The sequence below is a fragment of the Equus caballus genome, chromosome 2, assembly GCF_041296265.1.
Source record: "Equus caballus isolate H_3958 breed thoroughbred chromosome 2, TB-T2T, whole genome shotgun sequence".
NCBI classification, from domain to species: Eukaryota; Metazoa; Chordata; class Mammalia; order Perissodactyla; family Equidae; genus Equus; species Equus caballus.
The window spans coordinates 84,608,775-84,752,953 of NC_091685.1; the positions used below are offsets into that span (position 1 = coordinate 84,608,775).

The 144,179-nt window shown below is 37.1% G+C and overlaps 1 protein-coding gene and 1 long non-coding RNA gene across 4 annotated transcripts; one reads left to right on the plus strand and one right to left on the minus strand.

Moving 5' to 3' along the window:
• Positions 1-42,381: 42,381 nt before the first annotated feature.
• Positions 42,382-53,576, minus strand: NPY2R (neuropeptide Y receptor Y2). 3 transcript variants are annotated; one of them, XM_070245802.1, is made up of 3 exons: positions 53,013-53,576; positions 52,434-52,750; positions 42,382-48,054 (listed from the first exon to the last, which is right to left on the minus strand). In XM_070245802.1, exon 3 carries the CDS (start codon positions 48,030-48,032, stop codon positions 46,887-46,889), a length of 1,146 nt encoding a protein of 381 aa, XP_070101903.1. In that variant the 5' UTR covers positions 48,033-48,054; positions 52,434-52,750; positions 53,013-53,576; the 3' UTR covers positions 42,382-46,886.
• Positions 53,577-53,944: 368 nt separating this feature from the next.
• Positions 53,945-87,126, plus strand: LOC138921871 (uncharacterized). Its single transcript, XR_011434819.1, has 3 exons — positions 53,945-57,950; positions 84,206-84,365; positions 85,405-87,126. It is a non-coding gene; the product is annotated as an uncharacterized lncRNA (long non-coding RNA).
• The last annotated feature ends 57,053 nt before the right edge of the window (positions 87,127-144,179 follow it).

A 144,179-nucleotide genomic window follows, 5' to 3' on the forward strand; every position in this document is an offset into this window, starting at 1 on the left:
AAGAGGAAATAGTAGGGATCAGCAGGAAGTGAGTGAGAGGGCTCGAGTTCTGACAATTCCATTTCTTTGACTCTTTCCAGGGTCCATTGTCAATTAACTTGTTTTCCAATTCCTTGCATTTGTTTCACTATCTTGTCATTGTAAAAAGAATTCAGGATTTGTAATTTGTTTAGACATATAGCAGTCTGACTTCCAGAAGTCCAAGATGACAGTTAAAAAGAGCTTTATTATTCCTGCAAGATAAGCAGCTTGAGATAAGCACAGCTCTAAACAACTCAAATGTTTTTTTGACCAGTGAATGGATAAACCAAATAGGTTATGCTCATATAATGAAATACTGTGCATCAATTAAAAGGAAGCAACTGTTGATACCCATAATGACATGGATGTATCTCAAAAACATTATACTGAGAAGAAAGAATCCAGAAGCAAAACGAGACACTTTGTATGACTTCATCTATATGAAACTCCAAAATCGGCAAAACTAATCTATAGTTGGCTGAAACCAGATCAGCAGGTGTTACAGCTGGACATGGGACAAGTGCAAGCAAACAAGCAGGAAAGATTTCTTTGGGATGATAGGAATGCATATCTTGATTAGGGTGGTAATTACATGGGTGAATGTGTTTCTCAAATTTCTTTAGTCTCTACATGAAAAATATTAAAAGGCAAACTTATATTAACACTACCAACATTTTGGACTGGAGTATTCTCAGTTATAGGGAGCTGTCCCGTGCATTGTAGGATGTTTGGCAGCATCCCTGCCCTCTGCCTCTGGATGCGAGTAGCAACCCTACAGCCATGAAAATCAAAAATGTCTCCAGACATTGCCAGATGTCTCTGGTAGGGGAGCAGAGTTTTTAATATAAGTTTGCCTCAATTGAGTTGGTTTATAAAGAAAAAAAAAACACAGAAGGAAGAGAAAGTTTCAGGGATGTAGGTCATGAGGTCATGAACTCAGGTTTTTTGAACCACTCAGTAGGCAATTGAAAAGAATTTATTTTAGGTTCTTATCTTAGAAGCATATTTAGCAGAAATTTGAGTTTAGGGTCTTGAGCATATAAAGAGGTGACCCTCAACCACAGCTGCATGTTAGAGCCATTAGGGGAGATTTGGGATACACGAGTGTCGGGGCCTCACCCCCAGACATGCTGATTTAATTGGCTTGGAGAGAAGTGCAGAAGGCAGCATTTTTTTGAAAGCAGGTAGATATTTCTCATGTGCAGTCAGGCTTACACATCATCAATATGGAGGGTATTGAAATTATGGAAGTAGATAAGACCTCTTTCAGATAGCTCATAAAATAAGAAAAGAAGAGGAGTAAAGATCATAGCATGGAGGACATCAATATTTAAAAGGTTAAGAACACAAACAGTAACGAGTCTTTAGTATAAGTCTTATTATGGTATGCTTATCAACAAAGACATTAAACAGATCTATACCTACTAAAGAAATTCAACTTTTTACCAAAAGCCTCGGAAAAGAAAACCAGGCCTAGATGGTTTCACTGGTGAATTATACCAAAAACATTCAAGGACGAAATAGCTCTAATCTGGAACAAATGATTTAGAGGAGGCAGAATAAACCCTCAACTCATTTTATAAGGCCAACATAATATTAAAACTAAAATCTGATAGCCTTTACTAAAAAACAGAAGAATATTACAGACTGATATGCCTCATATAAATAGATGAAAAAGTTCTTTTAAAAAGTTAGCAAATCAGGGGCGGCCCAGTGGTGCAGCGGCTAAGTTTGCACGCTCTGCTTCGGCGGTCCGGGGTTTGCTGATTTGGATCCTGGGTGCAGACCTACGCACTGCTTGCCAAGCCATGCTGTGGCAGGTGTCCCACATATAAAGTAGAGGAACATGGGCACGGATATTAGCTCAGGGCCAGTCTTCCTCAGCAAAAAGAGGAGGATTGGCAGTGGATGTTAGCTCAGGGCTAATCTTCCTCAAAGAAAAAAAAAAAAAAAAACCAAAGCAAACAAACAAAACCCGAAACAACAACAACAACAAAATAGCAAATCAAATCCAACAATACGTAATTCATGATGAATTCTTTCTTGAGTGCAAGGATTGAGCATCATGGAAGAATCACATGGGATATGGGAGGAGCAGCTTCAGAGGGAAGATGGACCTCTGGAGAAAACAATAAGCAAACAAACAAAAATAACTAGTGCCCACTACAAATGGTGCAATTTCTTATTATTTCTAATATACTTACGGATATTTCTACTAGGGGTAATTAACCCAGATTTTAGAGGTATTATTTTATCTTGAGTAAATGAATGTACCTCCCTGAATATCAATGGGGAAGTGCCCAAGGCAGAGAAAAGAATGTTTCATTAAAAAGATTCCTAAGCCTTTAGAGAACCATGGGAATAGGACTTTAACTCCTCATCTTCATTCCCTAACACTCCCTGAGTTCACATAATCGAACTTTCAAAAATGAGTTCTAAGTTCTAATAGCCTTGCTCATCCTCTACTATTAATATGCACTTAATATACTTGTTACAAATCTGGTCTCCATGACCTAATTACTACACAATATCTTGCTTCTAAAGCAAGACACATTTAGATGATTTCTATCATCTCTGTGGGATGCAGTCATCATAAAAACTTTCTTACCAATGGAATGTATCACTTGTCTCCACTTTAAAACATACCATAATCATTACGTCTAAATATAGCAATATATAGCCAATTAAGCCTACTCGAAGTAGAATGTGTGAAGCTGTAAGAAATATGCTCTTTTATGTTATTTCATCTACATATAAGGACATGTCTTGTGATCTGGCATCCACTTTACTATTTATCCTTTGCTTTCTTGGCTGGTACCATAGAAATTTAAATTAAAACCATCATTTACTTGCTAAACTATCGTCAGTTTTATTCAGGGAACAAAATTACCTAGAAGAGACTTCTTTTCATAACAATGTTCAATTTTATCCACAAATTGGAAAGAAAACTGAAGAAAAAAGACAATTTGAGATGCTGGACAGAGCTCTTGGCATACTGGTCAAGGCTTACCGCTTTAAGATATTCTAAGGAGAGGAAGATAGAGCCGCTGTAGGGCATGCTATTGTATTCCATAGCTCAGAGAAGTAGCGCTTTTAATGTCAGTGCCAATGATGGAGCTAGATGGTATTTAGAAGTGCTACTCTCTTGGAAAGAAATGGGAGGAGGGAGGTGGGAGTTAATGAAAGGAAGGAAGAGAAAGGGGAAAGAGATGTAAAAGGAGAAAATGATATAAAAATTGACAAAGAAATAGAAATGAGCAGATACTCTCCAGAATCTAGTACTGGAAGGCAATTATCATGGTAAGCTAAACAATCTGGTAGCAAAAAGTAACCCCTGAATCTCTGTGACTTGATGCCATACACAAGCAGGCCGCTCCATGTCTATCATGATCCTCAGAGGAACTCTGCTCAGTGTAATCACTCGTTCCCAGGCTGGTGAAGCAGCTAGCACCTGGAACATTACCAGTTCTGTACCAGAGTAGAAATGCACATCAGCTCTTAGCTTTTTCCCCAGGAAATGACACATATAACTTCTCTCAATGCTATTGGTTAAACCAAGAAACATGGCCCCACCTATTTTCAAGAAGGTGGGGAAGCACCATCCTGACAATATGCCTTGTAGGAGAGTCATAAGTATTTGGTCAAGTAACAATCAGACGTGATACTATTATTGTCCCTGCCAGACACTGAAGTATATACCACGGAGAGCAGCATGTTCAGTTGACTCCCCAACATCCAGTCTCCCTTTATTTCCTATCAACAAATACTGTTTTTCTTGAGATGGTAATCTGAACACCTAGAAAGCTCGTTTTCCATTTTCCTTTGCACACAGAGGTAGCTTCTGACACGATTCTGGCTAACAGTACATGGAAACCTTTAGGTGGGGCTTCCAGGAACTCGGAGTAAAATAGGCACAGACTTAGCCAGCTCATGCCTTTCTTCCTTCCTTTGGAAAACAGTTGTGATGCCAGAGGAGTTGGGAAAAGAGACATCTCGCAACCACGAGAACAAGGGTAAGCCTGGGACCCTGATGAGACTGTGATGCTAACGCCCTTGCTCTAGATTCCCAACTTTCAAAGTTCTAGTTGTGTCGGAGAAAAAGACCCTCTATATTGTTCAGCCACTTTAAGCATGATTCTATTTTATATGCACTGCTGAACCTATTCCTAAGTCATCCAGACTTTGAAAACAAGAGTGTGGTGAAACAAGGAATGGATTCTAAAGCACAGAACTGGCTTAGTGGAGCAGCAGCAGGAGTTAAGAAGCCACCCATTCTCACTTCCCTTAAATCCCTTTCAGCACTAGGGCAGCAACAGCATTTTTTTCCCTGATGAATATCTGGAATCACTTTCCTTATTGTTCAGTCTTTTTTATTACTCTGTGTTTCTATGTCATGAAGTAAAGTGGAAAAATTGAGCACAACAACAACTTCCAACTAGACCTTAGTTCTGAGATGTTGTTCTCCTCACAATGACTAACTTTATTAAATGTGAGAGTTATCAATAAGTCTCACTGTTTATCCTTAAACCACCTTCCCTCTTAGGATGTCACAGCGCCTCCACTGCCCTCCATTTATGCTGTCCCACTATACTCCCTACCTTCTCTAAAAGCCTATATTTGCTTTCAAGTCATTTATTTCTAAGATAGGTGTGTCAATATGATGATGTTATGTGAATTTTTAAAGATGGAAGCAAATTCTGAAGATAAGGCGGGATAAAGCGAAGAAGACAGGACAAGAGGCAGGGAGTTCTATTTCTCGAGTTACCAGTGGGAGAATTACGTCCTTTCAAGTAGAAATTGTCAGCTTTTGTAGATTAACCATTTTTGAAATGTTTCCAAGATTTTCTTTGAATCGTAGAAATATTGCCATATCTTGGTCTTTTGATAGGTTTGCTTAATAAAAATGATCTTTAGATATTTAATGTGTATGGTGACTATGCTTCCCATCTCTTTGTTATTCTTCTCTTATTGTCAATAGAATGCTCCACAGAGTAGATGCTGCACGATGACTCTAGGTTGGGCTACCTCTTCAGGAAACCGAAGAAAAAAATGACTGGAGAATAGCTGAGTTCAAAGTCTTTCTGGGAAAAAAGAGAACTGTATGCATCTATCTCTCCAATTCCTTAAAAAACTTGCTAACTTTGGTATATTCATGTTATAGAATGACAGATGTCAATTAAGAGAGGGTCTATTAAAAAAATTAAAATGTTGTTAGTAAAAATATAGAGAGATTTAAGATTGTCTCAGAGAAAGAGATAAAGAACACTCATAGGATGTATTGGCACATATCCTTCAACAAAAAATACTCCACAATTACACTACTTCTAGAAAGATAAATTTTTCTTAAATTTTCTTTTCACACTAAACACAATAGTATAGTTTTATTTCTAGAGTGGTATTCTTCTATTTCCCTCCTTTCTACTGAAACACAATTTGAAATGCTAGAAACAAACATTTTCAGAACCGTGTTTTTAGAAGCATTGCTATCTAGCAAGGATATAATATATGCACAGAGGCAAACAAACACACACACAGTACCAAAACCAAACAAAACCACAAAGTGACAGCAGACTTCTGCGAGGAAGCAAGTGCATAAGCCAGCTGTTATCCTGAGGGTATTTTCTGAAGCTCGAGATGACCAACTTTCATTGTGACAGCAATAGGAGATAAAGATTAGGTTCTGCATAAGGTTGGGAGATTAAAGTGTACTCATCCTTAAAGATGGAGCTTCAATGTTCACAAGCTAACAAGAGATAAACCTGCTCTGAAGACAGAGAGAGTAAGAAACTAGCTAGTATCCACTATCACGCGAGGCACGGGGAAAAAATATTACATGAGAACTTGAAGTCATTATACAGCCCTCATGTGGCTTTTCAGACTGATTAGGTGCGCATGTGTGGCAGAAAGAACCGCAATCAAATAATTCTAATTAAGTGATTCTAGGATAGTAACCCTCCCAGGCAACTGGGAAAAAAAAATATATATATATATATACAAAAATTATCTCTGTAGGAAGATATTTTCATCTTAGACCTCAAAAGATTGCACAAAAAGAATTCCAAGGACCATCAACTTTGCAATAAAATTACAAAGCACACTAGGAAGCAAGAATATTACTGAGGCAGTGAAGACCTCAGGGGCCAGGGTTCTAGGGAGAAGGGAAACTCACAGCGGTGATGACAACATCTGGTGCTGCTTTCCGCCTGAAGGCGGAACGTATTAGAAGCTGAATCAAGCTTTTGACAGTCTCCTCCGACTGGGGCCAAGGAAGGAGAGCACACTGGTGGTCGCTCGGGGCTTTCCTCAGAGACTATGAAAGGCTAATCGGTAAGAGTAAGAGTGGAAAGGAATTAGACAAACACTTAAAAAGACTGAAGCTCAGAATCAAAACAGATCATCTCCATATTGTATTAAACTCTCCTGCCCATGTCTGCATTGTCTGCCAACAGAAAAAGCAAATCTTCTCTGGAGGGCAATAACACCATCCAGAGTCTCAAATTAACTCTATAATTTTTTAAACAACATGTCTAGCATTCAAACCAAATAGGAAGGCATGCAAAAAGGCAAAAATTGGACAATAGCCAAGAGAAAAAAATAGATATTATAAACAGATTCACCAGATACCAGAGGGAAATAATTGCAAGAAAGAATAAAGAGCAACAAAAAGAATGAATATGTGGGTAAATTTAAATAAATATCAATATATCACTAGATATTCTACAGAAGGCCTTCTAACAAGGTAACTAATTTCTTATCCTAGGGCAAGAAGAAATATTTTTCAGACCTCTATGGGTTTGGGGTGAAGAGAACGGCCCCCCACCAAGTAATAACTAAAAGTAATGTGACATGTCTTAAATGACAATATTTCTGAAGTGAAGTTTATGAAGCACCTATGTCAGAATCCCTGGGACTGGAGTCCCGCCCCCACACACAGAATCAAAATGTGTGGGGCTGAGTCCCTGGAAACTGCATATTTCATGCACCAGATAATCCTGCAGCACACTAGTGTTTAATATACACTGTTTCTGAATAGAAGGTAGGTACTTCTCTTTCAAGGATGAGATACTTCATTTTTTAAATAATATAATTAGAGTAATGGTAATGACTACACTTAACTTAAAAAATACCTCTTTCATGCCCTCACTCACCCAAGTGGATGGATCAATGTTTACTTCATCTGCTACTGCTGAGAGTGTAAAAGAAAATGCAAGAATAAAGGAAGCACTGTCTATCTCGGATTAATAACTCTAATAGCTTGTAAATTTTTTTCTGTTTAAACAAAATACCTCTTACTGTAAATTATAACTTTCTTTTTGCTTATAGCTTAATTGGAAATGGAAAAGTTCTTATCATCCTTCTTTTACGTATTCTTTAATCTTTTAAAATTCAGAACTATTTATCACAGTTCTTGTTTATTTACCCCTCACCAGGCATTACACTGGGCAGCGGGAGGAGAGGGAAGATTAACAATGTACGGCTCTAGGCTCAAAGATTTTAGAATGGGGTGGAGAAGAGTGAGCCACATAAACAACTAGGCTTTGACTATTTTTGCAAAACCTTTTGAGATTTGTGACAAAATCACAATTCCTTATTCTTTGAGAAGTGTCCTCCTATCCAATAGGGGTTGCTTATCATCGAACATTTTTATATTCATAACCCTCTCTTACCACAATTCACTAAAGCAGGAATAATCGTATCGTCCATGATGGGCCCATCGATTTGTGTAAGTTCCAAATCTGAAATCAAAGTGACAGCAAATTACTGTCCGTGGGTGGCTGGAAATAAAATTTATAAATTCAGCAGCTGTGGGGTGGTCAAACTCAATCATGTCATGAATATAAGCATCTGATCCAAAAAGTGAAAGTACACTGCCTCCTGTTCTATGTTTTCTCCTTGAGTGAGGCAAGAACTTTAGCGTGTCTGCACCTCCTTCTAGTGTCTCCAGTCTCCCTCCACTCAATTTTGGCATTGAAGTAGCATAATATAATAGTTAATAATAGCGCTACATAGAACTAACTGCCTGGGTATAAACCACAGCTCCACAGCTGATAGATTTGTGACGTTGGGCATATCAATTAATTCTCTAGTCTCTGTGTCTCACTTCTCTCATCTGTAAAATGGGCATAATAGTATCACCTACCTCAAAGAATTGTCATAAGAATTAAGCAAATTAATACTTGTAAGTCAGTTAGTGTTTGATAAATAATAAATACCATGCAAGTAGTTTATTAAATAAACAAATATTAATATTTATTACTAAATGAAAATTGCCTTGAATTTTAAATGAAAATTTCTATGGTCAGACATTTTAGTGTCTTTGCTAATGACTTTTAGTCATTGCTAATTTTGACAGCGATAATTATCACTAGGTCCTTTATTTGTCGTTACTTCCCATATCACATACCTTTCTCCTGAATTCATTTCCCTTCTTAGTGAAGTACAGCCTCTTAGATTTCTTACAAAAAGCATTTGTGTGTGATATACATACTTAATAGTTTGTTTAGAATTTTTTCAGCTAATTGGATCCCAAAGTGTATGTTAAAATAATACATCGTGACCAAATAGGGCTTATTCTAGAGAAGTTCCACATCAGTAAGATATATCCATGCAATTCACCATACTGAGTGAATGAAAGGAAAATATCTACACAATCATCTCAATATGTGCTATCTATCTATCTACCTCTACATCTATACCTATATCTATATCCATTTGCCATTTTGCTAGATTGTCAGGTGTCAACTTGGCCTTACTATGCCCTCTTCTAAGGTCTCCTCTGCATTGTGGATACCAGGAACCGCATTTTCCAGAATCTCCTTCCCTGTGTAGTTTCAGGCTAGAGTCTGCCAATCAGAAGACCTTGCACAATATTTGGAAAGTGAACTGGAAGAGAGGGTTTCATTCCAGGGAGGTTGTGGCAGCCAGATACCACGGCTTCACAGCTTTCTTCCCAAGTTCCTACTTGCCTGCTGCTGAATAAGACCAAGATCTTGCTCTTTCCCAGAGACTCGACAATCACTGGAGTTTTCTAGCAAACTTGGAAAACGGGGAGACTCATTCGTTTCAGAGCTTCAGATTGAAGTCATCAATGACTCCTTGACCTTCCACTGCAGTTCTTCCTCTTTTACATTCATAATAGCCCTATTTCCTTTAAAAAAATAAAAGCCTTTATTGCAATCAGACTTAGAATAATTCCGCTTTACTGACCAAGACTGACAAAAATGACTTAAAAATTAAAAAACTAGAAATAGATAAGAATGTTCTTCTGCTCATTAAAGCTAACAAAAAAATCTATAAATACATTTTAACAAATGGATAAATTTAAATATATTCATTTTGAAGTCAGAAATAAGATAAGATGCCCATTATCACTACTACTGTTTAAAAGAACTGACTTATAAGAATTAGAGATAAAATATTCATTACTTGCAATTATATAAACATTACATTAAAAAAGATAATCATCAAATAATACTAAACGATAAAATTACTATACTAGTATGGTTATAGATGAAAAATAATAGTATTCCTTTATACCACTAATAACCAATTATAAAATATAATTTAATATACCACTTTAAATAGCAACAACCTACCCTCCAGAAATTAAACATAATTGAAAAAGAGTGTTATTCAAATAGTGTGGCATCCCATGGAATAGCAATAAGTATACTGGTAACTGGAACAGTTTTCTAGCCATTCGTCACCTGGCCTTAAAGTCAATGGTACCTATTTCAGGACTTCTTAGGGCAGCAATTGGCTTCTAGGCACCACTGTAGCAGCAAACAACTCTAAAATTCTCATTGTCTTACAGCAGCAAATATTTATTACTGGACCGTATTGTCTGAGGGCTTGAGTTGGCTTCGGCTCTTCTGGGCCATGCTAGACTTCACATACCTTCTTATTTCAAGTCCCAGCCTGAAGCTTTAGCCACTGAAATCTGCTTTTCTCATGGCAGAGGGCAGAAACTGGAGAAGGCAGAACTAAAGTGCAAAAACTCATTTAAAGTTTCTACTTGGACATTATATACCACATCCACTTTAGCCAAGCAAAGTTACCGGGACAGGAAAGTATACTCAACCCACAGGAAGGCATAGTAAGTGCAGGAAAGAACAATTGAAAGCGTACCAAAGGACCAACCAACCCTACGCGCCTTGTCTAGAACACAGGAAGCATTCAATGCATTTTAGCTCTTATTTTCATTTCTATTTTGTCGAATTATCATGATAACCCTGAGAAATATTTTATTAAAAGAAGATGACATTTCAGAGTAATCAAATAACTTGCTTAAGGTTTTGTAATGACATCACTAGAATTTAAATCCAGGTGTCCTGACACCACAGAAAATGCGTTTTCCACAACCACACAATGGTGATCATACGGAAACTGATCACAGAGTTGTCAGTGTCCTGTGAGACAAACTCCAGCTGGGAACTGGAAAAGCTCCAGCAGCCTAATCAAGCTTCACCTGGTGAATTTTCTGTAGATTATTGTTCATCCAAGTATATAAATCCACCCTTCAAAAATAATTTTCTCATATCTTCCATAATTCTAGCAGAAAATTTGACAAATGATTAATAAAGCCTCACCATGTGAAAAGCATGGGGGAATAAATTCATTAATGGGCACTTCTGACTAAAATTTAGTTTCCTATTTCATTTTTCATATCAGTAGAATTTTTACTAATCTGTCAGGTCAACCATTATCTGCTTGACGATAATGTTCTCATGTTAAAGTTATAATTTAACATTCTGGTTTAAAATATTTATCAACCTTGAGAGTGTGATTAGAAAGAATTTGTCTTTAGGGCCTGTGCACATTAGATCCTAATAAAATCTTAATTATGATTAAGTTATACAAGGATTTAAAATCCCATTCTTCTGCCCATTTACTTCAGTAGCATTCTATTCTTTGCAGGGTCTTGTGAACACTAAGCGCTACGGATTGAATGTTTGTGTCTCTCCAAAATTCATGTGGACGCCCTAATTCCCAATGTGACGGTATTTGGAGATGGGAGATAATTAAGGTTAGATGAGGTCATGAGGGTGGGATTTTCATGACAAGGTTAGTGCCCTTATAAAAGAGACACCAGAGAGCTTGCTCTCTCTCCCTGTGTATGCACAAGGAAGAGACCATCTGAGCACACAGCGAGATGGAAGCTGTCTGCTAGCCAGGAAGAGAGCTTTCCCCAAAACCCAACCCTGCTGACACTCTGATTTCTGACTTCCAGCCTCCAAAACTTGAGAAAACAAATTTCTGTTGTTCAAGACACCCCGTCTATGGTGTTTTGTTACGGCAGCCTGAGCCAACTGAGACACCAAGGAGATAAATGAAGAACACCTGGAGTAGAGTAGGAGATTTTTGTTTGTTTTTTTAAAAAAAAAAACTACTATTTTTTGGAGGGCAAGAGCAGGAGGAAAGATAAATGATGAATAAGCCATAGTCACTAACCTTAAGAGTTTATGATCTGATTCTGAGTTTTCTGCGTATAAAAAATATGAAACAGAAAAACACTTTATAGAATGTCTTTAAGTATTTTTTCACAGTGACCCCAAACTTTAAGAAGTCAGCAGGATCCCCAGAGCCTTCTCTTTCTTTTTTTCATTCCTGTCCTAATTCATTGATTCCAACTCTCATTTATTCATTCAATAAATATTTATTGAGTCCCAATAGATGCTAAACAGTGCTGGACTCTAAAGCTGCAAAGAAGGCTGGGATCTAGTAGTCCATTTTCTTTCTCTAGATTCTCAGGTCGCCATTTCAGTACCAAATTTTATAAGTAGATTAGCAAATAGACAGTGTGAGTCTCTTCATCATTCTTGTGGAAATGCTTGCTCTTTATTTGAATATTAGTGATTTTTAAAAATCTTATGTAGAGTTGCATATTCCTAATGTTTTATTGGAAAAGAATATTGTGAATGCATTTTGGTTTTATAATACATACAGTTTAACCCCTCTAACCAGAGTTAAGAAGGATTCTCTAGTCCCACTTCTAGCAATGTTATAGGACCTTATGTCATAAATATTTGAGTGGAAACTTTACCCCTCACTTTCATTTCTTTCACTAGAAACTCCCTTCACCCCTAACTCCTTCAACTTTTTAATCTTTCCCTGTAAAATTAACACATTTCAATGAGCCACTTCAAATCCTTTGTAGAAGAAATCTTAATATAAGTAAAATTGTCTAGTGTGTCTCTTGAGGAATAGAGGTAAATGGAGCTCTTTTTATAGATCACACTATTTAAGTTGTTTTCAATAGCTGACCTAGTTTTTTTTTTTTATCTCAAATGCAATTTCATAATTAAAATGAACTGAAATGAAAGAGTATATGTTAATTTTTCTCAGGACTCATTTAATTGATCAATATTTAATGGATATCTGACATCTTCAGGTACAAATTATCCAAATTGTGATCAATAAAAACTACAAAAAATTAAAACTTTTTCATACTTAGGCAAGCGGGCTAGGCAGTTTCTTGAAGTCACACTTCAAGCTATATTCTCTGACCTCAAGCAATTTGGGGAACAAAGACTAACATTTTTCCCCATTGAATTTTGAAGCAACTCGTAAGATTTCTGTAATATTTCCCTCCAAGTAAAGTAATATTCCTACTATAAAACAATTAGGTATAACACTAAAATATTCTAAATATATTAGTCACAATTAAAACTTCAATGTTCTAATTTGAATGAAATATACTTTTTAAAAAGTTATTTTATGGAGGTCACATTGGTTTATAACATTGCATCAATTTAAGTTGTACATTATTTTATTTCAGCTTCTGTATACAGGACATCTTGAGTGAAATAAACTTTTAATTCACTTTCAAGACATCAGCTTTTCGGCTACGAAGTCTTCTTATGGACCAACCCATTTTGGTCTTCAAGATATTTATAAAAGTAGGGATCTTGTAGTAGAGACAGAAGAAGCTTTAGCAATGTCTTAAAAATTATCTACCTGTCTGGCATTTTGAAGATTATCCAAACAAGGGCAAGAACTGGGCAAAGAGAATAATGAAAGTCTTCCCCATGCACAGGCCTCAGTTTTATATTGTGCTCATGTGTCAAAGAACTGGTATAAAATTAGCAAAAAAAAAAGCTGCTAATGAGACCTCCACTCCCATGCAGTAAGATCGCTGTAGGTTTCCAGGGAACATGCAGAGGAACAAGGCTTGAGCTGGAGGGATAGATCACCGGGCAGAGCAAGGCTGTCAAAGATGTCATCCTCAGTTCACCAAACCAAAGCATAAGGTCCTTACAGCTAAGCTAGAGTAATTATTCGTGGATTCATCTACAAATTTCTAATTTTTCTGAAAAACAAGTTTGGATTGTGCCTTCTGGGACGATCCCTGGTGTGTGGGAGGGAGTAACAGCTCGTGAATAACCTAACATTTGTTGCAAACAAATATGGTCATTTAAAATGTGAATCCTTGGTAAAAGTCAAAGGCAGAGTACCAGAAATTAACTGAGTAAAAACATTTATGAGAGGTAAGTTAATGTGGGTTATGTACATAGATTTATAGACTGATCTGAAACTTGCTTAGTGCTATGGAGTGAATGTTTGTTTGCCCCACCCCCATCCCCTCCACTCCCAAATTCATCTGTTGAAATCCTAATGCCCAATGTGATGGGATTAAGATGTGGGGCATTTGGAAGATGCCTATGTCATGAGGATGGAGCCCTCATCAATGGGATCAGTGTTCTTATAAAAGAGGCCATGCAGAACTTCCTAACCCCTTCCATCAAGTGCAGATACAAGGCGAAGTCTGTGACCTGGAAGAGGGCCCTCACCTGACCATGCTGGAACCTTGGTCTTGGACTTCCAGCCTCCAGAATCACGAGAAATAAATTTCTGCTGTTTATAAGTGAGCCAGTCTGTGGTGTTTTGTTATAGACTGACAGGTAGTACCTAGGAATCATAGCAGAATGATTAGTCTTAAAGCAACTTCTTTAGGCATAAAAATGTGAACATCAATTTTTTTTATTGGTTTCTTTATAGTTATCAACTCAAGATGGGTGCCTTCCATAAATACCCACTCCAATCATTGCTCACGATAAAATGATGGAAATAATACATAATAATAATGATAATAGCCAAAACACTTGCACACACCATGTGCCAAGTACTGTTTCAAGTCCTTCCCGTGTGTTAACTGAAGAAATTTTAACGAGAAACTAAGGAAGTGCTGGTATTAGTCTCTTTTTATTGGGAGGCATATATACTTTTCCAACTTCACACAGCTTCTGTGTAGAACTTAGAATTCAAACACAGGAGGTCCGGCTCCACATAGTATGCCATTAACAATTGTGCTATATTTTTCCTGAAAGACGGACCCACATGATTTAGACTAGTCAGTTAAACTTGACAGTCTAAGTAGGTTTAAACCCATTTTGCGTATGGGGTTTGTACAATTTTAAAACCAAAACTAATGTATAAATTAAATATAAGCAAAACGATGATGCCAAAGAAACTCAAATTAACAATATTAATTTAATCTAAAAGATGATAGTATTTTGTTAACCCCAAAATTAGTAGATACTGTTAGCTTTAATCATAGAATGATATAACCGAAGTCCACCTTTATATTAAATCAGTTTCCAAATTGGCTTTAATAATAATAATGTAGAGATTGACTATTTGCATGAGTATATTATAAAAATTAATATAGTTAACTTCAAGTGTTTATTTGCTAGATTAATTACTATTCTTTTCAAAGTATAGGACAAAGCACCAGATTAACTCTAAGAAGTGCCATTTCAGTAGTTGTAATTTGTGAATGTATGTATGCTGTGTATTGCATAGAATACAAAGAAAGAGACAGGAATAGGAATTGGGACATGGCCACCAGGGGGACAGATGGCTAACGAAATCAAGCTCTGTGAAAGAGGAAGGAAAAGAGGGTGGACATCTGGTGGGTAACCAAGAGTGTTGACTACGGTATATAAAACAATTACTGCTAAAATCAAGAGCAAAGTAAGTCTTCGTTGTCTCAATATGTATTGTTAATGAATTACTTCAGCCTTCTTTCCATCTACAAATATGGGATCTGTCCAATATGTTCTCTCACAATGTGATTGTGGCCCTGACTGCCACAATGCAGGTTTGGTTTTGTTTTAAATTTGTCATATCTTTACTACCAAGAATGTTTGAGGACAAATTGTCTCACTACTTGCCTCTGTTTGAATTCCTCTGAAAGTTTCATTTGTACAGAACACTGTGCTATCAGTTAGCTTTAACACGGAACAATCAAATTCGTATAAGTAAATGCAAATAAACTTTGTGGCAGTGTTAGGTTATAGAATGATCCTGATGATTCGGGATATGCATATATAGATATATTTTTACATTTTATAATTAAAAAGTAAAATTCCCATAGAACACTCTTGGACCCACTAGAATATTCTCAGAAACTCCTGAACACAGTTTGAGAAATAAGTGACAGTGAGAGAAATGTGGAACAGCACTCTAGGATTGTTAGGCAGAGGTCAAAATCAAAAATAAATAAAACTAGGGACCGGCCCAGTGGCACAGTGGTTAAGTTCACACATTCCACTTCGGTGGCCCAGGGTTCTCCACTTTGGATCCTGGGTGCAGACCTACACACTGCTTATCAAGCCATGCTGTGGCAGGCATCCCACATATAAAGTAGAGGAAGATGGGCACGGATGTTAGCTCAGGGCCAGTCTTCCTCAGCAAAAAGTGGAGGATTGGCGGTGGATGTTAGCTCAGGGCTAATCTTCCTCAAATAAATAAATAAATAAATAAATAAATAAATAAATAAAACTAAACAGAGAATGCTCATTTACTGGGGAGATATGAGTAAGGATAAATTGAAAGATTTAGGGAGAAAAACAACCAAGCCAAACAAGACTTATCTAGTTTCTCACACTCAAAATGGTGGTAGTGCTGAATAACTGTTGTATCCACGATGATATATGTAGACCATGTGTACAGATACAGTACTATGATTTCTCCTCTCTGAGCACACATTTATAAATGATGATTTTATATTTTCTGAACATAATTTTGAATGGATTCTGTTATTTACAGAAGCATTAGAAAATGAAATGTTTGCTCCAGAACAAATGGTTTTCTTTGTTCCTTATCGTAAATCACAAATAACTCACCTAACCCTTGACTTAAACAGCTCACGGGTAATCCCAGGCTAGATGACAGGAAGAGGTCCAGGAAGATGAGACAATGGAGAAGTCACATCTCACCTTAGTCCTCTCCTTCTGCCTGTCTTTGTGAGTGTCAGCTGGGCGATCACTGCCGGCTGTGGTCCAGAGACTTTTGCCTCATTACCTCGAAAGTAGATCAGGAGGATTAAAGTGCTTTGGCTTCAACATGAGAGGTTTAAAAAGAAAACTTCTGGATATAAAGGACGAGCCTTTGTTGCCTTAGGTCTCCTGAGAGTTAGATCGTCTGTTTTACAAGGTCTACAAATGAACAGAGACCATCCAAGCGAGCTGAAAGGACTCATACTCATCCTACGTGTCTCCTTTGCAGCTACAGGTGGCTTAAGCAGTAGGGAAATCTGGACACTTGAATTATAACTGTGCAGACAGATTTGAATAGTAAAAGTATTAAAGGTGGCTGGAACCTTCTATTTCTGAAGATAATATTTTACGTTGCCTTTTATATTGGCACCAAGAACTCAGCACAGTGACTTGTGGTCAGCCTGGCACAGAGTGTAAGAAGTCCTTCCAGCAACATTTCTCACATCCTTGATGAAATACTGCATTTTCTATAAATCATGGTGCCTCTCTTTCAAATCTGAAGCAATGGCTTATTAAAAAAATCTCATAAATTTATGAGTATGCATGAGAGAGCAAAAGGGGGAGGACTCAGTATGCCCTTTGTGAGTGGGAAATAAGTCAACGAGCATTTATGAAATGACTGTGTAAGAGGCATTAACCATTGGGAAATGCAGACTGAGGTTACTTACCAAGACCTATCATTAGAGCTAATGCAATCCCCCTGTGGCATCATTCACCCCAAAATATATCCAATACCACCCAATGCGGTCAAGTGTTAACTTACTGCTGCTTGTCCCACTAATGAATTTAAAATGACTTGCAGCCCCTGTACCTTTCAGTTCTGACATGTCTCTAACGGCAATTCACACAGCTTAATCACTAATCACCTTACTGAAAATGTGCCATAAAGCTGGATGGTGGAAGCCTCGGTCACAAATATTCTGGCTGCTGCCCACTGAGGTAGTTAGTGGTGGTTTCAGGTCTTTGCAACAGATGTCCCGGCTGTGTTCCTATGTGCAAGAAAAGGAGGGTCTGCTCGCAATGGAATGCTTGTGGATAGCACGCAGTTCTCTGAAGGACTCGCGATTTACTTCTTAGTCTTTAAAAATGCATTCAGGTTGGTATTGTCCAAGTAAAATGTCCTGGGAGGATTTTATTGCTTTGATCAGTTTAAAATTAAGAATATAAATTATTAAGCCTATAGTTTAATGTTCTCTTGCTTTAAATAGTTCACAGGCAGATTGAGGGCTGAAAAATCTCATTCATTGGTAATGAACCAGTACTGTAAAGTGATATTGGAGATGAAACACAGATTTTCTACAGGATTATGTAACTTTAAACTCTAGCATTACTATTGATTTATCTACAATATAAAAGCTAAAACATAAAATAAATTCTTTTCTACTGTTTTTTTTTGCTTTATATTGGGATAGTGAAGAAAATCTATTAACACTAATGGCTTTCTGGCTTTCATTTCATTTATAGTCTAAACATTCCATCACAGAAACAGATATGAAGATATAGTCTAATACACATAGAACATAAAACGTCATTTATTTTTACCAAGATGGGAATACACATCTTTCGAAAACAGAATGTTGTTGAAACATGTACCTATAAAGCAAATTTGTTTGAGTTAATCAAGCATATTTTGCAAGTTGAAGTTCTTTAAGAATAAACAAACCTATCTAGGCTGAAAAGGGGAAACAAAATCAGGCAGTAAACAAGCGCGTTAGTAAAATCACAATTCAGAGTGGTTCACAGCATGTGCTCTGGGGTCAGATCTGCCTGGCTTACACATCTGCTGTGTAACTTTGCAGAACTTCCTTAACATCTCCAAGTCTCAAGGTCTTCATCTTTAAAATTAGATAATAATTCTTACTTTATAAGTGTTTATAAAGATTAAATAATTTTATAAACAATGTAGCTCAAAATTTTACATGTAATATATTTTTAATAATTGGTACCCATTAGGTTTACTTGGTCAAAATTAATTTAAGAAATATTTATTGAGGTTTAGTGTGTGCCAGACACTATGTATTAAGTATTTTTAAAGCAAGCATAGTGCTGACCCTCTTGGAGCTTCCCAGTCTGATGGGGGACTAGTCAGTCAAATAATCCCACAAATAAAATTAAAATTGCGAGTGTGAAAAGTACACGACATTGTAAAAGCATGTAACAGGGAAGAAAAATTAGTTAAAGGATAGGGACAATTTCCTTGAGAAAGATTTAACTGAAATATGAAGGAAAAGTAGGGATGACATAAGTAAACAGAGAAAAGAAGGATTTTTCAAGCAGCTCTTTATGAAGCCCTATAGGATGAGGACACATTGCTCATTAGAGGAACTGAGAAAACCATTAAGAGTAAGGGAGAAACAAGGAGTTGGAGAGAGGCTGCCCTCGGAAGAGTTCTTTCCACCCCTAGAGTGCTTGGAGAGCTTTAAATAGAGTAGCAACATGAACAAACCCGTATTTGAAAAGATGATCCTAGCTGCAGTGATAAGATTGGATTGGAGAGTAGCAAGAGTGGACATGTACAAGCCAATTAGGAATCCAATTAGTAGTTTAGACAAGGTGCAGTGGTAGTTTGGACTAGAGTAGTAGTGAAATAGAGAGAAGTGGATGGATTTGAGAAAGATTTATGAGCTAAAATTTATAGGACTTGGAGTTAAATTGGAAATGGACCTTATTGACAATGGCCTATCATACAATAAATAATCCCTTGTCCATTCACTGTCCTTTTCGAGATGTTTATTTCATACCTTCTACTTTATTTTCAACCCCCTACAATCATCTCCCCCATCCTCACTCTCAGCTAGTAACTTTGTTCCTGAGTCACTAAGGAAATAGAAGTAATCAGAAGATAAATTCTGGACCCCACAAACTGCACCTACCTACTCACCTACCAGCATCTGCACTCTCATAATCTATCCTCCTCTTGTCAGCCTGGTCATATTATCCAAACTCCTGTCCTGTCTCACGTTAGTCCTTCCACATATGCACTTGATCCCATCTACTCTCAACTTCTTCTGTCATTCTCCTCTTTCAGTCCTCTGTCATCTCTCTCTCTCCTGGATCATTCTCCCTAGTGTACAAAGATGCTTCCTTTTTCTCATCCAGAAAAATCTCTTGACCCTATTTTGCCCCATATCTACTGCTCCATTTTTTTTGCATGGTCTTAAGCAAAAGTCCTCAATAAGTTATTTGTACTTTTTTCTCCAATTCTTTTACTCCTGTTCTTTCTTTAAACCTGCTTCAATCAGACCTGCACAATTCCACCAAAATTATAAAATACCATAACCAATAAGGTTTAGTCATGCATAGGTATGCATGGTGGGTCTAGGAAACACAAGAAAAGATGTAGAAGAAATGGAAACTTTTAGTCACAGTATATCGCTATGTTAATCAACTATTATTAAAAACTAGCAACCTAAACCTTTCATGCAAATTCATGTTAATTGACCTTCTAGATGAGATATTTGGGGAGGGGGATGTTAAGGGCATGCGTTAACATGAACTTTTAGCTTGTTATGTCCCTTCTCTGCCAGCTTACTACAGGCTGACTTACTTACTTCTCTATGATTCACAACCGTCTCAAAAATTTAAGTATGATTTTTCAACTATATTGCATTTAGGGTTATTTGTGAAATAACCATACATTTTCTTATCGTTATAGGATCATTGCAATATGAAATGTAAAAAAGATGTTATTATTGACCACCAGAACAGCAGAATTTAGAATACATCCAGGCAAAGAGAGAGAGAGAATCTTAGAACAACTGATTTCCTGAAACTGTCTCAATCAGAGTGTGTCTTGTACTGAAACGGATGAAGGCAGAAAACAGTCCAGTACGTGAAATGAAGTGAACAAAGATTTATTTTAACTGGGTAGATTTTGAGATCAGAGTTACAGAAGTCAGGTAAATAAATGGGCTTAAAGAATGTACTTTAACTGGGAAAATAATAAATTTAATAAAATAAATTGTAAGACATCTAAGATTTCTGTCAATATAGACTTCCTCAGCATTTCCATTTGAAGTCTACATTGAGCATTCTAATTCTCATTTTTACATCTGACATGAATCAAAACTGATGAATTTGTTAAAGGATTTTTGATTGGTGTTGCGATTCAAGCAAGTGAGTTGATTCATAATATCTTACAACTTGCCTCTAGTGGATTAAAAGCAACATTGTTATTTTGGCACTGAATAACAATAAGGATCTCAGCATGAAGAAGCTGGAGATGTTTATATTCATTCAAAAAATCCTTTAATATGGCAACTTGGTGAGGCTTAAAGTTAGGTAGCAAAATATGTGCTGGAAAATGTTCTATTGATCAAACCAAACAAATTTGCATCCCAACCATGTGCCATTAACACTTCCAATATCTTCAGGTTTACAAAAAAGTAATGAAATGAAGGTAAGGTTTACACTTAGAATAATATTACATTCGTTTTCTTCTATGCTCAGATAAAATGGATACTTTGAATACTCAGAATAATGAAAAGCATGAAAAAAACAAAATCTAAACTTTTCACTGCTCATAGGGTAAAGTCCAATAACATTATTTTTAACATATATGTATCATGACTATCATGTGCAAGATATTCAGTAGCTCTAAGTTTAAGGCTGCATTGTCCAAGATGGAAGCCACCAACCACATGCAGCTGTTGTGCATGTGACATACAGCTAATCCAGACTGAGCTGTTCTGTAAGTGAAAACTTCACACCAGATTTTGAAAGCTTTATTCAAACACAGAGTGTAAAATATTTCATTAAGAACTTCCAGTATCCTCCCCAGAATGTAGAGAGCAGGGAAGAACATCACTCCTACCTTTATGCAAAAAACAATTAGTTGGAATAACTTTAAATTCATGACTTTATTAACCTACTGGAGAACTGAGGTTCCAGAACAACCAACTGTCCAAACACTAAGGAGAGATGGGCCCTTTCAAGGAGAGAAGAGACATGAGCCCTCACTTCCCAGATGCCACTGGACACTAATAAGAATTCAGCTATAACAGTTGACAAATTGGTGGGGGCCCAGGGCATAGTGCCAGGACAGTGAAGAACCCTTGGAGCTATAGAAATTGGTGGAGTGCACAACCCCTTGCAGAATTTTCTCCAGGAATTCCATCATGTGCTCAGAGAAAGGATCAGAGAGCCCAAGGAAAATGCTGGTTTTGTGCAGACCCAGGGGGAGGGAACAGCATCTCTTCTGGAACCCCAAGAAACTCCACTTGACCCTTTCCTCCGTCTCCTCGTAAGGAACAAAGGCCTGTGGGAGGACGGGAAGCAAACACTTGCACTCTGAGCAGTGGTAAGGGAAGAGAACAGGAAAAACAAACTCCTGTGGAGGGACTGGAACACCTGCTGGGCCCACAAAGCCAGGAAAAAGGCAGCAGAACTGAGAAGGCCACACTGCTGACTCCAAGGGACATGGTTCCTGCCTAAGGCTGAGGCTTAATCAGAACAGAGAACACTCACTTCCAATAAGCAAACAAGCTTCAACCAACAACAGTGAGCAAAGAGACCCTCTCAGAGGTACAGATAGAAGGGGATACCAAAAGCTGAGGGCTGCACAGATATGAATGTGGAGAACCACTCCTCATTCTAAACACAAGGTTTCACTATCCGTTTAAAGGGCACATTGAATTGGACCATAGCAACAATAAGACTCAAATCTAGCCCAACTTCTAACAAAAGGGTAGCAGATGGAAAAGTGTGCCCATTTTCCAAGTGTGCTTCTTTGCATATATCCATGAAAAAACATACCCCCAAGAAAGAAAGCAATCATCAGAACCAAACTCAGATATGATACAGATGTTAGAACAATGTGACAAGGAATTTAAACTATGCTGAATGTTTCTGGCTCCCATGGAAACGGTAGACAACATGCAAAATCAAATGGGTAATATCAGCAGGGAGATGGTAACACTAAGAAATCACCAGTAGAAATATTATAAATGAGAAAAACAGTATGAAAGATAAAAATGCCTCTAATATGTTTATGAGTACGTGCAGCACAGCCAGGGAAGGTGTAAGAGAACTTAAAAATAGGTGGATAGAAATTCTCCAAACTGAAGCACAAGGAGAAGAAGGAGTGAAACACAACTAGAATGGAGCATCCACAGCACCAGGACAGTATCAAGAATAACATACACGTAGTTGGAATCCCAAAAGAAAGAGAGAGAGAGAATCTGGCAGAATTGTTTTGGTGAGGAACATTGTCCCTGGGCTAACATTTGTGCCAATATTCCTCTATTTTCTGTATGTAGGATGCTGCCACAGCATGGTTTGATAAGCAATTTGAGGATCTAAACCCGTGAACCCTGGGCCGCCGAAGTGGAGCATGCCAAGGTAACCACTATGCCACGGGGTCAGCTCCAAGAAATATTTTTAACAATGAAAAAATAATGGCCAAGAATTTTCTAAAATTAGTAACACACGCCAAATAGCTTATCTAAAATCTCAGAGGACACCAAGCAAGAAAATACCATAAGACAAAAAGCAAACAAATGAAACATAACCACATACATACGCATATCATATTCAAACTATTGAGAACAACAGTCAAAGAGAAAATCTTGATGACAAGCAGAGGAACAAATATTCTCTCATGAATTCTCCTGAGAAACCATGAAAACATTAAGACAATGGGATGGTATCTCTAATGTATTGAAGAGTAAAACTAAGCTATCAACTATCATTCTATATTCAGTATTCTGTATAATTCTATAGCAAGTATTAAACAAAAACTGTTTGATAAACTCTTTCAAGGAGAAGTGATATACTATGAAACAGAACTTGAGCCTACCCAAAGAATTTTAGAGGGCTGGACTAGCATATAGGTAAAATAAATATGTAGTTCTTAGGTTCCACAAACCTAAAAAATGACAGTCTAAAGCAGAAATAATAGCAATGTAGTTTGTGTTGATAGCACATGTAAAAGTAAAATGAATAATATCAGTAGCACAAACGGTGAGAGAGAAGAATTGAAAATACTCTTTTTTAAGATCTTCATGCTACACGTGAAGTGGTATAATATTTAAAGAGACACTGGTTAACTAAGGAAGTATACTGAAAATTCTAGGACATAAATAATAAATCAATAATGGAGATAAAGTGGAATCATCAAAAAATCTCAGTTAACCAAAAATAAGATGAAGGAAGTGTAATAAAGAACAAAGGGAACAGCTAATGTGATGGCTCTCAGCTGTTCCAGCCATAAGCCTTTGAGTCAACCCAGCTGAGGGTCCAGACATTATGGAATAGAGACAGGCCACACTTTTTGAGCCCTGTTCAAATTTCTGACCAAAAGAATTGTAAGAGAGAATAATAACGAATTATTGTTTTAAGCCATTATGTTTTGGAGTAGTTTATTGCATAGCAATAAATAATCCAAACAGTTGGGAATTATTAAATTTCAAGAAACAAAAATCTACCCAAATTAGCCCAAATAAAATCATATTTATGATAGGGGCCAGCCCAGTGGCATAGTGGTTAAATTCACACACTCCGCTTTGGCAGTCAGGGGTGTGGATCCCAGGTGTTGACCAAGGCACCAATTATCAAGCCATGCTGTGGAGGGATCCCACATACAAAGTAGAGGAAGATGGGCACAGATGTTACCTCAGAGCCAATCTTCCTCAAGCAGAAAGAGGAGGATTGGCAACAGATATTAGCTCAGGGCCAATCTTACTCAATATATCATACATACATATGATAAAGATATAAGGGTATCTCAGACACTTAATTTTAAGAAATACAGTTCTGCTTTGCAGGTCGTCAAAAGTGGTTTAGTCTATAAATTGCCTTGTACTTCTCTCTGATGCCTCATAGACCCTTGCCAATACACAGTTCAGGTCAATAGACTGGAATCTCAGCCATATTGACATTGCCGCCATCTGCTTTGTGGAAAGTAAGTATGAAAAGATAGGAAAGAGACAGGGTTAATTTCTGTGAGCATAAAGAAAAGAGTTACTCAAGGATTCTAGCTCAGCATAGCTAGTATGAACAGAGGTTTAGGGGTCAGACGAACCGATTCAAATCTCAGATACTCTACTTTCTGGCTATGAGGCAAATTTCCTAACCTTGCTAAGTCTCAATCCTCATATATACAATTGGAATAATAAAAATCCGCAGATATGTTTTAAGATTCAAATGAAATAACGATAGTAATGTCACTGGTCCCCAATTAAGCTATTATTACTTTAGGGCTTTTTGGATAACTGGATACTCACCGGATTTAATTCACCGAGATGATATAGGAAGAAGAATGAATTTTGGGGGATGAAAGTCAAATTTTGTACATGTTGAGTTTGAAATGTGTGTGGAACATTCCACTGAAGGTAAACAGTAGGTAGTAGGACATATAGTTCTGTAGGGACCAAAGGACAATAAACTCAAATGATATTATGGCCAATTTCTGGAAGCACTTAAATTCCAAACTGAGATGTTTGAGGTAATCAGAAAACATTGGAAGTTTCTGAGCAGGGGAATGAATTCTACTGCTAAAAGAAAAAATTCTGTACAGAAATCATCCTTCCTTTTCTGACTCTCCAGTAATAAAATATTAGAATGTTGTATATTAGGAGATATTTTTAAGAAAAATCACAAGGTTACAACTTTTAATTGTTTTTATCACTTTATGTGTAAATACTTTTCAACATCAGTAAGCAATGGAGAATGATGTATTCCCCCAGTGTCGATATTATTTGGAAAATAATGACATTTTTCTGAGAGAAATCAATTTATATTGTTAACACTTTGTAAAAGTTGTTATTCATTGTGGATACAGATCTCATTTGTAACCTGGCACTAGAATTCAGCAAGTTAGAGCAATGAAGTGGCAAAAGCATCCTTATTATTATGCAAATTGCCAGGACACTCTCTCTAATGGCTGCCACTGTGCCCTAACCCCTCCCTCAAGGTGGCCACTGCCAACTCTAACCAGCTGATCTCAGTTGCCTTTAGGTGTTGGGAGGGGAATGCTGCTTATGGTTGGTATTCAGAACATGCTTCATGGTAATACTAAGCACAATGGCGATTAATTTGTAACCAGACGAAACACACATGGGTCACTTTGCCAAGGTCTTCTTGTAAGTCTTGTAACGATTTGCTGAGATGAGAAGCACTGAAAGGCATGTAACAGGCAGATGATTGTCCTATCACAGAATATCTGAATAAGGACAACAGCCCAGACTTAGAAACTTCTCTACATTGCCATTTTAAGCAAAGAAAGTTAAGATAGAGCAGACTGCTATCATGACAAAGAAGGTGCTGGGAAAGCGAAGAACTTTTGAGCTGCCAATCCAATGGCACAATATCAGCTTCTTGGATCTTATATAAACAGTGACCAGAGAATTTGGCAAATTTTGTTAATTACAAACATTACAAGCAAAGTTAAGGAAAAGGACATAATTGTTCATTTCTAAAACCAGAAGTGATTCATAGACCATTGTCCAAATGTCCATCTTCCCATCTACACTGCTTTCTCTTGGAGGGAGGCACCATCTATGATTCATTCATTTATTCTCTTATTATTTTATGAACTTATTCATCAAGAATATACTACTTACTGTACTGGATACTCTACTGGGTGTGAGGAATTAAATAACAAATAAGCTGTAGTTCCTGGACTAGAGTTGCTTTCAGTTTGGGCAAAAAGTCAGATGTCAGGCACAATGGATACAAAAATAATAATATAGAAATGTAAGAGCAAAAGAGTTGCCATGTAAAGTGCTGTGGGAGCACCAAGGATTCAGTGACCAACTATACCGAAGGCTGGGGAAGTCAGCAGCAAAGGTTAGTGAAGACTTCTGAAAAAGAATCAATGCGGTATTTATTTATTTATTTATTTATTTATTGGTGAGGAAGATTGGCCCTGAGCTAACATCCATTGCCAATCCTCCTTTTTCGTTTGAGGAAGATTGTCACTGGGCCAAAATCTGTGCCAATCTTCCTCTATTGTATACGTGGGATGCTACCACAGCATGGCCTAGTGAGTGGTGTGTGGCTCCATGCCTGGCTTCTGAACCTGTGAACCCTGGGTTGCCGAAGTGAAGGGCACAAACTTAACCACTACGCCATGGGGCTAACTCCTCAGGGAAAGGTAGGAGTTTATTCAAATGAAAGGAGACAAGTCATTTTAGATACCAGGAACAGAGGTGTCGGATCAATTAGAAAGCTTTGAGCTATGAGTAACAGACAGTATGGCTAAACAAAGCTTAAACAATGAGAAACGTATTTTTTCGCATCACAAGATTAGAAGCAGGGTGGTCCCGGGATTGGTTAATTCAACTGTATTACAACTTCATCATGTACTGTATCTTTTCTGTCTCTCCATTTTGCCCTTTTCAGTAGGTTAGCGATGACTCTGAAGCTTACAGGATAGCAACAATAATTCAAGATGTCACATGCAGACACCTCACGTCTGCTGAAGAAAGCGGACATTTTCTCCTATGCATATCATCTTTTTTTATTAATGAGGATCTGCCTTCTCAAAAGCATCAGGGAAACTTTCCGTCAATTCTATTGGCTAGGAATAGGTAGCATGCCCATGCCTAAGCCAAGTGCTTGGCCCTTGAACCAAGAGATTTTACAAATAAACATCTGGAATCGAGTGGATAGTAGGGAAAACTAACTTTAAAGCCCAATTAAGCAAAATATCGTCCTCCTAAAAAGGAATTCCATTCTTCTCATTAGCAGATCTATATTAAAATTGTACTCAATTATTATCATTGTATTTTGCCAATAAACATTTTTGAAAATGTGTTTTGCTTTTTTTTTATCTAAATACCTACATAATATCCTTGAATTCTCCTTTTTGCCCACAGAGCATAAAACACTTAGTATATGACCCCGTATAGAAAATGTTTGCTGATCAATCACAATTAATTCCTTTAAGTGAGGGAGCATCTCCTTCCCTGACCACATGTCTCCAGGAGGTGAATACCAGAACAAAACTGACACACTGTTGGCCAGAGAGGTGGGGTAGAGAGCACAGTTGTTGGAATGGAACAAGCCCTGTATGCCTAAAGTATGAATCAAAACAGCGTATATAAAAAACCAGTCCAAATTTGGCATGGCTGGAGGATTGTGAAGAAATGGATGGAAGATAATGTTTAAAAGGTTTATAGTGATCAGATTACAAAGAGACATATATATCACGTGAGACAATTTACTTTTATTCCCTTGCTTTTGGTGTCACATTCAAGAAATCATTGCCTAGACCAAAGTTAGGAAGCTTTTCTTGTTGTGTATGGTATAAGGAAACTTATATGGAACAACCAAAGACCCCAAGTAGTCAAAGCAATCCTGAGAAAAAAAGAACAAAGCTGGAGGTATCACACTATGTGATTTCAAAATATGCTAGAAACCTATAGCAATCAAAACAGCATGGTGCTGGCACAAAAACAGACACAGAACAGAATCGAGAGCCCAGAAATAAAACTACACATCTATGGACAGCTAACTTTCAACAAGGGAGCCAAGAACATACAATGAGAAAAGAAAATCTCTTCAATAAATGGTGTTGTGAAAATTGGACAGCTACATGCAAAAGAATGAAAGTAGACCATTATCTTGCACCACATACAAAAACTAACTCAAAATGCATTAAAGATTTGAATGCAAGACCTGAAACCATAACACTTCTAGAAGAAAACGTAGATAATACACTCTTTGACACTGGTCTTAGCAGTATGTTTTTGAGTACCATATCTTAGCAGGCAAGGGAAACAAAAGAAAAAATAAACAAATGGAAATAAATCAAACTAAAAAGCTTCTGCACAGCAAAAGAAACCATCAACAAAATGCAACAACCACCTAACAATTATATATCTGATGAGAGGTTAGTATCCAAAACATATAAAGAACTCATACAACTTACTGACAAAAGAAAACTAACGACCCAATTAAAAAATGGGCTATGGATCTGAACAGGCATTTTTCGAAAGAAGATATACAGATAGCCAATAGGCATGTGAAAATATGTTCAACGTCCCTAATTATTAGGGAAATGCAAATCAAAACTACAATAAGATATCACCTCACACCCATGAGAATGGCTATAATTAACAAGACAAGAAATAACAAGTATTGGAGAGGATATGGAGAAAAGGGAATCCTCATACACTGCTGGTGGGAATGCAGCCATTATGGACAACAGTATAGAGATTCCCCCAAAAATTAAGAATAGAACTACCATATGATCCAGCTATTCCACTGCTGAGTACCTATCCAAAGATCATGAAAACACAAATTTGTAAAGATATTTGTACCCCTATGTTCAGTGTAGCATTATTCACAATAGCCAAGAATTGGAACAATCTAAGTGCCCATCAATGAATGAATAGATAAAGAAGGTGTGGTATATATACACAATGTAATACTACTCAGCCATAAAAAGATGAAATCTTGCTATTTGTGACAACATGGATGGACCTTGAAGGTATTATGCTAAGTGAAATAAGCAGACAGAGAAAGTCAAATATAGCATGATTTCATTCATAAGTAAAAGATAAAAACAACGTCAACAAACAAACACATAGATACAGAGGGAAGCAGGGAGGGAGTAAGGAGAAAGGGGTCACAGGGCACATGTAAAAAAAAAAAGGGCATCTAATTTCATTCTTTTGCATGTGGGCATCCTGTTTTCCCAACATCATTTGTTGAAGACATTATCCTTTTCCCATTGTGTATTCTCGACACACTTGTGAAAGATCAGTTGATTGTATATGCATGGGTTTATTTCTGGGTTCTCTATTATGTTCCATTGGTCTATATGTCTGTCTTTATGTTGGTACCATATTGTTCTTATTACTGTATGTTTGTAGCATATTTCGAAACCAGGAAGTGTGACGCCTCCAACTTTGTTCTTCTTTCTCAATATTGTTTCGCTATTTGGGGTACTATGTGGTTCCATATGATTTTTAGAATTGTTTTTTCTATTTCTGTAAAACATGCTATTGTGATTTTGATAGGGATTGCGCTGAATCTGTGGATTGATCACTTTGAGTAGTATGGAAAATTAAATAACATTAAGTCTTTCAATCATTGAAGATGAGATGCCCTTCCATTATTTTGTGTCTTCTTTAATTTCTTTCATCAATGATTTATAGTTTTCAGTGTACACGTGTTTCACCTCCTTAGTTAACTTTATTCCTAAGCACTTATTTTTTAAGACGTTATTTTAAATGGGATAGTTTTCTTAATTTCCTTTTCAAATAGTTAATTGTTAAAGTAAAGAAACACAACTGATTTTATATGTTGATTTTGTATCCTGTAACTTTACTGAATTTGTTTATTGGTTTTAGCAATTTTTTTCTGGAGGCTCTAAGATCCAGCAATCTCATTTCTGAGAATTTATTCAAAAGAATTGAAATCAGGGTCTCAAAGAGATATTTGCACTTCTGTGTTCATTGCAGCACTATTCACAATAGCCAAGAAGTAGAAACGATCTAAATGCTCATTGAAAGGTGAATAGATAAAGAAAATGTGATGTATACATACAATGGGATATTATTCAGCTTTTAAAAAGAAGAAAATATTGCAATGTGCAATGAAAGATTGAACCTAGGGTTCACCTGGGATGACCCTAGAAGACATTATGCTGAGTGAAATAAGCCAGTCACCGAAGAACAAATACTCCACTTATGAGAAGTATCTAAAATAGTCAAACTCGTAGAAGCAGAGAGTAGAATGATGGGAGAAAGGCAAAATGGGGAGTTGCTATTCAATGGGTATAAAAGTTCAGTTACATTAGATGTATAATTTCTAGAGATCTACTGTACAACATTGTGCCTATAGTTACCAACATTATATTGTGCACTTAAAATTTTTTAGAAGAACATGTTAAATGTTCTTACTACAATAAAAAAAAAGCAGGACAGAAAAAAGTAATTTGAATTTTATCTGAAAAGTAATTGAGAGCAGTTGACAGATTTCAACAGTGGATGGTGTAATCAAAATTGAATTTTATAAGCTATTGCTAAAAACCAAAATTCAACCGAGTAAGTTTTAAATATCTTGTTGGCTTTATTCAGTGATTCATGAATCAGGCAAGATCCAATCTGGTAGACAGAAAGGAGCTCTGAAGAGCTATCAAAGGCAGGTGATACTATAGGCAGAAGGGAGCAGTAACAAGGAAGTCATATTGCACATTTGCTGGTTGGTTAAAGCAGGGTTACTTCCCTCACATGGAGCAAAGGGAAGTCATGGACCTGGGTCAGGTAACTTGTGCTCAGCAGGAAAGCACTAATTGGTTGACTTAGGCCTTTCTTTTCTGGGAGAGCCCAGCTTAGGAACTTAGTTAAATTTGATTTGCTGACTGGGGCTGAGCATGAGTGACCCCATCTTGGTCCTGATCTGGTTACTTAAACACTGCCTTGGCAAATATGGAGTACGCATAGGAGTGAGGCCAGGCTGGAAGTAAAGGTCCAGTTAGGAAGCAGTTCTGTACCCCTCATGAAAGCAAACACTGGCACAGTGGTGGTAGGAATAAAGATAGATGGACTCTTGGAAAGGTTTTTATTGTAGAGGTGGGAGAATTCAAGAAGACTGTATGGCTTGAGCTATAGGTTGAATGCCAGCGCCAGTAAATATGATAGTAAATACAAACAAGAGGAAAAGACTAGTGAGGGAAGATAAAGTTTTGAATTTGTTGAGTATAAGAAGAAAAGGCTCAGTGAGGAGTTGGAAATTCTCTGTGTCAGGTCTGGGTGTCTTGTGCCAATTTGTATCTTTGATGCCTATTACAGGCCATTATATGCAGCTGAGGTTGATTGGTTATTTAATGATAAAGTCTGACAAATCTGGTTATTTGAAACTGAATCGTCATTCTTATAGGCTGATATACAGCGGTTAACTTTGAAGGCAGGATTTCTAGCCATTTCATGTGTGAAGATTTCTTTACATGGTCTAAAAAAATTATGGATCCCACTGGAGTAAAATTATGCTTTTGGTATGTGTTGATTGAAATTCCTAATGATAAATTGCTACCCTGAATTTTTATTAATCAAAACAGAGTCTCATGCATTTGAAACAGAGCATTTGTATAAGCAATGCATCATTTATTCAATCAACAAACAACTTTTAGTGTGCATATGAAGTCACAGACCCTTTGAAATGACTCGGAGGACCCAAGAGGCCTGCAACCCATCATGTGGCACTTGACTTTTATGGTCTAATTATCACATCATAGAAATAAAAGCAAGAAAATCTTAGGAAATCAGATAGAACTGTCTAACTTATGACAATTGAAATGCTCTATAAACTTCAAAATCCAGTAGTTTAAAGCAGTTTTTTTTTCTTTTTTGTGAGGAAGATTGGCTCTGAGCAAATATCTGTGCCAATCTTCCTCTATTTTATGCGGGATGCCATCACAGCATGGCTTGACAAGCAGTGCTAAGTCTGTGCCCAGGATCCGAACCTATGAACTCTGGGCCCCCGAAGTAGAGCACTTGAACTCAACAACTACACACCTGGCCAGCCATTAAAATTTTTCAATCAATGAGATTTTGACACTTCATTGCGAAGAATGTCCCTCCATATAAAAACAGCTATAATGAAAGATCTTCTAATGAACCAGAGTTTTCTTGGCTCAAGGCTAAATCTCTGTTACACTGATTTTCCCTTTACCCCAGTTTAGTATTTTATTTATCTCTGGGTTTACTTGCTTTTCTATATCTTACACTGCAAAAAATATCAGATTGCAGCACTGTACTCACTCTGGGCTATATATATTTCTACACAATTGTAATTTTCTTTTATTACTGTAAGTGTAAAATTTTAAAATCCTTAATTTATGGAAGTCTCATTTTCTCATTAGCAAAGTCATCAATTCTATAAACTGGTGCTGATATTTATTTAACACATAATTCATTTTATAATTTATTATATATCATTATAATATATGTTATATATACTATAGATAATTTATTATTATATAACACAAATCTCTAATTTAATAATTAATTGAAGCTGCCTACAAATGTGTTTTTAGATAGTTTTAGTTTTTAGATGTGTTTTAGATAGTGATATTTGGTTCAATAGATAGCAGAATTGAGAACAACAGTGATTTCTAATTGAGCTACTGGATACACATATTAACCTCCCCCAAGGCTATTTAATGTTGAAATTAACTACTCTGTAGCCAAATTCTAAATGAAATCCTTTTAAAAACTTACCTTATTTGATGATGATCTATATTTCAGGTACCTTTTTCACATGTAGAAGTAGGGCATACATGATGTATAAAGCCAAAGAAATTATATAAGCGAGTTTTTTCTAATGGTCATAATTGGGTTAGTTTTAACAAAGTAACTGTATTTATGTCACTTCACATATTCTGTAAAAGGAGCAAATTACTTTTCATTTATTTTCTTAATAATGTTCTTGAGCTCTCTGTTGGCCAGAGTAGAAGAAATTTAATTTAGTTAATAGTTTGTCTAACTCATAATTTTTATATCTTTCACAAATTCCCAAATAAAATATTAAGTGACTATATACCCGACCTGTAGTTCATGTCTACAAGGCCGTCCAAGGAGAAGCATCTCTAAAAAGATGTCTTGATTTTTCATGAAATGTAGGCATGTGGGTGAGAGCACTGACAGAGCCAGAACTGTCTAATGTGAGGAAGTCAACAGTGAAGTCCAGATTCTAGAATCAGGGTCAGATGGCTAGAGCTCCCTTGCTCTTTATTATGATCTCTCACCCTGCTTAGCTATGCTAAGCTGAAAAAAGACTAGTAGAAATTACCCAAATAGGATCCTATCCCAGTATTTGGAGTCTCTGGAGCCATAACAGGAATCTAAAGAGGAGACGCAACGCATCTGAAAGGAAATGGGCCAGTGTACAAATACGTATAGACTCTCATACACATTCTGATCGTACTCTAGGAAAACATATGCTGAAGAGCTACAGCCTGAAATCTCATTAGAGGCCACATTGTTGCCTTTTACAGGGTTTAAGAAGTAACAAAACAAAGAACTGGTCCTGTTTCTCCCCAGAGTAGACAGAAAGCTTAGGCAGAACCTGCAAGTCTCTACATGAGAGAAATTCAGGGGGCTGAGAAACCACCTGTGACAACAATTGCAAAATCTAAACTTTATTCTCAACTGATATCCAAAATTTTAACAGTGGAAATTCATCCCATTGGGTCATTTTTTTTCCTGTTGAAGTAAAAACCCTCCACCTCAAGGTTATCATTTATTACTTATTGAGACTCCATTAGCTTGACTTTTTCCAATGGACCAGCCAGCTAAAAGTTGAACCCTGATGAAGGAGACGTATAATTAGATGTGATTCTGTCAAGGTGTTCATGAAATCAGCAAGAGAAGCTATCCAACAGACAGTTGGGTATGCAGGATTGGAACTAAACCAAAATTCCTAATCCAGAGATAAACTTTCAGATTAAGCAACATGCTGTTGATAGGGGATGAGAGAGGGAACTGAGGATAGTTGAGGAATACCAGCGTTTTAAAATATGACATTGTGAGCCAGCCCAGATGGCCTAGTAGTTAAAGTTCAACACGCTCCACTTCAGAGGTCCAGACCTGGTTCCTGGGTGTCGAACCATACCACTTGTCTGTCAGTAGCCATGTTGTGGTGGCAGCTCACATAGAAGAATTTACAACTCTGTACAACTGTGTACTGGGGCTTTGGGGCAGGGGGAAGGAAGAAAAAAAGGAGGAAGATTGACAACAGATGTTAGCTTAGGGCAAATCTTCCCCTGCAAAAAAAGGAAAAAAATTACTTCTTTTTCTCAGAATACATAAATTAAATATATTCATGTCATAAAAATTAGAAGATGTAGAAAAAAATGAAGTTCTGCAATGCAGAGATAACCATTTTTAGTGCTTTGAATTATAACTCTCTAGTAGTTTCTATGCATATCTATACTTCTAAATAGTTAGCATTGTAATATTTGAAAATAGCTTTTATTACCTCAACAATATATAAATACTTCATAATATTTATTTTCTATCAAGAATGGGTATTTTCTCTTTTTTCCCCAGTTTTATTGAGAAATAATTGACATACACCATTGTATAAGTTTAAGGCATACAGCATGATGGTTTGATTTACGTATATAGCGAAATGATTACCACAATAGGTTCAGCTAACCACCGTATTCTCAGATAAATACAATAAAAATACAAGAAAGAAGAAAAGAATAAAAGGAAAAATTTTCTTCTTCTGATGAGAACTCTTAGGATTTATTCTCTTAGCAACTTTCCTACATATCATATAGCAGTGTTGGCTATAGTCATCATGTTGTACATTACATCCCTAGTACTTATTTATCTTATAACTGGAAGTTTATACATTTTTTTTTTTTAAAGATTTTATTTTCTCCTTTTTCTCCCCAAAGCCCCCCAGTACATAGTTGTGTATTCTTCGTTGTGGGTCCTTCTAGTTGTGGCATGTGGGACGCTGCCTCAGCGTGGTCCGATGAGCAGTGCCATGTCCGCGCCCAGGATCCGAACTAACGAAACACTGGGCCGCCTGCAGCGGAGCGCCCGAACTCAACCACTCGGCCACGGGGCCAGCCCCAGGAAGTTTATACATTTTGACCACCTTTCTCTAATTTCCCCTCCCCTCACCCCCTGCTTTTGGCAACCACATATTTGATCTCTTTTTCTATGAGTCTTTTTTTTTTTAAGATTCCACATTTAAGTGTGATCATAAAGTATTTGTCTTTCTCTGTCCAACTTATTTCACATAGTATAATGCTTTCAAAGTCTATCTATGCTTTACAAATTATAGAGTTTCTTTTTTTAGGACTAAATAATATTCTACTGTATATATATACACACACACACACACATATATATATATACCACAATTTTTTTATCCATTCATCCATTGGTAAACATTTTGGTTGTCTCCACGTTGTGACTATTGTAAATGATTCTGCTATGAACGAGGGGGTGCAAATATATTTTCAAGTTAGTGTTTTCATCTCCTTTAGATATATTCCACAAGTGGAATTGCTAGATCATATGGTATTTCTATTTTTAATTTAATTTAATTTTTTATTTTTTTTGCTGAGGAAGATTCGCTCTGAGCTAACTTCTGTGCCAATCTTCCTCTTTTTGCTTGAGGAATATTCACCCTGAGCTAACATCTGTACTAGTCTTCCTTTATTTTGTATGTAGGTCACCACCTCAACATGGCCCCCAGTGAGTGGTGTATATCCATGCCTGGGAACTGAACCTGCACCGCTGAAGTGGGTGAGCTAAACTTAACTGCTAGGCCACAGGGCTGGGCCCTATTTTTAATTTTTTGAGGATCCTCCATACAGCTTTCCACAGTAACTGCATCAATTTACAATCCCACTGACAGTACACAAGGGTTTCATTTCTCCACATCTATGCCAGCATTTGTTATATCTTGTCTTTTTGATGATGGCCATTCTTATAGTCATGAGGTGATATCTCATTGTGGTTTTAATTTCTATTTCCCTAATGACTAGTGATGTTGAGAATCTTTTCATGTACCTATTGCCCTTTTATATATCTTCTTTGTATAAATGTCTATTGAGGTCCTTTGCCCATTTTTTAATTGGGTTGTTTTTTTGCTATTGAGTTGTATGAGTTACTTATATGCTTTGGATATTAACCCCTTATCAGATATATGGCTTGCAAATATTTTTTTTCCTTTCTCTGGGTTGTCTTTTCACTATGTTGATGGTTTCTTTTGCTGTGCAGAAGCTTTTTAGTTTGATGTAGTCCCACTTGTTTATTTTTTATTTTGTTACTTGTGCTTTAGGTGTTATAGCTAAAAAATCGTTACCAAGATCCATGTGAAGGAGTTTTATTCCTATGTTTTCTTCTAGGAGTTTCATGGTTTCAGGTCTTACATTTAAGTCTTTAATCCATTTTGAGTTAATTTTTGTGAGTGGTGTAACATGGGTGCAGTTTCATTGCTTGACGTGTGAATATCTAATTATCCCAACACCATTTATTGAAGAGATTGTCTTTTCTCCATCGAGTATTCTTAGCTTCCTTGTCAAATATTAGTTGACTGTATATACTTGGTTTTATTTCTGTGTTCTTGATTCTGTTCCATTGGTCTATGTGTCTATTTTTATGCCAGTACCATACTGTTTTGATGACTATAGCTTTATACTATAGCTTGAAACCAGGAAGTGTGATGCCTCTTGCTTTGTTCTTCTTTCTCAGGATTTCTGTGACTACATAGCGTACTTCGTTCTTCAGTATAAATTTTAGGAATGTTTTTTCTACTGCTATAGAAAAATGCCTTTGGAATCTTGATAGGGATTGCATTGAATTTTTAGATGTCTTTTGATAGTATTGACATTTTAGCAATATTAATTCTGACAATCCATGAACATGAGATGCCTTTCCATTTATTTGTGTCTTCTTCAATTTCTTTCATTGTTGCCTTATAGTTTTCAGAGTAGAGATCTTTCACCTCCTTAGTTAAATTTATTCCTAAGTATTTTATTTTTTTGATGCTATTGTAAATGGGGTCAATTTCTTTATTTCTTTTTTGTAAAATTTGTTGTCAGTGTATAGAAGTGCTACTGATTTTTATATGTTAACTTTGTATCCTGAAACTTCAGTGAATTCATTGATTAGATCTAACAGTTTTTTGGTTGCGTCTTTAGGATTTTCTATATATAAAATCATGTCATCTGCAAATAGAGACAATTTTACTTCTTCTTTTCCAATTCTGATACCTTTAATTTCTTTTTCTTGCCTGATTTCTCTAGCTAGGAATTCCAATACTATGTTGGATAAGAGTGGTAAGAGTAGGCACCCTTATCTTGATCCTGATCTTGAACGTTTCAACCTTTTACCACTGTGTATGATGTTATCCATTGGCTTGTCATATGTGGCCTTTATTATGTTGAGATCTATTCTTCCTGTCTAATTTAATGAGTTTTTATCACGAATGGATGTTGAATTTTGTCAAATGCTTTTTCTGCATCTGTCTAGATGATAATATGATTCTTTTTTTCATTCTATTAATGTGATGCATCACAATGATTTATTTGTGTATGTTGAACCATCCTTGTATCCCCAGGATAAATCCTACTTGATCATGGTGAATGATCCTTTTAATGTGCTGCTGAATTTGGTTTGCTAGTATTTAATTGAGAATTTTCGCATGTATATTCATCAGGATATTGGCCTGTAGTTTTGTTTTCTGGTAGTGTCCTTTTCTGGTTTTGGTGTCAGGATAATGCTGGCCTCATAAAATGAGTTTGGGAGTGTTTTCTCGTCTTTGATTTTTTGGAAGAGTTTAAGAAGGATTGATATTAATTCTTCTTTAAATGTTTGGTAAAATTTATCAGTGAAGCCACCTGGTCCTGGGCTTTTCTTTTTTGGGAGATTTTTGATTACTGGTTTAAATTCTTCCTGGTAATTGGTCTATTCAGATTTTCTAATTCTTCCTGATTCAGTCTTGTTATTGACTGTTTCTAAGAAGTTGTTTCATTTCTTTTAAGTTGTTCAGTTTGTTGAGTATAGTTGTTGAAAGTAACCTCTTATGAGCCTTTGACTTTCATGGTATCAGTTGTAATGTCTCCTTTTTCGTTTATAATTTTGCTGATTTGGTTCCTTTCTCTTTTTTCCTTAGTTAATCTAGCCAATGGTTTGTCAATTTTATTTTTTCCAAGAACCAACTTGTAGTTTGGTTAATATTTTCTATTGTTTTTCTGTTCTCTATTTCATTTATTTTTGCTCTAATCTTTTTTATTTCCTTTCTTCTGCTAACTTTCGGTGCAGTTTGTTTTTGTTTTTCTAGTAAAGTGTAAAGTCAGGTTGTTTATTTGGGATCTTTCTTGCTTCTTAATGTAGACATGTACTGCTATGAACTTCCCTATTAGAATTGATTTTGCTGCATCCTGTAAGTTCTCGTATATTGTGTTTCCATTTTTGTTTCAAGGAACTTTTTTATTTCCCCTTTAATTTCTTCTTTGATCCATTGGTTTTTCAGGAGAATATTGTTTAATTTCCATGTATTTGTGAATTTTCCCGTTTTCCTCTTGCTGTTGATTTCTAGTTTCATGCCATGGTGATCAGAGAAGATACTTGGTATGATTTCAAACATCTTGAATTTGCTAAGACTTGTTTTGTGGCCTGATATATGGTCTATCCTAGAAAACGTTCCATGTGCCCTTAAGTAGAATGCATATTCTGTTGTTGGATAGAATATTCTGTATATAACTGTTAGGTCCATTTGGTCTATAGTGTTGTTCAAATCTGTTGTTTCCTTATTGATTCTCTGTCTGGATAATCTATTCATTGTTGAGAATGGGATATTAAAGTCCCAGACTATTATTGTATCACTGGTTTATTTCTCGTTTTAGCTCTGTTAGTTTTTGCTTTATATATCTACATGGTCTGAAGTTGGGTACATAAATATTTATAATTGTTATATATTCTTGATGTATTGATTGCTTTATTACTATATGATGACCTTCTTTGTCTCTTTTTACCATTTTTAGTTTAAAGTTTATTTTGTCTGGCATAGGTATAACTACTCCTGCTTTTTTTTTTGCTTACTATTTGCTTGAAATCTCTTTTTCCATCCCTTCACTCTCAGTCTATGTGTGTCTTTAAAGTTAAAGTGAGTCTCTCGTAGGCAGCCTATTGTTGAATCTTGTTTTTTATCTATTCAGTAATTCTACGTCTTTTAATTGGAGAATTTAAGCCATTTACATTTTAAGTAATTATTGATAGATGAGGACTTTCTATTGCCATTTTGTTAATTGTTTTCTGGTTATTTTTTAGATTCATTGTTCCTTGTTTCTTATCCTGCTCTCTTTTTTGTGTGTGTTTTCATGTCTTTTGGTATCAGTATGCTTTGACTTCTTTGTTGTGTTCTTTTGGTGTAATACTACAGGACTTTCCCTTGTGGCTACCATGAGGTTTACATAAAATATCTTAAACTTATAACGTCCTATTTTAAGCTGACATCAACTTAACTTCAATAGAATTTGTAAACTTTATACTTTTATTTCTCCTCCCCACATTCTCTTTTCCCACTGGAGGAACCAAAGGCTCAGGGGAGACCTTTCCACATGGTGCTGTGCTGGCCTAGGGGAGGGGCAATGCAGTCAATGTGTAGCCTCTTCTCTTATCCTTCTAATGGATTCTGTCTTGGTCTCTGTGATGGAGGGGCTTCAGCCTCACCCCCACCTCATTCTCTCAGTAGTTCTTGTTCCTAAATAGTTATTAGTTGCTTTTGTGAGGGAGAGCAAAGTCAGAAATGACCTATGCTGCCATCTTGGTGAAATCTGCAGAAATAGGTGTTATATTTTGTCAAATGTTTCATGTGTGTCTGTTGAGATGATAATATGATTTTTCCTTTTTCATTTGTTAGTATACTAAATAGCGTTTCCTGATTTTCTAATGTTAAATCAAACAAACTCCACTAGATCATGATGTATTTTCTTTTTTATACATTATTACATACTATTGCTAAAGTTTCATTTTGAATGTTTTCATCTATGCTTATGAGCAATATTAATCTGTAGTTTTCTTTTAAAGGACTTTAGCCTTACTCCTACCTTCCATCTTTTCCCACCACCAGAATGTTGGCTCCTCTTTCCCCTCCATGTCTCCCACTCCCCACAGAAAATAAGAACTCTTTCTACATACACCTCATTTCCTGCTGGGTGAAAAGCAGGAACCAGTTATCACAGGAATTTACTATTTTAAGGCTCAATAAACATATTATACAATTATTTGTTAAATGAATGACCTTCCAGCTATTAAAAAAATCAATAATTAAATTAAAATGTTTCTTTTTAGAGAGTTATGAGAATTACAGGTAATTTCAACTAAAACGAGTTGGTGTTGGTGCCCTAAATATACAAAGTCCATGTAAGGATATGCCAATCTAAGATTTTCCACCGTGGTCCAGGACCCAGTGGTACGGCCATTACTTTGTTTCTGCCTCCCTCTCTTCTCACCATTCCTAGTTCCTGGTTTGATCCAGTCCCCACCCAGATGCTGACACTTAGTTCTATGACCTTGTTAAGACAGTGCTCCCTTGGACCTGGCCATTGCTCTGGACTCTCCAGCTTCAGCTTTAAGCCTTTCATGATGCAGATTCACCCACAGGCTGTCCATGCATCATGGAATACATTACCTGCTCCTTGGAATCCTACTTGCATCACTTATCTTTCCAGCCAACCCCTGACAGTGGAAAACAGAACTGGGGAATAGGATGATATGAGAAAGAAACTATGAGAAGGACATTGGCTTGGGAATAACAGAACCTATTGTAAGAAATGATGTTAATATGTTTAACGCTATGAGTTTTCTGCAAGGATGACATAACTCTGTTGCAGTTATGCAACTATCTTTAAGAATGTGCTGGTGGGCAAAGTGTATTCAGCAAAAGATGGTGAATATATCAATACAAATGACTAGCACTAGCAGCAAAACTGCTCAAGCATATGCTCAACTATGTTGCATAAAAGTAGCACCACATAGCAATACCGATGGTCCCGAAATTCCATTTGCAATCTCTAATTAAATCCACTAAAAAAAAACCCAAAAAACTGTTGGGAACTGTTTTTCAAAAAAAAAAAAAACAAAAACAGTCCACTACTCATGACTGTAATCATCTGTTTCACATTGTCTTGGAATATAATGACAATTATAAATAATTCTCAAGAGGGTCTTCATAGGTAAGGTATGCCTACATCTAATTTTAGACTTTTGAGTTAAAAATCAGAAAGTAAATATACAACCCTTATCTTGGAGACAAACCAGATTTGTGTAACTCCTGGGGAACTTTTGATGTCATAAGCTACTAAGTATACTGTACCTGTCCATTTGTGAAGCCTCTTGTGCCTTTGACAAAACCTACTGAGGCAATTGTTTAAATGAGGTTGTCTCTGTAGTAAGGAGGAAGTTTTCATTTCCAGTAAATTATTTTTTCCCAGAAGAAAAAGTCAGAAGAAATCCTTCAGTGCCAAACTTTTGTTATTCAGTGAATCTAAAATTACATTATCTCTGTTCCCCTAGATCCTGTTGTTACATCCCTCAACATGGTCAAGTCCAATGGGATCCAGATGTTATTGTAGACCTATTTTGACTGATGGTATTTGGCTCCAACTTAATACACAAAGTGCACTCAGTAGTCCTGACCCTAAATGTGTCCTTGAATCCACTTTTCTCTCCCTTCTCAATTGCATTCTCAAAAAACGATTCTGGGGGCCAGCGTGGTGGCACAGTGGTGAAGTTCACACGTTCCACTTTGGCAGCCCCAGGTTCACTGGTTGGGATCCTGGGTGTGGACCTATGCACCGCTTATCAAGTCATGCTGTGAGAGGCGTTCCACATATAAAAAAATAGAGGAAGATGGGCATGAATGCTGGCTCAGGGTCAATCTTCCTCAGCAAAAAGAGGAGGATTGGCAGCAGATGTTAGCTCAGGGCTAATCTTCCCCCCCCAAAAAAAGATTCCGATTTTCTTCTCTCAGAGAGCAGGGATGATTACTCAGTAGGTCTATGTGTCCTTAGAGCTTACTCTATCCTAATAGGTGATACTAATCATTTTTAAATATGCTGGTGTTCAAAATGATAAGCACCAGTTTGATATGTGTCATCTTTGATTATCAACTAGTTGGTTGATAGGTTACACTCACCCTGGAGTTGTTTTAAATTGCATATATTCAAATTTTTTTTTTCACAATCTAGAATGCATTCCCCCTCCCTCCTCACTCACCCCACCTGGAGGCCAATGATAATTACTTCTATAAAAATATGGTGGGAACGCTATGTCATACGGAAAAAGGCTAATAACCATTTTTAGATGCTCGGATGTTTTACATACAATGTACGATATTGAATGATAGAGTACATCAGGGAGTTTTTTTTTCTGTGTGATTAAATATGTGTGTGCATTCCTATGAGAAGGGCAAAAAGTAAAAAATATTCACTTATTTTTTTCCTTTATTTCTTATGAAGATAATGCAGCATGTTTTAGTTTTAATGTGACAACACCTGCCTGTATCATGATATGTGGTGTTTTACAAGTAATTTGTTAAAGTGTTGGAACTTGGTAATGACTTGTTTATAAAGGAGAATAGATTCAGAGGTAGACATTTTCATTTACTTCCATTCAGTTACACATTCACAAATTTACAAGAAAGAGTTGGAGTTACAGATAACGTGTGAATTGTCATAACCCACAGTACATCTTTCCTATAAGCTCTTCCATATCCAGGAGAACTCCAGGTGAAATCTGTGGATGTCTGACTAGTGTACAAAAGCAGAAAAAGGTCAACGGTCTAACAGACAGGTGTCTTTTATAAATCCTCACAAATCAATCCTTAGAAATCCTTTGTTTAATAAAATTCCTACCATTGTTTAATGTCATGTGATATAATCATGAAGATGTTTGCACTCTCCATTACTTTTGTGTTGTTTCTTTACATTCTGTGTTTTCTTAAGCAAAACTAAACTATACATTATATATATTAACATTTTATCTCTTAGCAACTTGAAAATTTTAAAGACTATTTTCTCCCTGAGGCATCGTTTCCTTAGCTCATCCTAGGAAGCTGACCTAGAGTTTGTATTCTTCCGCAGTTTTTAAATCATTGTTTAAGTCTTAATATAATTCTTTCTTCCTCCATTGCAATCAATCTGCCATAGGAAAAAAATGGTATTTACTTCTACTTTACTCCTCAGTCTATCTATACTGGTGTGTGGCAGTTTTAAAGAAGATCTGTAACACATTGGCCTTGGTAACAGAAAAAGGAAAAAAGATACAGTCAATCTGCATGATTGCAACTCTGAAGAACCCAAAGACGTACTGAGAAAGAGAGGATGAGGGTAAAACTAGAAACTACACCATTTGGGCAATTCTCAAGATTTCTAGATTGTCTAATAGCTATTAAGTACTATATGCTCCCTTCCATGCTCTCCTCTGTATCATAGGGGCTGGAAACCTAAAAATTACTTTTCCCCAAATCCCTGACAGGAGGCCTAAGTTATATACCACAAAGGAGAGATACTCACGTGAATTGTGGAAAGGAGAAGAGAAGCAAAAGGCACTATTGAGTCCATGGCAGGGGTGAATAGAAGTGAGGGTTTAGCAGAAGGCAATAAAATTTTAACAGATAAATCTATGCTTTTTCCTGTGCATCATCCACTTTGGTGCTATGGGCCTTAGTAGTGGTTTCCTGCAATTTTGCACTTCCTAGTTTCCTCGAAGCCGAGAGAGACTTTATCTAACCTTCAATTCTCCAGTTCCTCCAGTGGTTTTGCAAGATTTGAATTTCCTGTATTAAATGACTTTTCTGCTAGAAATAACTAGAATGGCATCCCTTTAGCTATCTGAATCATGACTAATACACTTTATTGGCCCCTCCATGCTTCCCTTGTACAAGGTTCTAGATAATTTTGAGTGAGCCCCTAAATCGAGTCTGTATAGAGAGCACTTTCCAATTATGCAGATGTCTATCTTTAATGGCCTTCAAAAAAACAAAACTAATCTAATACTGAACAAATATGCATCCTGACTGGACTCCTGTAGAGCTAAAACCTTACTTTCCTACAAGCTGTATGATAAAAGTACGAAAAGTTTATAGCTTACAACCTTACAGACCTGTCTTCAAATCATGGCTGTAACATTTACTTGACTCATTAACTCAGTTTCCCTAATGGATATTTATTGAGCACCAACTTGGTGCTGTTAACTGCAAGCACGTGTGGTACTACAATGATTAAAACAGTCCCTGGCCGCCGCCCTCATTGCTTAAAATCTAGTGGCAAAGATTGGAGAGAGAGAGATTTTGCAAAGGATAAAACATATAGGTAGAGCCAGGTACTAAACAGTCATCCAAGACACAAAAAGATTTTTGCCTTTATGACAAGAATGATGAGGAGACATTGAAGAGTTTTCATTCAAAGGGAGATGTAATAAAATTTGAGTTTATGAAAAATCACTCTGGCTAGTGAGTAAAAGATGGAATGGATGGGAGATGACTGGATATAGAGAGACCAATTAGGAAGCTGCCACATTAAACTGGATGAGAAATAATAGAGGTCTGGGGAGATAATCATAGCCTGAACTATGGCGGGAACAATAGAGTGAAGAAAAGTGAATTGATTAGAAATATCTAGGAATTAGAACAAAATGTGGGAATTAATTGGACGTGTGTTATAAAGACACAGAAGAGTCAAGGATGACTTTAAAGTGTAAGGCTTTTGGGAACGGGGGGAGAGCAGTGTCATGATTGGGACAGGGAATACAGAAAAACAAAGTGGAGGTGGGGTGAGGTGTGGGTCAAAATGGTAGGTTCTGTTTTAGACATGCTGGATTTGACTTGCTAGTAAGACACCCATGTGGACATGTCAAGTTGGTTGATAGAGATACAAGTTTGAAGTTCAGAAGAAAGGTCTGGTCTGAAAATTAACATACAGGCACTGCCAGAATATGGAGCATAATTGCAGGCAGGTAGATCCATTGACTCAAGTTCACGTACAGAATGGAAAGAGCTAGACTAACTGTCTAGGAGCCACCATTATTTTCCTTTCTTTAGTTGCATCAAAGGCTTACTATCTTGTCTTGAACAGGAACTCTGCTATAAAATATCACACAATCTCTCTAATTTCCCAGATTCTTTTTATTTCAACAGATAAAATCACTACATAAAAAGATATTTTATTAATGAGTTAACAGAATTAATTAGATCATATATATTAATTTGAATCTAATAATTTACTACTACAACAGGTGATATAGTAGTATTCACATTTCCCTACAGTGTAAGAATTCTCCAAGAGGAAAAATAACCTTTTAACCACAATTATCTCTTAGCATATTAAGCAAAGTAACTGCTATTTAAAGAATAAAAAGCTGCTTCTTGGACAGTTATGTTAAGCCCAACAGAAAAATGAATTCTTCAATTAAGTGATATATTACAGACATACATTATTTTTTGTTTACTTCTTAATTGGCCTTCCACTTAACCTAACTTCTATTGTTTTCATTCTTTCTCAGTATTCCAAAAGTACAGTGCACTTCAAGATCAGTCTTTTATTTTAGCATGGAAGTAATTCAATAAGAGCCAAAGTATGAATTTTAAATATATCTATAAAATGAAACTCTCCAGTTCATAAAGTTAATGCTTGTAACTAAATATAATACTCATATCGAATTCATTTAAAATTTAAGAAATCTATTCACAAATTCAGTCATACTTACAAAAATATGATTGCAATGAAACTTCTTTAACAGCATCCAAAGAAGTACAACTATTTTAATATCGTAATTATTTTTCATGAACATAATAGGGTTTTAAGCATCTTTGGGTACTATTGAAATAAAAATTATATCCATAAAATCCTTAAAAGAAAAATACTATAGCATCTATGTTCCACTATTTATATACACAATTTTATTATATATATTCATAAGTTATACAAAAAATACAGCTAATTATTTTGAGAAGAGGACAATTTATGTTGAATTGGTCCAAACAGAACATTTGCAAGATGGAACGAATCCAATGTTTTTAATATTTCTTACCAAATGGGTTCCATTTTCATGAAATTATATTGTTTTACTAATCATGAATGGGTCCATGGAAGATGAATTAAAAAAAAAAAAAACAACACTACGGTGTCCTGTAAACACATTAGAGCTCTGTATCTGTGTAAAAATTGCTTACAAATAACCACAAGATGTTACAAAATGCCACAAAAATTATTTTCTAATCTGATTTAATTTTTCACTGAAGACAAACTCAGCTCCAATGTAGGAATAATACATGTTCAAAAAGTTATAACAATTAGCAATAATTAAAAGTATTATGCTGTAGGCTTCTTTGTTATCTATATGGTATCTACATAAGGCAGAGACAACTTGAAATGAGAAGTTAAATCATGGTTTACATTTCCGTAATTCTGAGAATTTTAGCCTTCCATTCTGAGTTGAAGAAACCCTTCACTAACCAAGCATTTGGTTTTAAGAACAACTGGCTAAATGAGTAAGGATTTCCCTGTCATTTGCCAAAATACTAATTATATAGCAAATTTCAGTTTATTTCCTTCAAGTCATTCGAATAGTTGGTAGCATTTACCTGCAGTGTTCCCTGATGGATTAAGCCCATAGGAAGAATAACAAAAAATCAAAATACAATAAAGGAGACCCTACGGCTCCCTAGGGAAATTGGTGTTTAGTATCTTCTCACCAGACATGGGGGGAGCAGTGAATTACACATCATCCCCAGTCTACACCCTAATGTGATTTGAAAGTCAACCTATTTACCCTCCACCTTTTAGCAAAGCTGATGACACCAATGCCTTGTTCAGTTTCCTTGACTCTGGGAAACAGTCAAAAGCATTTCTCTCTGCTTTTACTTGTCAATTCAACCTACCATCCAGGCAACTGCAATCAAACTATTTTGTTGTCCTATCTGAATGCTAGTGTTTTTACCTAGGCTCTGCCAACCAGTTTTCCACGAATTGCAACACAGATGCTTCCATTCAGATGCTCTTTTTCTTCCTTAAAATTGGAAATCAGGATGCACCTTTGAGCTCTGTGCAACCAGATTCATAGCTCTGGTCAGAATTCATCTGGACATTTTCACACTCCAGTCTCCTTACACATTGGTAGCATCTGTGAAAGAGTCATTGGCGCCATTGTTCTTTTTGACTTCCAGGTTCTTCATAGTCTTGAATGTCATGGACACCTCAGAGTGAATGGCGTCCAACCTCTGCTCACAGCGGAAAGCTGAGAGGAAAGCCTTTCTGTAGTTGCTGTTCATCCAGCCATACAGAAGGGGGTTGGCAAAGGTGGAGCACATGGCGATGATGTGGAACAGGGTGAAGATGAGTTTGTACTCCTTCAGGTCCAGGACATGGTTGTCAATGTCGACAGCAAGTTGGAAGGCATGGAGAGGCAACCAGCTGACAGCAAACACCACCACCACACACACCAGCATTTTGGTGGTTTTTTGCCTTCGCTGATGGTAGTGGTCATTAGCAGCTCCGGGGCTGACATGGTTCTTAAGTTTACTCCAAATGCGAGTGTAAGAAAAAGATATGATGCCCAGAGGCAAAACATACAGGATTAATAAGGAGGAAAGACTGTAGATAGTGCCATAGATGCTCTTCTCACCAGGCCACTTCTCAGTACAGGCCACAATCTCAAAGTCAGGATTAATCTCAATCATTGAATACTCCCGGAAGATGGCCAGGGGGCTTGCCAGCAGGGCACTGATGCCCCAGGCCAAGGCAATAATCAGGAAGCTGATTCTCTTGGAGATCCTGCTGTCTAGGTGGTAGACGATGCAACGATGCCGGTCCAGGGCAATTACTGTCAAGGTGATTGTGGACACTTGTACTGCCAGGCCCTGGGCATAGGGCACCAGGTGGCATAGGACAGGACCCATTTTCCACTCTCCCATTAAGGTGTAGGTAAGAGTGAATGGCAAGCACAAGGTGTTCACCAGAAGATCTGCCACAGCCAGATTGGCAATGAAAAAGTTGGTTACCGTGCGCATGCTCTTGAATTTGATCACCACATGGATCACCAAGGAGTTGCCAATCACCCCGAGCAAGATGATAGAGCAATAGGCCAATATGAGGACAATCTGTACCTCAATAAGCTTGGTGCTGTCTATAAGCTCTGGCTTAGGGTCAGGGCCCAGCTCACCTCTAGGAGTGGTTTGCCCTGGATCATAGTGCTCCACCTTCATTTCTTCTGCTGTCTGGTTCTCATCAGCCTCTGCACCTATTGGGCCCATACTGTGCAATTGGCGCAAGAGTCTACAATAAAAAAAAGAAAAGAACAAATCTGGAACAAGGAAAACATAGGGGTGAGGCAAATAAATATCACAAATGGACTGGTTTTATTTTGGTTGGGGCTCAAAACAGCTGTCCTTTGATTCTAAAATTGCACATAGTGTTACATTTAAATAAAACAGACACTTTAATAAGTCTATTCACAAATGGATGAATTAAATAAGGTCCTTGAAATGTACATTATGATGATAAAATGTAATGCCTATAGTATAGACGTAATTCTAATGTGAATGCTACCAAATTGATTCAATCCATTTTAAGGGGAAACATTATATTAGATACTTCATCAGTTAATTTTATAACTGCTATAAATTCATAAAATTAATTTTAAGGTAGATAAATAAAGTTTTCTTCAATATCTTGACTGTTTTAAATTTATAGGTATAGCAACAAATTGCACAAAAATGAGACAAATATTAAATCCCCTCGTCTGATGCCTGGACTTTAGGAGTATAAAATATTTAAGATAAACTGAGCAGGTTCTGTTTCATAGCCATTTTTTCTAGTGTATGGATTAGTGTTAAAAATAAGTAGGCTGTGTAAAACAGTTGCTATTTTAGATGCTCTGAAATGAACTTCCTACCTGACACACAGGAGAATCCTACACTGGTCCTATATGCAAAACATGTCCACATCTGAACTACGTCTTTAACCCCAAAATATGAAAGTTTTAATACTTTTCTTCCCTAATTGTCCCTCCCACCCCCAGACCTTTTCTTCTGCATGTCCTACTTCAGTCAATGCTATTCCCACTGATTAAGCCACCTTGTTAAAAAGCAGGTAACCATTCTAGGCTTTTCAATCTCCTTTAGCCCCCACACTGAAGAGAACCCTCAGACTGATCTTTTACATCTGTCTCCCAACAGTCCTCTTATCATTTCTACCTCATTAGTTTTGTCATTCTCGATTTCCTACCATAATTACTCTAATAGTCTTCTAATTATCTCCCTTCCTCTTCTTCTTTCTTTCATTCATTCATTCACTCACGTAACAAATATAATTGAGCATCTACTAAATGCCAGGCACAGCTCCACCCTTGTGATGCTTACACTTATTCAAACATGCATTCAGCAAGCCTTTAAAAAGCTAGGTCAGGAACAGGATTTGTGCAGGGGGAAAAAACAAGATAGAGGTTCTTCTCTAAGGCTCTTACATTTCACTTGATGGAGCCTACTCTGACACTAAAATGGTCTTTCTGAAATTCAAACGTGATCACTTCCCCCAATGTTTCCAGATTGCATAAAGCAATATAATACATTTGTTTTTAACATAAAGTTCCTTTTCAAGTCTATAAAAACATCCAGAGCCCACCATCACAGTGGTAGCATCTTTTGAATATATTCATAATGACAAAAGGCTGCCACCATTAATTCAGAACCACTTTCAAATGAACTTGTTTGTTTACCAATCATAATGGCATCTACCTACATTCGTAGCTGAGTCATACTTATTCAGCCCACAGACGATGCCTGGCTGGGCCTGTGTGCCCCCAGCTCCATTCCTCACCCTTCCCCTGGAGGGCTGACTCTTGCAGACTTTATTTTCAGGCTCTTAAATCATCAAAATGTTGGTTGGGCTTGGCCAACGGGAGGCACTGGCAGGTAATTAGAGGGCAGGAGGAAGGGAGAAGCCATTGCGTTCTTCTCTGTCCCTCTCTCCTCTGGGCAGGGCCTCAGCAGCACCTCTATGGCACTGGTTCTCACAGGGCTGACCCGTAGCAATTCTGTTTCCAGTTAATGGCCCTGGTCCCTGGGCTTCAGTCACACTGCCTCTTCCCTGTGTCCCTTTAGCTGGAGGTAGTAATGATTCTTTGCTCTTCCTAATCCCTGGGTGGTCTCAACATCCCCTGTTTGGCTTCTGTCACTCGTGTAACCAATTCTCTACATTTAATTCCTTCTTTTTTAAATTCCTGAGTAAGTTCTGTTTTGCATGATCTGTTTCTGTCATTAATTTGCTTTTTTACTACAGGTTCTACACGCCCAGGTTGATAACACTGACATACAGAAGAAAACGCCAACTCCATCGTATGCCATTCAAAGCTTTTCTTGAACTCATCCCTGCCTACTGCTCTGGCCGCGTCTCTCCTGACATCCCAATATATATCTCACGCTTCTGTCACACTCAACTACTCCCAGTTCCAGCAATACATCTGCCTTTCTCTTGCTTCTCTGCCCTCCCACCCTGGCCCGTGTTCAGAATGGGGAAGCCTCTCAGTTACCCCACCAAACCTGTGCTCACTCTTCTAGTGCTGAAGTTCCACCCGCCGTAGTGCAATCATTTTCCTCAGACACCCCACCACGGCAATCTCTTTGAGGACAGAAACTGGGTCTTTTCCATCCATCGTTTAATCCTTAGCACAAGATCTAACACATTAAAGGCACTCAATAATTTGGCAAAACAAACATGAAGCTAAAAGAAAGCACAGCTTTACTGAATAATTAAGGTCAGCAAAATACAAAGTAACAATTTTGATCTTTTCCGTTACTGAAGATAATTGCCTGTGCAGAATTCCTTTCTCTGATATAACATCTTGTGCTTATTTCTTGTTCTTAGGCAACCATCTGTAGGAAAGTTGTCCTAAGATCCCTTTTAAATCAATCCTTGATTAGAACATTAAAAATTGTCAGTCACGATACACCATAAGGGAACTTTCGATCTCAAAGGGGTTAACACACATACACACACACACAGACACACACCCCCTAATAGGAAGTCATATTACAGAGAAAGAAGTTTCCATGAGCTCATCTGCTTTACTGATATATTCAAGTTCTCTCTGCATACATTTCAGACAGAATGTTCCAAGGAGCCCAGGTCCTCTTTTGCTTTTGCCTCCATTCTCTAGTAACCAGAGAAAATGGAAACTAGCCATTCAAACCTTGGAGTGTATATTTGATAGGCCATTCCATCCCCCTTAGACTAAGAAAGTGACTTTACAGAGCAGTCAGTCAATCCTGACAAGTAATTAGCAGAATTAACAAGATTCCAAGAGGTCTGAGCTTGAGGTTTACAGCAAACTAAATTGAGAGTAAGCCTGAGATAAAAGGATAGTAGGACTATATTTGATTTATTAACTTTTCTGCTTTTTTTCCAGTCCCATTTTCTCTATTTTAAAGCCCCTTTATTTAAAGCTTCTCTGCAGGAGTGGTTATTGATCTACGGGCTATTAGCATATGGACTAATAGCTATTCTCAAGCACATACTGGCCTCCAGCCAGGCCAGAGCATTACCCAGAGAATGTATCATTTTTTGATTGCACTTCTGGAAAAGTGGAAGAGGAAGAGAAAGCACACAGAGCTGTCAGATTAAAAACTCAAAAGCACAAAAGTTAAAACGTAAGTAGACAAGGGAAATATCTTTTCCTTGAAATAAGATAAAATAGGGCACTCACATGGTTCAAGAAATTTAAGGAGAACTGTGAATGGTACAGGTTTCTTGAACAAGTAAATCTTTAGAGATTTTGTTATAGAAACATTTCTCTGTAGAATAGGAAAATGGCTTCATGTTCTTTTTCAGAGATTCAAAGAACCTCAAATTATTTGAGTGGGAAACCACCTTATGCTTTAACTATATATTTAAATTTGCGGGGCTTTTTGCAACATTACTCTTACTGTCACAGGTTGGGCTTATCCAACACAAAACCATGCAGGAATTTTACCTAGGGAAAAAAGTTCTGGAAAGCATGCCACACACCCTGCCCTTGTGAGTCCTGGGGGGAGTGGATGTCCAAGAATGCTACATACAAGACATGACTGCCCAATAAGCAGACGGTTGAAAATATTCACCAAAGGGTTGGGACTGTCTCTCTTCCGAGTATTTGAGTTTCTGGTCTTTCTTTGAAAACAGCATTGTCTATTTCATGCCGTTGAGTTTAAATGAGGTATCCCTATTGCAAAAGGTCCTAAAGCTTTTACTTTTCTTGTTCACCAAATGCTCCTACCAGAGGGTGAGCCCTTCTGGTGGAAAACCAGCGAATGCTTAAATAGCTGTGACTATTCTTGAGTAGCTTGGGAGAATCCAAAACGACCTTCTGCTTTAGACAGGTGTTTGATATTTAAAGACGAGGCAGGAACAGTAACAACTTGCTGGTTTGGAATGATAATGACCTCTCTCTAACAAGTGTCCAGGAAAGTCAAGAATCTTCAGTAGAAAAGGAAAATTCTAGCGAAAGTAGAAAATAGGATAGTATCATCCCCAACCCCCACCTTCACCCTAAATGAGGAAAAAAGTCTCTACACTCATGAGGACCCCATCCCCCTCCGTCCCCCGTCATGCCGTCTTCATAGGAGCGCTTCCTTTGGGGTATTCTTATTGCCAGAAAGTGAATCAAGGCTAGGACTTACACTTGCTGATCCGGCCCTCGCGTTTCTGCTGAAGCGTGGAAGCAAGACGTGTGCAGCCCGTCCGTGCGATGATTATCTAGCTCGCTGAGCTGGAGAGGGTACTGGAAGCTCCCGAAAGGAAAGTCCAGTTCGGTTGGCTCCAACGGTGCAGGACCGCCAGCGCCGCGCAAGGGGAGCGGCCGGGAGGCTGGCGCTGCACTGCTGTGCTGCCGACCTCTGCGCGGAGCGCGCCTGGGCACCACACTGCGCGGCACAGCGCAGCCGGGGTGAGCGTGCGAGGATGCGAGGCTCCGGGGGCCGGGCTGGGGAACCCCTCCCTCGAAGAAAAAGAAACAGGTACAGAGAGTAAGGGGCGATGGTCCCGCAGCAGACAGGGCTGGACGGGAAGTTTCTGTGGCGAGGGAGCAGCGGACTGCGTCCACTGTCTCTTTGCTGCCTCCTGGGCTTGGACGCCCGCGCAGCGCGACCCTAGTAGGAGCGGCGCCCCCTCGCGGGTTCCCACTCCCACCTGCCACTGCTACTCTTAACCCCCAGGGCGACCACCAAGTTTGATAGTCTGACCGTTTGCGCCACTCCTACCTCCTTTCCCTTCCACGAACCACTCCCTTTGCTCTCCGGTCCTCAGTTTCGCGAGATGGCCCAGCAAGCACAGACCCCCTGGACTTGGGCCGGAGTTCACCAAATCCTCCAGGGAAAGGCTAGGGCGAGCGCGAAGGCGAGGCGGACAGACCCGGCTGCGGGCGAGGTGGCTGCGGTCCCTGGCGCGGTGGGCGGGAGATCACCAGCCGGCGGGAGGCGAACCTGAGAGACAGAATGCTCGCGCCTCGGCGGGGCTGAGAAAATTCCACAACTGCCAACCAGGAGTTGCTTCCTCTTTTCGCTTGTAAGAGCAGAGGTGGGGAGCTGGATCCGCGCAGAACGCGGAAAAGCGCTCCACGATTGCGCCGAGGACAAACCCTGAACACCCTCGGCCAGGGCTGGAGCACAGGGCGCTTGCGATCCCTGCGCTGCAACGGGAAGGTAAAGCGAGTTCAGATCCTTGTTGCCAGGATCAACAATTTCCTTAACAGTGTCTGCTGGCAGTTTACAAGTTGGGTAGTGCGGAGAATTCAGACGCAAAAGCCGGCAGCCTGTGTGTTGTGCGCCCTGGCTCGGAGCAAAAACAGAATAGGACCAGGAAAACGGCGGTCACAAATGAAACAGTCTCGCTTTCGCCAGTTAACTGACTTCCTGATCCTTCGCTCTTTGATCGTGACCCAAGCCACTTGTGCTACTGTGAGCGCGTGCCTCTGGAATACTCTCACCTGTCTCCTGGTGGCGAAGCCCTCGGCTACCGCCTTGAGCTCGCCAGGCTGAGTGAGAAGTTCAGAGCAAAAGAGGACTGTGGGGTCAGTTCGCTAAGCTGCGGGGTCTATTTCCTCGGGATTCCACCCAGAAACTCTTTCTTCAGAGCCATTCGTTCTGGAAGTCTACAGTCAGTCTCCCTTTCCCTTGTTCATTTTTAGAGGGGGCAGCAGAGCCTAGCAACTTGGAATGCAGAAGCCTGAAACTGGAAACCAAAGTCTTTCCAAACTACCGTATATTGGGGCTTCCCCACATTACTGTCTCTACGCATCAGTCTCCTCATTTCTGAAGTGAGGCTGCTCATAGTAGTTTACTTGGAATTTCTCTGAAATATAAAAAAAAGGTTAAACTACTCAAAAAAAATACTCTCTCTACAAATAGTTAAGGCCTCTCCTAAAGAAGATTGGATTTCAATCCTGCCAGAGCTTGCGCACATCCTAATAGTATTGCACATGTAAGGCGTCTTTACACAGCCTACCTTGAAATTGATCTTCTGGGTAATGTAGAATTATGCCCGCAGGAGCAGAGAATTATTTATAAAACAAAGCTGCTTGGGCTTTTCAATTACCAAGAAACAAAGTAAACAGAGCTGGCAATGTCCAAGATGTTCTACACAGTTTCCTTTAAAATATTTTTGTAGATATTTTTTACCTTGGGGAAATATTCCTTGCTCACATATGTGTTTTATGCAACAGGTTCCATGCTGCTTAATATATTTGCAACGGTATTTTAGATACTTAGAACGAAGAACGATGTACCAAGGAGTTGTAACTTTAGAGGAGTAGCAGTGGCTTGAAACAACAACCAAAAATACAAGTATTTGGGAAAATAGATGAGTGTTGTCCTTCAGAGTAATTACTTTGGAAGATTCAACTGATTTCACTGACATTAATTGCACGAACATTTTTGCCTCTTTTAGAAATGCCTTTCAAAAGGATCTTAGCAGTCATATACAAATATTTATCTTAGTCCCTTGTAAACATGTGTGTGTCTTAGAAGATTCACGGTTTAACAAACATTTATTCAGCAACCCCAATAAGATTTTAATGACCTCTTTGACCGTCTTCCCAAAAAGTACAGAATTGCATGGGAAACTGATTAAAGTTAAAGTTGCTTTATTGTGTGTCATATTATCAAGGGGAGTATTGACAATTAACTCATGACATTTTTGTGCGTTAAGATCTAACTAATATCTTTTAACGTGCATATATTGTATGCAATAGCAACAGTGAACCACTCTGATGAATGCCAATAAACCCTATCAGGACACTGGTAGAAGTTTGTAGAAATGTGGTGAGATATTGATTAATTCAAATTGAGACAGAAGAGGGTTACTGGTGCCTGATTTCTCTTGTGTCAAATCATGTAGTTCTTTGGAGAATTCCATGTCTAGGAAGAATATGTGCTGACTGCTCTTCACATAGGTAGCAGACTCAAACGCAGATGCCTGCATTGCTAGGGCCAATGACATAGCTACACCAGCAGGCCAGGCTGCAGGAGACAGTAGGGAGTGGGGAGGCCACAACACCACGACACAAAGAAGAGCCTGCTTCTCAGATTCCACTGAGTTGCCCTGAAAAAAATCTAGATCCAGGATTGTCAAATCTGATATTTTAAGAGAAGAAGAATCCATATCCTTAAAAATCTTCCAAATTTTAAATGAAGGAGATTAATTTTTAAAAAGTCAAACTCCCAGGGGGGGCAGATCTGTGCAGGCCAAAATAAATGAGGAGAGATAGATAGATGGATCCAGCAGTTGATCGATTCTGCAGCTTGGACTGTGGGCCTTCAATATGATAGCTTCTGATGTTGGTATGTGATGTTTCACAAACCTCCTAAAATATCTCAAACATGACTCTCCCACCATCTCCCCTCTCCCTAGAGCATTCCTCAGTGCGCATAAATATAAAAAGAATACAGCCAAGATTAACTGCCAAATAAGTCATTTTCTTTTCCACTTCTGGTTGAATAGATGTTCTCAATGAGACTCTGAAACAAAGGACCTGGTGAATTACTGAACAACTCAGTATTTTAGATACTTAGAACGAAGAAATTTCAGAGAAGCTCTTAGTTAAAAAAGAAACAGTTAGATAACATCAGTATAGAGTACCATTTATGATGCATACTTTTTTAGATAAAATAAATCATGATATGGATTACCTTCGGTCTAAATTTATTTTGAAAGCAAGGAAGCTTCCCCCAAGATGTAAATAATTTGATTGTTATTTTGATTGTAAAAGTGTGCCGCTAGATGCCCATCTGGATCAGCAGTGCTGGATAGGTTGCCGAGAGACCAAAGAAAAGACCCGGAGGCAGCGAATGAGACATATGGGTTTAGTGGGAGTTACTTACAGGGAAGGTCCAGTGGTGGCCGGCTGGACAGCAATGTGTACCCGCTACCGCCCCCTGAGAGAAGCTTGCTTAAGTAGGCAGAGGAACAAAGGCTGTGTGCTTGCCAAGGGGGATCATCCCTTTATGACCTGCATTCTAAGGACCAGAGCTCCCCGGGAGAGCCTCCATGTTCCCTCAGACCACGAGGGTCTTGGTGCTCACTCTCCCACGAGAAAGCACCTGGGTTAGCCAACCCCAGGACTGTTATCATCCTGAGTGCTGGTGCATAGCTCAGACAGGAGCCTCAAGGAGACATGGCTTTTAAAGGGGCACATCAGCTAATGCCCCTACACAAAATAATCTATAACCATTGTTAAAAAGAGAAAACAAAATGAGCAAAGAAAGAAAATATACATTAACTAAAAGATGTCCAATAGAACTTTCTGCAATGATGGAAATGTTCCATATCTACACTGTCCAATAAGGTAGGCACTAGCCACATGTGGCTATTGAGCACTTGAAATGTGGTTAGTGCAACTGAGACACTGACTTTTAAACTTAAAAATGTTTAAAAAGCACCAAAAAGCATAAGTATGTTTTGGTTCCTGGGGAAAAGTTTTCCTGGTTTCACTCTGCCAGCTGGTTTTTTTCTCTTTAATGTCAGGGTTTCCTGAGAGATTATTAAATACCCTTCAAGCCATGCCAACCTGACTTAAAATCACAGACAGAACGAAACAGTGTAGTGCAGCTGGAATGTGGAAGCTGATTCCATAAGGAGAAAGAAGTAAGCCCCAGAAATCAGGGCACTGGCTAGAGGAAGGCAGGAAGAGCCTTGGACTGAAAGAGAGAGGGCAGCAAGCCCAAGGGGAGGAATTCTCTAAACTTCAGTGATGTAAGAAAAGCTCAACGAGGCAATAAAATAACCTAACTTAGACCAAACAAACAAAGCCTAAAGAGCAAGTCTCTAGTTAGCAAATATTAATAATCAAATAAGCTTAACAGTTACTTATAATGTTTAGTATATTTGAAACTAATTCTGTCTTACTTTATTTAAATGTTCAGTAAAGTTAGTATTTATCCTTAGGCTTATTAAATGCTTCTTACAGAAATTCTTTTTAAACTTTCAATAACACTCCTTTATAGCAAAAACTATGGAACCTAGATATCCTAATGGCTGTTTGGTTATAACATTGATTCTCAATTGGTTGTAGATATATTTCTGATTAGATCTGTGCTTACCTTTCCTTTCCAAGTGGGAGAAGGCACAATGGGCATTAAGTTAATATCTGAATGGACACGATGCAGGTTGCATCAAGTGGAGACAGAAAAAAAGAAAGCAGTTTATTTAAATGGAGTTGGCAGTGTTATAACTTTTCAAATGTCTCCCTTTTTAAAAATTCAATTTTTTAAGAACCAACCAGTCTAATCACGCTTGTTCTGATGAAAAGGTATTACTTCGCTTCTTTCTTCATTACAAACTTGGTTTATTTGTAAGAAGTGGACAGTAAATGTGTGAATGAGCAAGAAATAGTCACCAAAGAGTCAATTTCACAAAGGTGATAGGCTAGATTTTCTTAAAATTTTTGTGTGCAGTATGTTATGAAGACAGCTGTCTCATTCAAGAAAAGTAACCAGCCATTCAAAGTGAAACGTATGCTAAATCCTAAATTGGGCATAAATATCATTTGCTATGATTTTTATTTCTGTGGATTTGGGGTTTTTATTTTTGTTTTGAATTTTTAATTGCAGATTCAAAGTAATGAAGCAGGATTGTAAGCAACGTATGCAACATTTTGCTGAGATTTTTATCATTCAGTGACATCCAAATAGATATTGAGACTGGTAAGGAAGCAAATCTAAAAGGATATTTAAATGCAAATGATTCACAGTTCAAATTTTAGTGTAGAACAAAGGAAGGGACATTTTTAAGCGGAATTGAGAATTTAATCAATGCAAATTTTCATTTGATTATTTGAAACATGCACAGAAGGCCCATGGCTAAAGAGGAAACATGCACTCTTTTAGAAATTTCAATTTTATTTAATAAGTATTTATCCTTGTAGCGTATAATTTGATATATATTTTTCGAATCATACACTCAAAACAAATTTAATTTTTAATTTTTCTCAAAAGAATACAAGAAAAATCAAAGCTCTCTCTCATACCAAATTACTGTGGTATATCTTGAGAAATGAGAAGTCAAAGATTTATATATAATTTTCACATGTCATTTTGGAGATGGTGAAATGGCTCATTCAAAGTAAAAATTTCAAAACATGAAATGAATAATGCAAGTAGCATTTAATTCGGGACTCAGTACTCTTTGTTGTAAAAAATTATACAAAGTCCATATAAACATTTTATTACTCACAACTCCTATCAAGAGATCTTTACTGAGTGTCTAATTTGTTACAGGCACTGTGCTAGACAATGCCCACATAAAGACAATAGCATACAGACCTGCCACTGATGGTCTCCAGTCCCTTAAGGGTATGTAGATTCTTAAATAAAGTAGTACCATAAACAGACTGAGATTCTCTGTTAGACTCTGACTTAATAGATTTGGGGCCACAGGAAACACTGCTCTGTTTTTGTAATGAGTCTTGTTTAGGGGAGGAATCAGGGAAATGTTTTGCGGGGGAAGTAACTCAACTCACTATAAACCTAGATAGAAGTTCCTGGCTTTACCTAGTCCCGGAATACTATTTTCTGTTGGAATTAGCCTTCTCCATTGCATTAACTGGGACGTGGGATACTGAGGCAATGTAGAGCCCACTGGGGAAGAACAATCATTTATATATGTCAAAGTAAAATCCTCAAAGTTAAAAATCTTATTCTTAAACAAAATACGTAGTGAGTACATGTCAAAGATCTATTTAATTGATTAATAAGGGCATCAGTGAAGCTGGTTCAAAGCAGGATTCCAAAAGTGGATACATACATCACCAGCGTAGAAAGAATCCTGGAGAGAACTGATAGCTTAGATACAAAGCTGGTTGATAGCCTGCTGTGCAGTAAAGCCATAACTTAGAGATATATATTTTCCACTAGACAGAAATCTTTTGCATCTCTGCTGGGCAAAAATCAAACGATTTTCTGTTAAGTTAGCATAAAACTTTGTAGAGACTGTGCTCTAATCAGTAGTAAATAATACATTAATTAATTAAGTTACCTCCATCTGGAGAGTCAACTGATCTTTAAACTCATAAGACAAGGCTCCAATCTGACACTGAAAGAGCATGTGATCATCTTACTCTGCTTTTCTATATTGCTGCCTGACAAATCAGCCCCAAACTAAGTGGCATAAAACAGTCATGTGTGGGGTAGAAATTCAGGAAAGGCTTAGGTGATTCATCTCTGATCTATGTGGCATCAAGTGGAGAGGTGGGGCTGTAAGATTCTCTTCTAAGATGGTACCTTCACTCACATGTCTGGATTCTGAGCTGGCTTAGTCATAGAGCTGGAGGATGCCTCATATTTCTCTCTCTCCACCCATGGCAATCTCAGAGTAGTCAGACTTATTATATGGCTTTTGGCTTCCCCGAGAAAGAATCTTTAAAAGAGAGTGTTCTAAGAGCCCCAGGCAGATACTGCAAGGCTTCTTGTGGTCAAAACTCTCAAGTCCCAGAACATCTCTCCTGCTACATTCTTTCAGGGAAACAAATGTCTGAGGTCAGCCTATATACAAAGGGGGAAGAGGAATATACTCCCCCTCTGAATGGGAGAAGGCCACCTGCGTACAGAGAGGGAAGGGACTGAAATGGCCTAAGAGACATGTCGTCATCACACATCCTTTGCCTTATACCGTATTTTGGATGTGTTTGATTTTGTGTGTGCGTGTCTGTGTTTGTTTAATACATCTATTAAGGAGGGACTTTTCTGTGAAAAGAATAGCAGCCTCAGAAATTCCACAACGAATTTTTCACTCTTTGCTTGCAGTTGAGGAAGTTAATAGAGCCAGAAACTGCAAAATCTCAGATCTTATTTGCCAATGGAAGCCCTGTGGTGAGAATACATGACGAAAATTGAAGGGGTGCTTCCAACATCTGCACTTAAATACACACAGTAATCAGTACAAATAAACAACTTAGTAGAAAGGAAGGGTTAAACCAGGAGGAAATTTCCACTTCCAGACTTAGGTTTTAAGTACGTTTCCCCGTAATGACTTTCTTAAGGTGAATAGTACTTAAACTTGTGCTTGAAAACCGCAGGTAGTGAGACAACATAACATTGCCTGATAGTCACTTCCAGTATTTAACCACCACATTCTCAACACTGCTTTTATTGAGTAGTATAGCCTAGGAGGAACCTCTGCTCTATCCATGGCCTCAGTGCTGTGTAATACACAGAAGTTGATCTAGGAGGATCTGAGGCACTGTCTTGAATCTGTGGTTTCTTCACTGTGTGTTTTGGAAATGTTCCCATCACAAGGGAAAAAAATATATATATATTTTGTATCTATATGAGATGATGGATGTTAATTAGATTTATTGTGGTAGTCATTTCACGATATATGCAAGTCATTATGCTGTACACATTAAACTTACACAGTGTTGTATGTCAATCATATCTCAATAAAACTGGGAAAAAATGTAGTTGTTTAGGGCCCCACAGGCACACATATGTGCCACGAGTATGTATTATGATTTTTTAAGAATGAAATCATATCACATTTTTTTAAATTTATGTGTATTGTGTTTTCAAATGGCTACTAAGATTTTAAGATATAAATGCTTATAAGGTTGTCTGGCTCTACCTACTTGATAAAAGGTACTGTTAGGTGTGTCTTTTGGCCTAGAGGGCACCATGAAATTTCTGCCCTTGGGTCAGGTCTATATGGGTGTAACATTTTGTTCAGGTAGAAAAAAACCACTTAATTTAGTTAATCATGTCAGTTCCTTAATATTGGACTACCCCAGAAAGATGTTTTCCAGGGAGAGTAACTGTTGGGAATCTATTTGTTCACTTACAGAAGGAAGGTTTAATAAAAGCTTGCGTCTATGTGCAGGCAAGTACACGCTGTACTTTGCAGAGTTCTGTGAATTGTTCAGCTTCAACCTACTGTAGTGTGGACAACAGAAGCTCCTCCTAGTCAGGAAAGAGGGAAGGGAGGGAGGGAGGGAAAGCAGAAGGGACATAGAGGCGCATAAAGGAAAGGAGAGAAGACACACTTAATAGCATAATCATAATTAGTATTTATTTATTTTATTTTATTGTGGTAAGAACACTTAATATGAGATACACCCTCTTAACAAGTTTTTAAGTGTACATTATTGTTGAATATAGATATGATATTGTACAGCAGATCTCTAGAGCTTATTCATCTTGCTTGACTGAAATTTTATGCCTGTTGGCTAGTAAATCATAAGTAGTATTTAAACTCGCATATGTGATCTTAACTTTATCCAGAAATATGAAACCTATACAAAATCAAATAATAATCATATTATATCACTACCAAAATCATTACTAGAAAATTATATGATAACATGGAAAATGTTTACTATAAAATAATATTCATTTTAAATGCAAGCTATGAAGCTGTATGTATAGTATAACCACATATTTTTAAACATGATGATAAAAAATGACTGGAAGGAAATACACACAAAAGTTAATTAACTATATTTATGCCATTCAAAGTCAATGGGATTTTGTTTCTCCACATTTCCTCTTGAGTTTTCTTAAATGAACTTTTTATTTTGAATAATGAAAATAGCATATATCATATAAAATTTATTTTAACAGAGGTGATTCTGGCAAAATGAGGAATAGAACTCAAACTATTGCCCAGATAATTCATGATCTCTCTTAAAATGAATAGGAATTTTACTGTCTCATCCACATAACTCTTTCCTCAAACTCTACAGCCCAAATTAGCTCTTCTAAACTAGGGGTCCACGTTCGGATCACGTGGTGCTTTATAAACACACAGATGAGAGATTCTGATTCGGTAGGTCTCCATACTCGAGCGCCCACATGTGATTCTGTACTTCACCCTCAGCATTCTCAACTCGGACTCTCTCCTTCAAGCACCTGCACCCCTTCCTCATGCCCACATTGGAACGCTTTTTGGTTGTCTCTTCTCTACTTCAAACTATTGCTTAAAACCCAACTCCAGACGTAGTTAAAATCACATACTCAAAAGGAAATAGACACCTTTCTCTCTGAGCTCTATTTATTTTCAGTCACTCCAGTCATTTCAAACTCCCCTGAATTAAGTCTATAATCTCTCTATATTTAGGGCCATAATTATGCCACTTCTGTTCAAGATAATTATGTTAGTATTTGTCTAATGTCTTCACTATCTTCCTTTCCCCATCCATGACCCCTTAAAAGGATAAAAGATAAAGGTATGTGAATATTCTCTTTGGTGTTTTTTCTTCCATTTCCTTCCATCATAACCTACTCTCAGGAAAGCCTCAGAGGTAATGCATATTGAGGTGTCAGTAGCTTATGCTAGGAAGAATTTTCGCAGAACAAGTGAAGCTGAGAGAAAGATGCTGTAACTGTGGAATGTTATGCACAAGCCAGTATGTAAAAGGAATGTACTGATGGTTTTGTTTCCATTTGGAGATTTTAGCTATAGAACCCTCTAAACTTCTGCAAACCATATTATCATGCATGGGTGATAAATTCAGGATTTTTTGTTGCATTCTTGGAAATAACTACCAAGATGTTCAATTTAATCATTTAACATCTAGACCAACTTGAATAAAAATTTCATTTCCTGGGATTTATTCCACGTTTTCTTTATCATCACTGAGTTGTTCACTGAACACTAATAACTAAGAGCAAATATTATAGAACCTTATAACCTTCTAGCAATTCTGTCCTCTGACATCTTTTTGTTTCTTCTATTTTGTGCAGTATAAAAGATAGCTATAATAAAGCTTTTGACTGATTCATTCATCTTGCTCTTGGTTTGCTAGCACATCAAAATCTGATAAAGGAATTGTTTTGTTTGAAAACCCCAATTCTCTAATTACATTCACCTGTCACAGGGAAAGCTTACAGAAAATGTGAATATTGCCTTCTGTTAAGTGGATTATATGTTGGTAAGCATAGTATAGAAGATACAAATGTGGAATAGACTGATATAAACTAGGGCTGTGTTTGTCCATCCCTGGTGCCAGAATCCCCTTCATCAGAATCTTCTGGAGTCCCTCATAACAATGCAGATTCCAGAACTCCACTCCAGACTTGCAGCCAAAGAATCTCTTGCAGTGAGAGATGCCATCTGCAATTGTCAAGCTTCTCAGACAATTTGAATATATATCTCCTTCTGATGAGCACTAATCTAGAGGGACATCCTGCTCATATGCCAATAAATAAAGGAATAAATAAATGAATAAGTGAGAATGACAGAGAGAGAGAATTTTACCCGAATTATTCACACATTTTATGTTCTTCAGAAATTGCTGAACAATTCTTCACTTTCCATTGCTCATACAGATTTAATGTTATGATACATTTTGTTTCCGTAGATAAAATTATTTGTAAACATAACTTCTCCAATGTAAATTCATGGGGATACATCTCTTTGCTTAATTAACTTTCTAGCTAGAAGTCAGAGACTCACTTCCTTAGGAAAACAGTCTCTCACTATCCCAAGCAGTTCAGATTTCCCTATCAGAGAACTCTTAGCCCCTGTCTCTCTTCAACACTTGTAACACTTTCAAATCTACATTTTTATGTGATTATTTTACTACACAGTGCCTCTTACACATAGATGCCAAATGTATATTATACATTTGTATGTATTGGGGAGGTATGAGAAGGTAGGTAGTCTTCCAAATATTCCTCTTTTTAACCTATTAACTTATAGTTGCACAAACTGTTTGAAACTGTCTTCTCCTTTCTTATTCATCTCTGTCAGTTTCCTACTCCCTGCTCCATCACTGCCTTGCCCAATTAGATCTCACTTCTCTTAGAAAGGATGCTGAGCAGGTCCCCCTCCTTCTTTACCTCCTCTTCGAAGCACAAGTTATCCTTCTGCGCTGCTAAGAAAAGTAGATATTCCTAGACTACTGAGAAAGTAGATATCCCTGAACTGCTAACAAAAGTCTATATCTCTCTGATTCAGGAACACAAGTCCTTTCATTCCTCCTTGGATTCCATTCTTCAGGTGAGTCCTTATTTCCAAAGTTAATCCCTGCTTGTGCCTTGCATAAACAATCACTCACACATCTAAAGGAGAGGCAACCATGGCCTAGTGGTCAGGTGTGAATGGGCTAGGGTTAGCCTGCTGAGATCCAAACACTTGTTACGCCACTTATTTGCCATCCTGTTTTGGGCAAGTTCCCTGGGCCTCATATTCATCATCCATAAAAAAGGATTAGTGACACTCAACGTATAAAGCTGTTGTAAGAATTAGATGGGACAATATACATAGAGTGCTATGCCTGGCTAAGAATAGGCTCTCAACAAATATTAGTAATTACTATCAAATAGGCATTTTGCTACCTCCTCTACATGCCAGTTCTCAATTAAATACCTTTACACGATCCTATAATCTCTTCACAGTAAGTCTTTACTCTCAAACACCAAATTTCTTAAATATTACTCTTTCCTCACTTTCTACTCCATTCTTATCTATTGAAAATGGGCACTAATATCTACTAAGATATTCCAGGTGATTGGAAAGCTACAATGGGTTATTATCCATATCAGGCAAACACTGAGCGAAATTCATTTCTTTCCCTCCTAAAACCTCAATGATTTCCTCTTTTTCTTAGTCAGATCCAGAGATGAGGTCTAGTAAAGGCTAGTTGTCCTGGGGTCAGGAGTCCAGAATGGTTTTCCGTTACACTAACTTTAATCTCTTCTAAGAGTTGTGCCACTCTTGACGTCTTGCATATCCTCTAACAACCTTTATCAGATTCTTGGTTACTCACTCATGGATGTTTGAAAACAATGATACTATATAAAACTTGAAAGTAATTAAGCAATTACTTTTGAAATGTAAGATATGTATGTATGGTGTCAAATATATTCTAAGAGTGAATCAAGATTTATAGAAAAAGTGCATAAAACTTCAATAATAAAAATGGATTTCCTTTTGGTTTAGAAAATTATCACAAATACCAAAATCAAGAATATTAAATTGGGCATTATGAATTATCTAGTTATACCAGTTGGTCATGGGAAGAGAAAACATAAGTATCTACCTCCAATGATCCAGTTGGCAAAGTATTAAACCTCTATGCCTCTCTCTCCCCTACATCTTTCTGGGGGATGCATCTGCATTCTTTTCTTTACCTCCTCTATTTTTTTCCTTTGGTCCCTCATTCTAAGGTTTTCTACAAAATAAAGGTGTTTTGTTATGGTTATCTAATTGAGAAATACTTCAATACATAACTTTTAAAGTCCCTTCTAGCTATAAAATTATGTGATAATTAAGAGACAATTGTTCTCTCTCTCTTTTGTGTGTGTGAGGAAGATTTAGCCCTGGGCTAACATCTGTGCCAATCTTCCTCTACTTTACATGTGGCACACCACCACAGCTTGGCTTGATAGGTGGTATGTGTGTCTGCACCAGGCATCTGAACCCACAAACCTGGGGCCACCAAAGTGGAGTGTGCAAAACCAACCACTATGCCACCGGGCTGGCCTCGACAATTGTTCTTTTTTACATATAAAATTTAAATTCCAAAAATGGAATTAAGTTTGTGAAATGGAAACATCTATTGAGAAACAAAATCAAGCGATAGTCACTTTTTAATGATTTTTGTGTAACAATGAGAGAGCCACTATGGAAAAACAAAAAGCAATTTGCTTCATTTCCCCTTAAAAAGAGGCTTGAGTATCGAACCACCTGCTTATTCATTTGATAAGTGTAGATATAATCTCATGTATTAGAGTTCTGAAAGAGCCTTCAGGGAAATTGCCATTGATATTTGGCAATCCTGGTTTAGGTCATTCAATGAATTTCTGAGTTAATTATGCATGGAATGTTTCTTTACATTTTCCCAATTTGTAAACTGCATTTACTCTTTTGTATAGATAATACAAATTTCAAGTGTTTCATTTAAAAACTACAGAGGAATACCTAAGAAAAGAACAGGAATATATGCTAGGCATCCTCCTTTCATTTAGCTTTGTCTATCCAGTTCTCACCAACAGGAAAGAGAGGCAGAATCAGGCCAAAAATAAGAGGAAAGTGGTCATGAAACTGCACTGCCTGTTTGTTCTTCAGTAATTTTTCATTGATTTAACTTACTCTCTGATTACAAAATATGTTTTCAATACCTTGCTTTCTTGAAAAGCTCAAAACACTGAATAGCCATGTTCTTGACTCTTCCACTTGAAGGAAATAATACTTGAAAATGGACACCTAACCCAGCCTCCAGTACTAGAGTCATTCTTTAATCTTCAAGCATTTTTCCTACCAGTTAGGAGTGCCAGGAATATGACTTTTTCTATAACTTGAAATATGGATATTAAATTTTTACTTAAATTCAAATGTTACCCATGCAATTCTTGCACTGTCATCACATCATTTTCAACAACTATTTACATGTCAACTTCTGTATGGGCCTGAGCTGCATCTTCTCCTCTGGGGATTTAAAAACCTAAGTAGTAGCCCTGATGTGTATTCAGAGACTAACAGAGAGAAAAAAAAAAACATTCGTTCAAATATATAATTTGATAAGAGTAAGTACAGGGGAGCTCTGCTTTAAAGACAAATAACTCAGTATAATTTAAGAGTAAAGGATATAAGAAATAACTTTATGTTCACAAAAGGATTCTTTGCTTTACAAAAGATTTACTGAAGAATTCCTTTAAATAATGAAGTCAACCATATTATTTGATTTATAAAAAATTGAATTAACAGGAAAGAATACATATGTTAAGGATATGGACAATAGCAAGATAGTGTATATAGTATTTTATGATGAACTAGAGCTGAACACGTGTTTTTCATTCATTTTATATTTCTTTTTTTTTCTTTTTGAGGAAGATTTGCCCTGAGCTAACTACTGCCAATCCTCCTCTTTGCACTGAGGAAGACGGGCCCTGAGCCAACATCCGTGCCCTTCTTCCTCTACTTTATATGTGGGACGCCTACCACAGCATGGCGTTTGCCAAGTGGTGCGATGTTCCCACCCAGGATCCGAACCGGCAAACCCCAGGCCGCCGAGAAGCAGAATGTGCAACCTTAACTGCTGCGCCACCAGGCCAGCCCCCATCATTCTGTATTTCTTTGAGCAACAATTTTGTGGCATGAATTTTGCTCTATGCATATGATGGATATCTGATCTTTAACAATGCTGCTATAAACAAAGATTGATGAGATTGAGTCTAGGCCATGCAAAAGCCCACAATCTAGTGTACAAGAGACACGTTATAAAAGTTAATTATGTCATCAGGTGGTAGGTCCTATAATAGATACGTGATTCATAGAGGAGATGAAATTTATTTGTATTGTGTAGATGAATAGTTTACAATTTGATGGGAGCTGGGATAAGGGATGGAAATTCTAAGCAGTTGAAAAAAAGAATAGCAAGTGCATGGAGATATGAAAGGGTCCAACAAGAAGGACCAGCTGCATGTAGTTTAGGATGTCTTTTGTGGAGTGACTGGGAGATTATACTGGGGGATACATAGCAGCCAGATAACTGAGGGAGTTGTGCTCTGTGCTGGCTAGCTGTATTTTATTGTATTGGTAATGTGTAGTCCTTAAGAGATTTAAAGCACACAAAAAGTGTGGTCATTTTTGAGTTTTAGTAGGAATATACTGGTAACAACGTAAACGCTTTTTGGGAGGGAAGAGTGTGACCTAGAGCAGTGATTCATAATCCAGACAGATTGCAACAAAAGAATGACATGGAGAGCTTTTCAAAACACCACAGATTTCTGGTTCCCACCCCAAATTTAAAGAGTCACTTGGGAATAGGGCCTGAGTACTTATATTTTAAAAAAGCCCCCTTAGTAGTTATATATTGCTGCATAACAAATTACCACAACTTTACAGCTAAAAGAACAGACATTTATTATCTCAGAGTTTCTGTGGATCAAGAATTGGAGCATGGTTTAGCCAGGTCTTCTGCTTCAAGGTCTCTCACAAAGCTATAATCCAGGTATTGGCCAGGGCTGGGGTCTCATCCGAGGCTCCACAGAGGAAGGATTTGCTTCTAAGCTTGGATGGCTGATAGCAGGATTCAGTTCCTTGTGGATTGTTGGACTGAGAGCCCAGCTCCTTGCTAGCTGTTACCTGGAAGCTTCCCTCTGTTTCTTTTGTCACATGGGCATCTCTACATGGAGACTACTTCATCAAGGTGAGCAAGAGAAAGGTCTGCTAACAAGAGGAAAGTTACTATCTTATGTAACATAATCATGGAAAAGACCTCCCAACACCTTTGTCTTCTTCTACTGGTTTGAAGCAATTCACACGATGTCCACACTCAAGAGTAGGGCATTACACAAGGGCTTGAATACGAGGATGTAAGGAAAATTGAGAACCATGTTAGAGTCTATCTATGACACATTTCATGTGATTCTGATACTCCTTCAGGTTTGAAAACACTGACTTTAGGGCACACACACACACACGAATGGCAAGGATGAAACTTAGAGAACAATCTCAAAAACTTTGAAAAAGAAATTTCCATAGAGCAGGTGATTATTTGTATGGAAGGTGGTGGTGTTAGGGAGGGGAGAACTTGATTATCAAACTTCGAAATTGGTGATTGAGTATATAGTGATCCCATTAACCAATATAAGAAGTCAAAAAAAAGGAAATCTTTTTTTAAAGAACAATAACAGATTTAGTTTTCAGATCTGTTGAGTTGGTGCATCTATGTGGTATGTTATGAAAAAGTATTTACAACTTTGAAATATGGTAAAAAAAAAAAAAGTTAGTGGCACGTCTTTTCAATGATACACAGTGTCATTGTTTACCAGGCTCACCAAGAATTTATTTTATTATCTAGGAGAATCTTCTTTGTTCCGCTCACCGTTTACAATTGATTAAATTTCCCAGACTTAAGTTACACGTTAACTTGTATATTTTTGTCTAGTAGAGTTGCAAATAATTTCTTTCCAGTACAAAAGATAACCTGAAGGTTGTGGCTTATTTTGCTGTAGGACATTAAACACTTTTGTAGCTAAATTAGCATCTGATGTTAATCAAATTGACTATAAATAACTAGATCCTCAAATTCTCTCTGAATCAACCTTTTACTATCTCACTGTTTCTGTGACTATATAATAAGTTGAATAAAATATTTGACACGTTGTTTATATTGGCATGAGTTAAGTTGTTTATTTTATGTATTCCTCTTGAAAACTATACTTTAGAGGTTTTAGAGGTACCACCAGCATGCCCAGGTGAACTCACTTAATGGAGCCTATTAAACACCACTGACCAAGAGGTCAATTTCTCTCTCTCTCTCCCCCTTTTGGATCTTGGAGTTATTTTAAGTGGCAATACTTTGCTGTCTCTCTGCTTCTCCAGGTTTTATTTCTACTGATTTGTTTCTTTGTTTTGGTTTCTCATTCTGGTCTTTTTTTTGGATTATGATTCCAGTGTGCATATAGGAAATATTATTCCTCAATAATGGCAACAATGACCAGAAAATGAATTTTGTGATGTGACCATTTGATGATCTCGACCAAGATGATGGGAACTAGTCTCTGTCGTATGATAAATGACAAGGAATTCACTTTCTTATTATTTTGTGATTATTTATCTATTTGTGCACACAAATCAATTAAGGAATAATTTTGTGCCCACTAGAAAGGAGAACATCTTTTTGAGGTCTGCAGTAGAGAATTTCTGTGTTTCTGTGTTCACTTTACCCATATCTGAGGTTGTAGAACTGAAACTACAAGTTGTGTGCCTGTGTGTCTGTAACTGAGAAAAGCCTTTATCTTTTGCATGAGGGTAAAATATTTCCTACTTCCGTTAGGTACTAATTAATTAGATTTTGAGGTTCCTCTAATTGAAGGACCTCTGTTGTAATCGGTTTATAGAGAATAGTAAGTCTAACATAAATATCATATTCCCTCACGTTTGTAGAAAATAAAGAAAGCTGATCTTGTCATATTTCCATGTGCTAGACTGTTGAGGAAACAATTTCTTTTCACTGATAGCTAAGAAATATTTTTATATAAGAACCCAAGTTCACGCAATCCAGGCATTTCCTGAGATAAATCGGATTACTTGAATTAGTTTGATTTAAAAACACACTTAAATGGCTTTTCCCTGATGTAATTATCAGATTTGTGTTTGTTTTGTTATTAATTGATTCAGTTCATCTGAACTTCCTAGAGTTCTTATAATGCTGTACTGATCAAATAAGCTAACATAATTTTATGATTATGGATAATGTAAAATTGTGTTAATATAAATTGAATCACAAGTCTGACAAATTGTTTTATATCATCAATAATCCTGTTTTCTAATGTATCAGCTTAAAACATGATATCCAAGATTCTTAGGTAACTGTACAACCTTGGGCCAATATTAAACCTAGTTAATAAATCATCTTTGGATCCCTGGATAATTACTGATACCTTGGTCATAAGGCATAGTTTTTAGTATATGTCACTTTGATCCTTAGGTTAGTATGTTACAGTGACTATATTTTTGGATGTTGTTAATGAATGTATTGTTTGTGTCACTTTTCAGAGATGGAAAAGTGATGTGTGTGGCTCTAATGGGTGAGCTTTGCTTGTCTACTAAATTGTTTATGTATGATAGAACAATTATCAATTATGTACTTTCCAGTTAAATAGAAATTAGTTAATTTGGTTCAATGTTGTAGTTCTTATGGGTAATTGAGCCTGTAGTAGGAGCATACACGTGTATGAAGTATAGTTGTGTATGAAATATAATGACATTTTCTGTTGTTTTAAAAGGAAGAAATGAGAAGTTTTGTCCTGAAGCAAAGTGTGAGATCGTCCCAAAAAATAAATGAAAATAGCGAAGGGCAAAACTTGATTTTGTATATCAAGCTAAAGAAAGTTTGAGAGAAGTGAAATTTGTTTGCCTTGATTTATGTTACTTGACATACATATAAAAGAATCGTGAAGTATGTTAAAATCTTGGCAATTTTTACTCAGGTGAATGAGCTTATTCAGAAGGTATTTTTTAAAGGAGCTTACAATCTTTTTATTGCCAAATATTATATTAATGCATCTGAAACATGATTTTCTTCTGGTAGGATAACTTTATTGAGGACATTTAGTCTGCCTTAACAAGATATAATAAACTGTTTTGCCATCTATGCAGTCTTCCAGATTATAGATAATCTGGAATAGTTTTCTATGCTCTGGATTGACTGTATTGTGCTATTGATTATTTTAAAAGAAAAAAGAAAACCAAAAATATTTATACATTCACATTTATAAAATGAATGATGTAGAAACAATTAGTTTTTTTGTAATGCTCCATATTCTTAATTAGCTTCAACAGTATTGTAAGAGTTCCCTGGGTAGAGTTGTTAAATCAAAGGATAATTTTGTACAGGTAAAATGTTACTGATGTAAATCTTTCAGAGATTAAAGATTGGACTGAAAGACCTTGAAGGTGTTTTAATAACCTCACTGACCATAACGTGTCCGTAAGCTCAGGGGAAACATTAAATAAATTCTTATTAAAGGATTCTTTTATGTTGTATTCAATTGCAGATTTTACTCTCTCCTGTTGCACTATTGTTGGTTATGGCGATAAATCAAACATGGCCATTCTGTCTCATCTGCAGCTGTAAGATTTACTCTAAGCCTTGTAGCCCTCAGATCCAAATTTTTATAAACTCAGATCCAAATTTTTGTCTTTGGCCAAGAAGAACAGTCTCAGAGCCTCAAGGAGAGGACTATCACAGATACTCAACAATTGATGCTTCAAAGAATGAGCTCTTGCATACGGATTCTTGGGCTGACTTTCTTGAGTGTCTTTGAGATTGTGCCAGGGAACTGAGCCAGAATTTCCAGGGCTCTTTTTAGAGCAGCAGCAGACAATTTTATGAAAGCAGAGGGCTGACCCAAGATCGAGAAGGTCAAAAATTAATTATATAAGACTTAAAAAAATAAAGGGCATTTAATTTCGATTGTTTATTTGGAAAATTGTTGATATTATGTTTAATGTTTTTGTCTCCTAAGGAATACATGTGGGGGCCTTGTTTCTTTCTTCTTAAGCTATCGCTAGTCTTCAACTTAGTAGACTGTGCATTTGTGAACTGAATTCTAAACTATGCATTTGTAAAAGGAAATATATTTTTAAATGGTATCTGATTTTCACTGACCCCTCAGCATTCAAAAATAAATGTTTCGACTGAGTCTCCTTACTTTTCATGGCAATACAGTTACATGCATATGTTTAGTAGTAACCTGTCCTACATTTTACCAGGGCAAAACTGGACAAAATGATTGTGCAATGAAGTCCCCCATACAGAACAATCTTTGAGAGTGGTTCTCAGCTATTCAAGTATGACAAGCCCAACACTAAGAATAACTATTGTACTTTTCATATGCAGCCACTGCCTACAATGCCGACTGAGGAATACAAGTCTGGTAACTCTTCTATGGCTTCACAGCTTAATGAAGGTCATTCCTGGCAGAAATAATGTATACTTTGGAGGATCTCCAGGACAGAGAAATTCACCCAAATTTATTCGTAGATTGAGATAGTTTACTGGGCTTTGCTTCTTAGTCTTGAAATAAAAGCAAATAACATGAGCATTTGAAAGTCCAACATGAGACATTCTAAAACATTTCCAAGTAGAAATTACTTTTATGATGTCAGTAGTTACTAAACACAATATGACTCTAATCCAATAAGAGTAGGTTCAAAGGGAGGCCGACCCTGTGGCACAGCGGTTAAGTTCACGTGCTCTGCGTCAGTGGCCAGGGGTTCGCCAGCTCAGATCCCAGCTGCAGACCTACACATTGCTTATCAAGCCATGCTGTAGCAGGCATCCCAAATATAAAATAGAGGCAAATAGGTACAGATGTTAGCTCAGGGTCAATCTTCCTCAGCAAAAAGGGGAGGATTGGCAGTGGATGTTAGCTCAAGGCTAATCTTCCTCAAAAAAAAAAAAAAAAAGAATAGGTTCAAAGCATGACCTTCAGATTTTCAGGGTAAAGGAGACTTAAGAAAGTAGGGACAGCCAGAGTTAGGCCACTCTGCCAAGGACTTAGCTGGGTTTGAATGGAGAAATATTGACTGGTGGCTAGAGATGAGGTGCGGTGTCAAGAGAGGATTTTTTGTAAAGATAGATGAAACCTGATTGTGACTGGGAAGGAAGTGTAGAAAGGGTCAAAGGAGTAAAATGGAGCAAGATAAGGTCAAGAGCAAAGGGGAAGTATTATCCCTAAACTAGATGAACAGCTGTTAAGCTGAGTCTAGAGGGGAGACTGGAGGAAGAAGGTTGACATAGATATATTTGTAGGTAGGGGAGAGGATGGAATTTACTAAGGATATATCTCACAGCTGTTATTTAAATTGTGAAGTAGTGACTTGTTGATTTTTTTAGAATGTGGGGATTTGGATTTTGCTTAGGGGCTTTGAGGGTATAGTGTTTTACAAAGACTGCATGTGTTGTTGAGTCTGTGTGTAACCTTCATCCCTATCGCTATAAGCATTTTGTTCAGGAACCCAGTAAGCAAGCACTTTGCAAAGCAGGTCGTCTTATCCACATGATTTTTGAGTGCTTTCAATCTTTGAGCAAGCAGTCACATGGTTCACAAGTTTCCTCACTCTAGGCCTTTTCTGAGATACCCATCCACACCTTCATCCGGAAAGCCTGCTTATCACCATTCCTCTAATCCCTTCAAAAAAGTCCTTAGAAATTGCCCATAAATGTATGTAGATCCACACCTCTGCACATCTCTTCTTCCAGAATGGCCAGTAAAAACCAGATGTTCCATTTGAAATTATGCTCAGCTTGAAGTATTTCCATTTAGGCTGTCTCTCAGGGCCACCCCTTAGCTGATGGATGGAGCTAGTTTATTATGCAGAATAATTTGAAAATCAAACTTGTATTTTTCCTCCTCAGTCACTTTGTTACAGAGAACTTCCCCAAAAGGCCATAAATGTGTACTGAAAGAGAGGAATCAGTTTATCAAAGTTGGAACAACACATAGAGAGTGCAAGCCAATTGCTTATACAACTTGTGTATTCAATACTTGTCCAGGCCACAGGATTGTTTTTAACACATTTATTTGATAATGGAGTGCTACTAGGAATACTCAAGCTTATGATCTAGTAGATTAATAAAAAACAAAGAGTTCATAATGGGAAGCTCAGATTTCATGTTTTCCCGGTGTCCCACAGTCAGATGGTCACTCTCTTCAAAGTTCCTGTTGGAAACCAAGAACTGTACTTTAAAATAATACTTTTTGATCAAGAAGAATTTGTTTTAAAACTCAAAGGGCTGTCATTGTGATTCTCCTGTTGGGCCTATGAGAGGCTCTGCACAGCATAGACTCTTAAAGCATCATTAGATCTGTTGGATCAAAACAGTCAAGTGACATCAGCTTATCCTGCTCTGTGATACAGTAATAAACGCCTCTCTTTCTCCGGGTCCCATTCAAATTTAATCCAGTTTCTGGATTGTCACTATATTACTTGGGAGAATATGACCAAATGCAGTATTTTGTCACCTCTAAAATCCAAAGATATCCACCAAATGATAAATATATATCATTTTTAGGGGTAGTTAATGCAACTTATCTTACGTTCTAAAGGGAGTATTCCTACATAACTAATTCCGTTAGACCTCAGAAACATTACTAAAGTAATAGGCCCTGAGTTTCATGGTATTTATTTCTCATTCTCTAACACCCATGTGTCTTACTAGGACATTTAGGATACTTCATGTTTTTGCTCAACAAGTCCCACCAATATGATGTGAACTAGGTATCTAGTTCTGTGGTATGTAGAAATAATCAAATTTCCACTGATTCACTCATGGTACAGAGTCAGGGAACCAACAGTTCTGAGAGCCATGGTGTACTGCTGTTTTTGCCAGGCAAAAGCAAACTGCTTCTGATGTTCTCTACTTGTCGTCACTAAGTTACTTATTGTGACTCAGTTACAAAAGTGTGTAAGATCCAAAACTGAATTCCAGGTGCCAGGAGCTGTTTTGGTTTACTTGAACATGCCTTGAACATCAGCTTTAATGGAAGTTACCACCTTATTCAATTTTTGGAAGGACTAAATAGCAGAGTAAAATGGGAAAATGAGAAGAATCTCTACTCCCAAATCTTTTCTGTGTTTGATGGTGGCACTAGTATCTGTGATTTCCTGACTGCTTTTTCTTTAATTTGGGAAAGGAAAGAGGGTCCCACAAACTATTAGTTGGCACTTCATAATAGCCCTTATTTCACAGAAAGGACAACTGGTGTGGGGATTATGAGAGTTGCTGAGTAGACCAACTCCTACCATGCATTCAGGAATTGGGGTAATTACCACATTCTGGAGTCACAAACTATAGCCACAAACTCTGTAAACTAATTCACCCTCATTAATCCTTACTGTAAATAATGGAGCAGAATGACTTCTGAGCCTCAGAAATTACTAACCTCTTTACTGAGGGAGTTATGGGTCTGTGAATTGACTCAGGTCCAAGAGTTGAGTAAGAGTCCATGACATTCTCTCATGGTGACACAGATCAGATTCAGTTTTCTTCTTCTTCTTTACATTTTTTGCTGGGGGTTGGAAAGCAGAGCAATGTGCCAGGAATCAAGAATTTATATAATTTAATTTAGATAATAAGTTAGAGATGACAATTCTTTTGGTCTTATGGACCCCATGATTAATTAGACATTAGTTATTAGGTGGATCCCACCATTCTGTTTACTCTTCCAGCTCTACTGCCTGTTATAGAAACCACACCTACTTTGCCTCTGACAGTTACATTCTGTGTTTTAGCTTCTTCCGTTGGAGATCCATCATCTCCTATTGAAATCAGGGAGCCCATTTTAATGGCAGGCTCTCCATGTTTATCCCTGTTCCGCAAAGGATAGTCCCGACTGTTTTTCTCAACGAAGTTTTCGCTGTTCTCACCAATGTTTTTCTCAATGTCCTGGTGAAGGAGGTGTTCTCTATGCTCTTTTAGGGAAGGTACATTATAAATGCACACTAACATATATTTCTCCCTAACTCTGAATAATATATCATATTACTTGTGATACTATCCTAAAGGGTGTGCTTTAAAACTTTGAGAGGGTTTTTTCCAGAAGCCATAAGGATGGTGGTTAGGAGACTACTACTGCCATTTACTGTCTAGGGATTCTAGGCATCCTAAAGTATCAGGACAAGTACTCACTACAAAAAGTTATCCTGTGTGCTACATAATTTTTGAATGTAGCACAGGGTAATTGTGGGTGTGAAAACAGTTGAGACTGGGAACTACTTCCATATCATATAAAAGGTACAGAATATTTTTTGCACAGTTTTAAAACATTATGACTTTTGTAGTAATATAGAGACGTATAAGTTGAGGGGATACTGTAATTATTTATGTCCTCAACTTTAGTAAGAGTCATTCATCATTTTGGTAAATCTCATCACTACTAGGCTGTTTATTTTATTTGAATTATCATAATATAATTTCATCAAGTTTATAGGTGTTACTATCACAGAGAATCTATCATCGAACTATCTATCTATCTATCCAGCTATTCGTGCTTCTATCCATCTGTCTGTCTATGCATATCACATAATTTAGAATGTCAAATATAAAGAAAAAGTGCCACTATTCAAATGAATACTTAAAATTGGATTTCCTTATTTAGCATAAAAATGGACAGTGACTAACATTCCTGCTGTAATACAGGAACTATGAAAACATATATTTTAACTTACTATTTTGCAAAGAAAAAATATTCATGGAAAATCAAATATATGTATTGGAGTTCCAAGATTTAAAGGAATACTTAGGAAATCCTATTTTTTCCCCAGAATATTAGAAATAAGATAGTCAAAAGGATAAAGAGTTTCTTACAAAGTAATAGAAAAAATCACAAACTATATAAACCACCCAAATTGGTGAAAAATTAATCCTGCCAGCTGTATGAGAAATACAATGATGAAAGAAAAACCAAATAAAATAATACCATCTACTTAACTGAGCAATTACATTGTTTCAAGATGAGGAAAAATGTAGAAAATCATCCGTGTAATGAACTGCATTCAAGCAAATTTCCATGACAAGTGGACGTGAGCACCCTTTTATGTTAAAAGAAAAAAAACCTCCATAATTGTATATGTAAGCCACAGAAGGAATGAAAAATCCATAGAGGAAATGTTATTTTCAAAATTACTGATAGCATTTCCACTTCTATGTGGAAGTAGCAAAGTTTGGAATTACTTTCCTGCTGTGAACAACTGGAAAATTGAACAAGATAAAGGAAACAACTATACTCATAGATTAGAAGAGAGACAATGCAGAACTGTAGTCCCTGATAGAAGGTAAACAAATGAGTTGAGTACTATGACCTCACCAGCTTTCTTCCCAGAGAAAATTTTAAGACTGCAGCAGCAGGAGTGAAATTCTAAACATAGCCCATTGGTCTCACTGAATTGAAGAGAGAGTGATCAGAGTTTGGGGATGTCAAGGAATCAAGAATTTACAGGACAGAATATCATAGAAGAGGGAACTTTGCAGTAAAAGAGTTATAAAATCTTCATTGGGATCTCTTAAATCTTTGATTGAACATCAAACTATGTATGCATAGGGTGCAACCTCATGAGACTCGAAAAAGAACAACTTACTTGGAAAGAACAATTACCAGAGAAATGAAGATGAAAACTCCCCAGAGGTCATGCAGGGGCTGAGAATCATTTGAGTTCCCACTAGCCAGAGCGACAGGACTCATTAGATACACAGAGGAATCGATAGAGATCCCAAATAGTCATGCCTTTAGAAGTGGGGCTAAATAAACCCCAAAGTAGAGAACACTGTAGACAAGCCCCTAAGACATCTTAAAAGCAAGCCTAAAATGGATCAAACTGTCCCAAAAGTTACTCAGCTACCTGCCAGAACAAACTCCAACACTATTTTTTTTTTTTTAAAGATTTTATTTTTTCCTTTTTCTCCCCAAAGCCCCCCGGTACATAGTTGTATATTCTTCGTTGTGGGTTCTTCTAGTTGTGGCATGTGGGACCCTGCCTTAGCGTGGTCTGATGAGCAGTGCCATGTCCGCGCCCAGGATTCGAACTAACGAAACACTGGGCCGCCTGCAGCAGAGTGCGCGAACTTAACCACTCGGCCACGGGGCCAGCCCCCAAACTCCAACACTATTTAAAGGAATACAGCAAAAGCGGGTACTCAATAATGTAAAAATCATGGTATCCGGCACCCAATCAAAAATGAATGGAAAATGTGACCTATAACCAGGAGAAAATCATTAATAGAAAGAGATACAGAAATGTCAAATATGATAGAATTAGCAGACAAGGACATTAAAATAACTATTTTATGTATGTTGAATATTCTCAAGGACGTAGATAGAAATATATTAATATTCATAATTAAGAGAGAAGTGGAATATATGAAAAAGGTAACTTCTAGATATGAAAAATACGTTATCTGAAATAAAATTACTAGCAAATTAGAGTCTGCAGAAAAAAAAAGAATAGTGAATTTGAAGGTAAAGCAATCAAAACTAGCCAAAAGGAAGAATATATATAAAAAGACTAAACAAGCACAATGAACTATGGAGGAATAAATACCAAGTTGTCTAATATTTGTGCAATTATAGTCCCAGAAGGAGAAGGAGGAGAGACAGAAAAAATATTTGAATAAATTTTGTCTGAAAGTTTTCCAAATTTAATGAAAATTAATATCAGACAAAGCAGACTTCAAAACAAACAGTATTAGCATAGACAAAGACAAACTTTTTAAATAAAGAGAAAAGGTTCTATTTATCAAAAAGGCTTGACAATTATAAATGTATATGAACTAATATACTTCAAATAGGCTTCAAAATATATGAAACAAAAACTGAAAGAAATAAAATTAGAAAGACAAATACATAATTGTAGTTGCCTATGTCAACCTTCTTCTCAGTATTCATAGAATAAGCAGACAGAAAACCAATAAATTAATAGAGGATTTAAACAACAATGTCAACCAACTTGTCCTTACTGACATTTATAGAACAATTTATCCCACAACTTCAAATATATTTTTGTTTAAAGTATCCATAGAATATATATCAAAATAGCCCATATGCTTGTCAATAAAAGAAGTATCAATAAATTTAAGAACTGAAGTAGTTTCAAAAAATGGAAGTAAATTTGAAAACAATTAAGAGAAATGTATAACTACTTCCACTTTTTTGCTGCCTGGAAACTCACACTTTTGCACACTGTCTCGAGCTGTTGCTCACATAGGTCCATCTTCCCCAACACAGAAGTGGGTGCATGGCCCAGACTGACCCATCAAATTAACCTCTCTCCATGGGTATGTGTCCCAAGCAAGATCAAGCAGAATCCTTTTGTGTTGATTTAGACATATAGAAAAGAGGATTGTGTTCCTCTTTCTGAGATCATTAAGGTAATAGGATGTTTAAGTGGAATCTCTACTGTAACATCAAGATGCAAGAGATATGAAAATCCAAAACTGATTGTTATATAAAGGAAATGGTCAAAGATAATTTCAACAGCACTTTGATCCCTTTGCCAGATGAAGTCTGTAAAACTTTTCAGAGTATTGAGAAAAGTAGGATGTTGTAAAGTCTTTGGAGATCTTTGGAGATCTTTGGAGATCGTTGTGAGTCCCTAACTCCATCAAGAGAGAGAAGGTGTGGGGCCTTCAAGATGTGAGGAGGCTTCTGTGGGACCTCTCAGAGAGTGTGAATTGCATTCCCACAATTGAGAGGCACAGGACTGGCACCTGATTCCCTTCTAAGATGGCTACAGCAGCCTGTGCTGACAAGGTAGTGGGAGCTGCATTGGGATGAGCTGGGATTCTAAGAGTAAGATAGGGCAGAGGATTCGTGAGTGTCTCTTGTGCATAAAAATGGATCACACAGAGAGTGGACGTAATTCAGAATTTTTCAGTGCCAGTCAATATGGCTGCCTAGAAAGGTTGAAGAGACCATAGCAGCAAGAAGTGAGATGTCAATACTGTGCTTCTAGGGGCTGTCAAAGAATTTGCAAGCAAAAAGTGTAGACGTATTCATCAGTTAAAAGAAACTTCAGTGTTCCCCAGACATGGGATACTCCAAATAATTTTAGAAGTACCTCAAGAACAAAAGATTAGCTTTCATCAGCTGTCATACACACAGTGTGTGAAGACACCCAGCCCAGTAAGAGCTACTCGCCCCCCATTCCTCTCTTCTCTCCCCTCACATTCAACTGGGTGGGTTGTCCACTTCATCAAAAGACGGCCTGAGAAAGAAGCCAACACAGCTGAAAGCAGCACTGAGAGATGGAGAGAAAGAGGCATCAGCCTTTGTATTTTCCAGGTACTGGACCCACTAAATTCCCTTTTTTTTGCTTAAACTGGTTTGAGTTCAATTTATGTTACTTGCAGCAAATACAAAACTAGTATATATCACTTTCTCACAGAACCCAGGAGTAACTAGTAGTTTACTATTTTGTCATTTTCATTAGAAACTACAATTGAAACCAGGCTTTTAACAAAAATTATCCATAAAAACTAAGTCACTGTCATCTAGATATTGCAGCTGACTGTCTTCACTAACATTAAAATCTACCAGTTGTATTTGAATCAAAATGCTCTCTCCTGTTTCTCAGCAGTACTGAGAAAAACAGACTGAACTCAGCTTGTAAGATTTAGACATTAAGAAACACGATCAGACAGCAGAGTCAAGGTTGGTTTTAAGGCAAATAGAACTATTGTCTTTTCTGAGGTTTAATTGGTGTTCACTGGATCAATCTTATTTTCTCTTCAGTTTTTATAAATTTTAAAATAATGCAGTTTTCACTGATTGCATTCCTCCTGTGTATGAACAAATACTTGGGCAGATTATACTGAATTTGTCATCACTTCTTTTTCTTTTTTCGTACTCCTTGGGACTGTAATGTGAAAACCACACTTTGTTTATCTGTAAATGGTACTTGGTTAACCAAATTTGCCTTAATGATTCTCTAAATTACTTCCCCACATTTCAGTCCTATTCTGCACAAGATTCTCAAGCTAACTATGGAAAATTATGATAGCTAAAATGAGGTCTCTCTTCCCTTTCAGGTAGAAAATTAAGATCTAAATCCATTTTTAAAGATTTTAAAATTTTCTATTAGAGATTGGTTTCAGAATAACTCAGTTCTATTCTGTGCAATTTCACATTCTTGTAATGAAAGAGTCATAGTGAATAAAAATCAGTCATAGCCAAAGTTAGTATTGTGGGATGACTTTCATGTTATCATGAGTAATTATTTAAATCATGGCAGTGTCTGAATGTCAGAAATTTTGCATTTATGTCCTTAACTTCTCTTGAACTTTCCAAATTGTACTTTCTCAGACTCTACCAGACTTTGTGCTCGTGTTCTCAAAATCTTTTTCCGTTACGGCTATGTCTCCAAGTTTTGGGGATAGAGGAGAACTTTCTTCATGGAATGAGTCAGTAGAGTTTCAATTTCCAAAATGTATCTTCTTAATCCACAGTCCTCCTCTATGCCTTACACGATAAAAGTACTCTTCTTATACTGCTTATTTAATGAAACATATCTTGATCCAAAGACCAAAAACAGATTTAAAAACAGAGACTTGAAGATATATTTTTTAAAGTAGAGCCTGTGATATTCCGAATATCCCCATCCAGATATATCTGAGCTCTGTCTCTCACCAGCTAGGGGACCTACGTTTTCTCACCCATAAAATGGAAACAACAGCCTTTGGAAAATAGGAATAATATACCTGTGAAAAATAAATGAGATAATAAATTAAAAGTACCCATCATAGTACCTGGTACACATATGTTAGTCAATTTGCATCTGGAGGTAATTACTTAAGCCAAATTTGGCTCTTAGTTTTTTCAGCACTAACGACAATCAGAAATTCCCTATTTGCATGTTATAAGCCTAGAGTTTTCTTGAATACCATCAATGTGAAACTCTTATCAGAAGACCAGGAAAATCCTTTTATCTAATCTCCAGAAATGAGGTAAATGAACCACCTATAGAGGCCCTAAAATTGCAGCTCATGCTGACATTTGAACAAATGATTTAATTAGTCTCATATGTGGCTAAAACATTTATGCTTTTTCCAAAGCTGTCCAGGTGATTCTAGTGAGCACCAGGGTTGAGAAGTATTGGATGAAGATTTTACTGGGTCAAATTCCCAGGGTTTAAATCCTGGCCCTGTTTTTTACGTGCTCTGTATGCTTGAGCAAATTGCTTAACCAATCTGAGATTTCATTTCTATGATACATAATTTATTACTCACTGTTTGGCATAATGCTGATTTTTTGTAATGCTATTTATTTATGAAATATTTTCCTTAAAAAGTTTAAATAGACAATCCTTCACTGTGACCTGTCAATATATATGATCCCCATGCTCCAAGTACCACTGGACAGTCTCAGTCAGCAAATGTTAGCATTAGAGATAATGCTCGTCCCTCTCTGTTATTGGTTATTTGGGCAAAATACTGCAAAATATCCACTAATGAGTGCTGTACCTTAGTAAGTTGAGTGTTTTGTAACAAGCGTTATTTAGTCTACTAAGACCTCGCTCTCTGCCATTTATCTTATATTTCATAGAACTCAAATGGATAAGATGATAAGACTTCACACCTCATGATTGCAGTGACCTACGTGTGCCATCACATCACTTTGAAGCTAACCTACAACTAATTAGTAACAAAATTCTTAGGACCAGTTCATTTTTCTCTCTCTTTCTCTCTCTCACATACATGTTCCTTTTAGAAATGTGATAAAACATAATTCAAAATCGTGTGCTGAAATAAAGTTAATAAAATTTTAATTAAGTTCAGTCTCTGGGCTTAAATATATCTTCAATATGTGGAACTGTATCACTGAAATACACAGTCTTGTAACCAATTTGAATTTGTGAATAAAATACTATAAATCTGTATTTTTCATTAATATAGTGCAAACAATCCAACAAAAGATCATTTCAGGCTCAATGTTCTTTTTTTTAAATCCAAAGAGGAGTTTGCTACTTATTTGAAGAGATGAGAATAATATGGAGTAAGAATATTAATAATCTATTAAAATATATTCTTTCTAAAGTAGTTGAAAAGATTTTTCCGCTTTGCAATATATTTTATTATGAAATTTTTATTAATTATGAAATAATAAATCTTACCCCAATAAAGGCAAATGACCTCAATTTCTAGATCCTTCAACTTGAATCACAACTCTAACATGTATAGGGGGACAAGTTATGTAACCTTCCTATGCCAGAGTTTCATCTTCTGTGAAACAGAGGCATTTATAGTACTTACATTGTAGAGCTATTGTGAGGAATAAATGAGATAAACCATATATCGTGGCTGTGAAGGATAGATTCTAAGGGAGTCCTCATAATCCCTTGCAAGGCACCCATTCAGCCATCCCTTTTAGCCTGAGCAAACCTGTGACTTGCTTCTGACTAATTGAGTATAGCAGACGTGAAGAAATGTATGTGCTTACATGCATATGATTACATTATGTAAGACTGTGACATCATCTTGAGAGGAGATGCTCTCTCTTGCTGGCTTTGAGAAAACAAGAGGCCATGTTGGGAAGGCCCACAAAACAAGGAACCGAAGGTGACCCCTGGCCAACAGCCAGCAAAACACTGAGGCCCTCACTTTGGCAGGCTACAGGGAAATAAATGATGTCAACAACTACATGAGCTTGGAAACAGACCCTCCCCGAGTTGATCCTCAGGTGACACCACCTCTCTGGTTGACACTTTGATTGCAGCTTTTGAAGACCCTGAAGCAGAAAATGCAGTTAAACCATGCTCAGACTGTGGCCCCCAGAAACTGAGATAATACATGTCTGCTGTTTTCATCTGCTAAGTCTGTGGTAATATTTTTATGCAGCTCCAGATAACTAATACAGTACACGATAATGGTAAATGTTTAGAAATATTGGCTACTATTGTTACTGTTCTTGCAGATTATTGAAATATGAATTAATAATCTTTAATTTTGGTTTTTCTACAGACTAATGAAGATTACATTTCTTATTCTTTACTGAAATTTTTGAAGTTGTGATTATTCTGAATTTTCTATTTGTCCGTGAAAAAACATGGTATTTACCCACTGACTTTTTTTCTTCTATATTATTTTTCACAACTGAAATGTGGGGAGAGATGATTGACAGGTAAGGATTTTCTTCCCTTTCAAATATCATCTTTGGAATCCAAATACTCTTGGCCAGAGGAAAGTAAGACCCAAGTCATGCCTCCAGGTACACAGTATACACCCAATGAATGTTACTTTCTTCCTGTATCTGACAAAAGAAAACAAAACTATTTGTATTTACGTAAGCAAATTTAACTAGGAGGAGGGGAATTTTGAAAGCAAAGCCTTTCTTTTTTTAAAAAATTAATTTTTAATTGAGATAAAGCATCCATAAAAAAGATGGCAGCAAGTATGAGAATACAGCTTAATAAATTATCACAAAGTGAACACACTCCTATAACTACCACCATGTCTACACATATAACATTGACTAGAACCCCAAAAGTTTTCTTTAGACCCCCAAACCTACCCATGATCTAGACTAGTACAGAGTTTTCCCTTAAAAAAAAACACCTCTTCTATATCCTGGCTCACTTTTTTCCCTGCTTATTCTAGCAGGAACTGGGAGCAGTGTGTTAAAATCTTCACCGTGAATTTTGATATGCTTTTTCCTCTTCAGTTTTGTCAAATCTTGCCTTGTATTTCAAGGTCGGGTTATTAGGTAGACACAAATTAGAATTATTATAGATATATGATGGGTTGGACCTTTTAATATGAAATTTCTCGGTATCTTTAATAATGCTTCTTGTCATTAGAATTTACATTTTTTCATTGGAAGTGAATAATCAGAGGCTATAATTATAGAGAAAATTTAGGAGGTTATTAATTTTCACTCAAGAATTTATATTGATTGGACTTTTCACCATGTAACTCCTTATTTGATATTTAAATATGTTCTATCCTGAAATGCAGTAACTTCTCACCAAATTGATAGAAAAGAAAAAAGGATCAGAATGGCATAAAAAAGATATCCCTAATCACTTGAAAATCTTAAATGTATCCTTAAACATGATTTACAGACCATGAAGTACTTCAGTTTTAGTCTTCACTAAAAGCTACACAAAACTTACGTTTAAATAGCTCGAAGTAACACATTCAAACTGCTTCCCTTCTATCAGAGGAAGATGCTGAATCCTAACAATGTAATTGAAACGGAAACCCTTCCCGGAGCCACAGAGACAGCAGCCGCTAAAGACTGCAATTCCGGCACCACCTTACCTCCTCTGCTTGTCACCCTCTCCCTGCTGCCACTCCCCTAAAAAAAAATCCAAGGAAAGAAAACATTTTTTCTGTATTATAGCGGGAAAAGCATTGCTAATCTTCTCATCATAATGGTTTTTCCATCCTGCCGCCGGGAGAAAAATAAATGGATGTGTCTCCTTGGGAGAATAGGTACAGTAGGAGTAGCACACTGGTAGACTATCACAAAGGACGTTTAGATTTGAGAACCAGTGTCCATCTTCGCACATGGAACTGAACCAACCCCCTTCCCACAACCATCCCCACTCCAGCTCGGTATTCTGCAAAGGTTGGACACTGATGGCTACAGTCCTGTGTTGCTCCTGAATCTGCTTGATTTATAGGGAATTGTGGCAGAGTGAGTGGTGTGGGTCCACACTTGGGGGAAAAAGTGGAATTTGCAGCGCAAAGGAGCTTGAAATAAGCACAGAGAGACTTGAAGAAGGAGGAATGGGTGGGCAAAGAACATGCACTTGAGGCTGGATGTAAAGACAGGAGTAAAGAAAGTGGCTTTATGTGTTGCTTTGCAAAGACTGAGAAGAGTAGTGTGAGAAGGAGAACAAGTGATCTCATTCATGGACAGGCTATTTTCTAGGTATTGAGGGAGACACTCTCATCCATCAGCATCACTACCATTTAGAAATGTTAGTTACTACCCAAGATCACAGAGATGGTGAGTAAAGAACTGGGACCCAAGACCTTCTGAATTCAGTCCAGCCTCACACTTAGCCTATAAATGTTCTTCACTTCAACATGCTGTTGGCTGGATTGTGTCCTCTCAAAATTTTCTTGTAGAAGTTCTAATGCCCAGTACCTCAGTATGAGACTATGTTTGTAAATAGGTCTTTTTAAAGAAGTAATTAAGGTAAAATGGTGTCAAATGGGTGGGACCTAATCCAGTATGAGGGGGATCCTTATAATAGGAGATTACAACACACACTCACAGAGGAAAGACCCTGAGGAGACACAAGGATGAAATGCCATCTACAAGCTAAGGAGAGAGGCCTGAGAAGAAACCAACTCTACCAATACCTTGATCTTGGACTCCCAGGTCCCGGAACTGTGATGGAAAAGTTTCTCTTGTTGAAGTCCCCAGTCTGTGGTGCTTTGTTGTGGCAGCCCCAGCAAACATACACATGCCATGCAGGCTTGCCACTTCCCTCAAACAGAATGAAGAAAATAAAAGCATTAATTTTAAAAGTTATTTAAAGAATAATATTTAGAAAGGATACTAAATGAAAAAGTGAAACAAAAAACACTGAAATTCAATATTTGCAACTCTATTCACCCTACAGAACATTTTTCTAGTTGAATTGGAAATGTGTGGAAAGCAGCATTGTAAGGGAAATACCGAAATGATCTTTGACTATGCCAGCGAACAATTGATATTTTTTTTACTTTTGTTGTGTGATTAATTTATTTGTCATCAGAAAAAAAGTAGTTTAGCACAAAGATGTGTTTTCATTACACAGCAACAGCATTATAAGTCTTGGTTTACGCTGGGCCTGTAGAATACCCAGCCATGCTCCTAATCCTATTTTTACTGAAGCAAGCAGCATATCATACCAATGTCACACAACCAAATAAAACTCGATCTCAGACTCTGCGTCCAATTCATTGGTTTTACGGCTTTCACACAAATTTGGGGGGAAAATCTGTTTTTTTTTTTTTGAGGAAGAATAGCCCTGACCTAACATCTGCCACCAATCCTCCTCTTTTTTTCTGAGGAAGACTGGCCCTGATCTCATATCCGTGCCTATCTTCCCCTACTTTATATGTGGGGACGCCTACCACAGCATGGCTTGCCAAGCGGTGCCATGTCCATACCCGGGATCTGAACCAGTGAACCCAGAGCTACCGAAGTGGAGTGTGCGCACCTAACTGCAGAGCCACCGGGGCAGCCCTAGGAAAAACCTGTTTTTTCAAAATTGTTAGATTATCAACTGGGAAAGTTTTCATTCGAATATATTGCCAAAAAACACTTTTAGTTAGATGGAGAGAAAATATGCTTTATTCTAGGAATATAATCAGCTCTGCCATAATGCTGGTTTTTAAAATGTGACTTTGTTCCAACATGATTGATATATTAGGAAACAAGCTGAACACAATACTAATTTTGTGTTTGCCTGTGCACTATATTGTCCACAAGAAATACAAGATGAACACAGACCACTGTACCTAGCTGAATGAAGATGAGTAGAAATACACACATGTGCATATATATACACACACCTCTGAATGTTTAACAGCCAGCATGGTTCACTGCATGTTATGAGCCACATCCACCCATACCAGTGTGAGAACTTTCTGACCAATTTCAGATAACCTCCCACCACTTCACAATAACTCACAAGCTACAGCGCTTCCAATGCCCACTTATAAAAGCACACCTTGGGTCTTTTATCAAGGTAAATTGCTGAATTTACTATAGTATCTATGGATTCCTTAACTATTTAATGTGTATAAAACTGGGCTGCCATTTTTATTAGGTGTCTATCTCTTTATTTTTTCTATGTCACTGACAAAGTTTTTGAGTATTGTGCTTCTAATCCCATTTCCCCCAGGAACCCTGCAGTTTTTATAGCATGATTTTTCATAGTGCAGTGAATTTTAGGAATGCATACATTAAGGCAAAGCAGAAATACTGTTCCTTGAATAGACACTGATCTCATTCTCTGGGAGGAAGTCCTTATGCACTATTTTTTGTAGTATTTTGCCCAGCCCCCTGGGGGTTTCTTCTTTATCCCTTATGCTCATTAGCCAAATCTGAATTAGATATAGGTGGCCTATGCCCTCCTTAGAGACTGTACAGCTTTATTAGCCTGTTTCCTGCCCAGGGGATGATGCTGCATTGAAAAGAAATCATCCAGTATACCAGGGTAATGGCATATGATAGCTCCAGCCTATGTTATAGATGCAGCCCTGTGGAGAAGGAGGCCAGTTCTATTAGAAGAAGAAGGTGAGAAAAGGATATCAGGCAGACACAAATATTAACTGCTATAGCCACTAAAGCATGAGAGTGTGTCCTCACCCAGTAAGAAAGCCAACTCTCATCATTTTATCCTGGACCTCTTCGAATCCTTGTGACTCTCCTGGGTAGATGAGAATCTCATTCATGGAGAGGGCCTCTTCCCCTAATGTTATGCCAAATCAGCTGGATCTGTGTTGGGTTTGTCCACTCACATACTTGGACTCTTCAACCTTTGTTAAAGAGGCCAATGAAATTTGAGAAATCCTCTTTTCTTCTGAACCTTCCTGCTCCTGTAGCTGGAGGTCAGTGTATTTTTCTTTACAAACTCCTCTTGTAATAACTCGACTTCATTCATCTTGAAGTCAAAAAAAAATCTGAATTTTCAAGTATTGAAACAGTTTTTAAGTTCAAGAAGTTATTTTTCAAAGTTAAAAAAATTTCTCTATTTGTACATTTGATCAAATGGCCCTAATTCTACCCAAGGGGCTACAGAAATTTAATTCCTTTTCCATATTATATCTCTTATTGTGTGAACATCATTTTGTTCTAATGTAAGTTCACCAATCTTTAATAATCCTCTTATTTTTTCTACGATTTCTAATAATAATTATTTATAATGATAAAATTATAAATAATATTAAATAATACTTTTAAATAATATTTAAATTAGCAATAAAAATTTCCATGATAATAAATGGTCTACTAATTTATTTTCCTGTATCTCTCAGTTAGAAGGCTCTCTTGGTTTGGAGCATTTAGATGCTCTTGTGTAAGCTCTTCATTCACTCTTGGCTGAACTTCCCTCTTAACCAAGGTTACACTGTATCAAAGTATAATCTTCAGAATACCTACATCAGGATAAGAGAGTGCTTGGTAAAATGTAGATTTCTAGGTACCACCTGAAACCTACTGAATCAGCATGTGGAGCAGGCAATGGAGTCAAGACATTCGCATTTGTAGGCTGCATCCTAAGTGATTTTCATGCACAGTATAGTTCCACAACTTGGAAGTGTTCATTCTACTTTTTTTCCATTGAAAAAAATTCCCTTCAGAAGAAAAGGCAAAAGTAATATACCATTTAAGAAATATTTCAATGTTAAAGACAGAGGAAACCATAAACATTTTTATTCAGTTGCCACATTTCAACAATTGAGGAAACAAGCTAAGAAATATTAAGTTGATTTGCCAAAGTCAAAAGAAAGGAAAAAACAAGAACAAGGATCAGAACACCTGTATCTTAACCATAATTCCAGTACATATGCTTAATTTTTGTAGTTAATACACACTGATCCCAAATAGAGTGATTTTTATTTGCTTTCTCTGGCAATCAGAAATCTGAGTAGCTTTCACACTTTTCATAAGAATCACCTTACTGGGGCTAGTGCATCCCTTTAATAACCCACTAATAATTATTCTTGATCACACCTCTAGAGCTTCTTCTTATAAAAGGTTTCTTTGCGAGCTGCCTCCCTTCATCCAAAAAGTATACATCAAGAGTCCACTATGGGCCAAACACTGTTCTGGGCAACTGGGATATAGCTTTAAACAAAACATACAAAAATTCCTACATTTTGGGGCTGGCTCAGTGGTGTAGTGGTTAAGTTCACGCACTCTGCTCTGGTGGCCCAGGGTTCACAGGTTCAGATCCCAGGCACAGACCTACACACTGCTCATCAAGCCATGCTGTGGCAGTGTCCCACATACAAAATAGAGGAATATTGGCACAGATGTTAGCTCAGGGGCAATCTTCCTCGAGAAAAAAAAGGAATATTGGCAATAGATGTTAGCTCAGGGCCAGTGTTCCTTACTAAACAAACAAACAAACAAAAAATCCTACATTATGAATGAATGTGATGGCCTTATAGGTATGTTCTCCTTTAATTCTTCATGTGGATTAGTAACATTTAACTACATTTACATTAAATATTTTAATATTTTTACTTTTAGTATACTTACTTTTCTCCTAACTTTATGAAATTCACCTCCCCAAAGTTTTGGGAACATACCTTTGTTTTCTACCTAGCCTCTTTCTATCCCTTTCAATACCACCATATCTAAAAAATTCCAAATAAATAATCATTTGTTTGTTGAAATTTCAAGAATGAAGAATAACTAACAGTAAAGGGCTGTTATGCCATTTACTGAGAACAGAATGCTGACTAGAAGAGCACATTTTATATTCAAAGACAAATAAATTGGGGGGAAAAAGGTAAAGAAATATTTACCATGAAAACATTAACCATAAGAGAAATGGAGGGGCTATATTAATACAAAACAAGACTTTAAAGCAAGAAATGTTACAAGATAAAAGAAGGATATTTCATAATAATAAAAAGATCAATACATTAGGAAGATATAGCCATTATAAATGCATATACATGTAAAAACAGAGCCTAAAATATATGAAGCAAAAAGTGACAAAATTAAAAGGAGAAATATATAATTCAACTCTACAAATAGAAATTTAATATTCTGTTCTCAGTAAATGGTATAACAGTTAGACAAAAAATCAGTAAGGATATAGAACACTCGAACAGTATTATCGACCAATTTGACTGAGCTGACATATATGGAACATTCCATCCCACAAAAACAGAATAAATTTGTTTTTTAAGTGCACGTATAACATTCTCTAGTATAGACCACATGTGAGGACATAAAACAAGCTTAAATACATTTGAAAAGATTGAAATCATACAATGTAGTTTCTCTGACCACAACCAAATCAAATTAGAATTTGGCAGCAGAAAGAAAATTGGAAATACATCAAATATTTGGAAATTAAACAACACACTTCTAAATAACTTATAGGCTAAGGAAGAAGTCACAAAGCAAGGAGAAAATATAGTCAATTTACTGAAAATAAAATATAACATAAAATAAATTTATGGGATGAAGCTAAAGCAGTGTTAAGAGGGAATGTTATAGCTTTAAATGCTTACATAAGAAAGCAAGAAAGACCTAACCACAATCCTGGTTCCAACTCTAAGAACCAAGGAAAAGAAGAATAAATCAAACCTAATGTAGCAGAAAGGAAATAAATATCATACCAGAAATCAATGAAACAGAAAATTTAAAAACTAGGAAAATATAAAACCAAAAGCTAGTGCTTTAAAAAAATACACAAACTTGAAAAACCTTTAGTTAGATTGATCAACAAGAGAAAAAAAGGAGCTACAAATTACCAAAAGCAGAAATGAAATAGGGGGCATCACTAGAGACTCTAAAGCATTGAAAGGTTATAAGGGAATATTAGGAACAAACTTATGACAACATATTGGACCACTTTGGTAAAATGGGAAAATAGCTATAAAGACACAAATTAAGAAGCTCTTTAAAGAAGAAGTAGAAAATCTGAATAGACTTATATAAAGTAAACAAACTGAATAAGTATTTAAGTTGGCCTCCATCGGAGAGCCAAAAGAAAGCCAGTGCCTTCAGTCATACAGCCACAGGAAATTAATTCTGCTAACAACCTGAATGAGTTTGGAAGAGGATCTTTTTCTTATTAAGCCTCCAGATGAGATGCAAGCTCCCTTGTGTCACTTATAAGGGCACCAATTCCATCAGGAGGGCTCTACCCTCATGACCTAATCACCTCTCAAAGGCCCATCCACCAAATACCACCACATGAGGGATTAGGGTTTCAACATATGAATTTTGGGAGTACACAAACAGGTTACATGCCAAAGAGATTTTGCAGATATAATTAAGGTTAGTCATCAGTTGACTTTGTGGTCCAAAGGGAACTTATACAGGTCAGCTCAATCTAATCACATGACATCTTTAAAAGCAGAGTTTTCTCCAACTGGTAGGAGAAGGGGATTTCATAGATACCTGAAACAAAAGAAGAATTTGATGTGCCATTTTGGGCTTGAAGATGGAAGGGACCACCTGATGAAGAATATTGTTTTTTTCTAGAACCTGACAGCAGCCCTTGGTTCACAGCCAACAAAGAAATGGAGACCTTGGTGCTACAACTGTAAGGAACTGAATTTTGCTAACAATCTGAATGAGCTTGGAAGTGATTCTTCTCCAGGGTCTCCAGGTTGGAGTCCAAATGACTTCAGTCAATGAAAACCACTGAATAGTATACTTACAATGGGTTATTGTACGGTATATAAATTTCAATAAAGTTGTAAAACAATGCAAAACAATATGACACTAAAGAAGGAAATGAGATGCCCCCACACGTTCTCCAAATATTTCTGAGAATGTGGATCAAATGGACCTTTCATACACTACTGATGGGAATATAAATCAGTATAATGACTTTGAAAACTGTTTAGCAATGTGTATTGTCTTAGTCCATTTGAGCTTTTGAAACAAAAATACCATAGGTGGGGTGGCTTAACCAACATGCATACATTTCTCAGAGTTCTGGAGGCCGGGAAGACCAAGATCAAGGCACTGGTAGATTTGATGTCTGGTGAGAGCTGCTTCCTGGTTCATAGATGGCTGTCTTCTCATTGTTATCCTCACACGGCAGGGAGCAGAGAGAGGAAGCAAGCTCCTTGTGACTCTTACAGGACCACTGATCTCATTCATGAAGGTTCTAGCCTCGTGACCTTACCTGATCCCAATTGTCTCCCAAAGGCCCCACCTCCTGACACCAGCACATTAAGGGGTAGGAATTCAATATATGAGTTTGAGTTTGATGAACACAAACTTTCAGTCCATAACATGTACCAAAGCTGAACAGAAACATACCCTATGACTCAGTAATTATCCTCCTACACATATACTCAAGAGTAATAAGTGTGTATTTGCAAGAAAAAAGTATAGGAAATGTTCATAGCAGTTTTGTTCATAGCTGAAAACTGGAGAAACCTATCAATAATAAGTTGGAGAAATATAACAAATATATATATATATATATTCATAAAATGGAATACAATCCATCAATGAAAAAGAATACATATGTATCACACCACAATTTAAATGAATCTAACAGACATAATGTTGAGCAAGAAAACCAGACACAGAGGAGTATGTATTGTATGATTCATTTAACATGAAGCTTTCAGACAGATAAGTCTAATCTGCGTGTACAGTAGTCAGAATAATGTTTAGCTTTCCAAGGAGGGATTGCCTGGGAGGGGGCAGGAGGGAGAGTTTGCAATGCTTGCTACTTTCTATATTTTATCTGGAAGATGATTACACAGGTGTATACATTTGAGAAAATTCGCTTATCAACAAACTTAAAATTTGGCACTGTATTGTGTGGAAGTTAGTCAATAGAGTATTGACAAAAATTATATCTCTTTTAGATCATGGTAGAGAACCAGTTAGAATAAAAATGAAGATGACACAAAACAGAAAACATTGATTAAAAGTTAAATGACTGAAAAACATTAAATTCAATGAAAATTGTAGCCAAGAAATCATTTCAAGAGTCATGAATAAATATAATATATAATAAATAATCATGTGAGATTTATAAAGATAAAATTTAGAGTGAAAAATTTAAGACTTCTAGCACCTAATATTTAAATGTTTCTTCTGTACCATTTTAAGGATAAAATAACCACCATACTAAAACTTTGTTGCCTCTTTCCACTTCAGAAACATAAGCAGTGTAACCTATTGAGTTAGAAAAATAAATCCATAGCATCTCTCCAGAGAGCAATTGAGCTCATTATAAACCTAAACCTATGAGTATGCCTATAATGATACAATAAATTCAAATGGAAAATTTTTTGTAAAATATGTCCTTTTCTTTGACAATACATGACATATTATCATCCTTACCACTCTGAGATTAAAGTGTTTTAAGCTCTTTCTTTATTTAACCAATCTGAGCAACAAAGAAAAAATATATGAAATTTATTCCAGGGGGTTGAGTTTACAATACATTGAAGTCCCATAAAAGGAGCTGTAAATGGAAAGTATTTTATTCAGTATTTGATTCACTTGACATAATTGCCCACTTATGATTTGCCACATTATCCTTCTTACATATAAGATAAATATCACAGTTTAAAGGCTTAGGCAAATACAAAACTGATGTTTAGGATAAGATACTTATTAATGATAAATAGGCAAGACTTATTAAACACTTACTATGTGACCTAAGCATTATATGTCTATTATGTCATTTAATGTTCACTATAAACTTGTGAGGTAGGTATTCATATTATCTCATTTAAAAGATGAGAAAACCAAGACATAGAAAGGGTAAGTTGCCCAATGTCAGCAGCTAGAAATGGTGAAGTCAAGAGCTGAATTGAGTGTCCTAACCCCAAAGGAAATTCTGCGACATAGGATGGCCTAGAGTTCATTAATATACCAAGAGAAACACGGTGTATTCTAAATTAAAATATGAAATAAACACAATATATCATTTAGTGGTGGCATCACATTGAAAATCTGTTGTAAGCCCCTCGACAAGGCCACAAATGCCCTTGTGATCCCACACAGCCTATAAAGGATGGTAGAGACACTATTTGCCTATACTGTGATCCATTTTGCCAGGGCTCCTCCAGTGAACTAGCTGCCTAATCAAAAAAGGATGTTTTAGCTCAGATAAAATGGTCAATACTAAATCCATTTGGAAGTTAAACAAGAGTTTTCTAAGCCTTAACATAAAGCATTCACTCTGCATTACACAGATCTCAGACACCAGAGGGCAGGGCAATAGTGTCCTGGTTTATCATCACTCATTGATTCAATCAGTCCTTCCAGGATGAATTAATGAAATAAGTTATAAGGCAGAACTTGAGTGTGATATAATGAAGTGAGCATGGATTTGGGAATTGCAAAAAGCTAGGTTTACACTTTTGCTCTGATAAATACTGTGTGACCTTGTACAAATCACCTCTCTGGGCACACATTCCTCACCTACAATTGTAAAAACCATATCTACCTGATAACGTTGATAGGACCACGAAATGAGATAGCCATCATGATGCTTAGCAAAGAGCCTGACATACTAGGTTTCTCAATAAGTAATCTTTAGGAGTATTATTATTTAATCACACTACTTCCAAAGGACAGAGTGTGCTCAAATAGACTAGAAAGCATTTATTTATATTTTTACATTTTATTTACTTTTTCTGAAGAAGTAATATATACACACAATTTTAAAATGAAAAAAATAATAAGAAATACAGTGAAAAATAAGTCACTCTCTATCCCTCTTCCTTTGCTTGAAAATTCTCCTCAGGGACACCCACAGTATAAACTTTCAAGATGTTTAATGAATATTCAAGAGTATATGTAAATCTTCCTGTTTAGCACAAATGGTACCCATTGATTTACACCTTACTTTTTTGACTTAATTTTATATCTTAAAGATCACTCAATATCAATGCTTTGGGGGTTTTGAGAGGATCCAATAAAGAGCATGACTCTTCCTCATCAGATTTCTGAATCACTTGAGATGTGACAAGAGTCACCAGATGGAGAACCCAAGAACCGGTTTCAACACTGATGAAGAAGAAGAAGACTTAGTTTAACATGAGAACCAAAATGGTTTGCTAATCCCTCTTCCCCAGTAGAGATCCTGGAACAGCTGACTTGAGAGAATGTTCAGTCTGTAGAGCAGACATGGCCCATAAAGTGTCCCTCCCATTTTTAATGGAGGCAGAAGGACTACAGGGATCACGTTGTGAGATCACTTCCACCCAACTGAGAAACATGAATCAATTCCTGTCCCACTAATCAGCTAACTGACATGACTAAATGCAGAGGAGTAAAGGGTGGGCATAAGCTCACAAGTGCTCCTAGGGAAAAACCTCTATTTGTGGAAACTAAGAGAAGTGGAGAAACAGTACTCCCATCTATGACAGGTACATAAAGATGGTATGTTCCTTTTAAATTATTACATAATACCCAATTGAATGAATACACCATAATTTATTAAGCCAGTTGCTTTTTTTTGTTTAAGTGAGTCTATTTTTTTCCTTCTATTGACAATGCTATAATGAATATCCTTGGCCACAGATGCTCATGTATATGTGAAAATATATCTGTAGGATATATTCTTGGATATGGAAATAAATAGTATTTGGTTGCTTAATTTTGATAGGTGTTACCAAATTTCTCAGTGTAAACAAAGTCTTAAAATGTAGTATACAAAAAAGGCACTCATTTCATCTTCATTAAGTCACCAAAACATGGTGTTAGTGTCTGGAGGATCACAAGGTGACATTGGAAACTGTGCGTTCCTATTATCAAGTCAGTGCTTGATATTACTAACAGAAACATGCTCTCAGAACAGAAAAGTGGCAGTACTCCTTGGCACTCCCAGGGGGGTGGCCCGAGGGACATCATAAGACATCTGAGATATAAGTTCTCAGGCCTGTCAACCTTCAGGCAACTCATTTACCTAGCACCCAAAAATCTTTAGATTGGCTTAGAAGTAGCATCTTGTTTATTGACCCAGACAATGGGATTCCAAATCTGGCAAATATAACCAAAAGAGAATGAAGGCTCTAAGAACAGCAACAGCTCGCAAGTGAAAACACACTAATGATTCCTCTGCAGCAACAATTGTAGAAATTCTGGTTTTGTCAAAGTTTGCTGGGTCTTTGGTTTCTTTTCAAAATATCACACATCTCTTTAAATAAAAATTTAAAAAGAAAGATGTTAGTGTTCCAGGCATGAATTTGTCAAACATATGAGGCATGCTACATTTGACTTTGAAAATAATGGTTCTCATAACTTGCAAGAAAGTGGGTATTTAGGAATAGAGTGAATATGTAAAATATGGTTGATTATTTTGTATAAATGGTGTGCACTGTAAAGTTCATAACTGTCTAATCTTAGGCCATTTCTTGAAAAATTAATCACCAGACATCATAGTCAATCATTCTCACTCTTCTTTTATATTAGAAATGTTGCTGCCTCTGTGCACGTGAACTAGAAACACAACAAAAAAAAAAACAGTATTTTGAAAGCAGAGGCAGCTGTAACAGGAAAAAAAGTGTTGTAATGTTTAAATAGGAATTCAATAAGAAAGAAGTTCATTTTGAAATTCCCACTTATACTGGGAGATCTGGAATTACAGTTTCACTAATTACTATCTCTTACCCTTGATTCCCAGGGTTAAGGAATACCACAGCCCTCTATTATTCCTGCACTTCATTTTCTATTAAGTAGATCTAGCCAGATAATCTTCTTTTTCTCTTTGTTCCATTTTCTTTGTTCTCTTTTCTCATTTGTTCATTCTCTTTGTACTTATTTATTTATACATTAATGAAATACATATTGCTTGGGCTTCACCTAAGTATTGGGAGGGTGCTAAGTTCTAGGGATGAAATGGGAAGCATAGCCCCTTCCCTTGTGGGGGGTTACCATCTACTAGAAGAAAGATATTTTAAATGTCACAGAAGTAAATAAATATAAATGCAATCTTTATTTAGTACTATGAAGAAAAAAGTATGAAAGAGTAAGAGACAATATAATATCTTGACCTGTTAGGAAGTTTCATTTGAACCAAGACCTGAAGGATGAATGGATGTTAATTCAGTGAATGTAGAGCCCAAAGGAATGACATTGACAGATCCAGATGATCATCATGGCTGAGCACAGAGAACCAGAGAGGAGACTGGTGCGAGTAACATGAGAGTGGTTGGAGGGGCAGATGACCAACAGCCTTGTATGCTATATTACAAGATTTGTTCTTCTTCATAAGAACCAAGGAAAATTATAGTAGGATTTCAAGCAGGAAGATGACATGATCCAGCTTGCCCTTTAAAACCATCACTCTAGGTATAGAATTATGAAGTAAGAATTTGAGTGAGGCAAGAGAGGCTGTTGGTTGCAGGAGATTGTTGCAGTAATTCAGAAGAGTAATACCGGTAGTTTGAAATGGGGGCTGCAAGTAGAGATGGAGAGAATGGTACACACCTGAGAGACACTCTGACGTAAAATTGATAGGACTAGGTAAGTGACTGGATATGTATGGTAGGGAGAATGTTAATGCTGACTGGGTGTGTAATTGGGTGGATGGCACTTAGAAAACATGGGCAAAGAGTAGATGGAGAATTCTGATATTGACCTTGTCACCTTTGAAGTGCTCTTTAGAGATTTTTCTTGTAGATATGTATGATTTATTTAATTTTTATCTTCATTTAAGAGACAGCCTAGTAATTCCTTTGAGGTTAATATGTCAAGAGGTCTTGGATACATCTGGCAATTTTTCAATGCTCTTGAGCAGGGCTATATGCCACTGGATGTCAAAAGCCCATAAGAGAAGACCCCTGGGGACACGTATTTACAAACCAATGGTAACAACAGCAGTAGTAAGACTCCTCCACTGATAACACCCTTGCAGTTTCAGAGAAAGGAAAATGAAAACAAATAAGGAGTGCAACAAGAGAATGATTTTGCCTAAATTATGTAAGCCTAGGTCAAAATGTAACACTTTGGTCAAATTTTGACCCAAACTCTCCATAAAGTTATGCTTGTGGTACCACAAATTTTGCATTATTGGAGGGACATTCTGAAAGTCAGACTGTATCCGTCAGTTATCCCATGACCCTGAATGATGTGATGACTGAAGGTGTCAAAATAGGATACCTACACCTTTACAAGATAGCTTTAGAAGCTAACAACCCTTTAATAATCTAATGCCTTCAATTAATGCCTAATGACTTTAAAAAAGTCCCTGCTATGTCCAAGTTAAATAAATCAATGAGGCACTCACAACTAGAGTATACAACTATGTACTGGGGAGATTTGGGGAGAAGAAGGAGGAAAAAAAGAAGATTAGTAACAGATGTTAGCTCAGGTGCCAATCTTCAAAAAACAAATCAATGATATAATAAGAGAATGCAATTTGTTCTTCCATTGGAAATATATTTTATTCTAGGAGTCCAAAATGTAAAAATAGTTTCTCTTGTCTGCCCTTTTTTTCCTGAGTAAAAATTGACTACCCTTAAGGGAAAAAAAAAGTACCTCATATAAATAAAAATCATGCAATTAAAAGAAAAAGTAAACTCTCAGTAAATTTTCCAAAGGCAATTTTAATGAAAAGGTCACTAATTATCATTTGAATAGTAATTTAAACTGTAGAATGGTATGTCCAGAAATTAAAAATAACTGGCACAAGGGAAAAACAACAAAATCTCAGCGGCTTAATAAATTAAAAGGCTTAATTATTGCTCCTGCAAAATCCATCACAGGCCAGGTAACTCTGTTCAATGTAAATGCTATGTCACATAGAATATTCGGTCTCCAAGGTCTCCACAGTAATGGGAGGGAGAGGGAGAGGCAGCTGACTAATTTTTAAATGCCTTGGCTCAGATGAGATTTGTGTCATTGTACTTCTATTTCATTTTCCAGAATTAGTTATATGAACCCAACATAACTGAAAGGGGGGTGGGGCTGAGAAATGTAGGGAATTCATAGATATGTGGTGAGTACTAGTTGTCTAACATAAGTGATCTCTGACATGTAACTCTTCTGGTTTATCCAGGTATCTTCAGACTTCTGTCTGGAATATTGTTTTACTCTTCATTTCACCTACAGAAACACTTCATACAATAAGGCAAAATATTTATGATTTTCCACCTCCAATCTCTTTGTCTGAAGTGACAGCTTAGCCAAGTTACCATAATTTTTCAGTAATATCCATAATGATGACTATATAGGAACCTGGAATTGATAGGTTTACAACAGTATCTGGCCAAAAATATCTACCAAGAAGTTCAGGTAATGGTGAAATGCTTCCCAAAACATTTGTTCTAGGGACAGACCTCCCTTTTCATTCTAAAGAAAATATAATTTGTACTCAAATATCAATTATATGCATTCCACTTCCAGTAGTGATCAAGTAGGCTCCTACTAGACTGATCCTCCTCAGACAACAACCATACATGCTGGGTAATTATAAAAACAACTACAGAACTTCTTTGGAGAGGAAAGAAGGAGGAGCAAGAGGAGGAGGGGAAGGAAGGAAAAGAAGTTGGCAGCAAATTTAGGAGAGGAATCACCACTTGGTAAATCACCACTGGGTAAATTTTCCATTTTCTTTAGGGCGTCTACTCTGAGGGACCTTCACAATCTGTACCAAGAAGGATGGTTAAAAATATAATAGAAAACTCACTGTATTCCTGGGTTGAAGAACCAGAAGGCAAGGTTGGGGTCAAGCACAACCGCTGGAAAATGAGAGGAAAATCCCAAAAAGAAGAGAGAAGGAACCCCAAATTCTAAATATAAACCATGGTTAAATCCTGGCTGACACCTAAACCATGCATCTGTGTGTCAGTCTCCAATCATTATGGCTAAAGCTAGAAGAACTGAACTGAGATGTATGCTGCTGCCCGAGAGACAGTTTGCCATTTGAAACAAACAAAGTTAATTGCTTAAACAAACAACAAACAAACAAAACTACAGTCTTTCTTTAGGGATATAACAGACTCCAAAATTTTCACAACATAACATTGTCAGGTTAAAGTTAATCAACACATCAAGAAGTTGGTAAACAGGACTCATTCTCAAAGGAAAAAAGCAATCAACTGACAATGATCCCAGATGATCCAGATGTTAGAATGAGGAGACTGTGAGATAAGGGCAGTTATTATAACTATGCCCAAGGACGAGAAAGAAAAGTTGGAACTCTAAAGAGGAAAAAACATAAGGAAGAAACTAATCAAATTTCTAGAACTGAAAAATACAATATCAAAAATAAAATATTCACATTATGAATTTAATAGCAGAATGGAGATGACAGAGGAAAGACCCTATAAACCTGAAGATCTATCAGTAGAAATTATGTAATTGAGGAAGACAGAGAAAAATATTTAAAAACTAAATAGATCCTCAGTAACTGGTGGGACAATATCAAAATGTCTAACACAGGTGCAGTTGGAGTTCCCAAAGGAGAGGGGAGAAAGAACAAGGCAGAAAATATTTTTGAAGAAATAATAGCCAAAAATTTCCCAAATTTGGTGAATGATATAAATTTACATTTTTGAAAATTTCAGTAAATGTTAAACAAAATAAATACAAAGAATACCATCCCTAGTTACATGATACAATTTTGAAAAGCAATGATATAGAGAAAATCTTGAAAGCCATCAGAGAAAAATTACCAAAAGAGAGTGAATGGACATCTTTAAAGCACTGAAAGAATAGTTATCAACCCAGAATTCTATACCCTTATGAAAATAGCCTTCAAAAAGGAAGAAAGAAAAAAGACATTTTCAGATGAAAAAAGAATTTTTGTCTTCATCACATAGTTGTTCTGTGTAAAGACACAGATATATTGAAAATAAATGGTTAGGAAAAGTTATACCACACAAAAAGTAAGTTTAAGGAAGTCAGAGTATGTACATGAAAATCAGATAAAGTGAAAGAATATCAAGACAAAGATTATTATCTGAGTTAAAGGAAAATAACTTTTAATAATGAGTTAATTTATAAGAAAGACATAGTTATAAATGAGCATATAAATAATAACAGAAATTCAAAGTTCATGAAGCTAAAATTGACAGAAATTAAAGAGAAAAATAGACAAATCTATGTTAACAATCGCTGATTTTAATGATCCTCTCAAAAATTGTTAGAACTACACAAAAAAATTAGTAAAGATATAGAAGATCTGAACACTATCAACAGCATCGACCTAACTGATATTTATAGAACTCTACATCCAATAACATCAGAATATTCATTCTTTACAAGTACACGTAGTATTTTCATCAAGATTGACCATATCTTGGGCCAAAGAGAAATCTCCACAGGTTAAAAAAGGATGAAAAATCATGCAGAATATGTTCACCAGTCACAGTGGAATAAAATTAGAAATCAATAATCATAAAATCTCTAGAAAAATCCAAATATTTGAAAATTAAGCTACTTTTACATAATTTATGGATCAAGAGAGAAATCATAAGAGATATTTAAAAAATTTTTAAGCTAAATGAAAGTTAAAATACAACATATCAAAACATTTGGGTGAAGTATGAGTAGTGCTCAGAGAGAAACCTACAGCTTTAAATGATTAGAAAAGAGTACTGTATATTAATGACCAGTGTAAATACAAGGAAATAATAAAAAGTAGAAAGTAATGAAATAGAAAACAAATACTACAGAAAATTAGCAAAGCCAAAAATCGACTCTTTAAAAAAAAATCAATTTGATCAACTTCTAGCTACGCTAATTAAGAAAAAAGAGAATAAACACAAATTACTAACATCAGGAAAGAAAGTGGAGTTACCACTACAAGTCCTATGTACATTAAAAGGGATTTATGGGAATATCATGAACAATTTTATGCCACCAAATTTGATAACTTAAATGAAATGTACAAATTCTTTAAAACCAATTTATTAAAATGACACAGATAAATAAGAAAATCTGAATAGCTTTACAATCATCAAAGATAATTAATTTCTCATCAAAAACCCTCTCAGAAAGAAAACTTCAGGCCCATGTGGTTTTACTGGTGACTTCTATGAAAAGTGTATGAAAGAACTCACACCTTCCTTTCCCCTTCAGAAAACAGAGGAGGAAAAAGGTCTTACCTCATTTTATAAGTCCAGCACAACCCTAATACCAGAACTTGATAAGGAAAATAACATACCAATAACCCTCATGAAAATAGATGCAAAAATTCTTGACAGACTTAACAAATTAAATCCAGTAGTACATAAAAGCTACCATTCATATCTGCGGCCTTTGCAGTTTATTCACTAATTTAACAGATATTTACTAAAATCAGGAATTGAAGCCAGAAGCTTGCCATATAGAAGAACACCCAGAATTTCACTCAGTTACAGGTTTGAAATGTCGTAAGCACCATTTCCTCCTTGACCTATTTGACTTGTTTGGATATAAAAGAAAGGTCAACAGTTTTTAGGTATATGCTGTAATTTAACAGCCCTCTGCCCCAACGCACCAGCATACTGGTTGCAAGGAGGGCTTCACTTGGACAGAGGGTTTCCTTCTTTTGGAAGGGGATAAATAATTTTGGGGTGTGCTCCACCACCAGGCTTTTTTAGAGGTAAATTCAATATTTTGTTACATTCAAGGATTTTTAAATTGAGTCTCTTCCTCACAAAAGTATTTTACACCATCTGGTGTAAATTTTACACCTACTACACAGACTAACTGGCAAATACCGTGCCCTGCAAGAAGAATTGGTGGGGATCTCATCAAGACGGTGGTGTAAGCAAACTCTGAACTCATCTCCTCCCATGAACACAACCAGCTTACAACTATTTTTGGAAAATTTACCCTGGATAGAATACTGAAAACTGGATAAAGTGAACCCCCACAACAAGGGACAGTCCTGACTAAGGCGGAAGAGGCAGAAATTCCTGCTGGAGAGGAAAAAAGCCACCTTTGGGAGTAACGGAACTTCTCAGCTGGCCAGGCGGGAGCCACCCTAAGGTACTCGGCCCTCCTTGGAGGAGTGAGGTCCGGAGCAGGGGCCGATACTGCTAGAAGCATCCTTCACATGCAGCCTAACTGAGACGGGGGTCTTACTCTCTTGCTTTGCTGGCTATTAACTACAGCAGGAAATACCCCCAGAAAAGCTATTGGCTGAAAGCCAAAAAGACTCAGGTCTTAAAGGGCAGACACACAAACTCACTCATTTCAGCAAACTAAAATCACCAGAGAGAGGGCTGACAGTCTTTTGGTGAAACAAGACTCACCTGGTGGGCTCTGGGGGCATCTTGGTGAGAGGAGGGACATCTCTGGAGACTGAGACATTGGTGGGGGCATTGTTCTGAACTGGTCCAGGCGTGCTGACACAGACCCCTGTGGAGGCATGAGGTTCTTCCCTTGGCCTCTTCGCCCAGGGGTCTGCCACACCCACTAAAGCACAGATTTAATGGAGTTCAGCCAGGGCAGGCAGCCCCTCTAGGGACTGGCCCCACCCAACAGCAAGCCCTCAGGCAACTTGTCGGCCTGCATTGACTGGGTGCCTTGATCCTCTACAGGCAGGTGAGTGCGTCCTCCTCTGTGGGGCAGGGCCTGTGTGAGGACCAGTTGAACTGTGGGGGACATTGGTGGAGAGGTGGGGACCTCTGCAGTGTGGTGTCAGGGTAGGTTCCAGGGAGTTGGGAAGTGTGCACAGACCAGGACTGTGCTGATGGTGGTATGTGTGGTCCTGTAGGGGGTGAGGCTTACCAGTGGCAGAAGACCTGTGCTTCATAAATAGCCATAAAAAGGATCCGCCTCACCTTCTAAAGCCTGAAACAACTGAGTGCCTAGGGCCAGCCCCACTCAGCTGCACTCCTAAGAGAACTGACAACAGCCTTGCAGGCCTGAGGCCTATCACAACTGTAAGCCCCTGAGCCCAGCAACCAGCTACACTGGGTAACAACCCAATTAAGAGGAAAACTGCAATAGGAATGTGCTGATAGACTATGTAGCCAATGGTGCTGAGGATCCCCAAACCCAATTTACAAACAGCTGGCCAGGGAAGGAAAGACTAGATTCCCTGGGTACCTGCAGTGGGAGCAACCCTGCCACAGCAGAAGGACACAAGTAGCCCACAAAGGGGTCACTCCTGGATCTTCTGGACTGGTGACAAGAGCAAAGCACACTGCTGGGCCTCATAAGGCATCTCATGCATAAAGCCACTTCTCCAAGATCAAGAGACATAACCGACTCACCTAATACATAGAAATAAGCACAGAGAAAGAGGCATAATGAGGAGACATAGGAATACTTTCCAAGCAAGGGAACAGGAAAAACCCCAGAAAAAGGACTAAATGAAACAGAAACAAGCGACCTACTTGACAAAGAGTTCAAACAAAATATCATAAGGATGCTCACAGGTATTGGGAGAAAACTAGATGAACACAGTGAGCACATCAGCAAAGAAATGGAAGATATTTTAAAAAAACAATCAGAAATGAAGAATACAATACTGGAAAGGAGAAATTCACTAGAGGGACTCAATAGCAGAGTAGAGGATGCAGAAGAATGGATCATCAAGCTAGACAAAAGACTAGAGGAAATCACCCAAGCAGAACAGAAAAAAGAAAAAAGAATTAGACAGAATGAAAACAGTCTAAGGGAACTCTGGGACAATATCAAGCATGCTAACATTTGGATTATAGGTGTCCCAGAAGGAGAAGAGAGAGACAAAGGGGCAGAAAATTTATTTGAAGAAATAATAGATGAAAATTTTCCTAACCTAAGGATGGAAACAGACATCCAAGCTCAGGAAGCACAGAGAGCTCCAAACAAGATAAGCCCAAAGAGGCCCACAACAAGACACATTATAATTAAAATGTCCAAAATTAGAGAATCCTAAAAGCAGCAAGAGAAAGGCCACAAGTGACATACAAAGGAAAAACCATAAGGCTATCAGCGGACTTCTCAGCCAAAACTCTGCAGGTGAGAAGAGAATGGCACGACGTATTTAAAGTGCTAAAAGGAAAAAACCTACAGCCAGGAATATTCTATCCATCAAGGTTGTCATTCAGGATGGAAAGAGAGATAAAGAGCTTCCCAGACAAGGAAAAAGTAAAGGAATTTATCACCAAGAAACCAGTTCTACAAGAAATGCTGAAGGGACTTATTTAAGTGGGAAAGTGATGACCACAAATAGATATAAAAAAATTATCAAGCCCCCCGCCCCAAAACCAGGCAATAAAATCACTTGTAAAGGTAAAAATATAGTAAAGGTATCAGATCAACTACTTGTGAAGATAATATGAAGGTTAAAAGACAAATTTAATGAAATTACCTATTTCAGTGATAAGAGGGTAATGGACAGATGCACACTAAACAAGAGACTATATATGTTTTCAAAAACATAAAATGTGGGAGGGGAGGAGTGAAAAAGTAGAACTTTTAGAAAGAGGTCAAGCTAAAGAGTCTATCAACTTGATATAGACTGTTATATACATAGAATATTAAATAGGATCCTCATGGTAATCACAAATCAGAAACCTATAATAAGTAAGCAACAAAGTAAGACAAAAGAAATCAAACATATTAATAAAGAAAGCCATCAAACCACTAGGGAAGAGAGCAAGAGAAAAAGAAAGGAACAGAGAACTACTGAAACACCTAGAAAAAAAAGTTAAAAAATGGCAATAAATACATATTTATCAATAGCTACTTTAAACGTGAATGGACTAAATGCTCCAATGAAATGCCATAGGGTGGCCAATTGGACAAAAAAACAAGACCCATGTATATGCTGCACACAAGAGACACACTTCAGACCTAAAGACATTCACAAACTGAAAGTGAAAGTATGGAAAAAGAAGTTCTGTGCAAATGGCAAAGAAAAGAAAGCAGAGGTACCAATACTTGTATCAGACAAAATAGACTTTAAAACAAAAACTGTAACAAGAGACAAAGACAGGCACTATATAATGATAAAGAGAACAATCCAACAAGAAAATACAACATTTGTAAATATCTATGCACCCAAGATAGGAGCACCTAAATATATAAAGCAATTATTAACAGACATAAAAGGAGAAATACACAGTAACACAATAATAGTAGGGGACTTTAACACTCCACTTACACCAATGGATAGATCATCCAAACAGAAGATCAATAAGGAAATAGCATCCTTAAAGGACACATTAGACCAGATGGACTTAGTAAATATATACAGAACATTCCATCCAAAAACCACAGAATACACATTCTTTTCAAATGCACATGGAACATTCTCCAGGGTTGATCATGTATTAGACCACAAAACAAGTCTCAATAAATTTAAGAAGATGGAAATAATACCATGCATCTTTTCTGACCACAAAGGTATGAAACTAGAAATCAACTACAGGAAGAAAACCAGAAAAGTCACAAAAATGTGGAGATTGAACAAAATGCTACTGAACAACGATTGGGTCAATGAAGAAATCAAAGGAGAAATCAAAAAATTCCTGGAGACAAATGAAAATGAAAATACAACATGCCCAAATGTGGGATACAGCAAAAGCAGTTCTAAGAGGGAAGTTTATAGCAATTCAGGCCTACCTCAACAAACAAGAAAAATACCAAATAAACAATCTAACAATGCATCTAAAGGAACTGGGAAAAGAAAAACAAACAAAGCTGAAAATGAGCAGAAAGAAGGAAAAAATAAATATCAGAGCAGAAATAAATGAAATGAAGACTAAAAAAAAAAAAATAGAAAAAATTAATGAAACCAAGAGCTGGTTCTTTGAAAAGATAAACAAAATTGACAAACCCTTAGCTAGACTTACCAAGAAAAAAGGAGAGAAGGCTCAAATAAATAAAATCAGAAATGAGAGAGGAGAGATTACAACAGACACCTCAGAAATACAAAAGATAATAAGAGAATACTATGAAAAGCTATACGCCAACAAATTGGATAATCTAGAAGAAATGGATACATTCTTAGAAATGTACAACCTTCCACAACTGGACCAAGAAGATATACAAAATTTGAACAGACCGATCACCAGTAAGGAGATCGAAACAGTAATCAAAAACCTCCCAAAAACTAAAAGTCCAGGATCAGGTGGCCTCCCTGGTAAATTCTACCAAACATTCAAAGAAGACTTAATACCTATCCTTCTCAAAGTCTTCCAAAAAATTTAAGAGGAGGGGAGGCTTCCTTACTCCTTCTACAAAGCCACCATTATCCTGATACCAAAGCCAGACAAGAACAACACAAAAAAAGAAAATTACAGGCCAATATCACTGATGAACATCGATGCAAAAATCCTCAACAAAATACTAGCAAATCAAATACAACAATACATTAAAAAGATCATACATCATGATCAAGTGGGTTTCATTGCAGGGATGCAGGGATGCTTCAACATCCGCAAATCTATCAAGGTGATACACCACATTAACAAAATGAAGAATAAAAATCACTCGATCATCTCAATAGATGCAGAGAAAGCATTTGACAACATACGGCATCCATTTATGATAAAAACTCTAAATAAAATGGGTATAGAAGGAAAGTACCTCAACATAATAAAGGCCATATATAACAAACCCACAGCAAATGTCATTCTCAATGGAGAAAAACTGAAAGCTATCCCCCTAAGAACAGGAACCAGACAAGGATGCCCACTGTCACCACTCTTATTTAACATAGTATTGGAAGTCCTAACCAGAGCAATCAGGCAAGAAAAAGAAATAAAAGGGATCCACATTGGAAAAGAAGAAATGAAACTGTCACTCTTTGCAGACGACATAATTTTATATATAGAAAACCCTAAAGAATCCACTAAAAAACTTTTAGGAACAATAAATGAATACAGTCAAGTCATGGGATGCAAAATCAACATACAAAAATCAGTTGCATTTGTATACACTAATAACGAAGTAGCAGAAAGAGAAATTAAGAATACAATCCCATTTACAATTGCGACAAAAAGAATAAAATACCTAGGAATAAACTTAACCAAAGAGGTGAAAGATCTGTACACTGAAAACTATAAAACATTGTTGAGAGAAATTGAAGAAGACAAAAAGAAATAGAAAGACATTCCATGCTCTTGGATTGGAAGAATTAACATAGTTAAAATGTCCATACTTCCTAAAGCAATCTATAGATTCAATGCAATCCCTATCAAAGTTCCAACAATATATTTCACAGAAATAGAACAAAGAATCCTAAAATTTATGTGGAACAACAAAAGATCCTCGAATAGCCAAAGGATTCCTGAGAAAAAAGAACAAAGCTGGAGATATCACACTCTCTGATTTCAAAATGTACTACAAAGCCATAGTAAACAAAACAGCATGGTACTGGCACAAAAACAGACCACAGATCAATGGAACAGAATCGAGAGCCCAGAAATAAAGCCACACATTTATGGACAGCTAATATTCAACAAGGGAGCCAAGAGCATATATGGAGAAAGGAGGGTCTCTTCAATAAATGGTGTTGGGAAAACTGGACAGCCACATGCAAAAGAACGAAAGTAGACCATTCCCTTACACCATGCACAAAAATAACTCAAAATGGATTAAAGATTTGAATGTAAGACCTGAAACCATGAGACTTCTAGAAGAAAACATAGGCAGTACGCTCTTTGACGTCGGTCTTAGCAGCATATTTTCAAGTACCATGTCTGACTTGGTAAGGGAAACAAAAGAAAAAATGAGCTAACGGGATTTCATCAAACTAAAAAGCTTCTGCACAGCAAAGGAAACCATCAACAAAATGAAAAGACAACCTAACAATTGGGAGAAGATATTTGCAAACCATATATCAGATAAGGGGTTAATATCCAAAATATACGAAGAACTCATACAGCTCAACAACAAAAAAACCAACAATCCAATTGAAAAATGGGCAAAAGATCTGAACAGAGATTTCTCTAAAGAAGATATTCAGATGGCCAACAGGCATATGAAAAGATGCTCAACATCATTAGCTTTCAGGGAAATGCAAATCAAGACTACAATGAGGTATCACCTCACTCTGGTCAGAATGTCTATAATTAACAAGACAGGAAACAAGTGTTGGAGAGGATGTGGAGAGAAGGGAACACTTGTACTCTGCTGGTGGGAGTGCAAACTGGTGCCGCCACTGTGGAAAGCAGTATGGAGTATCCTCAGAAAATTAAGACTAGATCTACCGTATGATCCAGCTATTCCACTGCTGGGTATTTATCCAAAGAACTTGAAAACACAAAGGCATAAAGATACATGCACTCCTATGTTCATTGCAGCATTATACACAATAGCCAAGACTTGGAAGCTACCTAAGTGCCCATCAAGGGATGAATGGATAAAGAAGATGTGGTATTTATACACAATGGAATACTACTCAGCCATAAGAAATGATGAAATCTGGCCATTTGTGACAACATGGATGGTCCTTGAGGGTATTATGCTGAGTGAAATTAGTCAGAGGGAGAAAGTCAAATACCGTATGATCTTACTCATAAGCAGAAGATAAAAACAACGACAAACAAACACACAGCAATGGAGAGTGGATTGGTGGTTACCATAGGGGAAGTTGGGGGAGGGTAAAAGGGGTGATTAGGCTCACATGTGAGGGATGGACTATAATTAGTTTCCGGGTGGTGAACATGATGTAATCTACAAAGAATTTGAAATATATTACGATGTACATCTGAAAGCTGTATAATGTTATAATCCAACGTTATTGCAATTAAAAAATAAAAATTATAAAAAATCGAATTGGTAAATTTGGATTCTATCATATATATATAAATAGAGTCAAAAACTAGATGATACATAGGTCTAAAATACTTCCTTTTGATTAATATTTTCCAACTTAAACCCAGGCTAATGTAAACAAAGACAGATGATCATAATCATAACAGACGGCAACATTTACTTTTCCAACTTGAAACTGCTATTAATAAAGTATCCCAAGAGGGATAATAATTGTACCTTACGTGATTATGAAAAATCCATCCCATGGTGCTCCATAATTTTTTTTAATCAAAACCATACCTGAGTGACATAATGAATGTTAAATTATTCTACTTCAAAAGTTCCTTCTTCCTGTTTTTCATTTCATTTTTTCTGTTATAGATATGCACATTTTGTTATTTGTTTCCAGGAAGATGGTTTTCATTGAAGGAGGAAGGGATCTGACAGGAAAAATCCCGTATCCCACTCTGCCTCCCAGATTTTCAAAACTCCTCCATGGTTCGTGGACCCTAGATTAAAAATATGTGGTCTAAACAATTTCTGACTTAATACAGAGACTTTAACTACAGTAAATAATGGTTCAGTAACCAAAGGGAGACATTAATGATCCAGTGAAAGGAGTGTAAGAATCTGAGACCGGAACTTTCCAGATGTTGCTACTAGTCTTAACTGTGTTTCTTCACCTATGTATCCTAGCATCATTTTCAGTCTAATAGGTATAGCAAGTGTCACAGGATATCAAAACATTTCCCTTTTATTTTGCCCTGATGTTTGACTAAATTAGTGAAAATTACCTTTCTTTCCGCCTACCTCTAAGATTCAACCCCATGACTGCTGCTGCTCAGTCTGTAGCCTTTCTTGTTGTTATCTGACCAGGGCTTCACCCTTCTGCTAATAGGTCCCATCTCTGCTCCTACAAATATTTTCTTCCTGGTTACCTGAAAATTTTTCTACATTTTCCTTTCTCAGTTTCCTGAATATCGGAGGCAAGTACATGGACAGAAGGTAAATGTAAGGCTGAAGCGAAGATGGTGACAATTTACCTGAGATCTGCCAGTTTCCACTCTATCTGGCCCTGCATTACAACATTTCTGACAATGTGATTCAGCACATGTGAACTTAGCTTTATTAAATTGAAGCAGAAAAAAACCTTCCCTATAAAGAAAAGTGACATGTGAGGGTCTGTTTAGCAGAGGTTTCTATTCCAAAACATTATTAATGGCTAGGGATTCCCATTCATAGAGATAAGTTTTGCTGTCTTCCTCTCAAAATCAGTTGTGTGTCTGTGGAGTGTGGTCATTAGTCACACACGAGAAGGCAAGTGCTCTATTTATCTGGCTGCAGCAATAGAGACCTTCCACTCTCTCATCCAACCTCTCAGTTTTATTAAACTATTGATTTTACTCAGCACATTTAAGGTTAAATTTTTAAGGAGAAAAAGAAACACAAAATGGAAGAGAGTGAAGACCGTGTTTAAACAAAATTTCAAAAGCACAAGAAATTCCCTCAAGTGTGAGTTCTGGATATAACCTTTAAGAGAGTTATGGATTATGTTCCCTTTAAATGCAGCTTAAAACTGAGGAAGGATTTTCAGTCACAACTGAAAATCTATGTGGTCTAAACACCCTCCATGCCTGGACAGTAAGCAGAAAAAAATGCTGTACTTAAAATATAGATTTACTGGACATTTCCTTCATGAGTCTCAAATAATTTGAAGTGAGGAGTCACTGGGTGCATACCACAATGATAAGCATTTGACAAGGGTAATTCATCAACAAACTACTTTCTCTTTTCCTGAGGAACTTAGATTCCAAGATGAACACTGCTGAATTGAGGGGCATGCATAAAATGCTGTGGCCTTTGTTTCTCATTCAGAAAAGGCAGCAAAACCCATAATACGCCTCCCATATATTCTAGCATTTACCTCTGGATGGATGGAAAACAATATGACCACTGCCATATTTTACTACCTTGGGACTACTTGATCTAACCCAAATATTTTATCATGACTCACCTCTGCTTGTTACCCTCTGAGTAAACCCCTCTGGAGCATTCCCAGGCTCCTTGGTGTCAGGAGCAGAGTTTGTCATAACCTGTCCTTGCCTCATCTCTCTAGGCAAGTGTTGCTCTTGACCTCCTCACCCTCTACAGTCCAACCATACAAAATATCTGACACCCCCATGTGCCTTGCAGTTTCCCATCACTCTGAATCTATTCAAGCTGCTTCTTTTGCCAGGATCGCTTCTCCTCTCACCTTTTCTCCCGACAATTACAGCCTCATAATCCAACACTGAGCACTGCTGAAGGGTCTCCTTGTGCTCCTTGTGCTGAGAAGCGACATAATCAGGTTTATATTTTTCAAGGGAAATCACATTTGCCTTCTTAATTATCTCCCAGACACTATACCAGTTGCTAGTGACAAAGGGGTAAGACATGATCTATCAGCATCCTGATGATAGTCCAGTGATAAACACACACCTCTAAGCAGATAATTTAAATATAATATGAGAAATACTTTAGACAAGTTGTGCACCACTTAGCTTATTCTGTATAACAAGCTGCTTCAAAACTTAGTTGTTCAAACAATAACCGTTTATTAGTTCACAATTCTCTGAATTGCCTGGTTGGTTCTAGCTAACCCCTTCAGAAGTGTCTCATGTGTTAGTTAGGAGGATGGCTGATTATGACTCTGTTCTAATAGAGCCTCACTCAGATGTCTAGTGGTTGGCTGAGGCATGGACGGTGACGGGTGACAGGGTCAAGTTTCACTCATCAAACAGGCTATCCACAACTTCCTTCCACAGAAGTAGCAGAGATTCAAGATTAGGAAAAGGACGAGCCCCAATGCACAAGTACTTTTAAGTCTCTACTTAGGTCAAGTTTGCTAACGTCCCATTCACTAAAGTAAGTCACATGACAAGGTAGTGTGGGAGGAAACTATGAAGAGGTGTGGATAGTGGAACAAAAATTTTAGCAGCCATTTTGCAATCAATCCCTTCTCCATGATTCTTAGCTCTGCCTTCTGGGCATTTGGCTCCTCCTTCTGAGATATCTTTTTTCCATACAGAAATAAATGGCCCGAGTTGGCAGTTGAGTAGCTTTCTAAGTCTGCTTCCAATGGAAATTTGAGAGTCCAGAGTGCTCTTTTCCATTTGAAGTGACTCAGTCTCTTTTAGTCTAAGTTAGTTTGCCCTTTTGCTGATACAACTCCCTTCAAAAATGCGTGTGCTTTCTGTGCATCTTTTAACAAAAATCATACCCACAATTATTTTCAAGACAAGCCTTTCTCTAATTTGGGCAGCTTGTTAGGCTGCTATGAGGCAATGTTGTTTGGAATTTTCAGTCATTTTGTCTAGCTGAGAGAGTCCACTAGACATCACCTTACGTTTTCCTTGTGTCCTAACAAAGGATTTTTGTTAGTCCTAACAAAGCCACACCCTTGATTTGACCTTGATTCAGAAGCTATGTTTTACTAGAAGTGCCCTGAATTTTAAGAACACCCTCAGACTTTAACTTGCTTTGAGACTGTTTTACTGGCAGAGGAGCCTGCAAGTAGGAAACATTTAATCCAGCACATCCTGGCTCCTTTATAGTCCACATAAATTCCTCTTGCAAACTGATGAGTTCTTTCTTTAGCTCACCTCTTTTTTTCTATAACTTATCGTAGACAACTAAAAGAAGCCAATGCTAGTTTAAAGTCTTCTTGAAAATTTTCTTGCCAAATTAATTGTTTTTCTTCCAAATTATTGCAGGCAATAGTTATTGTTTCATAATGTTACATAACACATCACAATCTTTCCATCCTCCATTAACAGTTTGCTTTCCAATTTACTGCAAACTGTCTTATAGCTTCTGCCCACTGAATGGTTTCAAAGCTACTGTCATGTGTTTTGTTTTGTTGTTATAGAAATGCCCCAAATCTAGGTTTTCTATATCAGATTTTTCTCCAAAACATTCACCCCTAAACATAGTCATTCAAAGCAACAAACATTTCTTTAGTTCACTATTTTGTAGGTCAATTGGGTGGTTCTTTGATCTGGGCTTGCTATCTATGAAACCCTGAAAATAAGCTGATCTCTACTGAGTTCTCTCAAGCATTTAATTCAGCTGGGAAGGTGGCTGGTGGACATATTACTAAGGATGGTCTTTCACATTTCTGACACTTAACTAGGGCGTATTTTTTCACACATAGCAGCAGAGTTCCAAGTGCAAGAAGAGGGTAAGTCCCAATGTACAACCACTTTCAACATGAGCTTCTGTCAAGTTTGCTAATGTTCTGTTGGTCAATAAGTCAGATGGGCAAGCTCAGGGTCAGTGTGGGAAGGCACTAGCAAAGGCATAGATACAGGATAATAAATTATGGTAGCTATTTTTACAAAAATTTACCATAAACTATGAGAAGACTTCAAGTAGAAAAGAAAAGAGAAATTGGCTAGCTATTAGAGCAAGCCAAATCCAAGCTACCCAAGATTTCAGAGCACAAATCCTGAGATTTAAAGCCAAAGAAATAGAGAAAGATAGCACAGTAGTCAGGAGTCAGCATGCTTTGAAAAACACTCAATTTAACTGGCCACAAACCACAACCCATGTGCACAATGTATCCAATAGAGAGACATGAGTCAGAAAACAGCTGTCTTCCCAGGCCATCATCACACATCACACCCCAAACCATATCATTTAATGCATCCTGGATACAACAGTGCTCATTCTGATGGCTTGTCTTTCAGAGGTATTTTATTTGTCAGCCATTCTTATGGACAACTTAGGGTTCTAAACACCTCTGATCATGTGGGCTTCCTCCACTCAAGAAGTCTACAGGTGCAGGATTTCTCCCTTGTCTTCAGTGGCACTCTCCCAAAGAGACTGGCATCCTTATGCCATCTTGTCTTTGATTACCTTTCAAGATTTAGCCTTGATGTCAAAGGTACCTAACCCTGTTTTAGGGAGAATCCCTTCCTGCTTCCTTGAAAATTTCTGTCAGGACTTTTATAAACATCAAGCTACACTCTACTATCTTCACTTATATCCAGCCAACCAAAAACAATTTCGAAGATGTTCACAGAAGTGTGTACTGAGTACCCACTACATGTGAGGTAGAAAACTGAGCTCAATTATGAGTTTGGTGATAAAATTTGAAGGAATGAGATAGGAGAACACTGGAAAGCAGTCTTTTTGCTAAGAGAATTTGGCTTGTGAATGAAGTAATTGTCAAATATTTGAACACAAGAGCCTAGCATGCCCAAGTGAAATATTTATTTTCGAAATACTGAGGGAAACAGCAACTTCCCAGTATGTCAGTTTGATCATGTCTTAATTTCCTTTGAATGAAAAAGAAATATAAATTAAAATGGCATTATTTTATTACAGCCTTCTCAAGAGAAGAATTGAACTGAGGCAAGACCCAGGAGGAATGTGGAAGAAACTATTAAAAACAGACTGAAAAAGTAAGAGAGGAAGAAAGAGAAAAGATATTCTCTATCGAGGTAGGAGAGAAAAGACGTTATCCATCATCTTTTACAGATGTTGGTGTATAGTAAATGACAGTAATGATTTATTAATTAATTTATCAATCCAAAAATTGGGGCTCACTTGACTCCCATGAGACAACACTTTTGTTAACCAAACTGGATTCTGAAGTCCTCCACTTTATTTAGCCCCCAGTTTAATGGCAACAAATAAACTAGGAAACCAGTGCTATGCCATAGCCATACCCTTCTCCATCCAGGGAACTAAAGCCCACTCTAGTTATTGCAGTTTCAGACAGTGTGAGCTAAGAGAAGCAGTAGTCCCAGGTTTGCACAGCTTTCCCCAGTAAGAGTTTATGAGGTCAACTTAACAATATAACCTAAATATATTAAACCTGGAACCATAATATATCTAGTGACAGTCTAGTATATTTGGTGACTTTAGTGTTAGTGCCACTTTCTGTCTTTGTTAGAAATTAAATTTTTTCTCTTGCATGAACTAAAGAGCTCAGAGCCTTAGGAAAAAACACGGTAAAAACTTCTTGGTGTGTTTTTCGGGAAGAGTGTTGCAGGATGTTTAAAAGTAATAATTTGTTTTGGTTTGGGTCAACTACCGTGTCTCAGACACTATTGCAGATTTTGCATGTGAAAATATAAATAATCCATAAGCCCTGCCTCAAATAGCTGATGTTGCAAGAGGAGGAGACCTGTGCCGAAACCAATAATTATGTCACAAACAATAGTTTCCAGGATAACGAATGAATTGAGTGGTGCAGGAGAAATTATTAACTCTACATTGGGGAGTTCGGGAAAGTCACAGAAGACATGACATTTGAGATGGCTCTTAAAACTTTGAATGTGTGTTATTTTGTTATAGTCAGCAATGAAACAATTACAATACAAAAGTGACAGAATGAAAAATTAAAAGACTCAGGCAAAGGGGGAGATGGTAGAGAATAAGACTAGAGTCGATATAAATTTCAAGGATCAATTGGCCTAAATGTTTTTATTACTTCCCAACATTACAGAAATAAAAGTTAACATTATCAATAAATTTCTTGGAATGACAATTTTAATACATATTTTAAGATATATAATCAGTATCACTGACATCACAGCCTATCAGAGCATCATTCTTTCATCATCCTCCTTCTAAGATTGTCATTGTAAAAAAAGAAGCCAATTACTTTACAATTTGTTTGGCTTTGTTTATCTGTCTTCTTGCAAAATTTAACTGTTGGTAAATTATTATTTCTAATTATAGGACATTTTTCATAATAGCATTTTTGATATTTTCTTCTAACAGCTAAGATTTTGTTCACATATAACAAGGCCCTACTAGAAGTGCATTTGAACATTGCTTATCTGAGGTACAGAGAGCTAGGAAAAAAAGAAGAAGAAATGTAGGGTGGCCCTATGGCATGGCAGTTAAGTTCGTGCACTCCATTGGCAACCTGCGGTCGGATCCCGAACATGGACCAATGCACCACATATCAAGCCATGCTGTGGCAGGTGTCCCACATATAAAATACAGGAAAATGGGCACAGATGTTAGTTTAGGGCCAATCTTCCTCAGCAAAAAGTGGAGGATTGGTGGCAGATGTTAGCTCAGGGCTAATCTTCCTCAAAAAAAGAGAAAAAGAAGAAATGCATTTGCATAAAACTAACAGTTTCCAAAAAGTTAGCCCAGAAAATAAATGCAAAAATTTGTTCTTTGAAATTTGCATTTTGCATATTAAAACATCCAGCATTCACAATTCTCATTGAAGATGGCATGCTACTTAGTGTGCTATTAAATGGATTGCTTAGTGTACTATCAAAATGTAAATTTTAGTTGACAAAGTCTAAGAATGGTGCCATAATGAACATAGTTAATGAGGAGGGTTTTTTCCAGCTTAGAAACTAAAAGCATTAGAAGTAGATTATGAACTTTTCCTTCCAGAATCCCCAATCTGAAACATAACTCTTAATACATAATCATAAACATTGCATGAAAGCATAAAAGAATAAACAAATGAATAATAATTGTTTCTGGGGGAGCCCTTATAATACTTTGAATTCTGAGGCTTCAACTAGGGGAAAGTATGACAGTGATAAACCCTAGAAAACATTGAAGAGACGAGAGGACAATGATGAGTCCTGGTATGGGTTTCTTCACAGACAAAAATAGATATAATTTTCCATCAACTTTTTCTCCCAGATGACACAGTTAGTTACTTCATTTTAGTTCTCTTAAGATTTATTTTTCTATTACTTTAACAACAAAAGTTTGTTTAAAATAATTATCATTTCCAGAATTTCACATGACAAGTTAAATTGTTCCTAAATTGAAAAGATACAATTGAGAGAAAAACAGAAATTAATTTGGTGAACAAATGTAAGTTTTATAGATGTTGTGTGTACTTGACAATAAATATACAAGAATAATACAATAAAATCATTAATTCAGCAAGTATTTATTATATAGGTACAGAGAATACAAAGATGAATAATATGATCCCTAGCCTTCTAAAAGTTCATGCTCTAGTTGGGAAATTAGACTTGAAAGTAAATTACAACAAAAGTGACCTATGTCATAGTAGAGACAATCATAGCACATAAACGGCCATCAGAGGAAGGAGCACCTGAGCACATTAGGATCACCTGGGGAGTTCAAAACAAAGACCAGGATCAGACCCAATCCTAAGGAATTAAATTGCACTGTTCGGGCATAAGGCATTGTAAAAAATGCCTTCAAAATAATATTAAATGTTTGTAACATACAATCAAGGCTGAGAACCCCTCACAGAGGAGATAACTTGATATTGAGCAGAGCAAGGGAGAGGTTAAACATTTCAGAAGGTGATAACAGCACATGCAAAACTCTGGAGCCTAAAAATCTATGACCTATTTTTGGAACCCCAAGTAATTAAGATCTACTGCAGAGTAGATTTTTGGATGGGGGCTGATGAGCGTGGAGTGAGAAGAAATAAGGTTAGTCAGATTAAGAAGTAACCAACTCATAAGGGGCTTTGTGTGCCATGAAAAAGACTTTAGATTTTATTCCGTAGCTGCTGAGGAGCCCCTGAAAAATCTTGAACAGCAGAGTAACATTATCATGTGAATGTCAGACAATTGTTCTGGCAAGATTGTGGAGCGTGGATTACAGGGAGGTAAGACTACAGGACACCCACAAGGAGTCTATTGCAGAAGGCCACATGGGTGAAGAAAAGTTCTGAAATAGGCCAGTGGAAATAGGAATGGAGAGGAAAGGAAGATAGCAAGAGACTTTTACAAGGGGCAATGTGGCTTAGTAGAATGAGCGGTCATTGGCGGCTTTGTGAACCACTACTTCTCCACCTGTAAACAGAAGAGCTATTGAAAAGATTAAGTGAGATATGGAGCTAAAATAACTATCATAGTGCCTACCAAGGAAAAAGTACCCAGGAAGTAGTCACTGTTTTCATTTGCAGGTAGATTAGGCAGAGCTTAGTGACTAAATGATAATGAGGTAGGGGTGGGAGGGGAAGCAAGAGAGAGACCTAAAAGGACACTAGGTCATGCTTCTAAGTGGGTGAGCAGATTCATGGCATTGTGAGGATGCCAGACACCAAGATAAGGATGCAGTTCGGGACACAGGTTTGGAAGGGGAGAAGTGATGGGTGGTAGATAATATTAGTGAAAAGATCTAGAAGGAAGGATAAAAGTCTACAAGTTGTTTGATATAAATTGGAATCTTAGATACCTAAGGAGCATCCAGTTGGAGATTTCTGAGAAACTGAATATCTGAAAACAGAGCATGGAATGTCTATTATATGAAGGCTAAACATGGGGACCAGAGCTTTAACATGGCTTTAACATCATCATTATCATTATCACCACCACCACCACCACCATCATCATCATCATCATCAGTATCAGCAATATTTACTAATGTGTAGGCAACTAATTGAACCATGCACATACTTTATTTAATTTAGTCTTCCCACAATGCCATAATGTAGAATTGTGGAGATAAAAGAATTGAAACTTAGAGATATTAGGAAATTACTCAAGTATTAAAACTATTAACAACAATAATTCTACATATTAGCATCTCATAAAATAGTTAAATTAAGAATAAAATGTATGTAACTTTTCAATGGAAGTCAATCTGTGGGGAATTTGAATCTTACCCACTGCTCCAGGACTTTCCAGGTGATCTGGCATCAGATTACCTTTGTTCTAGAAGGATTCCTAAGGTTATATTCTGAATCCATGAACCAATTTGTGAACCCAGCTGGTCTCAGAAAAAAGCTATATGATATCAGTTAAGAATTAGAGACAGTTCTTTCCAAGTTGCCTGTGTCTCCTGCTGCTTACCAAATCATGTAATTCCTTATCCTTTGTGAAAATGCTTTATGTTGAGAGGAGTTTCTTGTCTTTGGAAAATTTGATATGAGAATTATGTTTCTTTACTAAAAACGCCAAAAGATTTTTGTGGAACAAAAATCCACGTGAGGTTCTAGTTAACATCTGGTTGGGTAATATTTGCATTGTTACCTCATAGCACTATAAATAAGAGCAGAAAACTCTCAAATAAATCTGTATTGAAGAATGAGAAGGATGAATAAGCCAAACAAAAAAAAGGAAAAATAAAGAGAGATGAAGAAGCAGTGAGGGAAGCCCAAAGGATAAAGAGAGAGAGAGGTTAAATTTGTGGGAGGTTCAAGAAAAGGAACAAGGAGGTGGAAAGGGGCTGAGGGGAAAGGAAAGGAGATGGAGGATAGATGATAGATATGTAGATAGAGGACAGATTGATAGATAGATAGATAGATAGATAGATAGATAGATAGATAGATAGATATGGATAGATGCAGTTTATTTACATATTTATACATACTATGTTATAGAAATTAAAAAGTAAGTCTCAAACATGTCTAATTCATTCTTGATCAAAATTCTATTTGAACCAAAGGTCATCAGTTTCAACTAACTGTGAATGAGAAAAACTTACTGAGATATGTTATGGTAAAAATGTTATTTGTACTAGCGCTTTGAGAAGATAAAGCTTTAGGTTAACCATTATCCTTGTTTAGAGAGTTGAGAAACAAGATTGGAGTGTGTTTATATAACAATTACCATAACATTTAAATTAAATTTATACTTATTTGCTACGATAAAATAGCAAAATAAAGTTGAGTGTCTAAGTCTGTTTACTAAAGAAAGACAAAGAAATTTCCCATAATATTGAATGCCATGATAGAAACATTTCTATAAATGATGACTGGTGATGCTGAGATTTATAAATGTTTGCTTCAGAAAGCACATTTGTTAGCATTTCTTTTTTGTAGAAAGCTGTTTTGATTCCGTTTTATAAACCATATTTATCATAGGAGATTTATTTTTCACACCAAACTTGTGATAATTAACCTACTGATTCTCACCTCACTGATCTGGTTGCAATATATCCAGCGAGTGAAAAACTCAAGGAGATTTGCCTGTTACTGGAGGATTGGAGGATTTGCTAAGGTGAAGAAAATTTCCTTTACGCATTTCTCCAAGGTCTATAACTTTTATTTCTTTTTAATGAGTCTCCATGCTATGTTGTGCAGAGGTTGGTTTATAGTCAAACAGACTAATTCAATTCCAGATGTGCCATAGAGTGTAAATTTGAGTTATTTATTTTTCAGCTTCAATTTCACCATTTGTAAAAGAAGGATAAAGCAAGCCATATTAGATTAGTGACTAGCACACATGGATAAAATGAATGAATCAATGAATAGGCCTAACATTATGCTCTCAACCCAAAGTTGCTCAATAAATGTTTATGTTCTTCCATTCTAAGAATCACATTTTTCTCATCTTAAGGCCAAAATAAAGATTTTTTTATTCACAACTCTGAATTGCTTAGAACATGTAAGCAAATGGCTAATTTCCAAAAGTCCATGTTTATAGTTTCAAATGAAACTCAAACCACCCTTTCCAGGAATGTCTCAAACTTGGAACTCCATTGTTTCCTTTTGATACTTACGTTTCTCTTATAACACAGTGCTTTGCTTTTGTTGACTTTTGTCATTGTTTTCAAGCCATTTTAACTGTCTCCTTTTTGTCTTCTGAACCAGATTCCTTCTTTAGAGACAGAAATGCGTCTTTCTTTCATAACACTTCTAAAATGCTATTTGTCTGGACACACAGCAGGCAGACAGAAACAAAATGTGTGCTACCTAACCCTAGGGGCCATGAACAACTTCTTCATCATCTCCATCCTTGCAGAGACAGACCGTGTGCTGCATAACCGGCTTCAGTGGCAGTGAATACACAGTTGTTGAATAATGATGTCAATGTTCCTCTGCTATAATATGACTAAGAAAAATTTCAATGCCTATTTCATTTACAACACAAGGTCATTATAATTTGAGAAAAATTGAAAATACTGGTTTTACCAAATCAAAAAAAAAAAAAAAACGGAAGCTCAAAATCAGACCTACTAGCATACTGAAATGGATCAAGTCAATAGTCCATGATAACAACCACCAATTATTTTATATTTAATATGTGCCCAACATGATACTGACTACTTTCAAACATTGCATCATTGAATTTTCCTGATCACGACTCAAAGAAGTGGATGACTGTTATTCTCATTTTACAATTGACAAAGATGAAGTATACGTAGGTTAAGTAGATTTTTAAATTCACCCCTCAAGTAAGTGGTAGAGATGGAATACAATGGTTTCTAACTCTATTGCCTATTTTGATCTTTTAATTTTTATTTTTGTGAGGAAGATTGGCCCTGAGCTAACATCTTTGCCAATCTTCCTCTGCTTTGTGTGTGGGATGCTGCCACAGCATGGCTTGATGAATGGTGTGTAGGTCCACACCCGGGATCTGAACCTGTGAACCCGGGGCCACTGAAGCTGAGTGTGTGAACTTAACCACTACACCACCTGGCAGGCCCCATTTTGTTCTTTTTATTGTGCTTTGCTGCCTTTCAAAGTTTATAAGCATTTATTTACTTAGAGGGATATGGGATGTTCATAGGTTCCTGGCTGCACAGGGAGCACACTAAAATAAAAAGAAGAAGAAGGGAGGATTTATAAACTTTCTGATTCATCTCTAATAGCAAAGGCCTCCAGTTAAAGGCAGCAGAAGCTCAAGGTAAAAATTGAATCATTGTGCTCTACCATGAAGATCTAACGGCTGTGATTGGTCTGTTTCTACTTAACTGTTCCCAACTCCTGGAGGACGAGTGACTTTGACTCTCATGAGTTCAGTTTAACTGCGGAATAGCACAAATTTCCCACATGCAGCGTAGTCACTCTGACTCCCTAAAAGGAACTGCTCTCTACCAATTTCTTGGGTTCATCAAGCAGACCTCTGTAAGGCTTTATCGTGTGTACCGCATTGAGTAGAAGAAGGCAGAACAGGCAGATTTATCTGGTTGTAAATAAACATTCCAACTGAAACAGTATGCTTCGCCCAAACTTCTTGTCAGGTCGAACTCGTCTCAGTGTGGAGGCTGTGCTTCCTACAGCCATTTAGACCACAAACCTAATTTAAGACAATTGCATTTCAGTGTCGTTAAGACACAGCTGGCTTATGACTCAGAGAGGGATATTTCATTATTTGAGATGCATTCTGTTCACTTACTACTGAAAGGTGAGGTATGAGGGGGCTGATTCTTCTGATGTCCCACCTCGCAAAGTTGATGACAGCCAAGAAAATATTACTTCAAGCCAATGACTAAGGTTAATAAAAATAAGGTTTCTATGATTCTATTCTAAAGTTTATGAAATAATGCTTTTCACAGAAACCTAACTTTCAAATATTAGGCCTGAAATCCCACTTCAGATAAGGTTGAGAACACCAGGCCGTGACAGCTCAGCTTCCTTTGATGTCAAAGGTCCACTTCCTTGATCTGGCTGGTTGGGTGCCTGTTCCCTTTTCTCTCTCTGCTTCAAAAGCTGTACTTCAGTTCAGGTTAATAACCTTTTCCTTGAGAAGAACACTGTTCTTCAGACAAATCTGTATGTATAGGACTCCAGTCCCTTAAGAAGTTGTTCCTCAATGGAACATGATTTCAATATCAATCTCAAAGCTGTGATTTCACAAAGAGTTCAGTAGACTTTCGCATTTGACTTTTTTTTTTTGTTTTGAGGAAGATTAGCCCTGAGCTAACATCTGCTGCCAATTCTCCTCTTTTTGCTGAGGAAGACTGGCCCTGAGCTAACATCCACGCCCATCTTCCTCTACTTTATATGTGGGATGCCTACCACAGCATGGTTTGTCAAGCAGTGCCAGGTCCCAACCTGGGATCCCCACCAGCGAACCCCGGGCGCAGAAGCGGAACTTGCATACTTGACTGCTGCGCCACCCGGCCACCCCCGCATTTGACTTTCTGATTGAAACATACAGTCTCAGTGTCTCCCCAAAGGCTGAAAAACCTGCTGTGAGTATTTTCTGCAAATCTCCTGGGACTCCAAGTAGTATTAGATGTAACTTCATTTCTCATGGTGTGTTCATCTCCTTTTTCTGCTTCACTAGCTTCCAAACATTTCATGACTTTAGTCAATTTGCTAAAATTTGGGTGGTTAGCTTTAGGGTGAGGATTATGGAGGGAGGTACTGTCATGGAATATGTAACAGTTTGCTAACCTAATGGGTCCCTGCATTAGTTTGCTAGGGCTACCATCACGAAGTGCCACAGACTGGGTGCCTAAGCAACAGAAATTATTTACTCACAGTTCTGGAGGCTGAAAGTCGAAGATCAAGGCGTTGGCAGAGTTTGTTTCTTCGGAGGCCTCTCTTGTAGATGACTGCCTCCTCCCTGTGCCTTCACGTGGTCTTGCATGTGTGTCTGTGTCCTAATCTCTTCTTCTAAGGACACAGTCATTGGAGTAGGGCCCCCTTTGGGACCTCATTTGACCTTAATTACCTCTTTAAAGGCTCTATCTCCAGAAGCAGTCACAATCTGAGGTATCTACTGAGGATTAGGATTTCAACATATGAATTGGGGGCAAGGGGCCCATAACAGTCCCATCTCATTTTTTCTTTCCCCCGTATGTGCCTGGATTATGTTTTCCTGCCTTCTGAAACCTTCACTCCTGACACAGCTCCTCTCTTCCATAAGGAGCCCATGGGAATGTATAATCTGGCACCTCCTCCTCAACCTGCTTCATCCACCATCTTTTCATACTTCTTATCTTTATTGTACTTTCAATGTCTCCCCACAGTCAACTTGAGCCAGAAGTGCTAAAAAAAAAAAAAAAAAAAAAAAGAGTCTGCATTAAGTCTCTCTCCTTTCTTGCCTTCTAATGTCATGAACAATGGAATGAAGAAGCAATAAGCAAGAAAACAAGCCACCCATTTGCCCTCTGAACAAGCTAAAGTTAAGCTGGGGATTGGAACCAAAATGCAGTCTAAGTAGCATGTATGTGTCCATGCTTATTGTGGAACATTTTATAAATGAAACAAATGAAAAATATGTTTAAAAAAATAAAATGAGGTTTTCCTTTGCTCAGTTTTCATACTATTTAAAACCACAAACCTGTTTCCATGTAAAAATATGACTAAATCAAAACAAAATTCCTAACATTCATTTTCCCTAATTAACGACTTCATTTGTAAAGCAAATATTTTATTTAGGTAGTTAGTAAAGTAAATAATTGGGATTTAATTGAATTTTGAGGCTGCTTCCAACTTGAAGTTTAGATCACTTAAATACCTATAATTTAACATTTGGCATTTAGATAAGCAGAGCAATATGAAAAGCACACTGTTTATAAGCATTGTTTTTTCAGATGAGCAAAAGGTATCCATGGGAAAATATTGTATGTTGCTGTATGGAAAAAAACTACTTATGGATCTGTCATAGCAATATTGCTTTTGGTAACTTTTCCCCCTGGATAATCATCTTAATGATGACATACTTTGTGATTAATATTGCTTCTTCCTTGTGAGGAACCCCAAGGGTTTTCACAGTATCTCTATTCAGGTTCTTCAGTAGGTAGTTGACATGATTCATATTTTCCCACTGATACTTCCATTACCCCTGGATAAATTATTTGTGGTAAAATTAAGGAAAGCTTAAGCTCTAGGTAGTAATAAGGCTCATGTGAGCAACTTGCAACTTTCACCCCAGGTCTCATATGTAGGAGCCTTTATCATGCTAAAGTTGAAATGTTGTTTTTAATTTTTATTAAAGTCAGTGTGTCGTGGGATGCAAGGAACATTGAATGGATCCTGTTTCTTATTTGTCTAAAATGTATTTTTATAAAATTTTGTAATTACGCTTTTGGTTTATCTTAATCTGTGACAGAAAAAATGTGTGTGTGTGTGTTATGCACATATCTTATACACTTTTATTTACTTTCTTGAAAAATCAGAAATTTAACCAGATTGATCTGAGATCATGGCACCAAATAGACATTTTGATTTATTTTCAGAGATTTTCAAAGAAACTAATTTATATTTTATTCGAGTAAACAAAATCCAACATATCTTTAGAGTACCACGTGGAGAATAGGTCACCTCCAAACAAAACAGACTTGTCTTGATAAACTTCAAGTTCCCTGCGTGGGTCTCCATAGAGATAATGCCTTCAACAGCAGCAAGCCTAACAAACTCATCCTTTGAAGAAACAGCCTTTTGGAGTTAAGTGAAAGAAAAACAAGATTATTGATAGAAAAGCATGGAGGTAAAAAACAGGTGGAAATTTTTATTTTGAAATAATCGGAGTGAAAAGTAACAATTTGATAAATGTGTGAGCTTATATTCACAAATGATACCTATTATACTCTTTCTTTTTGTTATTATTGTTTTTTTCTTAATTAGTTAATCAAGTCATGATCACAATGAAACCAGAGGAAAAGACTTCTGGAAATTCTTAATGTTTTTCATTTAATGTACTTGCTGAATATTGACTCACCTCGAATCAGAGACAAAACGTTCACGAACAGCAGCTGTGATATGTGACTTACTACTTGCAACTGGGCTTTTGTGATGGAATTAAATGAAACAAATTTATTTTTAAAGGACACACTTGTAATCTGTCTTTGAGTGTACTCTTTTTATGATTAGAAAAAATGATATACATTTATTATAAAAAATAGAAAAACATTAAGAAACAAAAAATCATCTGCAATCCTGATACCAAGAGGTAATTTTATCACTACTAATATTTCAGTATATTTCCTTTTGACCTTTTTGTTTTTGAAACACACATTTAACAAGTCAAACTTCTATCATATAACAATTTTAGCTTACTTTCGCATAAGTATTATTTCCTAAATATCTTGGATAGCAGACAGCAATAGTCTTCTGCACCAGCCCCGGCAGAGGCCTCAGTGGCAAAAGGAGGATGATCTTTTCAAATGCAGCCTCCAGTAGCAATAACTGGGGCTGCTTCTAGATCTGTGGTCCTCAATGCTGGCTGCATATAAGAATCATCTGTGCAGTTTAAAAATTAGAATGATGCCCAAGCCCCACCCTAGCACTTAATGCATGCGGCTATCAATGTTTTTTAAATGCCCCCCAGCAATTCTGATGCACAGCCAGCATTGAGAATCAGCACTCTAGATTTTGAAGACTTCAAAGTTTTCAGTCTCAGACACTCTAAAAGAATTTGAAAGAACAGTGTTCACTCACCCTTTTGAAAGTTAACCTCGAAATTTTTATTATGAATTTAAATGTTTATAAAGACGTAACTTCTGGCACATGCTAAATGTTGACATTTTTAAATAACTTTATTGTATGACTTTTTTAAATGTATCTAGAGGAATCTAAAGAATACAGCAGTTTAATATCTACCCTTTCAAATAATCTATTAACATTTTAACAGTCATAAATTTTATTATTCCTTTTAATCTTTGAACTTGTGTTTCCGTATCTTTAACTCCAGATAATTTTATCTCAAGATAACACATTATTATGATTCCAAGTATTTTGTTGACCACCCTAAAAACAAAACACATGTGTAAGAAGAAATTTAATTTTTTGCCCATAACCATATGACCTAAGGATTAATAGATTTCTTCTGGTTTGAGAAACCCCAAAGGAAGCAGGTGCTCAGCCTGGAGGAGGCAGTTTCAAATTCGGCAGACAACATGAGAATTTCTGAGAGGTGAATACACAACCTCATGTCTCTGGAACTTGGCCAAAAACCAATTGCCATCCTTTGGGGACCCCCTGCCTCTGGAGAAATAAAACTAAACATAGCAGCTGACCATTATGATCAACAAGCACCATATACCAGAGTAATTGTGCCTATAGACACTTAAGGAGGACATATGTTGAAATGACTCAGAGGTTATTGTTGACTGTCAGAGACAAACCCAAGATGTGGAGAAAAAACTCTGGAAGAGATTAAGTTGCATAGCATATGGGGAGACCTTTGGCACTCAAAAGAGAGCTACCTCTTGCACCAAAGGATTTCAATTCCCAAGTTGAATTAAGCAAAAATGCTTCATGATATCACCCACCATGGCAGGCAGAGATAAATTGTCAATTTGAAAATAACACTGGTGCCTGATTTTAAGAGTATTGCTGAGGATATCTCCAATACATGTCCTACCTGCCAATGACATGATCCCTGCAAAACTATAAAAGTGGGACACAAAAAGCAAGCAAAGCCTTGAAGTCCCTTTGAACACATCCAAATAGGTTGTATACAAATGCCCCAAGCAATGACCTCTGACTGTGCCCTTGTTGTCGGTTACTTATTGTTAAGGTGAATTGAGGGCTTTCCTGGCCAGAGAACTATGGCCTAATGGTGATAATAATAATAATGATAATAATAATAATTGCTCGATTTTGTTTTCCTGATCTGAGTTGAGGTGGAGGTCAGGGGATTCAGTTCTCTCTCCAGTGACAGGGACACACAGTTCACCGATACTGCTATTAAATAACTCTGTAAACTTTTACCTTTTATTCAGAAACTCTGCTCTGCTTTTCATCAAAACCATCAGGAAAAGTAGAGAGAACTAATGAAATTCTGAAACTATTATGAGCAAAGCTCTCAGAAATCCTTGAAATGCCAAGGTCTATAGTATTACCAATTAGACTTGGTAGCAACAAGACCGACTCTCTCTAGGACCGGCAAATTATCTCCTCCCAAGTTAATAACAAGCCATCTGATGTGTTTGGGAATTTCATTTCCAACCTCAGATTCTACCTATTATCAATTGATGTGATTAAACACCACAAGGGGTTCATATGGTACCTCCAGCTTTATCACCAACAAGGTGGAGGAAGTTTAAGCTCCATTATCAGATCAGCCACCTAACCAGCCCCTGCATGATGGGAAGCCTGAAAAGTTGATCTTCAGGGAAAGACATCAGAGAACTCTGTCCTTGAACTATGATGGAAAGAACATTGTCATGCACTGTTAACAACTGACATGGCAGTAAAACTCCGAGATGATCCTTAGATTCATATTTCTCAATCAAGGAAACACACACCATTTTCTCTAGACCACAGGAGGACTGAATCTGAGGATTCTCAGGAATCATCCAGGCACAGAAAGCTGCAGAGGGTGAAAAATATCTTCCCAAAACTTTGTGATCAAGCTGATCACTGCAAACATAGACTACTTCTGTCCAAGATGACAGAACAAGACTTTCTGATTCCCTGGTACACTTTTATTTTTTTTCTTTGCTTACTTCTAATCTTGTTTATCATTATACTTTGATACCCTCTATTAACTGAATAAAGGTTTTTCAACATACTCTCCATTATCTTCATTCTGTTACTTCTTAGCCACTAAGGTCTTCTTCTGCCACTTAAGGAAAAACAAACTCTCTTGTTCATTTTTCTCCTAGCTAGTGTGATAGTTTGTTTTATCTGTCAACTTGATTGGATTAGGGGATGCCCAGATATTGGGTAAAATATTGTTTCTGGATGTGTCTGTATGGTTTTCTGGATGAGATCAGCATTTGAATTAGAACTCTGTAAAGGAGGTTGCCCTCACCAGTGTTGGGGGCGTCATCCAATCTGATGAGGGCCTGAATAGAACAAAAAGGTGGAGGAAGGAGGCATTTGCCCCTCTTGTCTGCCTTGTTTCTTGAGCTGGGGCATCTCATCTCATGTTTTCTTGCCCTCAGACTGGGATTTACATCATTGACATCCCTGATTCTCAGGATTTTGGACTTGGACTGAGTTACACCACTGGGTTTCCAGCTTGCAGACAGCTTAAAATCATGGGACTTCTCAGCCTTCATAATTGCATGACCCAATTCCTGACAATAGATCTTCTTTTATATCTTATTTGTTCTATTTCTCTGGAAAACCCTTACTAATACAGCTACTATTCTGAATTTAATTTATTGCTGGATCTGTCATTCTCCAGCTGACTCTGCTGCCAAAAAAAATGTAATGGTTCTCCTTTCAACATTTCAGAAGGTAGATTTCATCTTATAGGCCCCTTCTGGTCCTTAAATTTCTATCACACAATGCATTCCAAACTTCAGCCTTGTAAAAAATGAACACTGACTCCACATCGAAAAAATGCTTCTTCCAGGTCATTACAACTCGGTCAACAAAACCCAATACATCAGGAAAGGGAAATAGTGTTTGAGCTACATTGCTATAGTCATCAGTCTGTTTTCTTCAGAGACCCTCCAACCAAAAGCATCTGCCTACTTTAAAAGAACAATGATTGGCTGTTACTCTTGGTGTAAACACTATGAATAGTCCCAGTAGTATCTGTGTCCCTTTAAGGTACTTATGATGAGAATACCTTCTGCTCTGGAAGCCCCATAAATTAGGTTAAATTTATTATCCAGTATTGTCATGAATAACCACATAGCTTTTGTTTTCCTCTTAGCTGACCAAGTGAAAATTTATGCTTTAGAAAACACTTCTAATATAAATACTATACCTGTATAAATACTATAGGTGACTAAACACTTATAGTTCGAAACTATTACTCACACCCAAAACTCTAAATCAGATTGTGATAATTTAATGGGTCGCTATCACCTTTGCCCTCACCCCTTATTATTTGCCTCTAAAGCAGCTTTCAAATTTGGACCAAAAGGGATGAGACTATGATTTCAGGGGAGATAGGAGGGAGGTTTAGAAAGCAACTTACTAAACCTACATACCCTTGAGGATAGCTATCTTCTGAATTAGATAAAGCATGGAATTTTTATCAGTATTTGTTCTACTTTCCTAAGTATTTTTTTTAAATTGAGATCATAACGGTTTATAACATTGTAAAATTTTAGGTGTGCATTGTTATTTATCCGTACTCTGTATCGACTGCGTCATGCTCACCACCAAAAGTGTGTGCCTCTTTACCCTTTTTGCCCAACCCCCAACCCCCTTCACCTGTGGTAACCACTAATCTGTTCTCTTTGTCCCTGTTTTTTTTTATCTTCCACAAATGAGTGAAATCAGGTGGTGTTTGTCTTTCTCTGTCAGGCTTATTTCACTTAACCTAATAGCCTCAAGCTTCATCCCTGTTGTTGCAAATGGGGCAATTTTGTCTTTTTTATGGATGAGTAGTATTCCATTGTATATATATATACACCACATCTTTTTTATCCATTCATCAGTCAACGGACACTTGGGTTGCTTCCAAACCTTGTTATTGTGAATAATGCTGCAATGAACACAGGGGTGCATAAGTCTCTTTGAATTGTTGATTTTAAGTTCTTTGGATAAATACCCAGTAGTGGGATAGCTGGATTGTTTGGCACTTATATTTTTAATTTTTTTGAGAAATCTCCATACTGCTTTCCATAGTAGCTGAACCAGTTTGCATTCTCACTAACAGGGTATGAGGGTTCCCTTTCCCACATCCTCTAGCATTTGTTATTTTTTATATTGGTACTTATAGACATTCCAACAGATGTAAGGTGATATCTCATTGTGGTTTTGATTTGCATTTCCATAATGGTTAGCGATGTTGAACATCTTTTCATGTGCCTGTTGGCCATCTGTATATCTTCTTTGGAAAAATGTCTCTTCATATCTTCTGCCCATTTTTTGATCAGGTTGCTTGTTTTTTTGTTATTGAGTTATATGAGTTCTTTATATATTTTGGAGATTAACCCCTTGTCAGATATATGATTTGTGAATATTTTCTCCCAGTTGGTGGGTTGTCTTTTCGTTTTGTTTGTGGTTTTCTTTGCCTCGCAGAAGCTCTTTAGTCTGATGTAGTACCATTTGTTTATTTTTTCTTTTGTTTCCCATGCCTGAGGAGACATGATACTTGAAAAGATGTTGCTAAGACTGATGTCAAATATTTCTTCTAGGAATTCTATGGTTTCATATCTTACCTTCATGTCTTTAATCCATTTTGAGTTAGTTTTTGTGTATGGCATAAGATAATGGTCTACTTTAATTCTTTTGCATGTGGCTGTCCAGTTTCCCCAATACCATTTATTGAAGAGGCTTTCCTTTCTCCATTTTATGTTCTAGGCTCCTTTGTTGAAGATTAGATGTCCATAGACATGTGGTTTTATTTCTGAGCTTACAATTCTGTTCCATTGATCTGTGTATCTATCTTTGTGCCAATACCATGCTATTTTGATTACTATAGCTTTGTAGTATATTTTGAAGTCAGGGATTGTGATACCTCCAGCTTTCTTCTTTTTTCTCAGGATTGCTTTTGCTATTTGGGGGTCTTTTGTTGTTCCATATAAATTTAAGGATTCTTTGTTCTATTTCTGTGAAGAATGTCATTGGGATTCTGATTGGGGTTCCATTGAATCTGTAGATTGATTTAGGTATACGGACATTTTAACTATATTCATTTTTGCTTGTCTCCAGATATTTTTTGATTTCTTCTTTGATTTATTCATTGATCCAATGGTTGTTCAACTGCATGTTGTTTAGTCTCAATATATTTGTCACTTTTCTAGCTTTTTTCTTGTAGTTGATTTCTAGTTTCATAGCATTGTGGTTGGGAAAGATGCTTGATATGATTTGAATCTTCTTAAATTTATTGAGGTTCACCTTCTTTCCCAACATGTGGTCTATCTTTGAGAATGTTCCATGTGTACTTGACAAGAATGTGTATTCTACTTTTTTGTGATGGAATGTTCTATATTTATCTATTAAGTCTATCTGGTCTAGTTTTTCATTTGATTCCACTATTACCTTGTTGATTTTCTGTCTGGATGATATACCCATTGATGTAAGTGGGGTGTTGAGGTCCCATACTATTATTGTGTTGCTCTTAATTTCTCCCTTTAGGTCTGTTCATAGTTGCTTTATGTACTTTGGTGCTCCTGTGTCAGGTGCATATATATTTATAAGTGTTATGTCCCTTTGGTGGAATATCCCTTTTATTATTATATACATCCCTCTTTGTCTCTCATTGTGTTTTTAATCTTGAAGTTTGTATTGTCTGATATAAGTATGGCAACCCTTGCTTTCTTTTGTTTGCCATTTTCTTTGAGTATCATCTTCCATCCCTTCACTCTGAGTCTGTGGTTGTCTTTAGAGTTGGGACGTGTTTCCTAGAGACAGCATATTGTTGAGTCTTGTTTTTTAATCCACAGAGCCACTCTGTGTCTTTTGACTGGAGAATTCAATCCATTCACATTTAGAGTGATTATTCATATATGAGGGCTTAATACTGCCATTTTATCTCTTGTTTTCCAGTTGGTCTATATTTCTCTTGTTTCTCTTTCCTTGTATTCCTGACTGCCATTTCAGTTTGGTGATTTTCTATGATGGTTTTCTCTTTATTTATTATTTGAGTTTCTGTTCTGATTTTTTGTTCAGTGGTTACCATGAGGTTTGTATAAAAGATCTCATAGATGAGATAGTCCATTTTCTGATAACCTCTTAGCTCCATTAGCCTAAGCAGGTTCCATCTCCTTCCTCTTTCCTGTCTAAGTTATTATTCTCACAAATTATTCAGCTTTGTGTTGTGAGTTGTGATTAAAATGAAGTCTTTATAGCTTCTTTTGATGCTTTCCTTCCCTTTATCTTTAATCTTATAATCGTTTGCTAACCTGTTCTGATAGAGAACTGCAATTTTCTGATTTTGTCTGTTTATCTACTTGCTCAAGGCTTTGTAAACCACTTGCTTTTTGTTTTGGGTATAAGGGCATTCTTGATCATTTCTTGTAAGGAGGGTCTCATGGCGATAAACTTCCTCAGTTTTTGTTTATGTGGGAAAGTTTTTATTCCTCCATTGTATCTGAAGGATAGTTTTGCTGGATAGAGTATTCTTCACTGAAAGTTTTTGCCTCTCAGAATTTTGAATATATCATTCCCCTCTCTCCTAGCCTGTACAGTTTCTTCTGGGAAGTCTGCTGAAAACATGATAGGAGTTCCTTTGTAGATTATTCTGTTCTGCCTTGCTGCCCTTAATATTTTTTCTTTGTCATTGACTTTTGCCAGTCTTAATAATATAGGCCTTGGAGAAGATCTTTTTGCATTGATGTAATTAGGAATTCTATTGGCTTCACTTACTTGTAATTCCAGTTCTTTTCCCAGGTTTTGGAAGTTCTCAGCTACTGTTTCTTTGAACAAGCTCTCTGCTCCTTCCTCCCACCCTTCTCCCTCTGGAATATCTATAATCTTCATGTTGCATTTCCTAATTGAGTTGGATGTTTCTTGGAGAATTTCTTCATTTCTTTTGAGTCTTACTTGTCTCTCCTCCTCCATCTGAAGGACTTCTATATTTCTGTCCTATAAATTACTAATTCTGTCCTTCATAATATCAGCTCTGTTTTTTTTTTTTTTTTTACTTTTCTAGATTGCTTTTTCTCTCATCCATTGTGTTCCTCATCTCCAGGATTTCTGGGTTTTTTTTAATAGTTTCCATCTCTTTTATGAAGAATTCCCTCTGTTCATTAGTTTTATTCCTGAGTTCATTGAACTTTCTTTCTGAGTTTTCTTGTAACTTCTTGAGTTTCTTTATGATAACTATTTTCAATTCTCTGTCATTTAGATTGTAAATTTCGGTGACTTCAGGATTGTTTTCTGTCTTTTCATTTTCCTTCTGGTCTGGGGTGTTAATGTATTTCTCCATGGCATTTGATGAAGCAGACCTTTGCCAGCACATAGTGGTAGTATCTGGTTGCAGATTCCACCTGCCACCACTAGCAGGGGGCAGAAGTGTGTTTTCTGAACCCATAATGTCCACTGGAAGTTGTGTCCATCCTCTGAAAATTGTGCCAATAGGGCTCATCTGCATTTGTCTGCTGGTCACCACTGCTTGGCAGGTCACACACACAGGCGCAAGCACTCTGGAGCAGATCCACTGCCCTGGCCAACTGGCTGAGCTGGTGCACCAGGTGGGAGGGGAGAGGTACTTTCTTTCCCTAGTACAAGTTTGCTCTGCACTCACTGGCCACCCACCCGGGCTGCTGGGCTTGGTGGGGACACCCATGTGGTGGCTGAGCTGCCTCAGTGTGAAGTGGTCCCACAGGCTGGGATGCAACTCTGAAAGCAAAAGCATTCCCATAGAAGCCTGCCTGTTCTCCCATCTCTCTTAGAGTCACACGCCAACTGCTGTGTGAGGACCTGCACCCTAGATTGCTACCTCTGCGGAGGGGGAGGAGATCCACTCACCTCCTTCCACTGTTTCCTGGGGATCCAGTATTCTCACCTTCAGATGTATGGCTGCATGGGTCTCTCAGACATCCTATTGTGCTATGCAGGTGTCCTCTGTTGGTTAATGAGTGTCCTTTTGGTTGTATCTTAGCGGGGAGAGCCTAAAGGAAGAGCTCACTCTGCCATCATGCAGACATCACTCCTTATTTTCCTAAGTTTTTAAAAATCTTTTCTCTGATTTCAAACAATCAGAAAGAAATGTTTTGAAAAGCATTGTTTTACCTTTCACTTTTGCTTGTAACAACTCCCTCACTGGGAATGCAGTGTCTCATTTTATGTCAGGCAGAGAACTAAAGTAAAATCCTGGAGATTTTGAGGAAAGGGGGTAAATTAGCAACAGTCCAACCTCTAAGCCTCCTCTACTTCCAGTCCTTTCCCCTAACTCCCAGCAACACTTCACATTCTTCAAATTCATGCCAAGTGGATGTGATGTTGTTCAAACGGCTCTGAACAGTTGTAAAAACATCTCAGTAACCAATACTTCTTCCAGGAATGATCAGAAGCTTTTATTTTTCTTTGAGAATTACTAGATTGCCCTCAACATGCCCAAACATTCAAATCTTGAAAAGTTCTCAATCCATATTCTGATTCTTTCTAGCAAACCAGTGTTTTTACTTTTAAAATACTACCCTTTAATGGAGAAAAGTCATATAAACCTGTTTATTTCCTCTATAATATTTAATGTTTATTGGATTCTTCTTAATAGGCAAAATGAGAGAAAAAGCTAGATTAAAGATATGGAACATTTATTTGTGTTTATTCTCACAGAAAGGCTTCATAGGACTATGAGAAGAGTTTGGACTCTGGAGTCCAAATACATGATTTCAAACCCAAGGAATACGACTTGATATGTCCCTGAGCAAGTTAATGAAATGCTCTGCACCTTACTTAAAAATGAAAAATGAATATGACCCAAAACAACTCAAGATGAGGCATTTTACCCTCATTGATAAAACTGATAAGGAGTAAATGTAGTCTAGAACGCTTTATAGACAGATTCAGGAGAAAAATATCCTTTCCCAGAGGGTAGTCTACAAGTGGTGACTTTGCCATGACCCCTGACAGTGAGAATTCAGGGTGAGAACCTGGGATAATAGTTTAAAAACAGACCTTTCCTCTCTTACCCCAGCCAGGAATTCTGAGAGCTGGGAGGGGAGAAGACTTGAATCTGATGACAGATTGAAACTTCAATATCTATCAGACTTTTTTTTTTGTGTAGGAAGATTAGCCCTGAGCTAACATCTGCTGTCAATCCTCCTCTTTTTGCTGAGGAAGACTGGCCCCGAGCTAACATCTGTGCCCATCTTCCTCTACTTTATATGTGGGATACCTGACACAGCATGGTTTGCCAAGCGGTGCCATGTCCACACCTGGGATCTGAACCAGCAAACCCTGGGCCGCCGAAGCGGAACATGCAAACTTAACCACTGCGTCAGCAGGCTGGTCCCTCCATCAGACTTTTAATAATCAATAATGACATCTGAGTGACCAAAAAGTTCTGGTATTCATGCAAGATTACCTTTCAATGATGAGAAAACCAAGAGAGCTGGTTTGAAGAGCAATAGTGAGAACAGTAATAAAGCTATTTCCTCATTGTACAACACTGAGTCTGGCCAAGCCAATGAACAGTTCTAATAACAGTAAAGCACCTGGCACATGATATGAGTTCAAGATATGCTAGTTCCTTCCCTTCTCTGTTTTCTTCCTCTTACCATTCCTGGACCTTCACAAGACTCAGTCTCTTCGTCACTGAAGGGTCCCCATCTGTGAAACGTAGGGAGTCCTTGTGAGATCTAAATGAGATCAGAAGTTCTAATGTTTCCTCTTTAAAACGCTTCTTAGTTCTTTGGGCTCTTTTACTTCCCTATGTTCATTCTTAATGGAAAGTCTCAAATACAGAGATATAATGCCAAGAAAGAATGCCAAGAAAAGAGAACTGAATTTTAAGTTGGCCATGTTATGAACCTCACACCATTAAGTCAAACACAGTTTAACACTGCTCAGGCATTACACGTTTTCAGTGGAGCATAGAAAAAATTTTCTTTTCTTTGGCAATTATATCAAATTGAGGCTTTAATTCCTACAGATTTTCTATTACATGTGCTTCCATAAACTCACAAATGTATAAATGTTACCCCAATTAACAGTTTTGAACTATTTCAACAAACTGTTGCTAATTTTAAGTGAAGAGACACAGAAGGCTACGTGAAGGGAATCAATCAGTTAAAATATATCTGTAAATAATTTTAAAAGATATACAATCTTATTAATCAATGAAGAAAGTGGAATTTACTCCAAAAGTACTCTTTGGAGTAAGGGCTTTGCTGAGTACATGAGATTCCCAAGAAATACATTAATATTTTATGCAAACAGGTAAAAAGAGCTTGCTTGTGTTTGGAAAGTCATTCTCTCTTGAACTTTAAGTATTCTACCTGATGCCTTTGTATTTTGTTTAGCAGATTTTTGTCCTTAATCAATATGATATTAAAGTTTAGGCTAGCCCCTATTCTAATTATCCCAAATTCTAAATATTTAGAATTTAATATAAAAATCAAAAAAAATGAACATTCTTTAGTTTCAGTTATAATTTCTGTCAACATCAAGAGGTACTACATGAACTGAAAAGTCAGGGCTGGATGGGGAAGTGCTCAGGAGAAGGCAGAAACCCATAGCACCACTGAGTGGAAGTCAGGTCCTGGGAACTGGGCCTAAAGCTCTGAAACCACTGCTATGGTGGGATCCTGTCACAGACAGCAGGCTTTAGGCCAGGAAGGCAGTCACTGGGGATCCAAAAGTACACAGCAGCTTGCTCCCAGGTGAAAGAACAAAGAGAGTAGCAGTGGAACCTGCTGGCAGGAGGTCTGGCAGCAGGAAGCAGGGTACCCAGACACTGGGCTGAGGCTCAAGGCAAGAACTCCAGTCTTTGAGGGAGCCTGAAAATGGCAAAGCAGGTTCCTGAAGGTTCTGGGAGGTTTAGTCCCAGATCACAGCACTAGATAAATCCCTTTGGCCTAAAACCATAAATGGTTCTAGCAGTTGGGGCTATGCGAAATCTACAGGTAGCTTCAAGAGAGCAAGAGATAGTGGGTTTTTTGATGTGTGCTTTCAGATTTAGGTTAGATCCTTGAAAGAACTATTCATCACTCTGACTCAATTTTTCAAGCTCCAAGATGAGATTACTTTTGTGTACATTCCTTAAGGGAAAGTTGAGAGAATTTAATGTGATTATGGCCCTAGAGTGCTTTGCCTTTACTTTCTAGATTGGCAAGTCTCAAAGTCAAATCTCGGTTTAGACAAGGCTAAACTAGAAGCAGTTTATGTGCATGTGTGTGCGACTGTGAAATGTACCATCCTCAGAAAGGGTCACATTAAGCTTTACTTAATGAAAGAACCTATTCGTATCATCACCAGAGCCCTCAGATTGTATATTTATACACACAGAGACACATTCTATGCAGCTGCACGCTCCCTCTTTCTCTCTTTGTGCATAAATATGTATGTACGTTTAAATAGAATCTATATACATACGTATACCGTGCAAGCTTACTCTCTATGCAATATGGAAAAAGCAACAAGTTTCTAAAATTAAATAAATAGAAGGTAAGCATTTACTTTGTCCAAGGCCTAATGCTATCACTTCTTACCTTTTTGCAAAAAAGAAGCCAGAATTCAATAGTAAGTTTTCTATGTAGTTTACTAAGGTAGAAGATAAAATATTTTCTCCAATCAGAGAGGAAAATTGAGAGTGAAAAAATATGAACTCTGACAAGAGCTGTCTTGGATCCTTAATGGAGTATAAGTGTTCCTGACCTCTGCAGAAGAAGTAAAAGTAATTTCCACAGCATGGAAAATGGAAACAGACTCATCTAAGTGCAATTCCTCTTGCCCTTCTACATGCCTTGTTGCGAGAGCTGAACATCCACTCTTTTCCTCCCCTGGTTTACCTTTCCATTTGTATCATGATCTATAGAAAGAACTTCAGTTATCATAAATTTCTTATGTGCCCAGTTACCCTTTGGCTTTTCTTTCATTTATTCTCTCTTTAGTTTTATCCAGTCACCTTTACTATTTTGCTTTCTCTCATTTCTGCTGTTTTTAACTTCTCGTCATACAGTAGAATACTCTATTATTCTTTTCTCATCCACCTCCAATTTTGATACTACACATACTTGAAATATGTCATGAGGATTTGTTTTAACCTCAACTATTAAATGGAATTTCAATCTCTCTCTCTTTCTAATGAGAAAAGATGTTATATTAGCTACATTTGCTCTTGCACCATCGCTTTTTCGTGGAAGCAATATAGAGTATTTGCTTTCCTGTGGGTAGGCCTCCACTTCTGCCAGTCATTTTAAATTTCTTCACCAACTCCATACTGAGTTTGATTTTTATCATCTAGATATTTTTCTTAGAGTTGACTTACATACAGCTAAGAGATTTCTTCAGTAGTGATCAAGACTCTTATAGTTGGTTTCTCAGAGTAAGAGCCAATAATCCAATATTCCTGAGAACTGGTACACCTCCAACCCCCTGATTTCCCTGCTCGTTTAGCCTTGGCTCCTGCTCCTTCTCACACTCCATCTCCTTGGAAGCCCCCTAAAACACTCTTTGCACTAGGAGACCTCACTCACTCTCATAGTTTCGACTACCCCCAGTCTCAAAATTCTCAATAAAATTTTTAATCAGAATAGAAGAATATTTTAAAATTAGACATGACCCTTTATGCACACACACACACCCCTACACACCACACACAACACACATAATGATAGGATCTGCCCCTAGGCAGATCCTCTGCCCTGTTCACGTACTGAGAACCAATGCCTGAAAGTGTTACTAACGTGCTCTTGTCTTATCTCTCAAATGGGTTGCAATGAAAGGAAAAAAGCATACGGAAGAAGTTAAAATCAAAGGAACAAAATATTTGATTACAGTAAAATTTGAAAATTCTATTTGCCAAAAAATACCATAATCATAATTAAAAACAAATAACAATCAGATCCAAATTTCTTCTTACTCATTCAGTTGAATCAGCCCTGGAGAAACAACAGAAGACAAAAGGAATTGAGAGTCTGAAAAACTAATACAAAACCTATGATAGCCCTGGATAGACTGAAAGCATCTCGGAAGGAGTGGAGAGGGACGGTGGTGCAGGTGGCATTAGCATCTGGCTAAGAACATCCTGTCACATCTTTGAGAGAATACATTGGAGGAGGTATATTCAGTTTTACTCTTCTTTCTACATTGCCTTGGAAAATCATTGCCTGCCTGTTGCCACAAAAATTTCCTCAAGCCTAGGCTGCCTGGTCTTGGGGAAACAGATGAATAGTAAAGAGAATTCAAGAGTAGTACAAAAATCCTGCTAGGGTGAGGAGCTGGTGTAAACAGGTGTGGGCAGACTAGCTACACTCAGGCATTCATTCTACGCCTCCCCTCTGCTCCAAACAGCAGGGTTTACATAACTCAAAAGAAACAACCTCTTCTAAGGCTGTTTCCATCTAAGGCAATTTTAAAGGTGAATCCATCAGATCTAAGGGTCCACATGGTGTCTCTGTAGCTCCTGGGGCTGGTGCTCTGGTCTCCCGTCCTGCTCTTTCCTTAAACTCACAGAGATGACAGGTACCTCCAAGCCTTTAGATTTTTCACAGTACACATTACAAGTCAGAACAGGAAGACATTCTAGAACATGATCTTCAAGCCAACATGGCTAGACCCTTAGAAGAATAATCTTTTCAACAAAGAAAGCAAAATCAACAATGAATATCACATAAAGCAGTTACTAAAATAGACAAATAATTTTAAACGATCTTTATAAATGCTCTCAAAAATATAAAGGTGAATATTAGTAATATTTAGTAGGAGGGAGTAATAAATAGGAAGTAGAAATGTTAATTCTGAAAAATAAAATAGTTGTAACAGTTTAAGGTAAATATTAGGATGGAAACAGTTCAGAAATGAATTAGTGTGCTTGTAGATTATATTGAACTGCTCTTCCTGAGGGTCACACGAAAGAGAAAGGGAAAGTAAAATATGAAAGGAAAGCTAAGAAATATGGAAGCCAGCCCTGGTGGGCTAGTGGTTAGGATTCGGCACACTCACTGCCACAGCCTGGGTTCCTTTCCTAGTCGGGGAACCACATCACTCATGTGTCTGTTGTCATACTCTGGTGGCTGCATGTTGCTGTGATGCTAAAAGCTATGCCACTGGTATTTTAAATAGGCAGGGTCACCCATGGTGGATAGGTTTCAGTGGAGCTTCCAGACTAAGACATACTAGAAAGAAGGACCTGGCCACCCATTTCCGAGAAAATTGGCCATGAAAACCCTATGACTAGCAGTGGAGCATTGTCTGATAGAGCCCTGGAAGGTGAGAGGATAGTGCAAAAAGACCAGACAGGGCTCAGCTCTGCTGTACACAGGGTCACTAGGAGGCAGAATCCACTCAAGGGCACTAACAGCAAAAGAGATATGGAGCAGAGAAGTGGATCTACTAACATATAGAAAATAGGAATATTGTAAAAAGATAAAATAAAAATAAGACTTTCAATGAAATATAAGGACATCAGAAAGCTCCAAAAGTTTCCTACAAAGAAATAAACAGATCTATATGAGACTTCTTAACAGTAACTTTGGAGACAAGAAGATACTGGAGTAATATTTTTAATGCATTTAAAGAAATTAACTTTGAACCTATAATTTTTAAATCAGCCAGATTGTCATTTAAATATGAGGCCTATACACAGCAAGACTACCTTTCTCAGCTTCCTTTGAGTTAGGTGTGGCCCTGTGTTTATATTTTGAAAAGTGGGCAGAAGTATACCACTCCCAGGCCTAACCCGTAAGAGTAGGTAATCCTCTTGTCCCTCATATGTTGGTTAATACTGATGCCCAAGGCAATTTGGGAGCTATGTATTAGAGGTAGCATTGCCTGTGTCAGCCCAGGTCCCTGAATGACCATGTGGAACACACCACCCTCCCTGAAGTTGATTGGTTTTCATGTGAGGAAGAAAATATTTTTATTATGTTAAATCATTGATGTTTTGTTTATTTACTATAGTAGCAGCTTACATTATCTTAATACAAAGAATTTTATATTCTGGTAAAGGAATAACAGAAAAGGAAGATATAACAATCATGAACATATGTGCACCTAATGATAGACTTTCAAAATATATAAAATAACAACTGCAGAACTGAAGAAACAAAAGATAAAGAAACAATTGTACCTGGAGATTTTAGTCCAGCCCACTCTAAAACTGAGGATCAAGCCAAAAAATAAGCAGAGACATAATCAATAAACTTGAACAATAGTTGTTGTTAGACTTTGTTAGAGATCTACACCTAACGAACAGAAAATTCTCCTTCTTTTTAAGCAACATATGGACTATTTTATGACGTGCATGAAGAGTTAGACTATGGAGAAAGCTTCAATTATTCCCCAAATCAATATCTTACAGACTGTGATGGAGTAATACAAGACACCATACAGTAAAATTAGAAATTAACAAAATTATAGATTTAAAAATCTAATATTTTATTTCTAATTATTGCTTTATTTACTTTAGGAATTGAAGTTATATAAGCCTCATGAACTAGGATGGGAAGTTTTGCTCTTCTCTTTTCTGGAAGCACTTGTATGAGAGAAAAATTAACTATTTTTTAGAACTTGGTAAAACTTACCTCCTAATACTTTCTTAACCTAGAGTTTAGGGAGATGACGTTAGGTGAATATTTTCGTTTCTTTAAGGTTTATTGACCATTCCAATTTTATATTTATTCTTGAGTTTTAACATTTAAAAAAATGTTTTTCTAGAAGTATATTTAATTTAGATTTTGAAATGAATTAGCATATAGTTGTCCATAATATATGTGCATTTGTGGCTGTGTGTTTGTTTTGGAAAACAACGTTATGAGACTGAATTAATCATACCCTCTCAGTTCAAGGTACAATGTCATTTTATAACCATGCAAGACCACTTCTTTTACTTCTTTATGTATTCTCTTTTGCCTAACTACCTACCCTGTCCACTTTGACAACCTTTCAAATGTGTTTCTTTGTAGCTTTTTTGCAAAATGTATCTTATGTTGTGTGTATACATATTTTAATTTATAGTGTCATGTTATATAGTTTAAAATTTTCCCCTGGCTCAGAGTTTTGAAGATCCATCCATATTGCTTTGTGTACATCTAATCTGTTTCATTTAACTACTGCACAATAATCCATGATGTGCTTCCACTGCATTTTACGTATCTATGTTCCTGTTATAGATACTCTAGATTCTTCTATGCCCTGCTATCTCAAATGGCACTGCAATAACCGTATCTACATGTGTCCTCTGAAGAGTCTGTGTGAAAATTTCTCAGGAATAAATGCCCAGGAGAGGGTGGGTTATGGGGTATGTATGTGCTTAATTTGACTAAGTACTTCCACACTACTCCTACTATCTCCGCACAATAGTTGTATCTGGATCTACATCCCAGCAATCCTTAGCCTTATCAAGCTTTCTAATTTTTGCCAATTCTGTAGGTTTAAAGTGACACCTTAATGTTATTATAATTTCATATCTCTAATTATTAATGATTTTGAGCGTGAAAGTCATATAACTTTTGACCCTATCCGGGCCTTCACTTGTC

Excerpts from the sequence above, each read along its gene's own strand:
- NPY2R (XM_070245802.1), bottom strand. The coding sequence starts at position 48,032 with ATGGGCCCAATAGGTGCAGAGGCTGATGAGAACCAGACAGCAGAAGAA.